The 124,971-nt window shown below is 40.6% G+C and overlaps 4 protein-coding genes and 2 non-coding genes across 11 annotated transcripts; all 6 read left to right on the top strand.

The window, feature by feature from the left end:
• The first annotated feature begins 684 nt into the window (after window positions 1-684).
• On the top strand, window positions 685-5,490 carry tmem9b (TMEM9 domain family, member B). Its single transcript, XM_030721093.1, has 5 exons — window positions 685-954; window positions 2,647-2,738; window positions 2,833-2,941; window positions 3,244-3,378; window positions 5,291-5,490. Exons 1-5 carry the CDS (start codon window positions 883-885, stop codon window positions 5,444-5,446), a joined length of 564 nt encoding a protein of 187 aa, XP_030576953.1. The 5' UTR covers window positions 685-882; the 3' UTR covers window positions 5,447-5,490.
• Window positions 5,491-8,290: 2,800 nt separating this feature from the next.
• On the top strand, window positions 8,291-68,686 carry dennd2b (DENN domain containing 2B). Of its 2 annotated transcripts, none has more exons than XM_030718234.1 (20): window positions 8,291-8,386; window positions 24,614-24,712; window positions 37,956-39,233; window positions 40,677-40,822; window positions 46,290-46,411; window positions 47,570-47,779; window positions 48,164-48,260; window positions 48,436-48,480; window positions 48,596-48,780; window positions 49,466-49,575; window positions 50,232-50,301; window positions 51,996-52,073; window positions 53,061-53,201; window positions 53,322-53,470; window positions 63,971-64,148; window positions 65,244-65,285; window positions 66,157-66,268; window positions 67,239-67,478; window positions 67,749-67,835; window positions 68,219-68,686. In XM_030718234.1, exons 2-20 carry the CDS (start codon window positions 24,639-24,641, stop codon window positions 68,251-68,253), a joined length of 3,399 nt encoding a protein of 1,132 aa, XP_030574094.1. In that variant the 5' UTR covers window positions 8,291-8,386; window positions 24,614-24,638; the 3' UTR covers window positions 68,254-68,686. The 2 variants fall into 2 exon arrangements, with proteins under 2 accessions (XP_030574094.1, XP_030574085.1); XM_030718225.1 differs by lacking the exon at window positions 8,291-8,386 and adding an exon at window positions 12,191-12,483.
• On the top strand, window positions 66,589-66,660 carry trnae-uuc (transfer RNA glutamic acid (anticodon UUC)). The gene has a single exon. It is a non-coding gene; the product is annotated as a tRNA-Glu (tRNA).
• A 2,066-nt stretch (window positions 68,687-70,752) lies between the features above and the next one.
• On the top strand, window positions 70,753-89,883 carry trim66 (tripartite motif containing 66). Of its 2 annotated transcripts, none has more exons than XM_030718212.1 (18): window positions 70,753-70,957; window positions 76,424-76,683; window positions 77,410-77,623; window positions 78,850-78,979; window positions 79,307-79,423; window positions 79,542-79,656; window positions 79,894-80,037; window positions 81,184-81,301; window positions 81,514-82,319; window positions 84,123-84,329; window positions 85,187-85,292; window positions 85,382-85,463; window positions 85,558-85,738; window positions 86,027-86,856; window positions 86,953-87,076; window positions 87,286-87,360; window positions 88,068-88,220; window positions 88,322-89,883. In XM_030718212.1, the coding sequence occupies exons 2-18, from the start codon at window positions 76,675-76,677 to the stop codon at window positions 88,556-88,558; spliced, it is 3,648 nt and encodes a 1,215-aa protein (XP_030574072.1). In that variant the 5' UTR covers window positions 70,753-70,957; window positions 76,424-76,674; the 3' UTR covers window positions 88,559-89,883. The 2 variants fall into 2 exon arrangements, with proteins under 2 accessions (XP_030574072.1, XP_030574063.1); XM_030718203.1 differs by having other exon boundaries at window positions 79,891-80,037.
• A 4,559-nt stretch (window positions 89,884-94,442) lies between these two features.
• trnag-ccc (transfer RNA glycine (anticodon CCC)) lies at window positions 94,443-94,513 on the top strand. Its single transcript has one exon. It is a non-coding gene; the product is annotated as a tRNA-Gly (tRNA).
• A 9,348-nt stretch (window positions 94,514-103,861) lies between these two features.
• Window positions 103,862-118,794, top strand: stk33 (serine/threonine kinase 33). Of its 4 annotated transcripts, XM_030724083.1 has the most exons (16): window positions 103,862-103,942; window positions 106,975-107,102; window positions 107,791-107,923; window positions 108,810-108,926; window positions 109,420-109,533; window positions 109,663-109,767; window positions 109,945-110,083; window positions 112,313-112,395; window positions 112,987-113,074; window positions 114,524-114,599; window positions 114,681-114,793; window positions 114,928-115,013; window positions 115,092-115,164; window positions 115,543-115,712; window positions 116,667-116,762; window positions 117,107-118,793. In XM_030724083.1, the coding sequence occupies exons 4-16, from the start codon at window positions 108,840-108,842 to the stop codon at window positions 117,182-117,184; spliced, it is 1,308 nt and encodes a 435-aa protein (XP_030579943.1). In that variant the 5' UTR covers window positions 103,862-103,942; window positions 106,975-107,102; window positions 107,791-107,923; window positions 108,810-108,839; the 3' UTR covers window positions 117,185-118,793. The 4 variants fall into 4 exon arrangements, with proteins under 4 accessions (XP_030579943.1, XP_030579946.1, XP_030579964.1 ...); XM_030724086.1 differs by lacking the exon at window positions 107,791-107,923 and having other exon boundaries at window positions 117,107-118,794; XM_030724094.1 differs by lacking the exon at window positions 106,975-107,102 and having other exon boundaries at window positions 103,880-103,942.
• The last annotated feature ends 6,177 nt before the right edge of the window (window positions 118,795-124,971 follow it).

Below are 124,971 nucleotides of genomic sequence, written 5' to 3'. Positions count from 1 at the left end.
GGAAAAGCTTGTATGAATGGGTAAATGCAAACATGTTGTATAGAGTAGAAAAGCGCCATATAAAAACTATTTACCATTACCATTTACACCCAAGAGCATCACTGCTCGTTGACCAATTAAAGTTTAAATATTCTCACATGCATGAATAATGCATTTGATCAAAAGTTTGAAAGTAAATGCTGAAATTATTTTAAAAGAAGTCTGACTATTGAAAAGTTGTGCAAGGTAGATTTAGAAAGCTGCTTAAATTAATGTAAGTTAAATCCTATCTGAAATTGAATGAGTATTCATTTGTTTTCAGTTGTTTTTCTTAAATACATAACAGAAAATTATCAAATAAAGGGTCTTTTTTTTAAGCCTAAATTGTCCTCCAATTGTAGAATGACCCACATCTTGACTCAGCGACTCTGCTTATAATCGTGTCAAACCAAAGAGTGCGTTCGATTTAATTCTAAGTGCGTCGCGGATCGGTTTACTTCTACGGGTTTTTAGAAATGTAATCAAATTTATTACAAGTAACTGGTTCAAATGTTGGATAATGTTTTGAACGGGCTTAAATATGAGACAAAAAAAAAAAAAAAAAAAAAAAAAAAAAAAGCTGACAGTTGGCCGTTCGTAGCATTACCCGAAAATACCCGCCCATCGAGACATCGTTTGTGTCGTAAACCAAACGTCGCCGGCTCTGGTTACCGTGTGCAGAAGATAACCGCCATCTCCGGAAATTACAAGTCAGCTGCTAGGAAGCTGATGCTGGTTACTTTCAGTTAGCTTGATGGCTAACGCAGTCAGTTGTTAAGGTTTTCTTCACGCCGTTGGGGCTGTTTCTGGAAACAGTTGGACCTGTGTTATTAACGAGCTCCACTTGTGTGAGGGGCCGTAAGCATGAAGTGGGTGTTTTTTCTCGAGGCTCTCTTCCTGGCTTGTTTTGTGCTGCTGAGCCAAGTGACAGCGAAGGTAAGGCTATTAGCACGTTTGGTTAGCTATGGGGAGAGAACGGTGATGATGGCTGGATAAACAGAAACGGCTTTTCTTTAAATCTGCTGGTTTGACAGCTGGATGTCCCGTGAGCGTCGCCGGCCTTGTTACTGCTGTGATCGCTGCATGATGGGGATATTTAATTACATAAAAGAGACTTTATTTATCCCGAAGTTGGCAAGTTCCTGTATTACAGCGGCCATAGCATTAAACACAAAGCAGAGTAAGCTATGCTCTGATATGACAGGATGAAAACGCTCAATAAGGTAGGAGCACAGTTTAATAGAGAAAAAGCTGAATATAGCCCAATGAGGAGCACAGAAAAATGAAGGTATTTACAGGTATTGTCACATATTTGTACTGCAAAACTGTGTAGGGGGTTACATCTGTAATCTGTATCAATGTAAATACACTGTTCAAAAAAAAAAATAGTAAAGGAGGTTATTAATCAGTTTCACCTGCCGTGGTGTTAATGAAATCAACAACCCGTGCACTAGAGGGGCAACAATGGGACAACCCCCAAAACGGGAATGGTTGACGTGAAAGGGTCTGGAGAAGCCGTGGAGAACGTCATGCTGCCTGTAACATTGTTCAGCTTGGCTGGTTTGGTGGTGGGTCAGTGATGGTCTGGGGAGGCATACTCAGAGTCACGCACAGACCTCTGCAGGCTAGGCAATGACACCCTGACATTAGGTCCCTCCTGACGTACAACAATGCCCGTTCTCATGTGGTGAGAATATGCAGGCAGTTCCTGGAGGATGAAGGAATTGATACCATGGACTGGTCCCCCACACTCATTTGACCTAAATCCTGGACATTCTGTTTTGGTCCATCTGATGCCGCCAGGTTGGACCTCAGACTGTCCAGGAGTGATGCCCTGGTACAGATCTGGGAGCAGATCCCCCTGGACATCATTTGTCGTCTCACTATGAGCGTGCTGTGACATTGTCAGGCATGCATACAAACACACTGGGGGCCATACAAACTGAGTACCATTTTGAGTTGCTGCAATTAAATTTTGACAAAATTGACTAACCTGCCGCATCATTTTTTCCTTTTGATTTTCAGTTTCTTTGAATTCAGCCCTCTGTAGGTTGATCATTTTCATTTCCATCAGACTTTGTGGCATCCTTACACATTGCCCAGTCCATATCAGTATAAATATCCAGCATGATTCCCCCCCCCGTCATTGAGATCGGATGTGTTTTCAAAGTGTTCCTTTATTTTATTTATGTATCGGCAGTGTATCTAATAACCAGTATTATGGTCAAGAAAGCAGGTTCAGCAAACTGTGATTCTGAGTTGATTACCTCTCACTTGGGCAACTCTGAGTTTTCGGTTCAAGAAAACCTGATCAGGGTTAGCTCCGTCAACTGTGAGTGTGTTTGCCTCTGAGTTTAATCACTCCAATATCGTGATTCACCAAGGCAAGGCCTCTATTTTAATCCAGTGATCCGTTTCTTAAAAGCAGAAAGGCAGTCATCTTATTCAGCAGCGTCCACTCAGTCATCATTTACTCAATTTGAATTTTCATTAACAAATTGAGCTGTTAATGAAGTTTTAATTTATTATAAAATAATGAAATCTGTAAACTTGTAAGCTATTGTGTACTGCATGCTATGTAAACGTGTTTAACAAACAAAAAATAAAAGTTTGCTGTCTCTGTTACAGAATTCGGAAGACATCCGCTGTAAATGCATCTGTCCGCCTTACCGAGAGGTCGAGGGGCAAATCTACAAACAAAATGTCTCTCTCAAGGACTGGTATGTTAAGATATCTGCCGCTACATTTTTCTGAATGATACGAGCTGTGCTTGTTCTGTTTACTTAAAGCTTGTTAATGCTAATGTTTTGTCAGCAACTGTCTCCATGTTGTTGATCCCATGCCGGTGGATGGGAAAGACGTGGAGGCTTACTGTTTACGCTGTGAGTGTAAATATGAAGAGAGGAGCTCGGGGACCATTAAGGTGAGTTAAAGTTGGGTCAAAGAGTTGTGGCTGTTTTTTCATTTGACTTCTTTTCTCATTTTTTTTGACGCAGGGCTGCACCTAATCATTAAGTTTGTTTCTCTAAAGCAAAAATATATAATAATCATAAGAGAGAGTGGCTGAAGAAAAACAGCCTGCCCTATTTTAATCACTCATGCTGTGTATGACTTGGTAGATTATTGATCAGCTTATAGAATAGCTGATTGTTTCAGCACTGTTTAATTCTCTGTATGTGGCACACCTTAAAAACAAACAATCTCACAGTAATCTTTTATTTTTAGTTTACCATCATAATGTACCTCTCCATTTTGGGTCTGCTGCTCCTCTACATGGTCTACTTGACTCTCCTGGAGCCCATGCTGAAGAGACGTCTGTTTGGGCACTCACAGCTTATACAGAGCGATGATGATGTTGGGGTATGTGGTTCTTTAAATTTTACAGCATTGCACCTTGTATATTTTTTCTTACTGCTCCACCACTCTTCAGCTCTTTACTCTGGGGATTTTTATGTGTGCCTACTTTGCAAAATGTCACATGGGAGTCATCCTTTCTGGGTAAACTTTAAAAAGTTTACAAGCTCCTGTGTTAATTTTCAAACCATTATGTGTTTATAAAGGGTTTTGAATGGGTGGATTTGCGCTGTGCTGCAGCATAATCAGGGAAGTCCTGATTGTTTATGTGAACGTGGGCGCGGCAAAGATCTGGGACAGTAAATGTGTTTGTAGTGCAGAGGGTTGAGATCATGACCTGTGCATGTGTGTCACAGTAGCAAAAAACCCCTCCTGAAAATAAACTTGACTGCAAAATTTAAAGTGGCAGTGTTGAATATTTTTTTTTTACCAAAAAACATCTATAAAGTACCCGTCTGTCACCAAATACAGTGAACACAGTGATGATGAAGCCTTTGGTTTCCTACTGCGGCAGATTCATATTAAAGTAATTTGATTGGTGAAACATGAGTTGACCTTTAGTATGAAGCACTCAGAGAATGCAGTCTGTGAGTCAGTGAACTTAGCACTTACTGCTATCATTCATCAGAACAAGCTGATACTAATTTTCTGCATTTGAAGAGCTTCACTCAGGAGGAAGGAAACTAATTCCTCAGTGAGATAACTGTCAGTTCCCAGCTGTTTACAAACTCATACCATAGGCAGCATAAAATCAGGTCACAGTTATTCACAAAATCATGGAAACAGGCTGATTATTCTTATTTTTTTAATAAGATAAAGATACTTTGGTATTAGTTGTCCTTCCCATCAAAACCTGATATTAAGCCACATTCACTGACACCACCAGGTGTCACCAAATCAACCAGGACTAAAAAGATTGCCTGTGTCAGTTCAGGCTGCTCAGTCTCTACATCCTGAACATCAGGCTGAGTTTATTTTTTCATTAGTATGCTTTTTTTTGTTTTGTTTTGTTTTTTTTTTAAGTCAGAACTGGCTCATAAAGTGTAACAAGTAGACAAGAAGACAAATTGGTGGCTCATCATAAATGAGACTGACCGTTTAGTGAATCCTAATCTTCTTCCTGACCTGTTATTTTCTATTTTTAAATATCTGTTATTAAAAGGAACAGCTCAGATTTCATACTAAAAACAAATGGTTAGATTTTATTTCTTTTGGTCTGAAAGACTGTTTTAGACAGTGACTGACTTCGCATCCGAGTGCAGGGGGGTGGGGTGGGGTGGGGGGTGCGCAGCTGCTAACCAAACGCTAACACTGGCACTAAAATCACTTTTAAAAAAGCACAGAATAATAATATCCAGTGAAGAACGATTCAAAAACCCAAGATTAAGCTCTTATTAATACAATTTTCATTTCCATGAATTTTACATCTAAAAGTTTGTTTGATGTGTAAAGTCTTTGAGATCGTTTTTGGGCCCGGGTGGTTATGGGAAGAAAAATGTCATCACAAGTTGAAGAGTACATGTTTCAAAATAATATCTATAATATCTATGTCACCTTGAAGTCAGGCCTGCCGGTCTGTTTTTCAGCCTGATTCTTATTGCTTACCCAGCTTTAGGGAAGCAGGTACTGGTATATACATCCCACCTGGCAGCTGGTGATTGTAGTATATTGTGAGTAGAGGCAGCAGATTTAAAAAGAAAAAAGGAATGACCATAATTAAACAGACAGTATTTTTTTTTTTAAAGTATTATAAAGACAGTATTAACTGTGACTTTTTGAAAGGAAATAATTAAAAGCTACACTTAGCTGAAATTTGGGATTGTTTGCATTTTCTGTTGCAACTTGAAGGGACCTACGAGGCAGATTTGTGTTTGAAGTACGTCACCTTTTAATCTCACTGCGTTATCTGTGTTTTCAGGACCAGCAACCTTTCGCCAACGCTCACAACGTCCTGTCCCGTTCACACTCTCGATCCAATGTCCTGAACAAAGTGGAGCACGCCCAGCAGCGCTGGAGAAGGCAGGTCCAGGAACAGAGGAAATCTGTGTTCGACCGGCATGTTGTGCTCAGTTAAAAATGCTGTTTGAATTACTGGTGGAGCAAAAAAAAAAAAAAAAACTAATACAAAAAAACCCCAGAAAAAACACTGTGACAGACCCCTCGAATTATATCCTTTCCTTACTCTCATTTGTGAATTGAATCTGATCAAGCGTGGTGCATCAGAGGTGAGCATGGATCTGTAGAGCAGGCGTTTCCAGCAAAAACACATGCAAAGCTTGGAGCTCTAGTTTTAGTCTTCAGGCAGCACACGAGATTACACTGAATTCATTTTTGCACAGTTTAAATATTCTTTGACTAATAAATCTGGGATAAGAGTCCTGTTAGTCCGAAGATGTCCAATCACACTTGATTTCTGATTCTGAAATGTGCAGATGTTGGTTGGTGGATAACTGGCGGTTACCTTGTTACCATTTAGCGGGTGGGTATTTTCCACCTCAAAACAAATATGAACACGATTACTGCTCTCACCATGGGAGGAAAAAAAAAAAAAGCTCATGAAAAATACTCGTACTTTGCAAATGCATGTTTTATAAATAAATCTTTTGTAAGTGTATTTACGATCCTTCCTATGTTTGTCTGATAGCTGCTGTGAAATTAATAATTTTAATAAACTGAATTAAATTCGGTAACAAAGTTTCACTGAACCTTGTTGCAGAAATCGGTGTGATTTCTTGTTGATGTCATAGTGAACTTACAGTAGCTGTGCTATTGGTTATCAGCTGTTAGTGGCCCTATTAAAATCTGTGCCCTCTTCAACTGCCTAAATGTAATATGTCTTTTATTGTAGCACTTTTTTTTTTTTTTTTTTTTTTTTTTTTTTTTTTTATTAAATGCTTAGTCCAACATCACTTCAACAGTCAGTGTCCTTGTTGTCTAACAGGAAGTGACAGAGTGGTGAGAAGTTTATTTTGTGTATAGTTAGGGTGTGTACATGGGTAGAGTGGATGAACTGCTACTGTTGGGAGACCTTTGAAAGTGTTCTTAACTATTGTATATGTGGTACCTTTAACTTTGAAATAAAGTTCTGTAATATTTGTGATTCTTGCACTTCTGTTGGTTCTACTCTGTTCATTGCAGTAGGCCTGACCTGACACAAAGATTTATTAATAGTTTTTGGTGTCATTTATTACAAGTTGTATGAAAGGAAAAAAAACAAATTGCACTTTAAAATTAAAGCCTACTCTCTGCTTTTACAGTGTGAAGCACATAGAGCTGACTGACATGCTGCAAAGGTCCCAGGACAAAAATGAAAAATTAGCTTAAGTTAGAACAAACACACAAACTGATCATTAATTCTACACCAGACTCCTGTCAGGTTTCAGGTTTGTCACGATCTCAAAAGATCCTTGTAATAAACTGAAGCTCCACTAAAAAGCAGGAGCCATCTGCAGCTTTTAACTGTGAGTTATTAAATATCATTGGTTACCAAGTCATTACACGGCAGGGGTGTGTTAGATTAACACTGTCCCATTGGACTTGAGTACTGTTAATAGAACGCCCATATTTGGACTGAGTGCATTTACTCAAGCACCTTACTGAAGTACAAGTTTATTGTACTCCATATCAATTATTAAGCTTTAGTTCTCTATTGTTTTGCATATTCATCATACTTGAGTCTTTCATAATGGGGCACTATGCATAAAAATGGCTCCATTCCTAGACAGTTAATATTCATTTTTTGTATAACACCTTGGATTAAAGCTGAAGGTCTGGAGTTCAATCACATCTTGATGGTTTGATTAAGTCAGCTGTGCTGGTGTACACCGTGTCTTTGTTCAGCAAATTAAAATCACCAACAGCTTCAAGGTTAAAGAGTTACATGCACATCAGTGAATCAATAATTGTGATCCAATAATGTATATGACTCTGAAAAGTATGTTAACTTCAGGTACTTTATTCTGATTACAGCGTGTGCACCACTGAGCTACGTTGTTAGGATCATAGCTTTCACTCCATAAAAAATAAGTCTTAATAGTTTTTTTTTTCACTTTGCAAAACTCAAAATGTTTAAACTCTTATGCAGCCCCATTTTCATGGGATCCTTCTGTGATAGGAGAGAGGGCTGCACTCCAGGCTGAAATCATGCTAAATGTTTTCACCAATTCTTTGTACTGTATTTGAGATTAAATGTTGTGATTTCCTTTGGTCCCCTGCTTTGTTCTTAGTCTCAAAGTTACTTGCTCGGATGAAAGGAAGCTTCCCTTCAATACTGCAAGAGAGCCTTTTTTTTTTTTTAACTTAAACAAAGATTTATAATGGCTGTCTAAAAGCCAACCAAAGTAAAAACAATATATTTTTTTAAAGGAGAAATCTTTCTGCTTCAGTGCATTACTGGGAACTGTGGAGACAAACATCTCCCAAACGTTGGCATTAAATAGAAAAAAAAAAGTATGTTCTGTTATCTGGTGCTTTTCTAGCTTAGTAAATGTCTGTTTTCATAATTTGTCTTCTCTGTGTTGGCAACACGTTTTCTTATTGATACTGCCAATGGAAAAATACTCATTTGGGATTCAGCTGGGTCAATAAAATCCCCTTCAAAAACTACAGGCTTTCCACCCCCCCCCAAATGAAGGTTTGAAACAGCCCCATCTCATCTTGACATGGTAACACATTAAGTTACCTCGTCATGAGGAACATTTGGATTCCACAGAGAAAAATCTGTTAAAGCCATTAAAAGCAGTTAAACTCCACCGCGGCTCCGTTAATTTGCAGATGTTTGATAACTCCAACCATCTTCTTTTCATTTAACTAAGTGATTTCCATACAGCTGCGTCATCATTTCCTGTGCAGTCCGCCCCCCCCTCTGCATGCAGTTATACCGAGAAGACTATTTTCCCCAGGAAAAAAAAAAAAAAAAGCAGTTTTCAGGCTGCAGAGAGAGAAAGAGAGAGCGACACAGGCTCTGTTCAAGAATGGATCAGTGACCCAGCTGTTCAGCAACAAAGAAAGACAGGTAGGCTTTGTTTTTGTTTTGTTTTTTTCTTCTTTCACCTCCTTAAATGTTCTTTGTATAGAAATCTAACTAAACTTGACCTTTTTTAAGTAAGTTGCAGTTTTGCAGCAGATTTAGATAGCTGTTGTGAAGAAAACCAGAGGACCGGGAGGATGCCTCTGTGATTTTTGATATAATTAATTAAGATGTCTGACTTAACAATAGTTTGCAGACAGTGATTTAGATCGATGTCCGATGATAACTCCAGTTTAATGTTTATGTGAGAAAGTAGTTCTTCTCAGCTTTAGTGTTGCACTTGCATGGCGGAGCCTACAGGGGGCGCCTCAGACTTTGAATTTGATCCAGTCCGGACTCAACGGCTTTTGCATTCATTTGTGTTTACCTTTCATTTCATGTCCCAACAAGCTCCTGTTCAATTTTTAAAATGTCTTTCTCACACATTTGCCAAAACTATCCCTACTAACACACACACACACACACACACACACATGCACACACACACGGTCATGTTTCGATATCTCAAGAAGACATTCATTCATTGACTCACATTCATTTTGCCACTGTAACCTTAAGCAAAAGTTATTTAGACTTTCTTTTTGTATCCAAAAGGGACGCAGATCCTCACAATTCTTATTAGATTTATATTCTCACAACGTAAATAAATATAGGCACACACACACAGTGTACACAATGTGACACCATATCACTACATTCAAGGGTTCTTATCCAGCTCAACTGATGTTGTGGCTGCTGTGCGGTCAAAAGCTGAAATGCCATGTGAGATAAAGGAATGCCCTTGTGCTAAACTGTTCTGCTTGCTGCTCTGCCAGCACATCATGTTGTGAAACTGTAGCTGCAGCTATTCAGAGCATTCTTTTTTTTTCCTTTTAGAAACAATAACATCTTATTGTTACTTTTACAGAGAGAACAATGAAACTTTTGTGTTTCAGACAAAAGATTTCAGTTAAAGATTTTCTCTCAATAATCACATTCCCCTTTTTAAAATGACCCCCCCCCCCCTCCCACCGCCTAAAGGGTTTCTATATCACACCACAAACTGATAATTGTTAATTACTGTAACCCAGTATGAAGGGACCCCCTGTCCTTGTCAGCAGTTATGCATAAGGTGGTTGACTTTCTAAGGTGATGGATGGATGGACTGATCTTAACAATCACAGAATAGCCTCTGTACCACGTGGCCTTTTGTGCATTCAGATATGTATGAATACAAAAAAGTAAGTGTGTAAACAGTGATGTCAGATATGATTAAAGGAGACACTTCCAGCTGATTTCTTCACTTCTAAGGAGGAGAGTCTGTCTTAACTCAACAGCTTACGTCTTCTCTGTCGACGCCGTCAGGCTGCATCTCAGGGTGTTGAAAAGACACGTTAACTTAATCGGCAAGTTAAAGAGCTGCCTTGTGTCTTTTTCTGAAACCCAATGTGGTGTTACACTGACTTTGGCTTTTTGTGCTCTCTTCTCACTGAACCTTTAGGAAGCAAAAGGAAAGACTTAACAGTGTCTTTTTGTTGTTGTTGTTGTTGTTTTGTGAGTGGCAGAGGTCTCACAGAGATGTGGAAGAGTCGGCCTGAGTGACTGAGAATCTGTTTTTATCCCCTTATGACTGCAGCTTTTGGCAGGTGTGTAACGAACGTCCACTGTCAGTGCTCTGCGGTCAGTCCCGAGACCGAGGTTACAGTGATTCACATAAAGTTTTAAAAGTCTGGCTTAATTGGGAGTCCTTTTCCTGCCTGGTAAAACTTCATGTATGTTTGTGACTCCGTGCTTTGATGCTCCTATGTCCTGTAAGAAGAGGATGTGGCTTTTAATGAGAAATCCAGATGGCACTGCGATCAGTGGAACAATGAATTCCACATTATGTTGTGGTTAAAAAAAAAAAAAAAAAACCCAAAACATCTCACAAATAGCTGTTAGTGCCTCTGTCTTTTGTGCTCAAAATGTGCAGATTTGAAGTGTTTTCAGGAAGGACAATCTTTATGAGACCTTGAAAGGATTTGACTGGGTCTCTGTAAGAAAAGCTTCACAGTCACTGATCTGTAGGCTTCCTGCTGACTTCATGTTACAAACCGCGATCACGGATGTCTGGATTTTGTGACTTCCTCTCTCTTCCCAGGCTCGTGGGATGATAAGACACCCCATGAGACTGAAAGGAGAATGTTTATGGATGAGCACTCCCTCAGAGTTTGAGGTAGAACTGTTACACGGAGGAGCACGGACAGATAACCATGGATGACAAAGGGTTTCTCTTGTAAAATAGTTATTTATTTTTATTTATCTAACCTTTATTTATACAGGTAGTCCCACTGAGATTCAATTTCTCATAAGTTGGAAATGGTTCTCTCGAAACTTCCTTTGTTCTGCTTTCAGACAGGACGAAGCAGAGAACATCTGCTGAGGAAACAGAGCAAATCTTAAGATCTAAAGTCCGTTTTAAAAGACATAATTATGATCCCTGTGTGTCCAGTGCAAATTTGCTTTCTTATTGTCAGCATGTCATGTTTTGAAGACACCTGAGAACAAAAAACATACTACACTAGTTAGGAATTAATGTGTCTTTCTATTATTTTTGTCTCTTAATGTATTTGCAGGCATGAAACACATTTTGTTTTTGCATCCAGTTTAGATTGGGGGTTCAGCTTCAAATCAGCTATGACAAAAAAAACCCATCAAACAGTAACGTAAGGTACCCCTGTGCTTTTACTGAGTAAAACAACAGCAACAAAAAAAGATGTTTCACTGCCCTCAGGCTTAAAGCATCACCGGTGAGTCGGATTTGGTGTCTCCTGCCTGGTCTGTGCTCTGTTGCACCTGGAAACAGTCCCACAGGTGATGTCATGGAGTCTTGGCATGTACCTGTGCATCAGTGCAGCCAGGCTAAAGGTGAAACCACTGGAGGTCACTAGAGGTTGGTGGTGTGGTGTTTAGTACTGTCACATCACAACAAAAAGGTCCTGGGTTTGAAGGCCTCTGGCCCGCCCACTGCAACCCAGAGTTAGATAAGTGGAAGAAGATGTATGGATGAATGGAGTATCTAAAGTCTGTGTATTTGCTTATAGTCTGAAGATGACTAAAAAAAAGTAGAGCTTTTGTTCTAAGAAACATTGTGCACTTATTTCATGCACATTTCCCCTAAAATTTAGGATCTGGCACACTGGTGTGTGCGCTGCTCCCTTCATGGAACAGCACAGGATGGCTGTAACTGAGGCATCCTGGGGTAGAGGACAACACTGAAGTCTTTGGTTTGAGGGACAGATGCCTCACAGACTTCATTATTAAACAGCACCTGTAAGAATCAGATTTGAGTCATCATCTGAAGCACTTTGAGCAACAAGTTAGAAAATAAAGTGTGTTTGACTGACTTTGAGTGCGCTCTGGCAAAGCAGCTGCACTTAAACAGTGAACAGATCGTAAGGGATCTTTTTCCAATTAATAAAATGTTACTACATAAAAATGCCTGTATCCACATGTATTTGCACATGTGGATAACACTGATTAAAAAACTCGGTCAGTGTTTCTCATTCATTTTGGACACGTAAAAGGCATCTTTGTGCGTGCTGGGGAGCATTTTTCAGCATCACAATGCTCTGGCAACGCGGATTCATCCCATCAGCAGCCCCTCGGCTCCTGAATATTCATCCACACTCCTCAGCCCGTCCTGACAATAAACAAGAGGCCAGAGGCTGAATGCCTGGCTGGGAAAGGGGAGGGGGGGGGGGGGGGGGGGGGGGGGGGCGCAAATCCCGACAAAAGTGGGGGGCAAACAACCCGTTTCCATGGTAACAAGTCCAGCCTCTGCACTCTGCAACAGGCTGTGAGAGCGAGGAGAGGGGAGGCAGGAGGGCTTTTTCTTTTTTTTTTCTCCTCTTTTCTTTTCTTTTTTTTCGTTTCTTTTTCTTTTCTTTTTTTTTTTTGTCGGTTTTAGTTGGAAAGACATAAGTCGCAGTTTATTGAGAAGGGCAGGTATCCGGCAGAGCCAGCCAAAGTTCTTCACCGTGTAGACGACCGGGATTTGTGCGTCGCAAAGGGATTATAATCTCAAGATACCAGCAGCCATGGATGTGAGGGGAAACTCGGAGGTAAAAGCCGCCCGCTTTTTTTTTTTTTTTTTTTTTTTTTATAAAGTTATCGTCGAGCTACGGCAGGAAGTTTAATTTGTTACAAAGCGGCAAGTGGCACAAACCAGGGGTCGAAATAACTTTAAAACGTTTAAAAAAAAAAGCTTGCAAGGTGCGTTAAAGTGTCTCCATGTGACCTTATTTGGTCAACGACATGCTAAACGGTGAAGTGCGGTCATCGGCAGACTGCTTTTCTTTCTGTCCTCCTCAGCCCCCCCCACCACCACCACCCCCAGCTGACCCTTTGAATGAAGAAAAAAATGTCCCAGCGGATACAAGCAGTAACTCTGCGGACTTGTAATTAGTTATTATCGGTCAAACATCCCTAAAGTCAAAGCAGCAGATAAGCAAAAAAACAGCACAAGACTCCAGATCACACGACTCTGAACTGAGCACCCTGTGTCCTTTTCCTGTTGTAGCTCAGTCTTGACTGGGGGGCGACTTCTTTTTTTGGCCAGGGAGGGTAAAAACACAAATACTTCACATGTTGTTTTTAAATTTTCTATTCTGCTGTTAGTGACATAAGCATATTCTGCTTATGCTCGCCTTTACACACTTGTACATGAGTTGTTTTCTTTGTTAAAGCTCACCATACATTTGGAGATTATCTGCTGTGCTACATGTCATGTAGTGTTGCCTGCAGCGGTCTGAAGTGGCATTAATCGCACCTCCACAGACAAAATGAACACGTACGATGGTTTTAAACTCCAGGTTTTCAGCTCTGCTGGTTGGTTAGGTGCCTTTAATTTTAATTCATCTGGCCTGACTTAGGTGCAGACGCAGGTCCAGGTTTTGTTTATTTTTTTTAATGACTGAAACGTGTGTATTTACTTATTAGAACAACACTGGGAAAAAGCCTGCTTTCACTACACTGAGCTTTGTGTAGGTTAAGCATAGAGAGCTGCGTGGCTGTCTGTGTCAAATGTTTTGGTTCCTGAATATGAGTTTTCTTAACAGATCTCAGCCTAAATCCTTATGATCTTATCTTATTCACCATAATGCAAACCCTATGGCTGTGAGCGGTTTTCTTTAGCTTTCTTCCCCCTCCCTTAAAACTCTTTCCATTGTGCAGATCAAACAATGCCCTTCCCCTCTCACTGGATGGGACTGTCAACACAAAGCTATTGAGGAAGTTCTTCTCTGTTCTCCCTTCACTTTAACAGGAGTGAACCTGGCCTATCACCAGATGCTTTTTAAAGGGGCTGTTGTTCACTCGCCATCACAATTAAAGTTTTGTTGATCTTCCAGATAGATTTATTGTAATTTGCTGAGGATTGCTGAACTGATTGAGGGTCTGAGGCTGCAGTTTTTCTCACCATCTTGCTGAAGGGATCCTCGGGCGTATTTCTTCTGAACTGGGAGGGGTACATTTCTGTAACATGCGGTTTTGACAGATTTCCCAGTCTTAAATCTGCAAATCACAAGATCATCTTCCTTAGCTTCCCTCAAAGAGCTACAGAAGGCACAAAGCTCCCTTTGAAAGCAAGCTTTTCATCGCCTCTCATGGAAGCATTTAAGCTTATGTGCATATATCTACAGCAGGAGAGATTGATGCTGGTGCTGTTGTGTAGTCTGTGGCTGTGTTAGCTGGTTCAACTCTCACATTCACATCTGATAGATGCTGTTTCTCAAGGCTGTCTTGTGTTGAAGACTTACATGATGACACTGGTAGGTCGCAGGTATTACAGTGTCACAAAAAGTTTGTATTTTTACACATTTCGTTTTTTTTTTTTTAATAGTTTGAAAATGTTTAGTTTAGTTTTAGTCTTTTTTAATTATTATGATATAGCTCATGGTATTTATCATGGTATTTATCCCGGACAAGATTTAAGAAGTTCAGAATCTGCGTTATAATACAAACAACACATTGGGAAGGACTCTGACTTACAATCATGCTTTATGTCTTAACAAACGGAAGTGCACCAAAGCCTCATCAGGCACATTGTGTTGACACATTTGACCAAAGTGACAAAGACTAAAAATGAGCACTTTAGCTCTACATGGCCTTTCCTCTTATCCTCTAAACCAGAAGTATGGCTTCACTTATTTTTATTTCAGTCAAGGAAAATGTTAGTTAAGAACGAAGTTCATTGGAGGTCACGCTGTGTGACATGGATTTAAAAAACTTTGTTAGAACATCAACTTTGATGCAGATAGACGACACAATAATGTGACCTGACCTAAGATGCACTCATATTCATACTATCGGTCCCCATGCTGCAGCCCCATCATACAAAGCAGGGTTCTGCCGCCACGATTCAACAAGATTTTTCCCACTTGTTGGCATCCCAGCCTTTTAGTTTTGCATATTTTACTTCCATCTATTCAGTATGAGTTTTGTTTTTACCTCACCCATGCAAAGGATCAATGAGCTGTCTGTCCCTCCACAATTCAGAAGAATCGCTACTCCTCCTAAAGTGTTAGTCAGATTTTAGTAAAACTTGAACATAGTGATCACCTGATGGGTTTTCACTCAAAATGTGCTCTAGGTTTAGGTCATATTTGTCATCCTAGAGCACTGGTCAAAATTTACTAAAATGAGATTAATTTGTCCTGGATATGAGTGTTTGAGCGCCTGCTTGACTTTGACTCTCATTAGTTTGTGCAGCACAGCAAAACGTATCACTTTACAATAACTGGTGAAGTGTGATGGATCATGAGTGGGATGAGCTACCACGTCACTGACTTTCTGCTTTTGTAAGTGCTGATGTCAAGTTGATCAGCGCCTCATGTGATACTCCATTCCTGTTGTTTGGTTAGTAGATTTAAGTCATAGCAGCAGTCATATTGTCTGAAGTTTGTCTGGATAACATTGGTTGCAAGACCTTTACAGCTGCCAGCTATGAACCCCTCTTACAACGTGACGTAGTGACAGTCATTGTTTTGGTGCCAAACCAAAGACGTCACCGTGGCTCTTTCACATTAATCATCTTTCCTCTGGGACTGCCCAGAATTGCATGTATGCCTGTCTTAAGCTTAATCCATTTGCATTTAGCAAAAATCTACTGTTGGTGTGTCTTAAGGTTTCCTGGGAAATTACTGTAGCTTAGTTTTCTCTCCAGCAGCAGTGCCTACATAACTCCATTTCTTCTCACCCACTCACAGTGCTGCCAGTCATGTCATTGGCTCTGGTTGAACAGTGCGTGTTATTTATTTATTTATTTTTTTAATTTTGGTGTTTTAAAGATGTCAAGTGCAGGGTTTCTACAAATCTTTTGGTAACAGCCTTTTTTTGATTGTCTTTTAATAAAAATCTAAACTCTTTTTCAGGTTATTGCATTTGAAGGAAAATTAAAGCTGCAATCTTCAGTGTAACTTAACCTCCGTATGTAACCATTTATAAGCTCCCTCTGAGCTGTGTAGTTAATGGGTCGTAATGTTTTAATGGGATATTGCATACCATGTCACAGTAACATAACATCATCATGTCGATGTTATCATGCCGTAAGATGTCCTGACTTTATTTATGCAGAGTGCTGCATTTGTCATCTATAGTTGCGTGCTGAGCTGCAAGCAGCGCGCTGGCCGGTTGGATGCCTGAATACAAACACTCTCAGCTGTGTTTTCATTTCTTAAACACTTGTCGCAACCTGTTGATACTCAGACTAAATGGTGCAAGCTCTACAATTACAAAGGCTCTTTATAAAGTAGACAGCCTCGAACCTGTAATGAATTGCTAGTGGATTTGACTTGGAGCATAATTTCCCCAGTGCCATTAATCAGCACATATTGACTTAAGTTTCCAGATTATTGAACTCAAAACAGCTAAAGCTGAGGAATTTCTTTATCTATATCAGCCATCGCATGCCTAAAATGACTTCCCTAATGAGATCATGTCCAGTTATGTTAATTAATTCACTGGCTACTTAAGTCAAGACTACCAATGCCAGTGTAATCAGTGAGAGCCAAGTTGCTTTGCTCAGAAGGTTTTCATCAGTGTAGCCTGTCTAAAATCTGAATGAAAAAAAAAAAAGGGTAATTTGATCCACATACTTTGAGTGCTCCACAAACAGCTCATATTTGTTCTGTTTCTAACTTAAACTGCATGGTCAAATTCAGGGAAACATCACATTTATGGGCTAAAGAACCCGCTGTCAGCTGTTTTTAAGCTTTCATAACTAGTGGTGGGAAAAAAAAGTGTATCAGCAGTGGAAACTGTAATGAAAAAGTGGTGATGTCGCTGGCCCTCGTCCAACTCTTTCCAAAAATCATGACCTATTTTGGGGAGAAAAAAAAATCCATAAACCTTGTAATGAATAATTTCATGTAGGAACTCTTTTCTTTTTTGCATTTGTTGGCAGCTGGCTAACATTACAGCTCAGCCAAGAATGGGCACCATTAGTGTCACGCTCTTACTGTTACTGTTAATGTGAGTCTCCAGTGATGGCCAGATGGACATTTTCCCCGTGGAGAGTGATACATTCGGTGGGTGTACTTTGGTAAAAACACACTCAAAACAAAACAAGGTTTGTGTATATATTGAGTAACAGGGTTGTGATTTCTGGAAAGAGCCATTGCTGCTGGGTACTTTTTTGGTGCTTTGAGCATGTATGCAAACATGTAAGCAAATACGTAAAATTAGATTTTAGGGTCAACTGTTCCTTTAATTTGCAAACAGACAGCCTGAGAAATGACACAGGAGAACAAATGAAGCATGCAGGTATTAGTAAAGCTAAACTCTGGCTTGGTTTACTTAAAATCCAACTTTAAGACTTTGACAAACATGAGCATATTTTGTGTCCTTGGAAAAGTCAAAGATTTTTCTGTTGGAGGTCAGCTTTGTGACACAGATACACCCCCACCCACCCACCCACCCACCCACCCTGCTGCAGATCAGATGGACATAAGCCTGTTTTCCACATGCCTGCCTCTGCAGCTGTGCATGCTCATATCTAGGTTATACAGAAGGGTTTTTCATCTTTTCCACAAGGAGAAAATATGCCATGATTACCCTGAAAAAAAGGAGATAAAAAAAAAAAAAATTCCAAGTATTGTTTCCACCTGGACAGTCGAGCTACAGTGGCAGCATGGCGAAACATGTGGTAGGGTAATTATATAGGTATGGCTATGTACAACTGCCAGTAGCACTGACCTTGGTGGTTTTATTTTACATAGGTACACAGAGGCTGTCAGAGCCTTAAATGGGTCTCCAGAGAGTCACATTATGAACACAATGCATATAGACAGTACAGGTTTTCAGTTTCCGATGGGAATCTTTGCTTTCCCATCATGTTTGGCTCATAAAATACCTGACATACAGTGTTCATGTGTAGTGAAAATGATTTTATGCGCTTCTCTGCCGACATGATTCCGCTCGACTGGCTCAAAGGACTTTGTCCACTGGGGACAAAACTCATCTTTCAGGAGATAATGAAACAATGGTGTGGATCAGTGTGTGGGCTTATGCACTCACATCTGCCAGTAAGTTGTGACGTCTGGAAAGACTTGAGAATTTGCAGAGATTTTCACCCTGCCTTTCCCCATTTGTTTTTGGCTGCCTGTGAGCTCTGTGGCAGTTTTAAAAAAACCTTGAAGTCAGGTTGCTGATCAGCAAAAACAGAGAACCAGGTCAACCAGAAAAGCAGAGAAACAAGAGTCAGGCTCTGTTTATGAAAGCTGTTGTGTCTCCTCCTGCTGCTCCATTTAAAAAAATTTTTTTTTTTACATTTCAAAAATACCTGAAAGGAAACATGAAAGTTTGCCCACTGTGATAATAACATGAAATTGTTACATAAAGTTAAGCGATTGTGTTATGATCTGAAGATCACTCTCAGTCAGGTGCGTATTTGTGTAATCTTACACTGAATGAGAACAGAGCTTTTGGCTTTGACTCCAGGTGTTTCTGCCCCTCTGCTGTGCTTCCTTTCACCCTCTGAAAACATTCTTTAATGTTTTGAATGCAGCCAAGGTCTGACGGATAACGCAAATATTAGCACATTCCTGCAAGTTGCAGGGAGAACTATGTATCAGATAATATGTCAAAAGTGACAGTGCCAAGGACATGTAGACTCTCTTTAAAAGACACACGCACACACTACAGACTGATAAAAGACTTACTTTTTAACCATCTCTCCCTCTCAAGGACACACTGAGCACAAAGAGCTCTTTTATTCCAGGCCAAACAGCCTAATGGAGACACTGTCATGGTCCCATTTCATCAATGTGCTCCTGTTGCTGGGGGAACATATGCGTCATTGATATGCCTCTCATGTAATCACTTAATACTTCTGGACATGAACATGACAGAACCAGGAAAAACCCTGAAATGGGAAAGCTAGCTAATTAAGATGATGGTGTTGAATATAAAAAAAGTGCAAAAAGTGACAAGTTACCTTACAGGATTTGTTTTTTATGCCAGAGCCAGTCAGATTTTTAATCTCTGTGTTGAGGTTGAAGCAATTAAGAACTGGCTCTTGGGAAAAAAAAAAATAAGGAAGCAAAACTCTTAACTGTCTAAGGCTGGATGTTGGGCTTGCAAAGTTAAGATCTGAAAGAAGAAGCAGTCCAGTTGTTTAGAAATATGGATATGTGGTTAATTGGAACAATAGAGTGTAAAAAAAGGATGGATGTAGCCATAGTGACATCACCCATTCCTCTGTGGATTGTTGTTTTGACTTTAGGGCCTTTTGTCCACACCCAAAAGTCCATAGGATTAGTTTTTTTGTTTTTTGTTTTTTTTAAGCAGGACATAACCATATATAGAGGGTAAACCTGGGGGGCTATCAGCTCACACTAGCGCTGTCTAACTAGCTAGAAAGGTGCATAGCTAATTCAGTGTGATATTAAATGGGATGATAACTTTGGCTTGTGACAAACAGGCTTAAAACAAAATGTACTGACCTGAAAAACTAAACAGGGCGTCTTTTAGCACAATCAAATTCCATACAGGATGAAACCGCACCCGTTTCACTCTCAAAACGGCCGTTCCCTTAATAATGATTAACTTTAAGCCTCAGCACAATTAAAACAGGTGAGTTATTAAAAAAATTACCAACTGTAGTTGCTATAAAAGGAAGGGAAATTAGCTTTAGAGATCAAACTGTTTTTTGTACCATGTTTATTTAAGCTGCAAGGCTGTTGTTCATTTCAGTCTGTGGGCCTTACATTAAATTAAAAGAAACTTTTTAAATAAATAAAAGTGGGTGCATATTCCAGTATTTACACGATGCTATAGAAGAATCTACATTTTCCCTCAGAGTGCCATATTGACCTAGATTAAGTAAGAAAAGGAGCTTATATTGGATAGCTACCTGGAAACATGATTACAAGTTACAGTTAAAACAATAATGTAAAAACACATACCCAAATGCAACGTTGTAAATTAATTTTATTAGTTGTCCAATGTCCACCACTGCATAGGTTGCCTATGAAACACACTGAATAACTACAAACTCTTGTAGTCATTCAGCTCAAAGCTACTTAACTTAAAGTGGTTTTTGAGATTGTTCTGTTTTCCTCTGTGGAAGGCTGGATTGAGATGGTTTGTGGGCTGGTTCAGGCCCATATGTGACCTACAGACAGCTGCTTTATTCAGTAATTTCATACTAACTGTGGGCCAAATGGCTAGGTGTAATATGAAAGAGTCAACTCAAATTGATTAAGCCACCAAGATCATCATCTGACGCTGCAGTTTTAGTGTCTGGGTTCTGGTTTAGATTTTCCACCCTGTTACTTCACTGTTAGAGACCAAAAAACAGCCAAACAGAGAGAGGCTATTTGACTGAGTACTCAGGTAGGCATGAACACACCTCCAACAAGTGTTACTTTTGTGGCTTAATGGTAAATTTGCTTCATTTCCTTACAGTCTGCATCCTCACATATTCAAGTTCCTCCTAACAAACCCTTTAGGAAGAAACCGCAGACCAAGCAAGCCAGAGACGTGTGGGTGAACAGAGGGGGCACAGAGGAGAAAAGAATGGAGACAGAAGAACTGTGTTTCTACAACAACAAGACAGCAACCTCAGGCTAAAGTGCGTCTTTTAGTGTCCTGTAAAACACCAAACATTTTAACACCGTGGCGTGTCGAGGGTTTCGTCACTTGTTGACCATTACTTTGCCCTTGGCTCTGACATCTCAAGAGAAAAGTTGTCTTGAATGTGGTTGAATGCACTTTAAAGGTACTCTAGAGCTTTCTTAGAAGTGGTTGTTTACAGCCAGTAATTTTGTGTAGAGAGATGGTATCTGATCTCAGGAAGTCAGTTGGCTAACGCCTTGGTGTTTACACTGCAAAGAGTGACCCATTTCTGTGATCATAGCTTCCTCAGCCCCCAAAAAATGAAAACAGTAAATTTACGCAGATAAAAATTGCCTCGAATTTATCTGCATTAGGTAATGTTACTTAAAAGAAATTGAAATCTTTTGGTGTTTCTTTAAGGTGTTACAAATCAAATCAGAATATAGTGAATATCACCTCCAAACACTCTAGTTTCATCAGGTGTGACTTTCTGAATTTATGTAAGTGTCATATTTTACCTCAGATTTTGAGTAAGATGAAAGATTGCAATTCTTAGGTTTTCTCAATGTCCTGTTCTTTGTGCCAAGCCTTATTTGTTAAGCTTTTATCATTGTTTAGCCCATCATGAATCAGTTTGGATAGCTATGTGTATTAGGACAGTCCTCAATGATAGAAATGTGGTTTGTAGAAATCATTTGAGAATTTGTCTAATTTCAGATCAGCTGTCATGTTGATTGATGACTGTCTTGCTCTGTGGCATGTGAGTGGACGCTTATGTTTAAGGTCCTCTGGTGAAACTTACGTAACTATCTTGATCACTGGAAATAGACGTTCCTTTCTATATTTTCTCCCCTGTTTTGATGGGAACATTCTGTTTAAATTCACACTGAGTTTTAGTGGTTTTTGTGGTTCACAGAGAAGCAGCAGCACTGGGGCAGGACAAGGCAGCGTCATTCTTTGTGTTGGATGAAAATAATGATGCATGCCTTGTCCTCCTAGCTCAGTCCGCAGTCCACAGGAAATAGCTGACAGCAGGAATGCTCCCTCTCTCTTCTCATCTGTCTCTATAGGAATCAGCTCCACTACTGGTTGGCTGGCTTCTTCATACAACAGCTTCCTGTAAACAAGTCATGCTGCCAAGCACCCTCCTATCCTCCAACTCTGATCTCTGGGGAGCTCCATTTGACCTCCTCGTGCACCAGAACAATTGCTTTGAGCCCTCTTGAAAGGGTCAGTGCTGCATTTTCAGGGGCACTGGCCATCAGTTTGAAGGGAGGCTAACTGCTAATTTGACAAACTTCAGTAAATGTTAAGGAAGGATGTCTTAACATCTTTTTTTTTTGCTACATCATGTTATAAAGAGGGGATTGTTTTACATGAAAACAATAGGGTTTTCATTGCAATATTCTTTTCACTTTTTTTTAAACATGAAAGGTGGTAGATATGTTTTTCTGCTACCAGAAAGTCCAATTAGAACAACCATATAATTACTGCATGAATATAAGCCATTGATTACAACTTGGTAAAGCCTGGAAAGATCAGGATATGGGTTAAAATAGCAGACCTTGGTTGCCTCTATAGCTCACTGGGCTAAACTGGCAGCTTATAGGCTGTAAGGCTATTGCAAAGGCCCGGGTTAGAATCTGTCCTGGAGTGTTTGCTGTGTGCCCTCTCCTATTCTCTTTCCCAGCTTTCCTGTCAAATCACAATAAAGCCCCCCCTCAGTATGGTGAAAAAAGAAATCAGTACTTTTTGTGTTAATGGGCTTGGCTTGCTGTGCCATCCATCTACCCTGACCTCCTCCCTATGCAGTTTATGTGCCTCTACAACTAAATCATCTCACTTCCTCCTTTGTTCCTCTGCTAATGTGCCCGTGGCACTTTAACTATGTTATTTATTTATTGTAGGCTGTACTATTTTTATTCTTTATCCTGCTGCTGTAACACCATAATTTCCTTGTGGGATCTGTGGAATACTGTTGTAATGAAATAATTGTGACTTGTACTAAACTGCTTGCTTGGGTTTCATTTTTATTAGAGGACAACCTTTCATTTTTCAGTTGTAAAACGCTCCACTGTTGATGTATGTGGAGAAAGTTCTTACATGTCGACATGAGGACTGAAGGAGCTGGGATTAAACTTTCTGGTTTTATGTATATCTGTATACACTATATTGCCAAAGTTATATTTATTTACCCATCCAAATCACTGAATTCAGGTGTTCCAGTCACTTCCATGGCCACAGGTGTATAAAATCGAGCACCTGGGCATGCAGACTGCTTCTACAAACATTTGTGAAAGAATGGGTCACTCTTAGGAACTCAGTGAATTCCAGTGTGGTACTGTGATAGGATGCCACCTGTGCAACAAGCCCAGTTGCGAAATTTCCTCGCTACTAAATATTCCACAGTCAACTGTTAGTGGTATTATAACAAAATGAAAGCGATTGGGAGTGACAGCCTCTCAGCCATGTGGTAGGCCACGTAAAATCACAGACAAGGATCAGTGGATGCTGAGGCGCAGAGTGTGCAGAGGTCACCATCACTGCAGACCTCCAAACTTCATGTGGCCTTCAGATTAGCTCAAGAACAGTGCATAGAGGGCTTCATGGAATGGGTTTCCATGTTCGAGCAGCTGCATCCAAACCTTACATCACCAAACACAATGCAAAGCATCGGATTCAGTGGTGTAAAACATGCTGCCAGTGGACTCTAGAGCGGTATTCTCTGGTTAGATGAATCACACTTCTCTGTGTGGCAATCCGATGGACGAGTCTGGGTTTGGTGGTTGCCAGGAGAACAGTACTTGTCTGACTGCATTGTGCCAAGTGTAAAGTTTGGTGGACGGGGGATTATGGTGTGGGGTTGTTTTTCACAAGTTGGGCTTGGCTCCTGAGTTCCAGTGAAAGGAACTCTTAATGCTTCAGCATACCAAGACCTTTTGGACAATTTCACACTCCCAACTTTGTGGGAACATTTTGAGGATGGCCCCTTCCTGTTCCAACATGACTGCACACCAGTGCACAAAGCAAGATCCATAAAAACATGGATGAGCGAGTTTGGTGTGGAAGAACTTGACTGGCCTGCACAGAGTCCTGAACTGAACCTGACAGAACACCTATGGGGTGTATTAGAGCGGAGACTGTGAGTCAGGCCTTCTCATCCAACATCAGTGTCTGACCTCACAAATGTGCTTCTGGAAGAACGGTCAAAAATTCCTGTAAACACTTCTAAATCTTGTGGAAAGCTTTCCCAGAAGAGTTGAAGCTGTTATAGCTGCAAAGGGTGGGCCAACATCATATTAAACACTATGGATTAAGAATGGGATGTCACTCAAGTTCATATGCGTGTGAAGGCGGACGAGCAAATATTATGTTATGCCACTTAGGTTTGGTTTATTGAAAGCCGTCTGCAGTGTTTAGACTGGAGATTCGAGATGGCAGACGGGGTGAAGGGGCAAACTGTAGGATTTCTCTATTAGCATGTGCTGTGAAAAGTTGTGAGCTGCAGTAGTTAACCCTGCACATTTATGTCAGTCTGTAAGTAACACTAATATTGCTGGAGGATAACAGTGACAACTGCTGTTTAAAAAACTTCCATTGACATATTGATACCACAGTAGTAGAGAGGCGAGTCGTACCCACAACAGATGAAAGAGCTGCCATGTTGAGGCTCAGAAGTATGTTTGGTGCTTTTTACCTTGTTTTTTTTTTTTTATAATAATCTATTTATTTATTTATTGAGCTGCATGTGTGTATGAGATGAGCTATATAACCAGGTTTAGGTGGAATATTGTCTTCTATTAGCTCTGCATTTTGTTAAGTGGCTCCTTAGCTTAGTGGTTAATATATTCATCGAAAGATCCCTGGTTTGAGAATGGGAGGAGACACAGATCACAGGATGGGTACCCGGTGTAAAACCGTGGATTCATCTGCCGGGCCAACCCCATTGTGAATAAGGGAGCAACCAAAAGAAGCTTTTTAGCTCTGTACATTATTTTTATATCCTAAAAATACGCACTGACAAATGCAAACAACCTTTGAAGTGTTTGAGGTTTTAATATACCTTTCGAACCCACGTTTATATGTTTGCTGAGATCCATGGAATGTGTGTTTAATATCCCTGTGTTTTTCCATTAGGTGAGCGGGTGGTTTGGAGACGAACATGACTGCCAACAAGAATTCGAAGGCTGCACCTCGTGCAGGAGGAGGTAAAGCTCCCCGGGACGTCCCTGACAGGTCAGTCACATGTTGGTCAGGGTGAGTGTCCTTATGTGCACTTCCAGAGAGCATTAAGTGTCCGACTGTCTGGTTTTTGAAAGAGAAACAAATCCTCTACTCAATATCATCTATGAATTTGTCATCAATGATCAGTCTGTAGTAGACTGTCACTGTTATTTCACTCATGGAAAAAGAAGCTAATGATTGTCAATCATGATAAGACTCCCAAAACCTTTGCAAGTATTTTCCTGTTTCCTGGACAAGTGCCCCACTAAACTCAGAATTGAGTACTGAGCTGAAACGTGTGTTAGCATGTCAAGAACTGACGGTGACCTACTGCGAAAGGAAAACAACTTTGGAAACCCTGTGTGATATTTTATTCTTTATGATCTGTTTTGACTGAAGCCCAAATTTTTCTGCATCCAAAGTGCTCTGAGGAACAGGCGTGCGGGAAAAGATTGTCCCTTTGGGTCACTTGATGGAAATGTAATTTTTGCTATCCCTGGCCTTTGCATAAATATTACACTTGAAAAATGCTTTAGACACAATATAAGTTACAGTTTATTTCTATGTTAAAATAAAATGATGTTATTTGAACAGTTACACTCTTCTTCTTCTTTTTTTTTAACCATTTAAAATACAATAATTTATATACAGCCATCAAATATACAATGCCAAAGCAGTATGGAAACACCAGTGTCATATAGGCAGCACAAAAAGATAAAAAATGATTAAGCTGTCATTTTTGTGAATACATAAAGTCAACAAGTTACATAATAATGTGGTTTAAGTTTAAAAGGGGGGAAAAAAATTTTTTAAGACATCTTGACATCCCAAAATTGGACATTTCTATAGAATGAACTTTTTAGTCTCTGTTGACACTGTTACGCCACCCTGCCAGCTGCTTTCAAGCAACATATTTTTTAGCAATGGCTTCTATTTTCCTAATATAGTTAATGATATATGTATACCTGGGAGCATTGCTCAGTTCCATTTCCTTTTCTCATCTTTCATGCCGATGAGGCAACACATGCACAGTATTTCCCACACCACAAAACATAATGTGGTGCTGCTGGAGCTGGTTTCTGTAACTGCTTATGTAAATCAGGCCTAATGCAAGTGGCAAAGCACATAAAGTGTAATTTGTAGTACTGCACTGAATCCCCGCTATAGTGTGTGAGGTCATTTATATTGGCAGTTGTGTGCTGGTGGGTCTAGTTTTTAATTCATGAGCGAAACTGTGTAAAACTTGGAACAACAGAGAAAATTTCAGAGCCGACGTCTGAGTCTGTGCACAAATTGATGGAGCTGTGAAAATGAGAGAAAAAGAGAGAAATAGCATATGTCTGCACTGGCAAGCTAAATACATTCACTACAGAGGGATTATCCTTGTGCTAATCCAAAATATTGAATGCTTATTATTAGCAAAAAAAGAAAAACATCACAGTTGAGGTGGTGTCTTTGTGATGTGTTGTTGTGTGAGGGTGCAGGTCACAGAGGGTGCTTAGGATTCAATGCAGTGCTATAAATAAAGTATAACTAATATTGTGTTAGTGTGTGCACTGTTCCCCCCATAGTGAGCATTTGCAACAATGATCACAGTAGCACAAAGCTTTCTTACCATCCCCCTTATACCCCAATTGTCCATTTAACCTGCGTCTCTTTTAATAAAAGAATTTGTTATTACTGGCAGCTCGTGGTCCTCAGGGGCTCATGTTACACAAGAATCTTTAAGATCATATTTAAAGCTCATGAGATGCACTGCAGCCAGTTGTTTTAACAGATGGAGAAGATTTATGTGCTGTACAATGGATTCCCATCGATGTATGAAATTAACCAAGGATCAGTTTCTGGGACAAATTACATTTATGCTGAACTGTGAAGAGGCGTGGTTTGTAAAATGCAAAAACACAAAGTCTTGATTAAATGAATTGAAGTTTGATACTTGTCTAAATACAGGATCGTCCTCTCATTTTGTACTTTGAATGGTGTTACACACTAATAATTGACAGGGACCTGGTAAACATTGCAAATTATGAAATGAAGTTTAGTGAACAGCCTGCGTTCCTCATCCTGGTCAGTGACGGGAAGTGGTTTGTGGTTGGCATGCCCTGGAAGCCTGAGTGAGAGCCAGAGGCCAGGTTGTGACTGGCATTCAACTCTTTGTACAGTATTTTACGTGTGGCCGGTCCATCTGTGACTGACTAAACTGGGCTTATTTTTACAAGACCACTAGAAACCCTTAAAGCTCCCAAAGCCCTGAATAGACAAAAATATAATAGAAACGATAAAGATCAGCACTTATTTTTTGTATATCTAATTGAAACGTCTTCAAAGTTAGACTACAGTTCAGTAAGTTTTATAATATTCTTCTAATACTCTTATTATTTTATGTTTGCAACTGAACTAAATACGATGTTACACAGCCATGCGAAAAAATAAAGTTTTCACAGGACTCTGCATACACCTGTGAAATTTAAGTACATCCTTACTGCCTCCACGGGAATTAAGAGGGTGAGGCCAGGAGCTTCTAATCAAATGCACTTGATTAACTGGTCATCAGCAAGTGTGAGCACCTCTGTAAAAGCAGATGTTTTGGCAGTTTGCTGGTCTGGAGCATTCAGGTGTGTATTCACACAATTACACAATCTTCCCAGCAGTGGATGTCTCAGCATATTCACCCCCAAGGTCAGACCGGGAAATGCTCAGAGAAACCACAGAAAATCCAAGAGCTACATCTGAGACTCTGTGGCCCTCAGTTAGCATATTAAATATTAAAGTTCGTGACAGTAAACCAAACACAGCATATCAGCACAAACACCTCATATCAGCTGTCAAGCACGGTGGTGGAGAGGGTGATAATTTGGGCTTGCTTTGCAGCCACAGGACCTCGATGCCCTGCAGTCACTCAGTCGACCATAAACTCCTGTATACCAAAGTATTCTAGAGTCAAATGAGAGGCCATCTGTCCGACAGCTCAAACTTGGCCCAAACTGGGTCATGATCGGCCCCAGTTTCGGACATGTCAGTGAAGACACGGCAGTGTGTGCACTTTGTTTATATAAATCAAATATTGCTGCGTTCTCTTTGTAATGTTCTGAAAGCACAACATGAAGCCATGTAAATATTTTCTTCCAGATCCTCTTGTTATTGCCTGTTTACTGTCACATTGTGGAATCATTGTTAGGCATGGAAACATAGTGCTAATCCTTCCCAAAGTAAAACCCCAGAGAGAAAATTAATGCTGTCATGATTAACTCAATATACTGCACTGCTAGTGGTATTAGAATTGCATTGCTGAGTGTTTGGTCTGGTTGCTACTAAAACATTCCTATTAATATTTAGCTTCAGAGATGCTGTTCCCTCTCTGGCTTCCTGCAGTAGTAATACTCCTTGGCAGAGCTTTAGATCGGAGTTTTGCCAGGAAAGCAGTGGGATTTTAATTTTCCAGACAGCTTCTATTCAACAAATCCGTACTAAAACACCGCAACACATGCGGACTGCTGATTAACATCAGTGTGCTTCAAAATGATTATATTCACGAGACTATGGGGTCTGTTTAGCTTATTGTTGGTTTTAAATATGCAGTGGGAGAAATTAAATAAGTAAAGTCACTGAGGTTCTGTACTTTACTTCAGTATTTTCATTATCTATGTTAGAGGAAAACCAGCTTTTTGGTGAACTACAGTTATCCGACAGTGAGATTCTACAGATTTAAGATATTGCATGAAAGAAAAAAGTATATGATAAGCTTATGAAATGCAGTGCAATCCCCTAGCAAAACACTGTCGTCTTGGGGTGTTTACGTCAGGTTGCATTCACATGATCCAGCATTTCACAATAATCAAACTTTGTTTCCTATTTTAATAATAATTTTGTGTTTCTTTGAATTCCTGCAGGTGTTTTGAAAAGCACTAGTTTTATGAAGCTTATCAAAAGTATTTTTAATACATTTTGTTTCCGAAAACTTGATTTCAACAGTATCAATAATGTCAGTAGGGAGTGGGCTGTTAAAATATTATTTATTTATTTATTTTTTACCAGAAAATACATCAGATTTCACTGTTTTTTGGCTTTGGTGTGTGTGGGACAATGTCAGAAGCCTCGGGAAGTTTTACAATACTGAGCAAAAGTCTTGAACCGTCCATCATTTCTTTATATGTTGGTAGGAAAATGGGAAATAGGTGCAGATGTAATAGGTGCACAAACGTGCAAACATATAAATGGAGATACAGCTTATAAGGCAAAAATAGAGTTTGCACAATTCTAATGAGCTTGAATGTCAATATTTAGTATGCCTACTTTTATTCTTTAAAACAACCTGAACTCTCTTAGGCAAATGTTCTTGTAATTTCTTTAGTCCTCAGGAATCGTTCTCCAGGCTTCCTGACGGTACATTCAAAGCTCTTCTTTGGATGTTGGCTGCCTTTTGTTCCATTTTCTGTCAAGAGTAGCTCTTTAGGAATCACCTTGTTAGGGCCCGAGCACGAACTGTGCGAAGGCCCTATTGTAATTGCTTCGTTTATTATTATTATTAGGGCCCGAGCACGAACTGTGCGAAGGCCCTATTGTAATTGCTTCGTTTATTATTTTTATTATTATTTTTTTTATTTTTATTATTATTCAGGCAAATGAATTGGCTTTTTGGGGGCTTTATCATATTCAAAAACTCATGAAACTTTGAACATGCATCACACCTGGTGAAAATTTAAGTATTTTAATGGGCTCGGGCAAGGGCGCGCCCAAATGGCTCGCTAGCGCCCCCTAAACTGGAGCCCCACCGCTGTGTTTCACGTACATGAATGAAACTTCATACACATGTATATCATGTCCAGGCGCACAAAAAATCCTCTTGGAGCCATGCCCTAAACCCAACAGGAAGTCCGCCATTTTGAATTAATTATGCAAATTTGGCGATTTGCAGCCCTCACACTTTTTCTAATAACTCAGAGGTTTTAGACGTTATCATCTTCATATTTGGTTTGTCTAACCTACACCCCCAGGGGAATCTAAATCTCGAAAATGGTGAGTTTTTGCCAAGGGGGAGGGGTCCTTATGCCCCTTAGAACTTTGATCATTCACCATGAAATTTTGATTGCCTCTCATTCATACCTACATGATCCAATGTGCATCAAACTTCTCCAGTAGGATGAGGGTGCCCCCCTGAACACATACATATGACAATATTTAATATCAGTCGCAGCGCCACCTAGTGGGAACAGGAAATGTCATATTTTACACTTGGAGGTCCAGCTCCAAGGTGGTTTAGCAGAACCATCTCAAATTTCACCTGGAAAGCCTTAAGAAGTTCGACTTACTGTGTTTTCAAAACTGTGACTTTTTGACAAAAGGGCGTGACCCTTATGGGACGGCAAAGTTCGATGATTCGCCATGAACACAAAAATGGCTGTAACTCAAAGCCAACTTGCCCAATCTGGCTCAAACTTCAGTGGTGTGATAAGCATGCTGCCCTGAACACACTCATATGCATAAAGTCCATAAACGTTAGAGCGCCGCCTAGTGGCAGCTCGGAATATCTTAAAATAGCAAGTTTTTTGAGTAGCCCCGGAGCTACGTTTTCTCTACATGTATGAAAATGTACATGCTCGTGTAACATACTAAGACGTACAAAAAAGTCTCTTGGACCCATACCCCAAACCCTACAGGAAGTCGGCCATCTTCAATTGAAGGTGTCAATTTTTGCGTTTTCCACGCCTGCTATTTGAACGAACTTGTCCTAGGGCATTTCACCCAGTGACACCAAATTGGCTCCAGATCATCTACACAAGTAGCCCATCAAAAGTTATTCAGGGTTTTGTAGAATATTGAACGGTGTTGCCATGGCAACCCTCTGAATTTGGACTTTTTTCAATTTCAAATTCACAGAGATTCTAAACATCAGCCCCTGGGCTGTGCTTTCTCTATGTACCTGAAAATGTGCCTGCTGATGTAAAATGCTAACATCTACAAAAAAGTCTCTTGGACCGATAGCCGAAATCCAACAGGAAGCCAGCCACGTTCACTTTAAAGTGTCATTTTTGCAGCATTTTTCGCCTTTTCCAGGCCTTTTTGCCTCAACTCCTCCTAGGGCATTTGACCCAGTGAGACCAAAATGGCTCCAGATCATCCACACAAGTAGCCCATCAAAAGATATTCATGATTTTGTAGAATATTGAACGGTGTTGCCGTAGCAACCCTCTGAATTTGGACTTTTTTTCCATTTCAGGCCCAGATAGGTTCTAAACATCAGCCCCTGGGCTGTGCTTTCTCTCTGTACCTGAAATCGTGCATGCTGAAGTAACATCCTAAGACGTACAAAAAAGTCTCTTGGACCGATAGCCGAAATCCAACAGGAAGCCTGACATGTTCTAATTAAGGTTTCATTTTTGCAGCATTTCTCACATTTTTCAGGCCTGCTATTTGAATCATCTTCTACTACAGCTTTTCATCCAGTCACACCAAAATGGCTCCAGATCATCTACACAAGTAGCCCATCAAAAGACATTCATGGTTTTGTAGAATATTGAACGCTGTTGCCGTAGCAACCCTCTAAATGTGGGATTTTACTCATATACCACAGTGCACCAAATTGTTACATCTCTGACATACATTGTCCGATGTGCCTCAAACTTCACAGGCTTAATGGGAGGGTAAGGGAGACCGGACACACCCCTCTATCAGCTTTGTTTCACACTCATAACGCCACCTAGTGGCAACAGGAAATCAGTAGGACACTGATACTCATCATCCTATGGTCATTACAGTTTCATTGATGGCTGCAGGCATTACATAGAGCATTGTGACATATTAATTAGTGGGCACTCACCGACGCCACCTAGTGGGAGCGGGAGACGATTGACGCGAAGTACGGCTAGCCTGCTGAGCCGTCAGCAGCCGGGTGAGCCAGCTACTCTCTCGTCTGCGAGAACCTCCGAGCGCGGTTCGGCTGGAGCGTGCCACGGGTCGACGCGCGGCTTGGCTGGAGCGCGCCAGGGGTCGACGCGCGCCGGGTGCGAGGGCCCGCTCATCGCCGCTTGCGGCTTTAATTAGGGCCCGAGCACGAACTGTGCGAAGGCCCTATTGTAATTGCTTCGTTTATTATTATTTTTTTTTTATTATTATTATTATTATTATTCAGGCAAATGAATTGGCTTTTTGGGGGCTTTATCATATTCAAAAACTCATGAAACTTTGCACATGCGTCACACCTGGTGAAAATTTAAGTATTTTAATGGGCTCGGGCAAGGGCGCGCCCAAATGGCTCGCTAGCGCCCCCTAAACTGGAGCCCCACCGCTGTGTTTCACGTACATGAATGAAACTTCATACACATGTATATCATGCCCAGGCGCACAAAAAATCCTCTTGGAGCCATGCCCTAAACCCAACAGGAAGTCCGCCATTTTGAATTATTTATGCAAATTTGGCGATTTGTTGCCCTCACACTTTTTCTAATAACTCAGAGGTTTTAGACGTTATCATCTTCATATTTGGTTTGTCTAACCTACACCCCCAGGGGAATCTAAATCTCGAAAATGGTGAGTTTTTGCCAAGGGGGAGGGGTCCTTATGCCCCTTTGAACTTTGATCATTCGCCATGAAATTTTGATTGCCTCTCATTCATACCTACATGATCCAATGTGCATCAAACTTCTCCAGTAGGATGAGGGTGCCCCCCTGAACACATACATATGACAATATTTAATATCAGTCGCAGCGCCACCTAGTGGGAACAGGAAATGTCATATTTTACACTTGGAGGTCCAGCTCCAAGGTGGTTTAGCAGAACCATCTCAAATTTCACCTGGAAAGCCTTAAGAAGTTGGACTTACTGTGTTTTCAAAACTGTGACTTTTTGACAAAAGGGCGTGACCCGTATGGGACGGCAAAGTTCGATGATTCGCCATGAACACAAAAATGGCTGTAACTCCAAGCCAACTTGCCCAATCTGGCTCAAACTTCAGTGGTGTGATAAGCATGCTGCCCTGAACACACTCATATGCATAAAGTCCATAAATGTTAGAGCGCCGCCTAGTGGCAGCTCGGAATATCTTAAAATAGCAAGTTTTTTGAGTAGCCCCGGAGCTACGTTTTCTCTACATGTATGAAAATGTACAGGCTCATGTAACATCCTAAGACGTACAAAAAAGTCTCTTGGACCCATACCCCAAACCCTACAGGAAGTCGGCCATCTTCAATTGAAGGTGTCAATTTTTGCGATTTCCACGCCTGCTATTTGAACGAACTTGTCCTAGGGCATTTGACCCAGTGAGACCAAATTTGCTCCACATCATCTAGACAAGGAGCCCATCAAATATTGTGGAAATCTTTACAAAATATTAAATGGCCTTATCACACCAGGCCATTGAAATTGGCCTTCGTTTTTCTCCCTCACCACCAAAATTGTTTGTGCACTTGTTCGCACATGCTTTGTCTGATCAGGCTGAAAATTTAATCACTCATGTACACACCCAGGCTGAATCCATAACTACAGATTCAAGACTGTAGGCGCAATAGCGCCCCCTACAGAAGCAAATGAAAATTTGTATGACGTCCACATAATTAGTTTTGCTCTGAAATGCATGAAACTATCTTTCACCATTCCTTATGAAATCCTCATCAATTTGATAAGCCTCCTGCCCTGAACACATTGATATGCATAAAGTCCATAAATGTTACAGCGCCACCTACTGGCAGCTTGAAATATCATAAAATAGCATGTTTTTTAGCTAGCCCCAGAGCTACATTATATCTACAGCTCTGAAATTCTGCACACTCATGTAACATCCTAAGACGTACAAAAAAGTCTCTTGGAGCCATACTGGAAACCCTACAGGAAGTCCAGCATCTTCAATTGAAAGTGTCAATTTTTGTCAATTTTTGCCATTTTCAGGCCTGCTATTTGAATGAACTCCTCCTAGGGCATTTCAGCCAGTGACACCAAATTGGCTCCAGATCATCTAGACAAACAGCCCATCAAATATTGTGGAAATCTTGACAAAATATTAAATGGTGTTGTCACACCAGGCCATTGAAGTTGGCTTTCATTTTTCTCAATGGCGACCAAAATTGTTTGGGCACGTGTTCGTACATGCTTTGCCCGATCTGCCTGAAAATGTAATCACTCATGTACACAGCCACTCTGAACCCATAACTATGGATTCAAGGCTATACGTAGCTGCAAGAGCGCCCCCTACAGAAGCAAATGAAATTTTGTATAGCATCCACAAACTTAGTTTCTCGGAAATGTATGAAAATGTGTTTCAACATTCTTGACATCATCCTGATCAAAACAGTCTATCAGACCCATGCCCTATTTTGCATGCTGGAGCCGTGACCCCACCCCCAAATATTCCATTGCGTCTATGCCGAGAGCAAAAGATATCTTTTCCTAAAAAAGAATTCAACTTTCTACAGACCTTCTGTACACCATCACGATCACAAGACCTCCGAGTGCGGCACGGGTCGACGAGCGCCACGGGTCGACGCGCAGGGAGTGCGAGGGCCCGATATCACCGCTTGCGGTTTTAATTATTATTATTATTATTATTATTATTATTATTATTCAGGCAAATGAATTGGCTTTTTGGGGGCTTTATCATATTCAAAAACTCATGAAACTTTGCACATGCGTCACACCTGGTGAAAATTTAAGTATTTTAATGGGCTCGGGCAAGGGCGCGCCCAAATGGCTCGCTAGCGCCCCCTAAACTGGAGCCCCACCGCTGTGTTTCACGTACATGAATGAAACTTCATACACATGTATATCATGTCCAGGCGCACAAAAAATCCTCTTGGAGCCATGCCCTAAACCCAACAGGAAGTCCGCCATTTTGAATTAATTATGCAAATTTGGCGATTTGCAGCCCTCACACTTTTTCTAATAACTCACACGTTTTAGACGTTATCATCTTCATATTTGGTTTGTCTAACCTACACCCCCAGGGGAATCTAAATCTCGAAAATGGTGAGTTTTTGCCAAGGGGGAGGGGTCCTTATGCCCCTTTGAACTTTGATCATTCGCCATGAAATTTTGATTGCCTCTCATTCATACCTACATGATCCAATGTGCATCAAACTTCTCCAGTAGGATAAGGGTGCCCCCCTAAACACATACATATGACAATATTTAATATCAGTCGCAGCGCCACCTAGTGGGAACAGGAAATGCCATATTTTACACTTGGAGGTCCAGCTCCAAGGTGGTTTAGCAGAACCATCTCAAAATTCACCTGGAAAGCCTTAAGAAGTTGGACTTACTGTGTTTTCAAAACTGTGACTTTTTGACAAAAGGGCGTGACCCTTATGGGACGGCAAAGTTCGATGATTCGCCATGAACACAAAAATGGCTGTAACTCAAAGCCAACTTGCCCAATCTGGCTCAAACTTCAGTGGTGTGATAAGCATGCTGCCCTGAACACATTCATATGCATAAAGTCCATAAACGTTAGAGCGCCGCCTAGTGGCAGCTCGGAATATCTTAAAATAGCATGTTTTTTGAGTAGCCCCGGAGCTACGTTTTATCTACATGTATGAAAATGTACAGGCTCATGTAACATACTAAGACGTACAAAAAAGTCTCTTGGACCCATACCCCAAACCCTACAGGAAGTCGGCCATCTTCAATTGAAGGTGTCAATTTTTGCGATTTCCACGCCTGCTATTTGAACGAACTTGTCCTAGGGCATTTCACCCAGTGACACCAAATTGGCTCCAGATCATCTACACAAGTAGCCCATCAAAAGTTATTCATGGTTTTGTAGAATATTGAACGGTGTTGCCATGGCAACCCTCTGAATTTGGACTTTTTTCAATTTCAAATTCACAGAGATTCTAAACATCAGCCCCTGGGCTGTGCTTTCTGTATGTACCTGAAAATGTGCCTGCTGATGTAAGATGCTAACGTCTACAAAAAAGTCTCTTGGACCGATAGCCGAAACCCAACAGGAAGACAGCCACGTTCACTTTAAAGTGTCATTTTTGCAGCATTTTTCGCCTTTTTCAGGCCTTTTTGCCTCAACTCCTCCTAGGGCATTTGACCCAGTGAGACCAAAATGGCTCCAGATCATCCACACAAGTAGCCCATCAAAAGATATTCATGGTTTTGTAGAATATTGAACGGTGTTGCCGTAGCAACCCTCTGAATTTGGACTTTTTTTCCATTTCAGGCCCAGATAGGTTCTAAACATCAGCCCCAGGGCAGTGCTTGGTCTGTGTACCTGAAATCGTGCATGCTGAAGTAACATCCTAAGACGTACAAAAAAGTCTCTTGGACCGATAGCCGAAATCCAACAGGAAGCCTGACATGTTCTAATTAAGGTGTCATTTTTGCAGCATTTTTCACATTTTTCAGGCCTGCTATTTCAATCATCTTCTACTACAGCTTTTCATCCAGTCACACCAAAATGGCTCCTGATCATCTACACAAGTAGCCCATCAAAATAAATTCATGGTTTTGTAGAATATTGAACGGTGTTGCCGTAGCAACCCTCTAAATGTGGGATTTTACTCATATACCACAGTGCACCAAATTGTTACATCTCTGACATACATTGTCCGATCTGCCTCAAACTTCACAGGCTTAATGGGAGGGTAAGGGAGACCGGACACACCCCTCTATCAGCTTTGTTTCACACTCATAACGCCACCTAGTGGCAACAGGAAATCAGTAGGACACTGATACTCATCATCCTATGGTCATTACAGTTTCATTGATGGCTGCAGGCATTACATAGAGCATTGTGACATATTAATTAGTGGGCACTCAGCAACGCCACCTAGTGGAAGCGGGAGACGATCGACGCGAAGTACGGCTAGCCTGCTGAGCCGTCAGCAGCCGGGTGAGCCAGCTACTCTCTCGTCTGCGAGAACCTCCGAGCGCGGTTCGGCTGGAGCGTGCCACGGGTCGACGCGCGGCTTGGCTGGAGCGCGCCAGGGGTCGACGCGCGCCGGGTGCGAGGGCCCGCTCATCGCCGCTTGCGGCTTTAATTGGAATTGGAATTTTTGTAGATTTAACTAATGAAAAGGGAACAAATGATGTGTTTTTGTGACAGGCTGCCAGTAACAAAGTGCAGTTTCAAATTGGTTATTTGCTAAGTTGTCTGTTATATGTAGACACAACACAGGTCCATCCCTTGAGTTAGGTGCCATTTTTATGCTTGAATGATTCATAGGTCATAGTTAAGTGGTTTAACAAACAAAAAATGTGGTTGGGTGTAAGAACTGAAGAAGCAGACGGCAGTGGGATACAGCTTTGTCAGAACTAGAGAATCATATTTGCTGATATATCAGCGGACACAAAGCAAATGTCTTGATTTCTCATACTTTATACCTTCAAAGGAAGTAAAATAAGATACATCCTTCATGGCTGCAGCTTGCAGGCCCCTAGCATTTGTATAAGTCTCTCCACCCTTGAGGAAGAAGAGTGAAACCAGGGTTGGGCAGATAGGTGTGAAGCCAGATCTGTCCCAACCTGCACTATTGGATCATAGTCCACAGCCTTCAGCTTCCTCCTCCCATAACTCTTGTTATTCTAACCTTGGCTATGACATCAGATATCCCAATGCTTCACTTTCACAAGAGTTAGTCACCTTCCAGCTCATGACAAGGCTTCTGATATGCTATGAGTAGTGGGTTTTCCTGAGTTAAAGTAGAAAACTTGTCATTCTGTGGAAATCGTAACGTAGGTGAGCACCGTGAGAAAAGGTATGAGTTTGTGTGTGTGTGTGTATGTGTGTGTGTGTGTGTGTGTGTGTGTGGGGTAAACGGTTGCAAAGTCTGCAGTAAGCGTGTAGCACCTAGTACCACTTAGCTGGGATCAGAAAAGGCTTTGAGCACCAGAGACGGGGCAGTGAGACTTTCACAGGTAAGATAAATCTTGCTTGGCAAACTGCTTTCTGTGTGAGGTCCACACAGATTCTCTTCAAGTTGTTTTGATTATGTGGAAAAATCCACAGTGGCATTTTAATGTAGTCTGTATTTCCTTTGGCCTTTATTTGAATCTTGCGCTGCCAAAGACAGAATACTTTCCTGTGGTTATTCTAAATACGAGGCTCAGGTTTTCATTCTGTCTTTGATCTTGGAAATTAATTCAAATCTTTCAGCTGATTCTTTACAGTTTCTCCCATCTGTTCCACATTCAGTTTCTGCCACTTTTCACGCTGCGGTGTTTAGTGGACTTGTTGGCACCTTTTAGGACTTTGGTTTGTTAGGATCTGTTAGGCTGAAACATTTTTGAGTGTTTAATTTTGTTGTCTTGCTTCAGGTGCCAGACTACATCACCGTGTCCCGGGCTCTCTGCCAGCGAGCGGCAGAGCCAGCAGCCACTCCTCAGTGACAGTGAGAACTCTGGCAAACAGAGCAGGTACGTCAGAACTGACGGCAGGTTTCTGCTTCGTGGTGGATGGAACAACAAAACAGCTAGCCTGTGCAGTGGTGCATCTCTCACAAGCGAGCCTGACTCCCAAAGGCGTTTAACCAAGTCAAAGAGCATCAGCTGCCTGGACAACAGGCTATCCATCTATAAGCCTCCGGCTCAAACCAAGTCCTGTCAGGAAAGTCAGGGTGCCCAGGAGCAGAAGGAGAAACAAGGGGAACTCCCTACAGGAGATGGACTTAATGGGAGGCCACTGAGTTGGAGCACGCTCTCACTGGGACCTTCCACTTACCAAGGTCACAAGCGCACCCTCTCTCTCACCTCTTCAGCAACAGGTGCCCCCCCAACCACAATCCGCAAGAAGATCTCAGAATGGGAATGTAGAAGGGTGTCTCTGCCTAGGATGAGCTTGTGTCTGGACAAAAGAGGAGGGGAGCGTGTAGGGGGTAGCGAAGGCTGCCCGAGCCTGCTCTCTTCTCCCTGTAGCGAGAAGACTTTTGACTTTAAGGGAGTTCGCAGGATGAGCACAGCATTCTCTGAATGCTCCTTCACAGAGACAGAGGAAGAGGAAGGATTTACAGACAAAAATGGTCGTTTCCAGAAAAGGATCGGCAAGACAGAGTCTTCAGGACCATTTGTGCGTTCTCTGTCTACTCGCAAAGAGACGTCAGCGGTCCTCAACAGGATACAAAAAATCGAGCAGGCCTTGAAGGAGAATCCTAGCCCGCCCCCTCCACGTTACCTGAGTAACTGCTATGCTCCAGACAAGATGAGACAAAAGTCCTTTGTGATAGGGGACGACCTGGACAGCACATGTACCAGTAAGCGCAGCAGCATTTGTTCAGTGAACACTGAACTAGATACTGCTTTGGAGCCCGATAAGCTCTCTAAACTCAGACAAAGGTTTAGTGTGAGCTCAGCCAGGTCTGAGAGCCCAGAACCACCCAGCCAAAAGAACTCTGTTAACACACCAGTCAACCCCTTACCTAAACCCAAACGCACTTTTGAATACGACGCCAATCGAGACAAGAAGGGTGCATTGTCAGCCAATGGACTACCTCCAGACAGAGCCTCTGAGTCTCCGCCACCACTGCCCTCGACCCCTGCACCCAGCACAACACGAACTGCGAAGACCGAAGGAAGCACGCCCATAAGAATCCAGGACAGGTGAGGCACCCCCCCAAAAAAACCCCAAAACAATTACCTAAATTATGTGTCACACAGGTTCAAGTACATGAAACTTCTGATGGTCAGGTATTACATTACCACACAATGTTGAAACCTCAAGATATCGATGCTGCTTTATTATGAAAATTGGGAGTGTTCAACTAGCAGAGTGCCCTGGCAGCAGGATGAACCACTTGAAAACAGGAAGTTGTTGTTGAGGGGCTAGGGATGCCTGAGCATGAATGAAATCTGGCACGCACTTCAGATGTGGTAAAAATGTAATATTTTATGGGTCTTGCATATTCAAACTACATGTATGAAATTCTGTATTCTTGGGACATGTGATGTCCCAAGAAATACAAAAAAAGCCTCTTGGAGCTAAACCCTAAGCTCAGTAGGTAGTATTTCTTATGAGCTTTGTGCCGTCCTGCTAATGGCATGACAAATTTAAGTGTTAAGCAGCATATGTTAGAATTGGGCATTGGACCCACTTTCTGGCTCCATCTCCTTTAAGATGATCATTTTTTGGATGCACTCATTAAACATGTTTGACTGCCTTGTGAGAAATTAGGCTCATTCATTATGGCTAATTGCTTCGCTGATGATGTAGTTTAACAGGCTTCTCATCACTGTGTCTGGTTGCAGCATTTAGAGCACATCCTGAGTTTGTTTTAGTTAGGATTTGCAGTGGAGAACACTGTTGAGTCAGATGTTAAGGTTGCCACTGAAAAATAATACTTCGACAGAGGATTTGAAATGTCAGATACTATCCAGAAATTCATGCAGGTCCATAAAGAAATTGGCAATCAGAGTGCACTCTTATAACTCTTTCACAACTCTTATGATCAGAAGTCGTCAGTTGTTTTGTGTGAGGGTGGGGCCCTCTCTAGATCATCCCCGTGTGTGAAAAGGGCATGAAATCCTTAAACATTCATCTCTTTGACCCTGTGTTTAACATTCCTGTGGCTCTAGCAATTTCAGACCAAGCTTAAAAGCCACAAGCTGTCGATGGCGCGACTTGACCGTACTGTAGATCCCTGCACTGATGTAGCTCAGTTAACATTTTCTGCAGTGCCTTGACATGTGACGTGTGCTTTACACTGTGCAGAGAACGCTCAGAAATAGTAAGATATCTGCATGTTTGCTTTGGACTTATCTCGAATTTTTTTGTGATTGGAGCATATGTTGAGCATGATCCTTTTATTTGAACAGTAATTCTTCTGATTTAAGGTTTTTTTAAAGGACAAATGCTGGCTTTAGGAGTGTTTTAACCACCTGTTTCTGTTCTTCTAGATGACAAGTAGTGGATTTTAGAAGGAGGGCCAGCTGTCTGGATTATATTTTAATATGATCTGTATTTTTTTCTGTCTTCTATCATGTGCTGACTTCTTGTAATTTTATCTCAGCACCTTGGTCTGTTTCAAATTGTTTACCTTCTTCTAGAGAGTCGTGTGAGTCGGAGGATGCTGCCAGCTTGCCGTCTTCGTATCCCTCCTCACCCACAGAGAATGGCGGACTGACCACAGACACACGGAGTCGACCCAATTCCAAAAGCACTTTAGAGGAGAATGCCTATGAGGACATAGTAGGTAAGCACACTGGCTCAATACACTGAAAACAAGACAAGACATTAACTGATCTTCAGGTAGTTGATGTGTAGCTTATATTATTTTATAAGTTACTTTTCTAAATAAAATTTACAATATTTTACTGGCTTTTGCATCGTGGATGTGTATGTGTTTTCATATTTTCTATTCTTCTGTGATAGTAAACTGAATATTTTTGCATTTTGGAATTCTGGTGTAACAAAAGAATACAAAGAAGGAAAAACAAGACAAACAATAAGTTTGCATAGGGGACAGGCATCGAATACTAGTAATCCCAAGTAATCTTGTGATTTTAGACATTTATTATAAGCGAGACGATGACAATATTTTTAGTATTTTTAGTCACATTATTAGGTACACCCGTCCAACTGCTCATCAACAACATGTGCACTGAGTAACATGGCAGCAACTCAGTGCATTTAGGTCAAGGTAACCTGCTGAAGTTTAAAGTGAGCATCAGAACGTGAATTTAAGTGACTTTAAATGTGGCATTATTGTTGGTGTCAGATGGGCTGATTTGAGTTTTTCAGAAACTGCTGATCTATTGGGATTTTCACACACACACACAGTCATCTCTAGGGTTCACAGGACGTGGTACAAAAAAGAGAAAATATCTAGTGAGCGGCAGTTCCCTGTGTGAAAATACCTTCTTGATGCCAAAAGTCAGATAAGAATTATACAGGCTGTTTCAAGGTGACAGGAAGGTAACTGCAACTCAAATATAAGCACATTTTTGAACGCACAACAGGTGAACCTTGAAGCAGACTACAGCAGCAGAAGACCAGCTCGGTTGCCATTCCACTTAGCTAATAACAGGAAACAAGGCTACAGTTGGCACAGGCTCGCTAAAAACGGGAGAAAAAACAAAACAAACAAACAAAAAAACATTTGGAAAAATGTTGCCTGGCCTGTTGAGTCTCAATTTCTGCTGCAATGTTCACATGGTAGGGTCAGAATTTGATGTAAACAACATGAAAGCATGGATTCATCCTGCCTTGTAGTAACAGTTCAGGCTGCTGCTGGTGATGTAATGGTGTGGGGATATTTTCTTGGCACACTTTGGACCTCTTAGGACCAATAATATTGCTGCTGTCCATGGCCATCTCTTTATGGCCACAGTGTAAACATCTTCTGCTGGCTGCTTCTAGCAGGATAATGCTCCGTGTCACAAAGCTCAGGTCATCTCAAAGTGGTTTCTCGAACATAACAATGAGTTCACTGTACTCAGATGGCCTACACAGTCACCAGATCTCAATCCAGTACAGCTCCTTTGGGATGTGGTGGAACAAGAGATTCACATTATAGATGTGTAGCTGACAAATCTGCAGCAACTGTGTCATGCTATCATGCCAATAGAGACCAGAAACATATTGAAGAATGTTTCCAGCAACATGTCGAATCTTTGCCACATTTCTGAAGACAAAAGGGGGTCCAACCCAATATTAGCAAGGTCTACCAAATGAAGTGGGTGGTGAGTATGTGTCATTACTCTGTAACAGAAGCCTTTGTAGGCAAAGTCAGATGCTTTAGTGAATCTTAAAGCGGTAATGAGATTGCATGGTGGCCCCTCCCCCGTTTCTGCTTCATGTAGAAATGTGTGGGATGTAGAAAAAAATCTTGCTGTGGGAGCAGTCAGTGAGCACTCAGCCTGAAAATAAGATTAATAGATAACATGTGTTTGCATGGGTTGTGTTTTACTGCAGAGATTAACTGGTTATCTGCATTTACACACTTCTGTCCAGTACTCCACAAACAGTAGGGTGAGGATGAGCAATGGAAACTCCCACAGTGAAACTCTTTTGTTCATGCAAATAGTGCAATCAGTAACCAGTAAGTGACAGGTCACCAAATGTGCAGTAAACGAGAAATTTTTGTGCAGTTGTTAATTTTTCTTTTTTATCATTGAGCATCATCTTCTCACATTTTGTGCAGTGCGTCTCGCCATAAAGCAGTCAGCTCAATGGTTTGGTGTCTGAGATAATTTGTGTATGAAATGCTGGATGTGCTGAAGAGCCAAAATTCCTTTCCACTAGCAAATGACCCCAGGCCCTTTGCCCAGTTCAGTTTCCAGCTCCCTCGATGCATATTTAATGCAGTGAAAATGTGTCAGTGCGAGTAGAAGCTCATGATGAAACTTGTAGTAAAAAAAAAGAAAAGATTTCATACTTCACAATATTTTTCTTTGGAAACACTCAGTGGTGACTAAATAAGGGCAGGATTTTTTTTTTTATATATACAAGCCCAACCATTTTTTTTTTTTATCCAATCAGTGCACCTCTTTTTTTTTCTTCTTCTTCTTCTTTTTTTTTTTTTTGGCTGAGGATGTGCAGCAGTCTCAGATAGAGTGTCAGGGCATGACGGATTTTCATGTGACTCCCAACAAAGCCCCCATTGTTCTTCCAACATCGTGAGGGTAGAGTTTGCAGTTTGGAGACACACTTTTCTCAATCTTTGTTTGTTCTTAACAGAGACGTCGTCTCTGAGTTGAATTGCTCAAACAAAAGCTTTCAAACCAAAGTTTAATTTGTGAAGCAGCCGCAGCGGTAGGAAATTAGTGCTTTTGTGCCCCTATTACACGCTACAGGCATCTTATACAAAGAACCACAAGCTCCCTCATATTTTCTGAACTCCGCAAGGAAACATGTATGGAAAAGAAATAGAAAAAAAAGTTTTGTTATTATATATGTAAATGTTTAGGTTTTGTATATGTATTCTATGTCTCCCATACTGTGTTTCATATTTACTCATGACATGTTTTTGTCATGCAATCTGCAATTATAAGAATTAAATATAAATTTTAAGTTGACATTATAGCTGCTTTCAGACTAAACAATCCTGGGGACTACCTGTGGGTAAGTACCCACTGGGGATGTCCCTGTGAACCAAATTCCTTCCAGGCTTTTATTCTGTGTGCACTCGCCCCACTATGACAAACACTGAAGTGATGTAATGCAGGCCAGCGGTTGGTAAATCAGCATCACCTCTTGTTGTGGTCAACATCTTCATTTTCCCTCCACATAGTTTTGTGGGGTGGATGCCTAGTAGCAAACTGAAGGGAACTTGTCAGTGAAGAGTTTAATATTTTGCTCTAGATTGCATCATGTTTCCCTTTATTAAAGCCTGGACTTCACTGTCAGTCAATATCTTTGTGTCTTGTTGTGTTTCTCCATCTCATCTTTAAGAGCTGTTGCCAGCTGCATTCAAATATTCAACCATCATACCTGCATCACTTAAAGTTCCTCTCATTCTGAGGAGGTATTCTGTAACAGGAGCTTTAACAAAAAAGACCCTATAAACTGAAGTACTGTGATGGTTCCCAGATCCTTGAAGTAATAGAAAAAGTTCCTGAGGTCTGAAAGTGGAAAGAGGTCTGTTGTATGAAAAAACGTGAAAGGAGTCACTTTAAATGAGAGGATTTGTATATAAAACATGGAACATTTACTACTGGGAGAAATGGAAAAAAAATTTTTTTTTTCTTTTACACGAGGACGTCTCTTCTTTGACTTTCTCGGAAGGACGTCCACTCACTTGTTGTCACTTGGCACCTGTGCTCGATGTCAGGTGTTTATCTCAAGAGTGCAGGCCTTTTGTGACCTGCGCTACAGTGTTACTACAGTGGCATGATATATTGTGACATTAGCGGACCGTGTAAGTGCTTTTAACTAGTGTAGCGGATAAATGGTGTGCCAGTGATTGATCGGTTTACAAGTTGATGAATCACACCCTGTGAACCACTGACACCATGATTCAGCTGTCTGCTCTTACCCCTCTGCCAATAAATCTGGGAGACTGTCTGGTACATGTAACAAGCCATTTAACAGTTGCACCTAGACAACTTACACACACAAAAGAAGCTATAATTTTGTTATAGTACTCAAAATACTGTGCCTTCTCCCACATAACGTCACCAGTGTGGTCACAAAACAGACTATCTTCACGACAGACACATTGTACGGTTTCTGGTGCTGCCAGAGGTTCTTCTCTAACCTGTTGTCCATCCCTTACGTAGTTCTGTTTAGGTGGTTGAGCAATGCTACAAACTCACCACTTTAGAGGGTAAACTGATCCTGACATTGTTGGTATAGTTTGCTCCGAGCCTCGCCCTGCCCAGAGCATCCATTGTGTACACAAAAATGTGCAATCACATTGTGCAGCTGAGGTGTGTCCCCTCCCTACATAATACTGTGTGTCTGGGAGTGTGTTAGGGAAAGATCCTGATGTTTGTAATCAGAGGAGTAGATTAGTACCCTCCAGTACATAAGCAGCTATACAGACATATCATTTTCCCAGCAGGCTCTCATTACAGTATAGGTTCAGTTTAATGGAGCAGCGGCACAACGTGGGGTCAGACTGAGCCCTCTTATTCTGCCCCGCGGCTTTAATGATGCACATAAAAATAACTCCACTAAACTAATTTACTGCGTGACACAACATAACGCCCTGAAAATCCCATGCAGTGTGCATTGTCTGGATGTGTGCATGGGTGTGGTGTGTACAGGTTAAAAGTAACCTAAAAGTAAGCACTGGAGCAAATATACGGCAGCATTTTAAGTTTAGGCGCTTCAAAAACTCTCATTGTTTGAGGGTTCATCGGGTTTTCCACTAAAACACAGCTACCAGATGCATTGCTATTGCCAGATAACACAGATTTTCTTTCTTTTAAAAGTTCCCTTCATGCATTTCGACGCCATCTGGCTCTGTTTTTGTTCTTCACCGTGGTTTCTTCTCTTTCTCACAACCTTTTTCAGACCCTGCCAAAAAGCTATTCTCAGGGCACATGTCTGAATAGACACGGACTGTGGTGTTACACAAGTTCTCTCTTTATTGAAGTTGGCCCTCTGCCAGGTGACATCAGTGAGAGCCATGCTATGCTCTGTAATGTTCATGGTCTTTACTTTCCTGCCATCATTTACTGACTGAAGTACAGCTATGGAGCAGTAGCAAAATCTGTGCTTAGTTATATCCGAAAATCATTTAACAAATGAGACCCCAAAACTTGTTTAACTGCTACTTCATCAGAATAAGCTGATTCTCTTATTGCTTGTACTGTCTAATATGTTAAAACACATGAAGTTATATACCTACTAGATATACACCTGAAAAAAGCGGTGGGTATTGAAAAGGTCATTATTAATAGTCTGTAAAATGCAGCCAATAAGAAGAAGACCCTCTTCTTTTTTCTCTCACTACGGACCGTCTGCATATCTGGACAATGACTCAGCTGGGAGTTAACTCGAGTCGGCTGGGAATGACCTTTGACTTACCTTTCATGATGCATCTCTTTTTGGAATAACCTACTGAGGCCCTCTTGAACCTCTGACACCCTTTACCGCCCTCTATTTACCCTTTTTGACCTCCTGGCCTCATCTGTCCTCTGTCAAAAACAGCCTCTGTTCACAAACTGTTGCCAGCTGTACTGCTACAGTGAACACCAACTTTATTCCCACAGAGAAGGAGAATCCATATGAGGATGTTGACCTGAAGCGGAGGAGTTTGGGTCGGACTTCTCGCCTGTTAGAGAACAACAGATCTTGGCCCGCTATGGATAGGAAGCTGAACTCTCCGCCTCAGGTAAGCCAACAGCACAGATGTGTTTTCTTGTAGTAAATATAATGCACATACCCTTCCTGGGTGTCAGTGATGAAACCTGGATAATGTCTTTTAAAGAATTTCACACCTCATTTGTGTCACTGCAGGAAACTGTTTGACATGTTTAGGCCTTGTGATGTTTACGGAAAGGGCCGTCTGCAGATTTGGTCTGCTCGCTTCATTGCCAGGCACTTGCCTCGCACTGTCTAAAGTGGGGGTGGGGGGTTACATATGGTAACAATGAGTATTTTTTAACACCCCTGTAAACACTCCCTGACCAACTGCTTTGTTAGAAATGCATCTTTTGATAAAGAAGTCCATCAGAGAAGTTTCAGATTAGTGCTGAGAATTTAAAGAACTTTTCAAGCTGTCACAATTCAGTTCAATTCAATTCAGTTTTATTTATATAGCACCAACAAACAGTCGCCTCAAGGCACTTTATATTGTAAGGTAAAGACCCTACAGTAATTACAGAGAAAACCCAACAATCAAAATGACCCCCTATGTGCAGGCACTTGGCAAGGAAGGAAGAAAAACTCTCTTTAACAAGAAGAAACCTCCAGCAGAACCAGGCTCACGGAGGGGCAGTCATTTGCTGCAACCAGTTGGGGGAGAGGGGAGGGAGACAGGACAAAAGACAGAGCCAGAGATTAACAATAACTAATGAATAAATGCAGGGGGGTGTATAAAAGGAGTGAAAAGAGGTAAATGACACCCCCCCCCAGCAGCCTAGGCCTATTGCAGCGTAACTAAGGGAGAGTTCAGGGTCAGCGTGATCCAGCCGTAACTATAAGCTTGATCAAAACGAAGGTGCTTTTTTGAGTTGTTGCTTTGCGTGCCACTCCCTGCGACTGCTTCACCAAAAAAAACCTGTATCCTCCTGCTTGAATGCTTTTATGTTCACTTTGCATTGTCACTAACATATTAAAGGAAATGAAAAGCTTAGGTAAGCAGATTGAGCATGGGAATACAGTGAGAGAACATTGGGAATATTGGACCCTATTAGTTAATGTAATTGAGATATAAAGACACAGATTATACCTAAGTGTTTTGAATCAATGCACTCAGATAAGTCTTAATAGAAATATTACAAACAAATGACATGTATCAAATCTTCTGCTTTCCTTTCTCTGTAACTAGTTGCCTTCCAAACCCAGCAGTCAGTCCCTTCGCTTGCCTGCTCCGTGCGACAGGAAAAGCCACCGGATGCTGAACAAGCGCTACAGCCACGATGAAATGCTGCTTCTCCCCCAGATCGGTGTGTCACCTTCACCTTGTGGCCTGCTGGATGATAATCTCTGTAACACAACTGATACCCTGGCCTCACACAGGCACTGGAGGATCCCCAAGGTACACACTGCTAGATTGTACAAAAACACCTTTGCTAAGTCCTCGCTGAGCTCCGAATGTGTTCACTTTCCATTCCCGCTTCACAGACTGTCTCAGGTTTCAGTCAGAGTCAGTGCAGCTCTGGATCACTTGTAATTCCACAGTTTGGAAAAGATGTTTTTAAGATAGAGCGCCTTGATGCATGTAATCACTGTTTAAATTAGCCTTTTTCTCAAGAACTCCCCTTCAAGCCTTTCTTTTGTATTTTCCTGCACCCGTTAACACACATGTACAGTATTTCACGCTGTTAGTTTTGGCCATGTGCATCTCTGCTTCCTACACTTGGGCTCAAAAGAAACAAAACTTTAGGTTCTTATCAAAATTTCCTCCTTCCTCTGTCTACAGCTGGTCCAGAGGATCAACTCCATTTACTGCACTAAACGTGGGAAGAAGAGGTTGAAGAAGCTTTCCATGTCCAATGTTGAGACTGCATCTCTGAGAGGTATCGCTTCTCTTTATTCCCCTTCATCCTCTGGCCAGATAAGTGAGTAAATATTTGTATCTCAGCCACCCACGTAGCGTTCTTGCTGTGTCCCTTTCATGGCATAAACACATGTTTGTGAAGAAGCACCCCGACACATAAAAAACCCTCTTCTCTGTGTAATATCTGCCTCCAGATGACAACAGCGAGAGTGAGAGCGACTCAGACGACAGGTTCAAAGGTTAGTGAACACAACTTTTAAGATACCTTCTGTTTAATTTACTGACCTGCTGGAGACTGATACCTTGTTGTACTAAAAATAGTTTTACATATAATATGTTTGCTTCGTTTCTCAGCTCATACCCAGAGGTTATTAAAATTACAGTCCATCCTGCGACGAGCCCCGAGCTATCGTACACTGGAGCTGCAGCTCATTGAGTGGCAGGAGAGAGAACTCTTTGAATACTTTGTGGTCGTTTCTCTGAAAAAGAAACCCAGCAAGAACTCCTACTCCCCAGAGGTCACCTACCAGTTCCCCAAGGTAAAAGTCGTACAAGTCATGGGTCCTGCTGCTGGATGCCTCAGACAACTTTTACTATGGGCATAACAAGAATCCAGAGTGCCAAAATTATTTTGACACAAAGCAAACATCCAGAAAGTCACGCTGAATGTGTCAGTGACCATAAAATTCCTTAAAGGATGTCACCGGGGTTTTTGCAAATCACAAAAACATATGGGGGTCACTACTGAATGGTCTCCAAACCATAAATAGATCTGAATGTCTTAGATATTGTTGTTGCATGACTTATAAAAAAATGCTTACTGCAATTATATTTTTCTTATTGCTTATAATAATATTAAATGATTATTCTAAACTTTTCCCAGTTTTGAGCCCATTTGACCCTGCAGGCTGTTTGAAGTTGTATGGGTTATTACAGTTTGTAAAGTAAAGTATATAATTAAAAGTAACCAGGATTCATTCATGTCACAGGAAAAATTTCAAATTACTCGGTTCAGCTGACGTGGACACTGGGAGAAGTTAATCTCAAATAGCAGGAGAACACTCTCTGTGTAGGTGAATTAAAGAGGACACGAGGGACTTTAACCTTGAACAGGAGAAATGTTAGTCTGGTCATTTATAGGTTATCCATGTGGGATTTTAATAAAGGATCACAGAGTCATCTGAAGGAGGATGAGCTGACTGAAATCCTCTCCTCACCTCACAGCTGGATAGGCCCACCAAGCAGATGAGGGAGGCAGAGCAGAGGCTCAAAGCCATTCCCCAGTTCTGTTTCCCCGATGCCAAAGACTGGAGTCCTGTCTCAGAGTACACCAGGTACGTCCAAGAATCTTCCACAAAGTGTCAAATTGATTTCACTTACTTGCCTGCTGGGCCGACGCAACAGACAAACCAAAAAAACTACAGAAATTTCACAGCAACCTAAACCTCGAAGGGTTGGGTTCAAGTTTTATTATGCTTGAAAGGGAAAATTTCAGAAATGAGAAGATGTCAGCTTTCGAAATGATGTCTCATGCAGTCATTTTATAGCTTCTTTGTTAAAAGCTTTTCCATTCGGCTCTTCCAAATAGGCAGAATTTTCATAAAAAGGAGTTAGATGTTAACTAAACCCAAACCTTACTTCTCACCCTTAAGATGGCCTGCTTTTGACTTTGTGGAGGTTAAGAGGTCAAGGCCACAGTGGACAATATATATCTGAATAAGCACTATAGGCTGAGTAATAGTTATCATAGCTGATAGCAAATCATGCTGTACTGTGTTAGCAATAATAATTTTATAATGATGATTATCTTTCATACACCTCCACCCTTTCGTCTGTGTACTCCACCTTCTGCACCATTTGAATCTATAACCATGCCAGACCCGATGCAAATGTGCCCTGTCTTTTTTTCATCACAAGTATCTGTGGTTGTCCACGTGACTGCATGTCTTTGTGTGGCCTCTCATGTGCGTACATTTGTTTTTGGCTACAGTGAGACCTTTTCCTTCATGTTGACTGGGGAGGACGGCAGCAGGAGGTTCGGGTACTGCAGGCGCCTGCTGGTAAGCCACTGTTCAGCTCGCTGTTCCCACCCCGCTGAGCCCCCGTTTGTTGTGACAGGCTTTTTTATTTGAACACGCGATGCAGTTTTCCTGTCGTGCTGCTGATGCGGCCGTCTGCTGTGTCAAAAAAAGGAAAGAAATCATTGAAAATAATAATGTTTAAAAAAATATGTATAACATGAAAGCCTAAACTGGGTGTGAAACAACTGAAGAAAATAGATGCAGGAAAAGATTATCACACTCACTGTTACAGCAGCTGCCCAGTAAATACTTTAAATAGTGTTAGCAGAATAACAAACACCCAAACCGCACATGTAGAAAGTGGCTATAAAATACATTTAAGTAATTTAATAAAACCATGTTTAATGAAATATATAGCTCTTTTGCTATAAATGCATTTTAAATTTGATATACTTGGGAAGAAATAAGTATGTATCGCCTTAAGACCTAGAACTCAGTCAAAAAAAGTGCATGAAAATGTTGTAAAATATAATAATTGAAGATAAAAACCCAGTTAGAACTGACTCATTGAATTTAACAACGGGTTCTCGGGTGAGGCATGACAAAAAAGAAACCATGAAAAATCCAAACATTGTCATTCTGGAGCATTTCCTCTCCGTAATGAGGCTGGCGAATGCTTTGAAGTGTTTTGTTGAGCCTCCCATTTAGCTTGCGGGTGGAGAGCATGACTGTGTGGGATTCTGCTAATGTGGTGGTGATTTTGTTTGCCGTTTGGTATTTTTTTTTTGAAAATGTTTGTGCAGTGTGTATGTTCTCAGATGTTTACTTGGAGCGTATGTGCTGTCTACCAGACTGATTTCTTGGTAAATTTTAGACCAGCAAAAGGTTTTGTTACGCACGATCTGCTTTGTTGATCTGAGATTCTTTTTGATGGAAGCAGATTTTAATGATGGTAGAGGGACAGAGAGGGAGCGAGGTGAGCTGCTGTCCTCCAGTAACTTTGTTTCCTCCCTGCTGTCTGTCCAGCAGTTGGCAGCAACCGAGCATTCCTGAGGACTTGAATCAAGCTCCACATAGTTGATTTAATCATCCATTTGGAAACGCAGAGGAGAAACAAGAGGAGAAAATTGTATTCCTAATATGGACAAGTGAATTTGTCTGTGTGGCCTGTATTCAATTGTGTCTGTGTTTTTAAGTGTCTGTGCCCCTCGTGTTTCTATTTGAGTGTGCAGAGGACAGCAGATAGGATCAGACAGAGCAGATAAACCACCTGTGTTTACCCGCATGAGAGACTTTCACCTCAGATGACAGATTGAATCAAAGACTTCACATACAGCATTTAAACAGCTTCATGAGTGTATTTTCACAGTTCCTTTATATACTTGTAATTACATACAGCACTGTGCAAAAGTCTTGATCTACCCCTTATTTAGAGTTTGTACAATTCTAATGAGCTTGAAAGTCCTGTCAAAACGGTCAGGTACAAGGGCTGGACTGAAAATGAGTGAAAAAGCAGCCAATGCCCAAAGGAAAAAAAAAATAATGAAAGACTATAGCTCAAGATGCCTTTTAAAAATGACAAGAAAATCTGGCTCAAGACTTTTGCACAACATTGTATGAAGGACTATCTTGCTAATCTCTACCTTCAAGTGTATTTATAGTTGTTATTTTTTCTAAATAGCTCTCAATGGATCTCTTCTGGTAAATGAGTTTATCCTTTTTCTTTTTTACAGCCGACTGGGAAAGGACCTCGCCTTCCTGAGGTGTACTGTGTCATCAGCAGGCTGGGCTGTTTTGACTTGTTCTCTACAGTGAGTTCAGTCTTGTCCTCTAGCCACACATACAGTAAATGCAAACACACACACACAGACACAAAAAAGCCAGATATCTGCATGCGGTGGTGTAGCTGTGGTTAACCCGTCTCGCAGCTGAAGGAAATGACTTTCAGCAGACCTTGTGCTGAACGTCTGTTCGTCAGTAAACCTTGTTTCAACGTCTTTTCCCTTTTTTTTCTCTAACTTTTTGATTTCCCAGAGTAATCGTTTCTCTCGCTTTTGTCTCACTGGTGCTAACACAGAGCAGAGCAGTCACTCTGTGTGACTCTTTCAGCCTTATCTGATTACTTTATTAATTCAATTCAGACTGTTGACTGTTGAATGTTTTAAAGATAGTGTGCACATAGATAGAGTAGCCCTTTGAGACTGCAGGTGACCTTTCTATTTAGCAGCAGAGTAAAAGTAGAATAACTGCACCATATTGATGAAATATTCACATGCTGTTGTTATGGTTGTATTCAACATTTTGCCTTTAATTTGTACACGTGTTTATTTACAATACCAAAATTTGACTAGTTTTGGACTCTTTGATATTAAAGGACCTTCAACGGATGCCAGAAGAGAACAAGAGAATGTCTGCAATGTTTCAAATGTAAATTAGATTTGTTTAAAAAAATCTTATCGTGATAAAGGATAAAGGGTATTTGATTTCAGTGGGCGCTGCATGTGTGTGAAAGAGAGAAGGTCAAACACTGATGTGGAGAGGGGTGATATCGTATGACCTCGAAAATGAGCCGATTCTCCAATCAACTTTCCAGACAGGAGGCAGATTGGACCGAAACAGGCAGACAAGCACACTGGGTGGAATTTTCCAAACACAAAGGCATGGAAATAGAGGCCTTTGCTATTTTTCAAAGCAGAAAATGAGTGCTAGACAACTGCGAGTGCTGAAAGCCACAACAGTATGTTTCCATTAATTGTCAGCACCATTAAGGAAACTGTGCTCTTTCTTTCTGTCTTCAGATCCTGGATGAGGTAGAGAGACGGAGAGGCATCTCAGCAGCTCTGGTCTATCCCTTCATGAGGAGTCTGATGGAGTCCCCCTTTCCTGCACCAGGGAAGATCATCAAAGTAAAAACCTTCCTTCCTGGCGCAGGAAATGAGGTTGGCGCTACATGCACACCACAACACAACTTCTTTTTGTTTATGACCATTAGCCCAGTACATTTTGGCAAAGTGCACTCAGTGAATCAGACTTGCATTTTCTTCTTTGTGATCACTCAGGTCATCGAGCTGAGGCGGCCCACCGATTCCCGGCTGGAGCACGTGGACTTTGAAAGTCTGTTCAAATGTCTTAGCGTACGGCAGGTGGTACGCGTCTTCGCCTCGCTACTGCTGGAGCGGAGAGTCATCTTTGTGGCGGATAAACTCAGGTGAGCATCCTGCTGAGGGAATCATTCCCACGCCAGTGAAATCTTATGAGTTTGAGTGAAATGAGCTTTTCCACTTTGTGTCATATTATAGTAGACAGTTTTCCATGTTCACCCATTTGATTTCTGGGTGATTTCTGTCACACTCGAAGAATTTGTAAGCAAATTTTATTTGGTGCAAGCATTTGTGCATATTTTGTAACAATGTAGCTGAAAAAATCTAATTGAATAGCTAATTTCCAATTTTTTTTTTTTTTTTTTAAATTCTCCCAAGTATTTGTTAAAAAAATAAACAAAACAAAAGTGTAGTGTTAACACATTTGCCTGACATGTGAAAGATCCCTAGTTTGAGACCAGGAGGAGACACAAATTCACTGTGAACTATAACAGGTGTCAGCCCTCTGTGTCTTTACAATAGGCTGCATATAAAAGATGAGGTACCCCAAACAAACAATTGTCTGGGAATATTGAAATTTATGGGAAGAGACAAGTCGACGCCTGTGCTTCGTGACCTCAGCAAAGACTTTCCTGATGAGTCTAGTTTCAGGTCTTTATGAAAACAATATAATGTTGATTTTGTAAGTTGTGATCCCTGTTAGAGTCAAAAAGGATGACAAAGCAGGGCATGCTTCAGGGCGGGCCTATATTGTGATTGACAGGTTGCTGTCATATGAGTGTGCAGTGCCCCTTGATTTAGGATCCACCCTTATCTTGTCAAACACTAACATAGCGCTAGCTAAATTGTTCAGCTAGAGGTTTAACTAAGACACCTGAATGAAGAGTGCGACCATATAGATGGTCAGGCACATATTTAGGTTTGTTAATTTGGCTCAAGATGGACATGTGTAAGAAGATTCATGGATGTAGTGAAGGAGGGTTGGTGAGACAGAAGAGGATGCTGGGGACGGGGTGAGATGGAGGCGACCCCTGTTGTGGCGACCCCTAAAGGGAGCAGCTGAAGAATTTGGCTCAAGAGGACCTGACAAACTGGTTTGGTTTTCTCTGCCTCCTTGTCATCTCAAATTGAGAAATAGTTTAGGAATAGTTAGAAAGAAGCTCGGGCCTTTCAGCCTGTCCATACCAGCTGATTCCACACAGGCACATTAGACTGGAACATTGTCCAAAGATTTTCTTCCTCTCATGTAGCACACAACAAGAGATCGCTTGCGTGACCACTCACTAAGCTGTGAACTCACCGGACTGTTAAATGAAGTGCTTTCACAGACATCACACTGACTTTGTACCAGGGAACTAGCAGGATAAGTACTGTTTAGTGTCCAAGCTGACTTTGTCTGATGGATTTGTGTTGTATCTAGAAAATTTCAGGGCTGCCTTAGTCTCAAGCTGCCTGTTGCAATTGCTTTTCTAAACACAGAATCATAATAGCAGGGTTATGCTGTGGATTTGCCAGCTGTGGCCTAACAGATGCATGTGGAACAGTTCAATTATGATGTCTGATGTTGATTAGTATGAGAAGAAAGTCAAGTCAGGTAAGGTCAGTCAGCTGCCAGTTTTCATACCAGAAGCAAAGTGGGTCACTTCCACAAGCGAGTTAAAATGTGAAGAGTCTCCAAGGACTCTGTGTCCCCGTCTGTCCTCTCCTTACACAAAAGAGAGGGGTACTTTTAGAGCACTGGAGTCAAGGGTGGAGTGGGAGGAGATTTGAGTGAAGTAATCTCTCCATGTATCAGAGCCCAGTTTAAACAAACATCAGTGGGGGCAGTGACTGTGAGGGGAAGGAATGCACTTCCTGTGTGTGCAACTCTGCCCTCTGTGATCTGTGGCTCAACTGTCACCGTTTGACTTACGATGCCACGTTCACTCCCTACGTATAAGCGACCTCGCTCTCTGTGTCCCCGGAGAAAATTTGTCTGTGCTGCTCATTAGCGGAGCTGATAACATCAAGGAGCCATTGGGTGGGAATCACGAAGTGACTCGAGATAGAGTATTGTTGTGATATGTTACCAAATAAGCATTCACCGATTCTGCACGGCAGTCACTGTTGATAGATCTTTGTAATATCTGTGCAGCAGAAAAGATAAACATAGTACACTGATGGTTTCCAGAGAATGAAACCTTATAACTTTGGCGATCCTGAGACTTTTCCTACATTACAAACCTTCAAGCTTACATTTATAATTTTTAACAACTTTTAGATGGATTACCATGAAATTTTATGAAGCTACTCTTGTCCCCTCAGGGTGATTTGAACTTTTGTGTCTCTTGTCATTTACCACCATCATCAGTTTAGACTTTCAAATTGTAGAAAACTGCCTGCAAAACTAATGACAACCCCTTTAGCCTTTAAAGTCACAGTGCCATGGAAAAATATTTGCCTATTTCCTGATTTCTTAGTTATTTGCATATTTCTCACACTGACATGTTTCAGATCAGAATCAAATTTTAATATTAGACAAAGATAACCCATTTTGTAAAATACATAATGAAGTTTTTAAATGATGACTTCCTTTATTAAGGAAAAAAGTTATCCAAACCTACCTGGCCTTGTGTGATAATGCAATTCCTCCCTAAACCTAATAACTGGTTGGGCCACCCTTGGCAGCAAGAACTGCAGTCAAGCATTTACGGTACCTGGCAATGAGTCTTTCACATCTTCTTTGCAGAATTGTTTTAATACAGCCACACTGGAGGGTTTTCGAGCAATTTTACGAGCAGAATTCATGGTTCTGTCAATTATGGCATGTAGTCCAGGTTCTAAAGAAGCAAAGCAGCCTCAGACCATCACACTACCACCACCATGTTTGAGTGTTGATATGATGTTCTTTTTATTAAATGCTTTGTTAGTTTTTTGTAACAAGATTTCAGTCTTCCAAAAAGTTCAACTTTTGTCTTGTCAGTCCACAGAATATTTTCCCCAAAGGTCTTGGGGTTCATCAAGATGTGTTTTGGAAAATATGAGATGAGCCTTTGTGTTCTTTTGTGGTCAGCAGTGGTTTTCACCTTGGAGCTCTCCCATGGATGCCATTTTTGCCCAGTCTCTTTCTTATTGGATTCTTTTGTGACCTCCTGGATTAGCCATTGATGTGCTCTTTACATTTTGGTAGTGTAAGTTTCACCACTGTTCCAAGTTTTCTCCGTTTGTGAATAATGGCTCTGACCAAATGGCTTTGTAACCCTTTCCAGACTGATAGATGTCAGACTTTGTTCCTCAGCTGTTTCTTTAGATTGTGGCATGATGTGTTGCTTTTTGAGCCTATTTCACCTTGTCAGACAGGTTCTATTTAAGTGATCAGGTCTGAGTGTGGCTTTTGAAATTTAGCTTTAAAAAAAACATGGTTAATCACAGTTAATTCATGATGTAACAAAGGGGGTGGGGGTGGGGATTACTTTTTCACATAGGGCCATGTAGGTTTGGATAACTTTTTTCCCTTAATAAATGAAATGGTCATTTAAAGTATGACAAATTTGCAAAAAACAAAAAAATGGGGTAAATGGGAACGGGGTAAATACTTTTTCACTGCACTGTACTTATTATAAAGTCAGAAATGTAATACCTGCTTCAGATTTAGTCACAAAGTTAAATCACTGAAAAGCAGAACACCAGTTGAAATGCCTCCAGTAAAGGAAGGAGACGTAAAACTGAAAATCAAGATTCAAAAAACTGAAATAACTACAGTGAAAGAAAATAACATACGAAGTGTAAGCCTGTATTCTCCACTGATGCCTCTTAATGTATGACCTGCTCAAACCATGTGTGCATCTTTCATGTATATGGATTTAAAAGGCCATGCATGTATGTATGCATCATTCCCGTGTTTTGGTTCCATTTGAAAATAGTGACATGGCCTCGCTGCAGCTTTAATGACTCCTATGATAAAGGAGCTACTCCCTTTGGGGCTCTGGTACATAATCCATTCCCAAAATACCTCGGTAGCAGAGCATGATGCATGTTTCTTTCCCCGAAAATGTATACCCAACACATGAAGGAACCGAGAGGAAAAGCCATTTCAGGCAATAGCTGCGTTCACTCAAGTCTTGTAATATTACACCGAGAGCTTTGTTGTTTTTTCCCGGAAATTTTGCTGCTTCTACACAAAAGTCTGCACAGACGATTTCTTTTAAGTGGCCATTCACCCTCTGATGCCTGTAATAACTAGCTGGATGTCTAATCAGATACACTCATCATCAGCTTTGCTGCTCTGTAATTGCTTTACTCAAGTGACCTGGAGATGCTGAATGAATTTTGTCAGTGCTGCAGGCTTATGTAAACAGTCACTGTGAGTCTTCAGGCTACAGCTGAGAATGGTTTGCAAATTGTGTGTCTGGATTTATTGCTTAGCATAGCAGAGAAATACTCCCACTGTAAAGGTGTTTATGCACATTAGATCTGACATATCATTCTTATGTCTATCTGTGCATAAATCCAATATATTTAATTCAAGTAACTAACAATACACATTTGTGCAAAAGAAAAATTAATGTTAAACCTGCAATCTTTAATGGACAGTTTTTAGATACATAGGACACAAATCTCTCTCCATGCACCGATAATAAACACGAGAGCAAATTGCAAATCTTCCTTGCATTATTTTAATTTGATTTATCGCTTTCGGTGTACGGCTGCCCAGACGCCCTGTTACAGATGGGGCTGAGTAGAGTAACTGAGTAGGCAAAGGAGAAGAGAAAAGAATTTAATGAAATATGAGAAGTCTGGGTTTTGGAGGAAAGCGTGAAAAGAGGAGGGGACTGTGAAGGGAAACAAAACAATAGCTGAAAGCTTTTCTCACAGCCATGGTGAATTAATCAAGCTCACTTTTCTGCGGTGCAGCAGGCATGTTTGTGTTTCTGCGTAGACCCGCTCCTGTGTCCCCTTATAGTAAAACTACATGATTAAACAGTACAAAAAGCACGTATGTGGTGTCCTGTTTTGGTTTTGCAGTAAATTGTCTGAAAGTGAGCCGCAGCTGTGTTGCTCGCCAACATGCTTTGCAGCTGCCGTGATATTATGATCAATGTGGTGACTGTAACGCTCAGACAGGTAGAATTATTGCTGTTGCTGTAGGCATTTTCAAATCAGCAGGCATTGCAGCATATTCGTTTCATTGAGTCCACCATTACTCTCAAACACTTTCTACGGCATGTTCTGCAGAGCTGGTACAAAGCCAAAACCACTTTTAACAACTCATCCACTTTCCCATGTGGTATTCAGCTCATCGACACGCTGTAAATATGTGAAATGCTTCAGTCGAGAAGGATGTGGGGGTATTACCAGTCTGACCAGCTGATTTTTGCATCAGTGAGCATATGTAGACGGTCACACGTACCCGTAGACACCTGCGCACATTAATTTGCTCTCCAGACAGCCTTGATTAAACTCAGACGTTATTGCGGTTTTAATAAGAACATGTATAGAGTTTTCCATCAGGAGGCCATTTCTCATTGTAAAATGGCTTCTGCTGCTTGACTGAGACCCAGTGGCTGGAGATCCTTATAGACAGGAAGTGAGGGAAAAGCATTTGGGGCTAAGGGAGCACACAGAGAACATTCTGCTGAAGGATAAAAATACACCGTATGGCGCTTTCCCTGGTTCTGTAGTTCTGTATGTATTCTGCTGCCACTTTATATGACTTCTAGGTGTTATTAGGAGCTTTGAAGGAAGTGTAACACTGAGTAATGGTTTTGTGGCTGGCATGTGACAGCTGTGGTTCACTCTGCTCTAGCCCTCTCTGTCCTCTATCTGTGTCATCAGTCTTGCCAGTCTAACCACCCTAAGACTGGTCGACACAACGCAGAGCTGCAAAGCATGTGATGATGCAGCCTTCCCTCCCTTTTTTCTTGAATACTGAAATTTATCCTCCTCCTCTTCTGAGCTTCACTGACTAAGCCTCCCGATCCCATGTTTCCTGGAGTATCTGCCAGTTCAACATCACACACATTAAACCAGGCCCAGCAGACCCATGAGAGCTAATATGTGAGGATTAGCTTCCAAACCTCAACACAAAACAGCTCTGAACAGACGTCACCTCTGTTGAACTCTCAGGATCTTTTTTTTTTTTCCTTGAACTAAATGGAAATACAAAAGTATTTAATCAAATTAAAATGAGTCAGATTGATTTCTTTGATGTAGTGTTTATAAGTAGAATGGTATTAATGCATTGAAACGTATGTACGTTTAAGTATGTTTGAGTCAGTGAGTTTAATGCCACATAACTTGCTGCTTTGGGTGTAACTGAATTGTGAAAATGGATTTTGTTGCCCTCTTGTATCTTCATTTGGGAAATGCATATCAAGCAAGTGTACAGTTACACCAGCCAGCCTATACATTAAAGCTAAAACCTCTCAGGAACAAAGCTTAATAGCTAATGTTTGCCTTCTTAGTTTGTGCATAGACTGCATATAAAAGATGGATGTGGCTACTGTCACCTACTGTTTATGGACTCTGCATTTTGAAGCTTCAACGTCAACATTTAGGCTTCTGCTTGGTTGTTTTTTGGAGCAAGAAGTCACCATATTTATATGTAACCCACAGGGGTGGAAGTTAGCAGCAAATGCTAGCAAGCATGGTTATTGCTAAAGCCCCATTTATGCAGGCATACAGATTAGACAGTGACCCCTGGCAACTGCTGTTTGCTAGGTAAAAGTGTGTATTCCACACCTGGTTGGTTTCTGGAGGTTGCTGGCAGTCACAAAGAGGTATACAATGCTGCACTGAAACCCTCCTTGAAATTGCTTTGGTTGCTAGAAACTGTTGCTTGCACTTTGCATGGGAGATGCTGGAAGATGTCTGCAAATATGCAAAATTAAATGAATGAATAAATAAATAAATAATGCGATTGATAAATTATTTATAAATGTTCCATGAAATAAATAAATATCCCCATGAAATAAAACAAAATATTTTTAAAAGAAATTTTTCTTATTTTATTTTATTTTGTTTTCTCTTTCTTTCTTTCTTTCTTTCTTTCTTTCTTTCTTTCTTTCTTTCTTTCTTTCTTTCTTTCTTTCTTTCTTTCATAATGGAGTTTTATTTTGTGACACTTTTATTTTGTAAAGCTACTTAAGTATTTCAGTGACTTTTATTTTTTTAACCCCGTTTTTCATTTGAAGCTCTTTTTATTTCATGTTCTTATATTCAAATGAGGGGGCGGAGTTTTATCTGTGGGGCAGCGCTGGTCAGGATTGGCGGACTTGGACCAGGTGTCTGCCGCGCTACCATTCCATCAAGACGGTTAGCAGCTTCTCTCAATAAGTCTGAGATGCTTCTGTTTTCAGACATTGTAAATCAGTTGAATAAATTTAGAAAGATCAGAAGCATTCTGCAAAAGGCAGCCAAAAAATTGGCATCAATTCTTTTGTTCTTCTCTTGCTTCTTCTCCTGTTCGATATTTTGCAAGCTAGTTCCTGTTTTACTCCTCTGGGTCGCTGACCTCTGACTAGCACTGCCCCACAGATAAAACTCCGCCCTCTCATTTCAATATAAGAACATGAACTAAAAGCAGGGATATTTATTTATTTCATGGAATATTTATTCACAATTTATCAATAGCAGTATTTATTTATTTATTCAATTTTGAATGAAATGGCTCTCCGTATGCAAATGCTAGGAAACTACTTGCCGAGCATTAGTGAAACTGAAAAGTGCCGTGCAAATCACAAACTGAGACTGCCTTCAAAGTAAAAGTTGTGCCCTTAGAAATGTGCTGGTTGCAGCAGTAAGGCAAAACCTCTACCGTGAAAGTGAATGTTCTCTAGTTCCGGTATGTGTTGGACTTTTTCAAGTCTCACCTTAAACTGTGGGCGGCCGCAGCAGTTTGTTTGCAACCAAAGCAAACACAAGGAGGTTTCATGTGCAGCACCCTCAGTTTCACCCAGCATCAGCCAGCAGCCTCCAACGACTGCTCACTGTCTGAAACCTTAGAAAGCTGCATCTATAAACTGTACAGGTGCAGTGCTAATACACGGATACTTGCTAGTTGGTGCTAACACGTAAATAAAATGCTAGGATTTTACTCCACAAAACTGATGGTCTGGACCACATAGAACGGCCTGTATGGTCCAGACCATTCAAGACATTTTGTCTGGGCCACACAGCAGTGTTGGCCACAATATCATTTTATTAAAAATGCTCTAATAGGCACCAACAACACAAACACTGAAAATAAATCCAGTTCAGTGACTTGAATTTATGAGTGAATCCTTGTAGAGCACTAGGGCTATAGCTGCCTTAATCAAATCAGCTACACTCTTTAACAAAATCTAAATGGAGTACAGTTGTTATAAAGGGGAAAACTAAACATGGAGACAAAAAACATTTTTTTGTACAATGCTATAAACATGCTTCTTTTAGGCATTTTAACCTGCGTGTCTGTAACGACTTGTCTCAAGTGGCCACTCTAGGAACTGCAGTCTTTGCCATCTCTGCATTGAATTGTCAGTCCAGAAGGTTACTTCAGTTCTAATTAGCACTAAACACAAAGGACAGCTGGAAATGCTGCTACTTTTGCAGGTATAATGGTCACAAACCAGAGAATTTTAATTCATTCAGTTGTTTTTAAAAGATTTCAAATTTAGAATAAAGTTGCACTGACTGACTATGTGGCAATGCTGATCTCTTGACTGGCTAAGAGATAAACATTGCCACCACTAGAGCCACATGGGTAACAAACAAAACAAAAAAACAATATAATGGCCTACAATCCTATTTGATACCACCACTTTTGAGTGGCCAAAATCCAGTTTCTGTACTTATCTATGCAAACCTAAAAAATAAACCATCTTCAGGTTGAGAAAAAATGTTGTCAATCAAAGCTCTTTAACTCAAACTGCTTTATTTTTGTTTTTTTGTTTTTTTTTTCACTATTCTTTACTAATCAGTAGATGCAGAGGCCAAAAAGCCTTTTCTCCTTATTTTTATGACCTGTGTATATCTGAAGCTTCGGTCTAGATCAAACGGGAATGTCCCTCTGGCTTTCCAAAGTTGAGTGGCAACCTCTGGTAGTGCAGAGTGTTTTCATTGCAAGTTCATTTTCTCCCATGGGTATGCGGTCGGGGAGTGAGTGTAATTGATCCTTTCTGGTATCAGTGGTGTGTGGGGCGGTGTGTAGCCTGTGGCGAAGGTTTTCAGAGATCTGTGCCCCATCACTCCCTGTTGGAACTCGTCAAATCCAGGAGACGGGATCTGTTAGGAATTATCAAGCCCTCCTCAAGCAAATGGAAATCAGACTGGCCAAAGTAAAGCTGCAAGTGCTTCATCTTGTGAGTGAAATGTAAAAAAGAGTGAATGCTGTGGTTATTGTAGCCTTTGGGTTTCACTGTTGTAATTTTATTTTACCCTGTCTAGAAACCATTTTAATCTTGTCAATTTGACTCATGGGAAGTTAAGATAAAAAAAAAAAAAAAGAACTCTGGCAAACTTGTAGCTGGAATGAATATTGTGGAAAAAGCTGTGGGAGTTTGTCAGTTTTCTCTGTATGTTGCTCTGTAAAGTTTCTCTGGGCTGAAACAGAAATAGGTCACATAGAAGGGAGTAACTTCTGTTTGCTGTACTGCTGTTGATGACAGTGGCCATGGAAAACATTCCTTATTAGAAGTGTATATATCTCAGATAACGTGCGTCACATACCATGTTTGATCCCTGGTCTCGGTCTTGATCTACTGATTTAGTGGGTTTTTTTGGGTGTGTGTGTGTGTGTGTGTGTGTGTGTGTGAGAGAGAGAGAGAGAGACTGGACCCACAGTTTATTTTCACTCTCTTTGTGTACATGGACTGGACAGTATGTAGAAGACTGAGGGGAGTTGGGAGGGGGTCAGCCACTGTCAACAAGCGATGGATCGTGAGAAAGACGAGCTGCTATTTGTGAGCTTCATGTTATACCACAGCTGTCGAAGTTAAACCGAATCGCTGCTTTTTGTTATTGTGTCAACAAGCCTCCAGCTTTAACCATAGCAACATGTCAGAGTCACGCCACCCCTGCAGACATAGTGGAGTAATCTCAAAATAATGCAGTTTATTGGGCTTACTTTTCCTCATTGTGGTCTATAGTAAATGGTGTTAACTGTGGGCGCGAGAAGTGGAAGTGCAATAAATTAAGGCATTAATTTTTCCAGAAGCTCAAGAACAGTCTGTTGGATCTGGCTGCACCTCAGATGAGCTGCAGGAAGAACAAAGAGTCAAAATACTTAGCTGTACTGTTATGCCTCATATAAAAGTAGCAGTTTCAGGGAAAAGAGGATCAAAGAGTCATTTAGCTTGGAGAAAGCATGCAGTGATGGAAATACATCGGTCGTGCTCCAGTAGTTCGGTGTCTGGCCCAGTTAGTGATTTAAAAGTAATGATTTTCCAAACATTACATTTTAAAGAAGAATATAACGTTTAACTTAGCATGACCGCAGCAGGTGGTGCTTTCTGAGTAAATGCTCAACCCACCTCTTCTCTTTCAGTTTTGGAAAAAATTGCCCTGTTTGCCCTGTTTCAACCTTGTTTGAATTAATCTGGTTGAACATGATTGATGTGTTTGTCTTCCTCTTTGTCTCCCATCATCAGTACTCTGTCTAGCTGCATGCACGCTGTGGTGGCGCTCCTCTATCCCTTCTCCTGGCAACACACCTTCATCCCGGTGCTGCCAGGGTCCATGTTGGATATTGTCTGCTGTCCCACTCCCTTCCTGGTGGGGCTGCTATCCAGCTCGCTGCCTAAACTTAAAGAGCTGCCTGTGGAAGAGGTGAGTACAGCGTCCCCTCGTGCTCTCTGACTGCCCCGAGTGGAGTTTATTATTCAGGCCTGGAGTTTTTTTTTTTTTATTTTCAGGTTGACGTCTATTGCACTCTTCAGTCAGGGACACCTAGATGTTCCTGCTTGTTCTGTTTCTGTCTTCTTGTTCTCATCATTTTCTTATATTAAGGTTGTGGCTGATAAATTACAGCCAGTACAGATCCACACTGATTCCATTATAAACTGGCAACTGTGGCTGTTTCTCTTTAGCTTCTTGTGCCTCTGTTTTTATTGCACTAGGGAACCAGCCAGGTAACTTCCAAATGAAGAAAAGGCTTCAAAACTGAGGTCTCTGAGCTTATTAAACAATCATTTTGTGTGCCTGGAGAAGCAGGCACACAATGAATACTTTATTGACTTTTATGATTATAAAATTAATATCTTTCGGTTTTGGACACTTTGCTAACACATAAGGGGTTCGTGCTCTACCAGGTGAGATAGGGGGGCACCCCAACTGGTAGATTAGTTGGTAAATAAAAATGATTACAGGTTATGGATGCAGCCTTACTACAAAGCAGAATCTTGGTGAAGTAAAGTGTGGCGATACTTTGCTATATTGATCTGCATCACACATGGCAAAATGTGGATGATCGGTGGCTGCAATCTGTGGCCTCCATCTGATTCTGTTTGTCTTTCAAAATAAATATTTTGGCAGTAGAAGCCGTGTGAAATGAAATGGCAGCACGGATAATTAATTACAAAAGCATTAGTTTGCGCATGGAAATCATTAAAGCTTTGCTTTTTCCCAGCATTGGCTCCATTAATTTATCAAACTGAGAGGTGAACATGTTAATCAGTTAACACTGACCTACTAACAAGCTGTCAGCAGTGCCAGAAACCTGTTTCTCTCACTCTTCCAGTTTCTGACTCATGCATTATAACATTTGTCAAAAGTATGTTTATATTTAATATTTGGCTGCAGCGTGTTTGACTGATACAGACCATTTTATGGAGACTGGGCTTGAAAGATGAGTAATATAGTTCACCAAGGGGTTCTCATGTACACTTATCAAATGCTAATGATACCCTCCTCTTCTCTTTTTAGGCTTTAATGGTTGACCTGGGAACTGACCGCTTCATCAGACAGGTTGGTCTATGTATTCAAAAAACAAAAACAAAACAAAACCTGACATTTGAAAGAAACTAACTTTGCATGAACTGTGCCCCCAAGTGGCAATTTAAAGATAATTTCCTTCAATGTCCCACATGTTCTGCAGTCACTTGCTTAGAGACATTACTGAGCATTCCTTATTTCTGGCACAAAATAGAAATAAATAAAAGGAGCTTTAATCTTGATTTACTGCTGGAAGATGGCAGAAAATTTGAACAAAGTTAATATAATAAAAGTTAAAAAGGTGAGTAAGAAATGCCAAACTTAAGGCCCAAGGAAAGACACAGGACAGGAAGATAATGACTGGCTGAAGTAACAAAGCACACAGAGTAAATGTGGCTCAGGGAAAAAAGGGTAATAATTAGACAATAAAGAGTGTGGGAAAAGAACAAAGGCAGGAAGTAAAAAAATATAGCAAGCTCCAAAAAAGGAAACAAACAAACTACAAAATAACACAGGAAGTGACAGAAAGTGAGACAAAGAACGCACCTTCATAGGCAAACAGGAAGACACAGGCAGGAATGCAGAAAGCTGGAAAACAGTAAAATACTGAGAAAGACAAGAAAATAGAAAAAACTAAGAGGAAGCGCGGAGACCATGCCAAGGTATCTTGGTTTTCTGTGGCAACATGTAATTGTGGTGTAACAGCTGTCACAGCTAAATGTCTCAATAACGTGTATTACACAGCAGCAGCTAACTAACACGAGCATCCACGTGTAAGCAGAAAAATAAAAGATTGCGTTATGTCTTCTAAAAATTAGACAGACTTGCTTTTAAAAGGTCGTGGAACATCCTCTCCGTGTTATTGTTTATCTTTAGTAACTGCAGCGTTTTCAACTCTTTGTAGATGGATGACGAGGCATCGCTCTTGCCACGGAAACTTCAAGCAGCTCTTGAGCAAGCGCTGGAGCAGAGGAATGACATCATCAATCAGGACTCTGACAGCGAGTCAGACGAAGGTGAATAATAAGTGACTGAACGTCTCCTCGGTAACAGGGCAGATGTTCTCCTTGTTAATTGGAGCGACAGCGTGTGCAGTGGAACACGCTCGGTCTGCGTGTCTGTGAAACTCTCTGGGAAATGAGTTGGCTGAGTTCTGCTGACAGTGAGTCGTAAAGACTCATCTTAGAGATGAGCTAATGCTTTTTCTGGTGGCGATAGTGTGCATTTCGAGCTGACTGTTGCATAAATGCAGTTATTTTTAATGTTTAGAGTCATTTGGTGGTAAACCATTGAGGAAAATATGTTGTATCTGTAGGTAAATGTCCTTGTAAGTGAGTCCCATATGGTCTAGTGGTCAGGATTCCTGGTTTTCACCCAGGTGGCCCGGGTTCGACTCCCGGTGTGGGAACGAGGCTTTTGTCAAGGTACCCAGGGGAGTCATACATGGTTTATCTGTGAAGTACTGTCACAATATGCTTTACGGAACAAAAATAAAGAGAAAACTGGCGTCCAAGAGGCATTTATCAGGTGAAATCATTTGTTTGTTTTTTTTTAAAAGCCTACTTTAGATGGATTTCTTATCTCTGCTTTCAAAATTCCCCTCCAAAAAAACCAACAGCTAACTGTGCGGTTATGTTACATCTGCCAAGTGCCAATCAGTAACCAGTCCTCACTAATCCAAAAATTCAAGGCATTTGGCAAAAGGAAAGATTAAACTACAAGTACTACAACAATTAACTTGTAGTGTCTTCTGACATCCTCTGACTTACTTTAATAATATCAAAGTAAGGTAAACACAAAGCAATCGCACCATTATTATGTCTCATTCTGTGGTTAATATGACTGAGGCTGTTTAGACTACATTCAGGAACCTCACTGTCATTGTGCAAACACAACAAAATTCTTGTTCTTGAAGGTTTAACAGTAGCTGTGGGGAAAATTTATCACATGTGGCTGTGATTAATGTCTTCATTTTTATGCCTGCAGAGTATAACTCCTTGAACAGCCTGGTGTCAGAGGCGTTCATCCGCTTCTTCCTGGAGACTATCGGACATTACTCCCTGTTTATCACTCAGAATGAGCGCGGGGAGCGCATTTTCCAAAGAGAGGCCTTCCGCAAATCTGTGGCATCGAAGAGCATCCGTCGTTTCCTGGGAGTCTTCATGGAGTCTCAGATGTTTGCGGGGTTCATCCAAGATCGGGAGCTGAGAAAGACACGAGCTAAAGGTAGACCGTTGTTCTCTGAGTCACAGCGGGGTGTACAAATGCTCTTTTTTTTTCATTAAAGGCTGTTTACCTTTGTGGATTTCCACCCCTGCATTCTTAGTGCTCTCTGTGCAGAAGAAAGCATTGCACTCGCACTGACCTCTAGTGGCTGAAAGTTTTCATCAGTGTAGTTTCTCACTACATCACAGCAGGTCCCTGGAGTATTGATGCTGATGTTATTTTTTTTTTTTTTTTTTTTTTTTTTTTAAATCTCTGCCGTTGTGTTGACAGGTCTGTTTGAGCAGCGGGTAGATCAATATTTGGAGGAGCTGCCAGACACAGAGCAGAGTGGAGTCAACAAGTTCCTTAGAGGCCTTGGTGAGTTCTGATATTTGAGGAGTTGGAAAGTTATAACCAGAAATATAAAATATTTATTCTGTATATGCTAATGTTATTGTGCCAGGGAGAAAGCTATACATCAACTTTTACTAAATTGCTGCTACACTTTCACCCTCGTTTTATTTTTATTGTAAGCATCTTACATGATATCAGTTAGCTGTGATAGGTTTCACATTATATAATAAAATCCACATAATATTCACTAATAACCTGTCCAAAGGAAAAACATGTTTAAATATGTCTTAAGGTGCTCTTTAAGGAATTTATCAGGAAACCATGCATGTTACCAGTATTCAGATTTTAGACCAAATTTCCTGCTATCATTTTACACAGTTTAATAGTTTTATTTTGTCTGTTTCCAGGAAGTAAAATGAAGTTTCTCCAGAAAAAGAACTGAGGAGGAGACCTGATGTCTCAAGCCTCGGCATCAAGATGACTCTCTCTCTCTCTCTCCCTTTTTTATTTTATAAAAGCATGTACATATTATTTCACTGTAAGCTGTGATACTCTTCATTGTGTGTTTATAGTACCTTATGCGATAGCAGTAGCAGGGCGGTACACAGCAAGTGAGTCATAGAGTAACCACTGATGTCCAGTCGTGCTTGTGAAGAGCGTTATTGGGGTGTGTTGAGTGTATGTGACTTGAAATGGGTCGTAGGTGAGCGTAGCTGTACAGATATGTGTTCCTTTTGCATTATTTTACGACAGTGTTTTTCTCTGTTTAAGGTAAAGCCTGTTCAAAAACTGTACATGCAATACAATGAAGAAAATGGTTTGAACTCTTCCTGGAGATTTTTACAAGCTTTTATTAAAAGTGGTCATTAAAATGGTTCCAGTGCTTGAGTGCAAGTATTGAATTAATTAACAGCATCCATGCTCACTAATTTTGGTTAAGTCTAAATATTTTTTTTTTTTTTGAAGCATCTGCCATCATAAATATGTTTTTTTCCCCTCACTTCCTCCAGTCAAATCAGCCAAAGCAGGTCCTTATCAATAGCAGTACAGATGTACTCCACAGCCTTTACTCATTTTATTGTCAAAACAAGGCCCAAAGCAGTATAGATATCCCATTCAGACATAGACATGTTTTTCACATTTTGCTTGATGATAAAAACTCACCTCCTTTTACCACTGACATCTCAATGACAGCCGCTCCCAAAGCTATGCATTAGGTTGGTAAGATCCCAAAAGGCGCAGCAGTCTAACACTAGCTACCACATGCTGCTGGTAACCTAATTACGTCTGTGCACATCACTCCGATGGCTGTCGCTGCCATGCTGTTATTAGCCCTCCTAACTGAGTGGCTCACTGTTGATTCCAGGTGCCATGTTACTTTTCCCCTGCCTGTGTCCTTTATTGCCGTTAAGAGTGGCATTTGATGTGAAGTAATCCTGCAGAGTTTAGGATAAAGATCCACACCCACAGCCGGCTGTGACAGAAAGATTCAGCATCTTTCCTTGAGAGGACATTCTGAGATCACACTATAATTAAAATTAGAGTATATTTCTGCTTTCAGATGCTTATTTGAGCTAGCAAATTGTATTTTTAAATCTATGTTTTTCTTTCAAATCTTAATCTAAAATATGCTTAGGAGCTAAATCTGCCCTGGAGTATAAAGTGCAATAATTCCCTCTAAAATTTAGCACATAAAGAGGATATACTCAAAAAAGTATCTCATTTAAAAATGAAATAAATGTAAACTCCTACACCACTGCCATGCAGCTGAAATTACAGCTGTACTTTGGCTGGTGCTCACCAAATATATGTGCTGCTACACAGGAATAGGGCAAATGTGGTATACTGGCCAGCTGGCTGCATTAAAATTGGTATTGCACATTATTACATCAATAATTTAAGAACAGGAAGGGATGAGTGCTTAAAGTGAGGGCCTTAAATTGGAATATTTACCTTCGACTTCTGGCAGCATGGTGGTTAGCACTGTTGCCTCACAGCTAGAAGGTCTGGGTTTCACTCCACCTTGGCCCGGTGTTTCTCTGTGGAGTTTGTGTGGATTTTCTCCGGGTACTCCGGTTTCCTCCTTCAGTCCAAAGGCATCTAAATTGTCCATAGGTATGAGTGTGTATGGTTGTCTGTCTCTCTGTGTTAGCCCTGCAACAGGCTGGCGACCTGTACAGGGTGTAACCTGCCTCTCGCCCTATGACAGCTGGGACAGGCTCCAGCTCCCTGCAACCCTGAACACGATAAGTGGAAGAGAATGGACCTTCTACTACTTCAAAGCGCCTAAGAAAATATTTTGATGGCAATTTTGAATGATAATTTCCCTGGACTGACTTTTTAACAACATTTTTAAAATTCTTCCAATACTTTGTTACTGCTGTAACAAAAATCATTTCCCAAATATGGGAAAAATAAAGCATTTTTAATCATATTTGAATGAGATGTTACTTTTAAATGTATCCATTATTGTGTTTTCTGATGTTTGGGTTGAGACAATATTGATACACAATAGATATTTCATATGGAACTTTGACATTTAAGCTGAATTTCTGACATTTACTGAGGTACTACAGTCATCTATAATTTTCAGATGCTTATTTAATTTTAAAATAGTTAAATATTAATAATAATGTATAGCACTTTTAAAAACATAATTACAGAGCACTTTACCGACTAAACATACTGAAACATACTAAACTTTTACTATTTCGTTGTACCATGTACAATGACAATAAAGGGCTATTCTATTCTAAACAGCATGTATTTCAGCTCATCTTCCAAATGTAACTGCTTCTGAAATACTACGGCAGTAACACTTAAGTGCTAAAAATGTATAATATTATAACACTTTAATCTGTTATGACGATGCATGATTTCCGTTTACAGCATCATGGGGTCTTGTTATTGTTATGCATTAATTACGCAAAGCTCTCCCATCGCTGCAGCCCTGTGATGGGAGGCTCCGTCCGTAAACTTACAGTCTTCTCGCCAAGTGTCACACTTCGGCTTTGAGAAACGTCAGAAGTATTGCACGAGTATAAAATCTCACGATTAACTACGAGACTTGGAATCTCCAAAATTTTGTCCGGGCCAAAGAGCGACATCCGATGGGGGGATCGACACTCGGAGATGCGCGGGTCAAGGTAAAAAAAAAAAAAAAAAGAAAAAAGAAAGGAAAAAAACTCTCTTTCATCACACACAGTGCAGCGCACAAGATATGATGGGCAGGCTGACAGAAGCGGAGTTTCTCGGCAGACAGTCTCGTTTCCTCCGGACCAAAAACAACACTGTGACACCCTCACACGCGCGCACACTCATGTTTACCTGACAGGATGTTTTGCTTGAGCCGTGCGCTTCGTGAGGGGATTTAATTATTACACGGGCACAGTTTGCGGATGCTTGGTACTGGAAACTATCCGTGTGCTGACTTTGTGTTTGCGTGCTGTCCTTCTGTGTTGTGGATTGCACCATGATGCCATGATAGGGGCGGAATCTCATGCGCACTTTCTAAAAAATAATATCACGCTCAGTGATGCGCTGGCTGCTGATGCAGAGGCAGGCTGTGGATGAAGGGGCAGGTACTCTGCGATTTGTCTGACGTGCTTGTTGTTATTTTTTTTTTTTTTTGAAGCAGCTTTAATAAGGTGCCGTCAGACTGACAGCACATCCATAAACAGATGGAACAGGTAGCCGAACGCGTAATACACCAGAAGGAAAATCACAGGAAATCCCAAATTCCCACAGCCTTATGCAGTGGGCCAATACAGAAACTACAGAGGTGTGTTCATACTTAATATAAGTTTCCCATGAGGAGGATGTAATATTCATATTGGATTTATTGTTTTACATTGTTTACAAGTCAGTCATAATCTAGTCTAAGCACTAAACAGATATTCATTGCAATAATTAGATGATCCTCAGTAAGTTGTTTTTGTATTCATTATTAAGCTACAGCTCACTTTTAACGCCTCTGTAAGATAAAGATAGGAAAAATTGTAGCTTGCATAATGAGTGCAAGACTTACTGGTGTGCAGAAATTTGTTTGTTTGTTTGTTTTGGTTGTAACATGTGCTGTATAAATAACCCAGACTTGACTAACACATTCCCATAAATAACTCCTGCACAGCTCTGTAAAAGGATTTCATATCAGCCAAATTCTTGTCCAAGCCCACCCACTGTGATTAAGCTCTTGAAACGTTTTCCCTCTTATTTAATGCATGATTTGAGCTGTATGTGTTCTGTAAACTTTGCCATGGTTATTATACGAAACATAATTGCTTAACTTTGTCAATGAGGTTTCATTTCAAATATGATCTTTTGCTTGAATGTAAAGATATCTAATTTAATGCAAATCCAAATCCTTCTTAAAAAGCCTGACCTCAGCCCTGAAAAGCCCTCAGCCTTCAGTATCCTTAGTGCTGCACAGTAGCTACAGTCATGTTAGCTAGCAAATTGTAATAAAGTATTTTAGATTTTACAGATTTTATATATTAATGGTGTGGCTTGTACTGCTGTAAATGAAATACAGTGGTTAACTTAAAGGTACATTAATAAATATATATTCACTGGGATCATTGTCATGCTGAAAAATGAAGCTGTTGCCAATTAGATGGTATTTCATGGTGGAAAAAAATCTGATGGTATTTTTCTGCATTCGTAATTCCATCAGTTTTTACAAGATCTCCACACTGGCTGAAATGCAGCCCTAAACCGTGTTTTACAGATGGCTTTAGACACCTGCCATTGTACCTCTCTCCTGATATTCTCTTCATATATTGATGATATTTGAATCATAAATTTCAAATTTGGGTTTGTCCCTCCATAAGTCCCGTTGCCTCTGATTTTCAGTCCAGTTCTTGTGTAATTTGGGATAACTCAGCCTTGTGTCCCTTCTTTTATCTGCGTTAGGAATGGCAGCCACTTTTCCACTGAGACCAGGTCCTGTGTCTGACTGTGTCTGACTTTCAGATACTGCTCATCTGCTGTAGATAGTTTTTTAGGCCTGCCACTTCTTCTTTTATTCTCCACTTGTCCACGTTCTTCACTTTCTTTTTAATGTGATCAAGTGCACGGTTTTGCCAAGTTTCTGGCTAATACCTCTTTGGGAATCACCTTGTTGGTGCAAAAATGCTCTTTTATGCCTGTCAAAATGTGTTATCTTTGGCATTTTTCATAGATTCAGCTCTAGAACAAATTATGTGTATTTGCAACAGACTGCTAGTAGAAAAGTGCCTAAAGATACAACTTAAAATTTGTTATTTGCTAAGTTGTTGACAAAACACTGGTTCAACACTGGAATATCTTTTTGAGGGGGTGGCTCAAGACTTTTGCACAGTAATTAAAGTAATTAAATTTCTTTTGTTAGATTAGTTTTTTGGGATTTATGGTTTTCCTGATCTCAGTAATATTAAATTTAAATATTAAATTGTGCCATTGGTATGTGAAAAAAAGTAGCTTATTACTGAGCTTCAGAGGTGGGAAGTAACGAAGTACAAATACTTCGTTACTGTACTTAAGTAGATTTTTTAGGTATCTGTACTTTACTTGAGTATTTATTTTTCTGAGTACTTTTTACTTTTACTCCCTACATTTTTACACAAGTATCGGTACTTTCTACTTCTTACATTTTCAAAACAGACTCGTTACTTTTTAACACGTCAGGGAGAAGTTTGCGTTTTCGGTCAGTGCGCCGTCAGTCATCAAGCGATCTGAGCCGGAGGAATATTAACATATAAGAGACAATCGTACTGGCGTATCCTCCATCACCGGGGCTTATCGGGTACAAAGGGATTAAATACACAAACCCATGTAATTAATGTATCATTTATAGCGCTATAATCAGGGGTCACAGCGGGCCGGACCGAATCCGTAAGTTATGCTCGCGGCACATGAACAGCTTAGCTAGCGGTACTGAAGAGGAGCGAGCATGAAGGGAGTAACGTGTGGCAGATAAATGCAACGTTTTTAAATGCTCAACAAATATCAGCAAACACACAAAGTGTGTGCAGTTTGTCACACAGTGTGTCTGCTAGCTAAAAGAAGAGCTGCTGTATTTTAGGGAGAGCAAAGAGAGAGAAGTTCACTCAGAGATGGAGAAAGAGGACAGGAGAGGAAGAAGAGAGGTTAGATTTAAAGGTAAGGACTGGAAAATAAACTGAAGTATGCTGACTTTGTGTTATTCAAAGATTGTATGAAAATACTGCAGTTTAGTACGTAATAAACAGGTTATCTTGTTGTACTGTATTTACAGTAAAGCTCTGTGTTGGTGCACTTTGTGTTCATGGTCGGAGTTACAGGTTACATCAGTGCAGCAGAGATGAGTTTGAATCAAAGCTGCTGATGCTGAGATTCATTCACTGAATCCAACATTTCTACAGCCTGTATGTTGTCAGTGTAGGGGATGGAGATCAGCTCAGATAGCTGTGAAATACTGGGTTACATCTTTGTGAGTTCAGTTCATCCACACAGAGCAGTAAACCTCAGAGCAGCAGCAGCAGCAGGTCAGCTGATCACAGCCTGCACACCAACATCATTTACTGGAGCTCACAATAGAAAGTTGTGATTCTTCTCCCCATGCAGAGCCACTACAGCTGATCTTAGGGTTCCTCCACCTTCTGAATCCCACTGTAACCCCTGAGTATCCTCATGTTTGTGTTTAGGTGGAGACACAGTCACCCTCTACTATGGAGGACACAGAGAATAGAGCTGTGTTTAAATTCCCTTTCACAGTTTGTGATTCAGTACATTCATTAGAATTAAAATTTAGATGGAATAACGTTTGTGTTCTCATGTATTATTTTATATTATTACAATAATATATAATAAGGTTCAGTTAGCTTTACACAAAAATAGCACGTAGAAACATCCTCCAAAGAGCTACTTTTACTTTCTTTCTTTGAGTAAATTTCAGAGCCTGTACTTTTTTACTTTTACTTAAGTAAAGAAGTTGAACCAGTACTTCGACTTTTACCAAAGTATTTTTTTAACACAAGTGCTTGTACTTCTACTTAAGTACAGAATGTCAGTACTTTTGCCACCTCTGCTGAGCTTTACAGAACAATAATATGTGATAGTTGTTGGTCTGTCTGCTTATTCTGCCCCCTGGTGACAAAAAAATATTAATGGCCCTTTAAAATAAATAATAATGAGTATTTGTCATGCCCTTTTATAGCTGTAGCAGTTTAAATACCCCACAGTGAAACATGATGGGGAAAATGTGCATTTAAGGTCTCGTTTCTATCTTAAACTGCAGCAGCTGAAGCTGATTTTTTAATCAAGGAAGTTGAGTAAGAAAGCTGGGATAGTATTATTATATATAATGCCATTCTTAAATGAACTCTTTGCATTTGGTTAATACCTGGCAAGTGAAACGTGAAAGCGTATCTTTCCTTTTCATAGGGCATTATGAACAGTGAGTTGTTTGAGGGGAGAAATAGTAAAAAGGCATAATAACTTCAGAGTGTTTGAAGATAATCCCGCTTTCTCTGTGACCTCATCACCTCGGTGTTAATAGATGTTACACAGGAGGTGCTTTCAAGGGAGAGATCATAGCGCAGGTTTCTATAATTGTGACGTCTCTGGAGATGGTACGCGTATCTAGTGCCAGCTTAGCAGAGCAGGGAAGCTGGCGGGAGGTTTCAACGTGAGCGATAAACGCTGTGAAGGTTGCAGAGAAAGCGAGTGCACAATTTGAAAATGCTACGGAGCTGAGTGAACGAGACACAGGGTGCACTACGACTGACTAATTGTGTTTCAAATTGGGTCTTTGAGTTCACGATGGGGAATGGGATTGCTCTGAGCTCCCTGCTGAAGTATCCAAGGCTGAGAAAGTTGTCAGATTTTTAGGTCAGGCTGTAGGGGTTGTTGTTAGGCAGAATTTCTCACAGGTCCAGATGTCACAGTGGTTTAATTCAGGGCTTCTGAGTATTTGATGCAGACTATTTTAAGTTTTAATTGGTTTCAACAGTGACCTCTTCCTTAGTTTCGTTTCTCAGCTTTTGCACTATCTTGCAGCTGTATCTGTGGCAAGTGTGCAAGTATTATATACTTGCACACTTGCCACAGTGTTCACATTTGTTCCTCTTTTCTTTCCTCTTGCACTGCTCTGTTCATTTTATCTGTCGTTTTGAAGTCCTAATTGATTTCGTAGTGTTAGAGGGAATAGCAGGAGTGCATCCTAGTCCCATCAGAGCCTGACCCCGTTTCCGTGAGCTACGTTAGAGTGTAGGCCCTCTGGGATTTGGCCCCTCCTCATGCTGACAAAGGGAAGAAGGCCACAGCTGGCCCATCCTAGCCCAGCTCAACTTAGCCTGGCAAAACCTCAGCCTTACATCACCTAATCCAGCTTGCTGCAAAGAACCTAAAGGTGCTTGCATTACAATTTCTCCTTCCCTCCTCATAGTAGGTCACTCGGTCTTCCTTCCTTTAATTTGGAAAGGCTTCCGGGGATATTTTGCCCTACAAAAAATAATTATGTTATCTCCCTAATTCCCAATTATTATGCACAGGCTTATTTAAGAAAAAGGATTAGATTTTCCCTCCTTTTTTTGTTGGCTGCATCAGCGAACAGAGAATGAATATGAACATGACACTTCTCTCCTTGTCTGCAGTGAGGGGTCCTACACTTGGATGAACTGGGGGAGGAGAGAGCACAGTGAGCCTGTCATGTAAGCCGCCTCCTCTGGGGCCACCTCTTGGTGCACGCTGCTTCCTGCCTCAGGTAGAAGTCTCAGTGTTTCTGCCGCTGAGGCGTCAGGCAGCTCTCTCTCTCTCTCTCTCTCTCTCTCGCTCTCTCTCTTTTTCATCTCCCCTTCACTCCCTCCTGCTGAGAAGGCAACACATCCCCTCTCAAAGCACGGAAATGGAGAAGGTAAGGTGTCGCATTTTTGCATTTTGTTTCCTATCTTTAATTTCTTCTTTGACACAACAGGAAATTATATTTCTTTCATGTGGCACTTTGTGCACTGTGCACTGTGTATGCTCTGCATAAAGCTGACAAGATGCTTATGCTCGTGTTGCCCTCTTCTCAACCCAAAAGTCATGTTAGGTATTTGGAATAATCCTACAATTGTCTCTGAAGAAGTCACGGCGTTTTAAAAGCGGATTTAATCCTGAGGTGCTTAAAATTTAAAAAAAAAGAAAAAAAAAAATCCTGAGGTGCTGTTCGCTGCTCCAAAATGAGAAAGGGTCAACTGCAGACAACAACTATCCTGGCAAGGATAAATTAATTCAAGTAAAAAAAAGCTGTACTTTTCAGCCTATAGCTTTTGTGCTTTTATTTTGAAACTGAAGATGATGTAAATACAAGGGAATTTGAATGTTTTTATCCTGTTTTTTTAGGTTCCAGTGTTAATATATTTTATTGCGTTAATTAAATGCTATTGGTTACTTAGATTTATCCTCACAAGGTGCTTTACTTTAAGAGTCTCTGAAGCATTTTCATGCACGAGAACACACAACAACTCCTTAAAGTGCGATTCCACCCTCACTAAAGTAGCATCACAAATTGGTCTGACATATGCCACCTCATCTTTTTAACACCTTGTTGTGTGTGTGTGTGTTTTTACTGTACAATTTAAAGAAGTTTCTCTTTCAGAGCTGCTCAGAGTGCACAGAGCCGACACTTGCACAGAGTCTGTGTACGCTCTGCAACAAGTGGTTGTGTTACCAGTGCACAGATGTGCACCAGCATCAGAGAGTCGCCACCACTTCCCAGTACATGGAGTCACACCAGCAGCAGAGGCCCAGTGCCACCCAGTTCCCCGAACTTCACCAGAGAGGCTCCAGCTCCCTGCCTCCTACTGGACAAGGCAAGACATTAGTTTGACTTGTTCACTTTAACAGACTTGCATGACACATTACTGAGTAGTTAATAGGACAGCCCTCCTGGTATCTCTTTGCAATTATTAATGCATGTTAGCTGTGTGTATTTTCATGCACCTGTCTTTAACACGTGTCTCAGTGCTCGGATGATTTTTGCTAATATTAGTATTTTGCTATTTAAAGCCCATCACGTATGCTTGGCAGCTTTGTTGCCAGCTGCTTTTGCACAAGTTGTCAAATCATAATGAGCACGTCCCAGACACCTTTATTGTGATGTTGGAGGGTTAGCGTTTGGTTTGTGTACTTGTGAGAAAAACTGTGTGACTGCGCTGATAGACAGGATGTGGTCAGTCAGATCAGGCTGATGCATACAAGGTGATGCTCAGCTCTCTACCACAAAGATCTCTGATGATCTGCAAACAGGAGAGGGGGTTGGCTGGGGTGAGCCGGCCAGCAGAGAGCAGTAGGGCACATTTATTAGCAGTATCCAGCTAATGTTAGTTGTTTTGTGGGGCAAAAGTTTCTTCAGTGACCTATTTAGATGTAGGTGAGAAGCACTTTTGAGTGCATGCATTAGAAATGTGTGTGGCTGATTGCATCTTTGTCACTAAACTCTAAAAACACATCACATTGCAACCTCAGCTTCCTTCAGCTGCCACAACTGTATGCTGTCATTATTTTGGTGCCAAAGTGTAGAGCTAGCTCAGCTTTAATAATGCTTGTCAGTAAAACTCCTAAGAGTTTTCTTTGAACTGCATGCTGTTACTGTAGCACAGCGCATGTTTCTCATACTATGTGTGTTTAATCCAACAATACGTGTATTGACTGACTTTTATATTAACTGTTAAACTGAATAAACTGAATAAACAACCTAAAGAAGCAGTGCTTACTCTAGAGGAGACTTCTGAGGGGTTTACAGCTCTTTAAGTATTTCACATCAGCCTATCTGTCCTCTTCTGATGACATGAAAACACACTTTGTATTAGTGATAACTATGCATAACTTATCAAGAAGACAGTTACAGGCTGTCATGTGATCCTACAAGCCATTTGAGCAAACAGACTCTTCAGTTCAGATCAAAAGAGTTTGTTGCAGATGACACTGCAAGTCTTTCCCTTCTAATGCATTCACTTTAATGCTGCATGCTGCTGGCCCGAGTGTGAATTGCCTGTTGACTGTTGCTCTGCCCCCCCCCTCTCTGTATGTCGTTCAGGCCCGGGGTCGTATCCTTGTTCCCTCCTCATGTGCCACTCTCACAGACAGGAGCCCTTGGAGCTTTTCTGCGAATCATGTGACCTTCTGTGCTGTAGCAGCTGTCACCTGTCCTCCCACAAAAACCACAGGTCAGTCCTCAGATATACAGCACAAGGACACTGCAGAGAAGGGCTAACCACAGGTTAAAAAAACTTCCTGTGAGCAGTAACACACTTTAACCGCCTTGTCAGTTTTATCATCTGTATCTGCATACACTACCCTTGGCCAACCTAACGTTCATTAAGTATTCATACCTTTTTGTTTTCTGTGATGTTAGAAAGCAGTAGCTGCCTCGAAGGTCACCTGCATAATGTTTTGTCCTCGGGGGAAACAAATTCAATTCTGGTGTTCGTCATGCTCAGAGAATAAATTAGTGAACTTTTTGCCTGGTGGATGCTGTGGTCTCTCGTGTTCAGGGTGGTGCAGATCGGAAAGGCCCTACAGGACCAGCAATGGCTGTTTGAGAGTCTGATGGTTCAGGTGGAAGAGAGGAGGTCTGCAGTGGAGTGCAGTGCTAAACAAATAGAGGAGAGGTTGGTTTTAGCCTACACGGTCATTATAGTCCAATTTCTGAGCAGCTCCAGCCACAAATGGTCACTAATTCTGGGTTTGGGAGGGACTGAGACATTTGCACCCTTTCTGTCTTTCCAGACTTCATGGAGTGAAGATTGCACACAGGAAGGCAGAGAACCAGATTAAAATGGCAAAGATGATTATGATGAACGAGCTTAACAAACGAGCCAACCTATTAATAGAGCAACTGGAGGTAATTACTGTCTCTTTCCATCTAATCGTCTCGCCAGCCGCAAATCTACATGCAAGGAATCTGTAACTGCCATGATGTGATCACTAGCTCGTGATAAGCTGTCACAGCTGCTTAAACCAACATCTCAGCACCTACATATGTCAAAAAGTAGTCGTTGAGTACAACCGCAAGGTTTTCTGTCTGCCAGTAAGTACACAAAACTTCATGTGTACATTCATTTGTTTTATTTTGCAGAAGATTGCAGAGGGCTTCCAGCAGCGTCTGGAGGACCAGCTGCAAGGGGCAATAGAGATCTGTGGCCAGCTGGACCATATTCAGAAGTTCATCACCTGGGCTATGACCCATCACTGCACAAGCCCGGTGCTCTTCAGCAGAGCTTTGGTATGCAGATGAGACAGTTAACAGAAGTGCTCCTTCTCATAGGAACACCCACACCCACAGACACACACACCCGCACACACACACACACACACAGGGTCCGGTCCTGTGAGAAGGGTGATAATTAATTTCTTGTAAAGTAGAACAACAAGTGTAAAGTCTCTTTTTATCATCTTTGAAAAAGAAACCACACATTTACATTTAAAGAGGAACTCCAGTTGTACTTGTGAAGGTCAGTTTGCCAGAGATTACTGCTTGGTCTGTGAAAACCATTGTACTGTACAATGTCCTCCGTGTTTACGAAGGAGCAGCCTGAGAAAATTGCTGAAGTTGCATCACTGGCTTTAGATCAGCTTGCGCTCAGAACTAAAGAAAGCTCCGTGCGCTCCGTACTGGCAGCGTGGAGTTTGACATTTACCAGTTAGGCAGGGTTTAAAAATAGGAAAGCTGCATTAAAAAGGGTGTAGGATCCAGTGTTTTTGGAGTTTCACCCATGGAAGGAGGGCCTCTTTGAAATCAGTTTTGATCATATTTCTTCAAATGTGTCTTTTGTGAGACCTTCAGGTTTGTGGAAGTCCAAACTAAATCACTTAATCATTCTTTCAAACTAGATTTACATCCACTTTTGTTTCGTTTCTCATGATTTGGGTGGAGACATATCTGATTCTTCTGTGACACAATGCTGCAGAGATTAGAAATGATGACTCTTCTGGTTTCAAACCATCTTGTGTGCCCCTGGGGCCAGTGGAGTTTACATGCTCTCCCTGTGCTCCCACAGTCCAAAGACATGCATGATGGGTTAATTCTTACTTCTTTATCAGCCAGATCATTGATGAGAATCTACTGGAAATTTGTCTAGAGTGTACCCCACCTCTTGCCCTATGATAAAATCTTTTTATGAAGTTCTATCCACTCGATGCCTTTGCCAAGTATTTGATGAGTGTTTTTATTTGTCCCTTGTGTTGATTTAGTTTATTATAGAAATCCTAATAAGATCAACGAAAAGGACCAAAGAAAATCCAGAATGATCTAAAAGTGTCTTTTGAATGCATCTTTATGAGGTTTTTGTTGTTGTAATTTTGCTTTGAAAACCTCTTTAAAAAGTAGAGAGTATATGTTTTTTGTTTTGTTTTGTTTTATTTCCTACAGATTTCACTTCAGATGCAGCAGCTGCTTGAGGCGTCACACGACTCAGACTCTTGGAGTCCATTGAAGATAAAATTCAACTGGGATGCTAGTTACTGGACGAAACAAATATCCTGTTTAGGTAAAATGAATTTTATTATATGAATTTTTTATTAATGCAAGAAGACGTGTAGAGTATGTTTTGCAAAAAAAAAAAAAAAAAAAAGTTAAGTACACACAAAAGGAACTGTTACCACTTATAACTGTTTGATAATTAATTAGCATTATTTGGATGCATGACATGTGAAGTCCTGTCTGTGAACCTGAGCTCTCACTGTGACTCTTGTTCTGCAGGCCAGCTGACTGTTGAGGGGGGAAACTGCGCTTACCCACCAGGGTTGGCCTGCTCCAGTATTATGAGACCCCAGCCCATTACCTGCTTGACCCTGCCACCTGTGTTTCACAGAGGACGAGAGCCAGGCTACGGGTACCAAGCCTGCTGTGAGCCCCAGATGTGTTGCCTGCATGGCATTCACTCTCAGCCAGATCTGTCCAGTCTGGAAAAAAGCCAGCTGGAAGCCACACTCTATAACTCCAGCTGTGCTCAGCCAGCTCATTTTTCTGCTTCCCAGCACCAGAGCCAGCAGATCCAGAGGTTCTGGGACTCGGAGAATTCCTTGCAGTGTCCTTCCACTGCATCACCTGTCCCAAAAACACGCCACAACCGGCGCAGCTGCAGCCGAGCATCTGCGTCTCAGCCACAAGCTGCTGACTCACAACCACATTCTCAGTCTAAGTCCTACCTTTCTCAACACCAACACCAGAAAGAAGTTTTTCCAGATACCCAGGGCCAGCTAAGTGCAGAGCGTGGGAGGCCAAGCCAGCGTCGGGGGAAGCTATCGACCGACACAGCTCTGCAGCGGGAGCTCAGCCACACAGTTGTGGACAGAGATGTGATGACTGAAGAGAGCTGGGAGGCAACACGTAGTGTTTCAGCAGTGGCTGAAAGCAGAGAGATACTGGATGAAGAGTTGCAGCAGGGCAGGGGGGTGCAGAGTCCTGTCCAACAGCAGCAGCAGCCGCTGTGTTTAGCAGGTGTGAGAAAAGAGCAGCAGAGGACCAAATCTGCACTGACCATCAGAGACTACAGAGGTGCGAAGGTAAGAAATGAAGTTAAAAATAGATCCTGACTAATGGAGGTATTGCAATGCAACATATATCTACATACACATGCATTAAAAATAGAACTGAAGCAACAGTGTATGAAAAAAAGCAAGATTAAAATGAACAACAGAAAATCTGAGTTGAAGCAAAAAAATGAGCTGTAGACACAAATCTCTTTGGGGTTGTGTCAGGAAGGGCATCCAGCGTAAAGATCTGCCTGATCAAACATGCAGAGCTACCTGCTGTGGTGACACCTTGAGAATAAGGGAGCTGCCAAAAGTAGCTTTTTATATACAGTACGTTATCAGTTACGCTCCTCCGTGTAATAAAAACAAAATTCAGCTTCAATCTAACTTCATAAAAGCAGCAGAGTTGTGAACATTGTTTGACAGTTGGCCTTCAGATCAAAGTGAGAGATGTGGTGGGATTTTGTGCACCTCAATCTTCGGTTTTTCACTTCACACGTGGTTCTGCGAAGCTTCTAGGGGCTCAAGCGAAGTTTTTAACCCATGATATGGTAAACCACACAAAGCCGTTTATATGCGCTTCTCGAAACCCACTACTGTTCGGTCAAGCCTATTTCCTCTGAAAACACAGATGTTCAAACACTTATGCTTGTACAAAGGCACCAAAGCCTGCATCAGAAATTGCTTAATGATGAAACATTTAAGTCTAATGAAAAGCCTGGAACACCATTATTTATACATTCGAAAGGCCCATTGTATATTTTTAAAATATTGACGTGTAGGCGAGTGTTTGAGGCGTTGTTCAGTTTTAATTAATATCTGTTAATGACAGAAACTAAAAGCAACACTTTATATTAATGCCAGAATGATCGCTTCCCACAGCTGACAGCTAGCCTCAAAACAGATGGTGCAACAGAAAGCAGCTCCTGCTTTCAAATAGAAGGGGATGATGGGAAAACAAAGAGCTGCTCTGACAATTATAGCCGAGCAGTTCAGAGCATCCTTAAATCCAGGAGCACGCCGTTCGTCACAATCACTCTCGGTGCCAGAGGTTTCAGCAGTCGCATAATCACCCTCCTCTAAAAAACTCTCAAGATGGGCGATCACTAGCACAAAGATGTGTTATTTTTACATTTTCAAGTCACAGCATCTGAAAATGATATAAAGCCACTTGGGCACAGTCATTTATGTGCTTAACCTGTCATTAATGAGTCACTGAGGGAATAGTGCGAGCTGCCAGTTTTTTGGCTCTGGTTTGCACTGAGATAAATTCCCGCACCCCTCCATGATTCCAGAGAGAAGGATTATAGTCTATTTTCCTCTACAGCATGAATCCTGCAAACGTTTCCCAGGGGGCATAGATCAGGTAAGTGTTTTAATCGCATGATACTAAGGAGCATGTGCTTGGTGTCAGCCTGGCCTGAAAATGTGCGAGAAAGAAAAAAAACATAGCTGAGGTGTTTAAAAAGCTTTTTGGGAGACTTGCATCAGGTAAACTGTACTATAAGAGAGAGAGTGGGTGAGTGGTGGCTTAATCAAAGGGCCACACTGTAGCCCTCGGGTTCAATTTACATATGATAATTGGTGTGATATCCAAAGCTTTCATTGCTCCAACAATAACACTAATATATTCAGCATGTTTGTAAGGATTGAGGTGTTCCCAGAATAGGCTCTGAGTGATGTTTTTGTTCATTCGGTGTTTGCCCGTGTGTGTCCGTCCACTTTTTTTTTGGTCTCCTTTCACTTGTTAATGGCACGAACAGGTGCATCTGTGCATGCGATGCAGCTTGAAACTCCACTCAGTGGTGTGTATATATTTATGTTTTTTGACAGAGATCCACATCCCTGGAGGTATCAGTGACAGCTCACGAGTGTGTATCTGACGTGCAGAGCAGCAGGCTTAGCCCTGGCTCGGTGTGCTCGAGGAGGAAGAGACGCTCCCAGAGCATCCCGACAGAACTGGCAGCCCCATCCACCAGCCCTTACACTGAAAGGCCCACAGGATGTGCTCGCAGCCTAGAGGCAGGAGCTGCAAATAAGGTAACCCTGCATCAGAATATAATCACACATGGGGAGGTTGTGCTGTCAGATATATTAGAAATAATCACAGTTAGGAGGTGCGCTCGCCACGTCTGTGTTCACATCTTGTTATCTCTGGTCACACACACAGTTCCACAATAAAAACTGTGGTTACAAAACTAACAAGAAGAGAAAACACCACAAGATCCATTATCACCAACGGACTGAGATGCTCAGCTGTCACTGGGTTGTTATTTTTTCATGTACTTTAAGGATTTATTGGCCACGTGAAAAAAAGAACAAAGCTTTTTGGAGTTCCAGAAGGAACAGAATAAAAGTAAAAAGGGAATGTGGAGTTAGAAGTAAGCTTGACACCTCTGTACGTGTAAAGCCCACTTCTCATTTCTGTCTGAGGCTAGGATCTTGAGGTTAAATTAGCACACCCACACCTCTGATCTGGTGTAAGGCACATATTGTGAGTGTTAAATTTGACAAGGAAGAAGAATGAAAATGAGCAAAGGGAGAATGAATACAAAGTGATGGTTCTGCTACATCAGTTTTACTACTTAAATTCCCCACCTAAGTCCAACAATGTAGTAGAAATGTGATACTAAATCTGTGCGGTGCTCTTGTGAAAATGTGTGAAAAATAATAAAATCTGTGAGGCATTTAGTTGAACAGTTTTCTCAGGAGATAACCTCGGGAACGAGGAGCCCATTTTTCAAATCATTTTTGACAGTTTTTTTTTTTATCATTTGAAAGATTGCATGCTTTTATAAACCTACAGGATCCTTTCAAGCCATTATTTTGCTTAACAGCTCTTTTTCCTGTTGAAGGTATTGACAAAGAATTTTAGATAATATTTGTTTTGTTTTCAGTATCATGTGGTGGATCCCAGACAGAGGAGAGCTTCAGATGGGGTGCTTTGTGTGACTAAGGAAACTTCAACTGAGCCTCCTTTACTGGCCTATAAGACGGAGCCAGGTGCTGGAAAATACTGTGAAATTATTTCTTACATTGTCAGTTAAAAAAAAAAAGTTTGTGAAGGCATTCCCATCTTTGTATTTTTTTAGATCACTCTGTGACTTATGTAAATGAAGAGATTGGTTTTGATGCTAAGAAGAAATGCAGCTTCTCAAGTAGCAGCCACAAGATGTATGTAGAATCTTAAAAATCAAACATCAGTCCATGTGCAAATCAGGAAAAAAGATGGTTAATTTTTTTTTTTTACTTCCCTCTAAATTAATAGAGATTCTCAGAAAGACTCAGAAAGGCCCAGGGTTCCAGTGGTTTGCCTCGAGCGTCTCAAAATACTTGTGTCTCAGCTCCCACCGCATGGAAGAAGACAGAGTGACCCTTTACCTGCCAGCGGGACGGACAAAAGTGAAACTCTCCCTCCGCAGAAAACCTGGCAAGATGTAATGCCCGAAGTATGGCTTATTTCTTGTTTTGAATAGCAGTCATATTACAGAACATTTAAAAAATGTTAGCTATCATGACAGGATTTGTTTCATTTGTTTGTTTGGTCATAGCTATGGGTTAAAATGACTCTTTTTACACACTGGTTTTGGCATGGGTTAAACAAAATGTGATAGTGTGTTAGTAAGGTTTAAGATGAACCTGGCTAGCTGCTATCCTCTGTATTACTTATGCGTGCCAAAGGGATTTACAAGAAATATGGAAAAAATGACTTCCTTCCTTTTCTCTTGTAAACATAGGGAATGGTGGGAGAATCTCGCTTGCTAACAGCACCAGAGCGACAAACAAATGAGTCCACCGCACAGTCAGCCACCAGCCACAACAACATAGGGAGACCTATTTCTCATAAAACATCCACACTGCCCTCCACTGACTCTAAGTATGTGCCACCCAGTTTCTATGAACTGGATCTGGATTCTGACTCTGATCCCAGGTCAGTCTCAGAGGATGTAGTAGTCTCACAGGCTGATTCAGACCCACAACTTGACTCAGATGCATCACCAGATTCTGACCCAAATGCAGCGTCTTCATCTGAGGCTGAACTTGAATGTGTAGCTGAACAGAAATCCGGAGAGATGGGACTGTGTGGCGACTCAGAGCCAAGTCTTGAGTATGATGCAGACCCAGAATCAGATGCAGGACAGGACGGCCGAGGGCTTGATGCCGATACAGAATCAGGTGATGCTGAAACGGAGTCTGACATCCAGCTTGAATACGACCCCACTTGTCAGGTTGAGACTGATTCTGACGTCGCGTCCGATCAGCCTCCAAACTCTCAGGGCTCCGTGGCATCTGAGCTCGATGTGGAATCTGAACCCGAGCTGACGACTGATGACCCACAGCCACTTCGCTCTGACCTGGAAGAAGAGATTGGTCCCGGTCAGAGGCCGCTTCTGATTGCAAATCCTCTTGGCACAGAGGAAGACCAGCCTGAGCAAGACAGCGCAGAGATGGAGAGTGAGGATTTTTGTGCTGTGTGTCTGATCGGAGGGGACCTGCTGTGCTGTGACTGTTGCCCAAAAGTCTTCCACCTCTCTTGCCATATCCCCCCTCTGCTGAGCTTCCCCTCGTAAGCTAACATGAAATTTCAGCACGATCCTCTCACCTCCTGTTAAAACAGTTTATAAAGCTGGTATTATAACCTAATGTGTCTTATCTCATTCAGAGGTGACTGGGTGTGCACCCTGTGCAGAGATGTTCTGCAGCCAGAGGTCGAATACAGCTGTGAAATTAAGAGAACATCTGGAGAAGACGCATCAGCACATGGGCTAGTTCCATGTGACCAGAGAGTAGGTCATTTTATTAGCTGGAATGAACAAATCTTTTTACAGCAGTCATTTTGATATGAAATAGTAGGTAACACAGACCTTACTAAACATATTAGTTAAGGCTGTGCACCTAAATGCAACAAAATCTCCATAAATGTCACAAGTAGTGTCTGTATTTACATACTTTATCATCTACCTTTTTTCATTCATGTTTGGTTGAATCTTTGCAGAAATGTGAGCGATTGACACTCCTGATCCTCAGCAACATCCTGAGCGCTCCCTTCCAAGAGCCCGTCAGTCCACTTGTAAGCCGATCAACATTTCCTTATAGTCCGCTATATATTTTTTCATTATACTTATAGACACACAATAGTACCATTAAGTTCCTAAAGTTTTAGTGTACAAAAAAAAAAATACTTTGACTGCTGCTGTATTTGACAGTCTTTGGCTGCCTAAAGATTCCCTCATGGGTTTTATCTGTAACTCGGTTCTATTCACATTCAGTTTTTGTCAGAGTGAGTGTGTCCTTCAGGCCTTAAAATTGTGTTGAATGCATTTTCTTCTTCATAAAATATTTACATAACTGATTTTTATTTGCTATTTGAGGCATTCTGTGATTATAATTCATGCTTACAGCAACTAGCAGTCAACATATTCTGCGGCATTTTAGTGTGTATTGTGTTTATACTGCTTTATAACTCATAAACATATTACTCAATAGTGATAAAAAAAATTCCACAGTACACAATACAGAAACAGGCTACCTCTAAGTTACCATATGTTATCAAAGGTAACTTGGGTCTTGGCTGCCTAATTTAGATTAAGATTGTGTTGCAAGCACACACTCTGTACATCTGTCACAATGATACATAATGGAACTCATGCAACATTTATGTGATGCATTTTGAAGAGGAGAGTGCTCTGAGGTAATTAAATTGGAATTGGTTTTAGAGAACTAAAGTGGCTGGCTGGATAATATAAGAGTCTTAAATGCCACTGCTTTCTCACACAGGCGCGCCATTACTACCAGATCATCAAGAGACCGATGGACCTGTCTGTGATCAGGGCCAAACTCAGCAAGGGGAATACCCAGTGTTACAACTCACCTGATGAGTTTGTTGCTGATGTCTATCTCATGTTCCGCAACTGTGCAAAATTCAATTATGTAAGTTAAAAATCTTAATTTTGTTTGTCTGTAAACACAGTTTCACTACTTCACTACAGCTGATATGACTCTAATAGCATTTCTTTTCTTTCTAATTGCAGCCTGACTCTGAGGTGGCCCAAGCAGGCCGCAGCCTGGAGGCCTTCTTCACCTCCAAGCTGAAGGAAGTTTTCCCAGGCAGGGCTTTCTCCGTGGCTGAGGCAGATTCTGACAGCGATGAGTACGATGAGGCCTACAAGACCACCGAGAGTGGTTTCCTGTGGCCAGAGAGGAGGGAGCAATGCCACAGGAAGAGGAAGAGGAGGCAGTCTCTCAAGTCGAGGAGGCTGCATTTCTAATTAGAGCTCGATGGTGTGCAACCATGGCGGCAAACATGTTGTTTTTCTGTATAAATTTGCTGTTTTAATTTAGCAGCCCGAGGGAATGCAGCAGTGTTTCCATTCTGTGATCTAAAAGTAACCTGACCTTGTGGTTTGCAGTAATATGACAGTGCTGCCATCTGATGGGAGTTAAATGTGAAAACGGTACTGAAAGTATTAACTAATGCAGGCGTCATTGCTAACCATGCAAGTCACTGGAGGAGCAGAGTGTGAAAATGAAATGAGGTTTAGGTCACATATTACAGGCTACACCGTTGTACTTCTGTGCATCTCAGTTTGTTGCTTCTATAGCTATAAAGCACATAGTGAGCTCATCCTGTAATACTTATTTTAACATATCATGTTTTGGAAACTAAGCGTTTGCTCCTGATAGACTGCACTGCTTACTGTTTTATGCTAGCATAAAGTACCTTACATATCTTACATCATATGCTTTATTGTACAGAGGATACTGTAGTTGGATGCTTATTAATCACACTTTGCATCTTTATTAAGTGTACTTTTTCGTACTTTTTTCAGGCATAGCCCTGATTATACCCAGTACTTTGTCGGTAAATTCTGTACTTACCATATTCATGAGCTTTCAACACATTTATACATGTGTAATTGTATAAAATTTTATTTTACTATATGAATGATTGCAGGCAATTAACTTAGGTTTGATTATTGTTATAATTATGTGTTTCGGTAGCTTTTTTTTTTGAAAAGCAGCAGCAAAATGTTTTGATTAGGGGACTAGAGGATGTGAGGGATTGTGGGCACCGTAAGCACTGTTAGAGCTCTGTGGGGCATTTTTATTGTTAGGAGATTTAATGTCTGGAACAAACATTTCAAGATTTACAGTTTGCATTTAGCCATCAGTTAAGTTTGTGTATGTATTACGTATCATTTATGTTGGAAGAAAATCTTCTACTCTTCTATTATCAGAATGTCTCAGGCTTAATAAAATTGTACGGTATTGTTATCTTTCATTATTGATGAGTATAAAAATGTACTTGCTGTGTGCAGAGAAATACTGTTGAAAGGAAATGCGTAATTTTATATAAATGCTGTAGCACATTTATTGTTGTTAACTATGCTGTACTTGGTTCCTGCAGCTTAAAATAGGCTTTGTGTGACATGATGGCGATGGATGTACAAAAGTAGCGAATGTACAGTATATGTAATGCTGTTTCTTTTGACATTAGTAGATCTAATAAGCATAAGGGAAAACTGCCATAGTTGCTGTCACTGTTTCAAGAGAAAAGGTTCATTTTTTTCATTTTTTTACTATAATTATAAATGCACAAATATGAATATCAATAAAAAGCATTCAAGAAAACAGTCTGTTAGTATTATTATTCAATATATATGATACTGTGCAAAAGTCTTGCGCCACCCCTAATTTATTTATATTTTGCTTCCAAGTAGCCTGACATTCTTGTAATTTTTTAAGGTGGTTTGGAGCAATAGTTCTTTGGACATTTGCTGCTTTTTCATTCTTTTTATTTTTTTGATTGTTGAGCCACTTAACACTGACCTGTGACTCATTCAAGCATAAAAAAGGCACCTAACTCAAGGGATGAACCAGTGTTGTGTTACACATAACAGACAACTTAGCAAAAAAACAATTTTAAATTGTATCTTTAAACACTTGGTTACAAGTAGCCTGACGCAAAAAAAAAAAAAAGACAATTTCCTTTTCTTTAGTTGAATCTATAAAAAAAACTACAGCGGATGAACAGTATCTTAAAGTCATGTCGTTAAGGAAGAGGAAAAAGTCCAGACTGGACCGGACACAGGACCTCTGAGATGCATCTGGGCCTTCAGCTGATCCATCTACTCAGTAATGTTTTTCTCAGTGGAAGGGTGGCTGCCAAGAAGCAATTCTTAAGGAAGGGAAACAGAGAAATGGCTGAGGTATGCCAAATTACACAAGAACTGGACTGAAAATCAGTAGCAGCAGGTCTGATGGAGCGATGGATCCAAGTGCGAAAAATCACAAAAGTACCATCAGATTTTCATCCACCACGCAATACCATCTCAAAAGCATCTAACTGACAATGGCTTCATTTCTCAGCATGACAACACACTACCAGTGCATATGTAAATAGAGAAACACACAATGGCTCACTATCAGTCATGGATTGGCCTCCCCAGAGCCCAGACTGCAACATTATCGAAGCAGTGTGGGATCACCTTGACAGAGAACAGAACAAAAAGCAGCCAACATTCAAAGAAGAGCTTTGAATGTCCTTCAAGAAGCCTGGAGAACTATTCCTGAAGACTACTTAAAGAAATTACAATAAAGCTTGCTGTACAAACAAAATTGTACAAACTCTGATTTTGCCTTATATACTGTATTTCCATGTATGTTTGCACATTTCAATAAATGGCTGCACCTATTTCCCATATTGATTAATAAATTACTGCACATGAATAACTTCTTATATAATATTATATTGCAGTATATGCCTAACTAACTAGGCAGCTCATGCTCTTTCTCTTTCCAGTGGTTCCTTTAACAATACAACACATTTTGGGGTCAACTTGAAAGAAAAGCAGATGTGAAATCTAAAAGAGAGAACAGAAGTTGAATGTGTGATGATATTTGGATGCCATATACCAGCATAATTTCCTCGGTGTTACCAATACAAACAAAGGCAGCAGAATTTTAAGGACAGTTTTACAGATAAAAGACATTTTATGAAAATTTGACCTTAAAAAAAGAGCTTAGAGGTCCAAAGTAATGTGATATTTAGAATCTCGGTGGAGGTGGCTGGGGAGAGGGAGGTCTGGGCTTCTCTGCTTAGGCTGCTGCCCCCGCGACCCAGCCCCAGATAAGCGGAAGAGAATGGATGGATGGACTTCAGATCAATCTATTGACCTTGAAGGAGAGGTCAGAGGTCAAATGTTACACATTTTAAATCTTTATACAGTGCTTTCTATATGTATAACAAAGTACACATTACACTTCTAAGTTATAAGGCTTTTGCCAATTTAGGCCAATAAATTATCAAGCTGACCCTGGAGACCTTGGTGAATGTAAGCCAGATTTGGACCCAACTCTACACCCCTACAATCAGAATTAATTGAAAATTTTTTGAGCTGTTCTTGTTTTTGTCTGTCTGTATTTGGAGACAGAATGACACACATGCACGCATGTAAATATTACCAAAAACATACAGTAACCTCCTTGGCAGAGTTAATGAGGGCTGGTTAAAGACTTTTGCACAGTACTGTATGTTAAAGGAGACTGACAAATTTATATATAGCTGTAAATACCCTTTAACCTTTAATGTCCTTTGGTTGTTCAAATATGATAAAATATGCATATATTTTTTTTCCCTGTAGATCATTGTTTCTGAAGACATTTACACGTCACACATTTTTCTGTTTTTTTCATCAGTTCTTGATATTTTTTGCAGTGTGGTAAATAAAACATGACCGATGATTCTCCTTTATGAAAATGTCTTCTCTAATTTTATTGTTTCTGTTCTGGTTAAACTCAGTAATCCTGTTGATGATTGCAGCTTATCTCAGTCACTTTGGTGCAGTTCTCACATCAGGAACATCAGTCCCATTGTACATTCTGTATAATGACAAATAAAGGTATTCTATTCTATAATAGAAAAAGTGGGCCTAATGTAGAGTAAAAAGTGCACCACTTTATTCAAATGCTCATTAATGCAAATATCTAATCAGCCAATCATATGTCAGCAACTTAAAGCATTTATCCATGTAGACATGGTCAAAACAGACTACTGAAGTTCAAACTGAGCATCTGAATGGGGAAGAAAGGTGGCATCATTGTTGATACCAGACGGGCTGGTCTGAGTAATTCAGAAATGGCTGATCTGCCGGGATTTTCCCAAACAAATTTATCTAGGGATTATAGATGCAAAGAAGGCAACTATAACTCAATCAACCACTTTTTTACAAACAATGTAATCAGTAGGGCATCTCTGAATACACAACACATCAAACTTTCACGCAGATGAGCTACAGCAGCAGAAGAGCACACCGTGTGCCACTGCTGTCATCTAAGAACAGCAAACTGAGGCTACAGTACACACAGGCTCATCAAAATTGGACACTAGAAGAAAAATGAAAAAATGTTGTACTCCAGTGGCCTCTACAACCACCAGATCTCAGTTCAGCAGAGCACCTTTGGGATGTGGTTAAAGGGGAAATTTGGATGAGCAGCTGAAAATCTGCAGCAACTGTGTGATGCTCTCAGGAATGTTTACAGTACCTTGTTGAATCTATGCCACAAAGAATTAAGGCAGCTTTGAAGGCAAAGGGGGCCCAATTAATAAAGTGGGCAGTTAGTGTATATGTATAGGATAAGCTTGTGTGTAATTAGCAGTGCCACGACATGCACCTGTGACACAAGACTGAGAGTACTGTTTGTTTCAACTAAACTAAACCATAAATAATTTGATTGGAAACATAAATGCAGTGCTGGACAGGTTTTTACAAGTTTCTTTTCACATTTGTTTTTAATATTTCAGATTCATGAGTCTACCTGTATGCATCATTTGAAGCTTGAGCAAAATTAAATGCACCTTAAAACACTTTGCTGCTTTGCCCTGAAGTATGTAGAGGTGAGTCATGCAGACAGCACCGCCCACGTAGTATCCATGGTTCTTAAAAGGCTTTTTCATGGCCACTTCAAACAGAACAACATCAGAACACATCTCATAACATGTAATAATGAATCTGATTGTCTGGAGAGCACTAAAGAGAGGGGGGGGGTGGGGGGGTGGAGCAGCTCGCTGGACTCTCTTTTCAGCACAGACGTGATGTAACCCTTCTGAGTGGCCCAGGAGACACTGCTGGCTCCTGCCTCACATCACACACAAGAAATTCTGAAAAAAAAAAAAAAAGAAAAGAAAAGTTAAATGGTTACATTGCATGTGAAAAACAATAAAAGACAGTAAAAAAAACAAAACAAAAATGATTCTCATATTCAAAAGGAGTAGTTCAAGAGTTCACAGTGTCATAAAATTCACTCAACATAGGGTTTTCTGCATCTGGATATTTGTTTTAGTTTTAGTCAGACAGTAGAAGGTGGTATTCATCGTAGGGATTTTAATGGTTTCCCGGGGAAAGAAGGACATTTAAGAGAAGCCCCCCTGGTGATGCATTAAAGTGTTAGTGCTGTAAAAATAAAATAACAGCTCCCTCTCAGTGCAAGCTGCAGTTTGACTTCTGTTGACTTTTGTAGTTTGCTGCAAAAAAAAAAGAAAAAAGAAAAAGACAAAAAGTCTGTGCTTTAAGGACAAGGGGGAAAAAAATTCATTATACTGCTTATCCTCCTCTTCAGATCAGTCTGTTTTCTTATTTTTTTAACAAACACACACACACACAGTAATAATTATTATATGTACACTATTTTGGTCAGGAGGCATCTTGCTATGTTCTATTTGTGAACAAGGTTTGTGACCTTTCAGTCTTCAGACTTGAAGTAAAACATCACATGATAATAATGAGACACTTCTGTGACCTTTGGTGAACAATGAAAAGGGCAGACAGAAACGCAGCGAGAGCTGGAAAGTGACGCGGTGAAGTTTGGAGTCTTTTAGTGCTGCAGGGGGGGGGCAGAGAGAGGATCTGAACTGTGTGCCTCGCTCAGGTCAACTGGCATGTTACACCTGGAAACATCTGCTGGCATTTTATAGTCTTGGTAACATGTCTGTGTAATATCCACAGATTCTGGTTATCTTGACTGGAGAACTTTTAAATTCAGGGGTTACAGCTGTTTGGAAAGTCATTAAGTCATTCTTAAGAAAATCTAAATGTTGTACTGGTTTGCTTGAAACAATATTCAAAGATATAGAAATGCCCCGCTGCTTCTCAAGCACCGCTGGTCTAGTGGTATCATGCAAGATTCCCATTCTTGTGAGCTGGGTTCGATTCCCGGGCGGTGCATTTGTTTTTAAGGGCAGCTGTGGCTCAGGTGGTAGAACAGGTCGTCTACCAATCGGAAGATTGGATCCATTGATCAATCCCTGTCTCCTCCAGTCCCCATGCCAAATATCCTCGACCCTGTTTCCCCTGATGCATCCATCTGAGCAAGAGTGCTATAAAGTGCCTAGGCATAGATAAAAGTGCTGTATGAATGTGTTTATGCTTTGGGGAATCAGCCTTATAGTATGAAGTGCTCAACCGAGTAGAAATGTGTTATATAAGTACTAGGCTTTTACTATTTACATCTTAAAAATTCTTTAAAATGTTAAAAAAAAAAGGTGCTTCATAAATGGTGACAATAAATGTTTGGAAATGGGACAAAATACTTCCCTTAAAACAACATGCCTGTGGTATTATTGTGTGGCTCATACAAGCACAATAAGATGCCTTAATTATCACATCATCTGCTTTTCATAGTAACCTTAGAGGAATATAACGCCCTCCCTGTGTTTCAGGCGGTCTATCAGTATTGTGTTGTTTGACTCCTTCTGCCAGCCTAATTCCACAAATTTTTACCGCTGACTGAAGACAGGTAGAGGCTTTCACAGAATTTTCACAGGGGAGACTGGTGGTTGTGAGACAGCTTACAGCATGTCTGAGCAGCCGGTACAGTGATAGGTTGTGTACAGCGGCAAGAAGACGAGGGACAGTTTTAACAGCTCACTTACCTCTCGTAACCTCATCAAGTTGGCTCTGCTGAGGAGGGAGGGGGCTGGAAAAAACATTAATTAATGTGTCCCTTGAAGTTTACTGAAAGATTCACAGCTTCAGCAGACAGGAAATGGCATTTATGTTTTTAACACCCAAAAACAAACAAACAAAAAACCTTCTGCACTGTTACTTGAGAAAAAAAAACAGGAAACACATAATAAGTATTAAGATAGTTATTTTTCTTCTTTTTTACGTTCAGATATTGCACCGTCATAAAAAAATATAATCCTTCTGTAAACCCCCCCAATTTCTTGATTATATATATAGATACACTCGCTGGCCAATTCATTAGGCACATTAGGTGCTAGTATTGGGTTGGATCTCTTTTGCCTTCAGAACAACTTTAATTCTTCAAGATTCAAAAGGTGCTGGAAACATCCCTCAGACATTTTGGTCCACCTTGACATGATAGCATCACACAGTTCCTGCAGATGTCTCGGCTACACATCCATGATGTGAATCTTTTGTTACACCACATCCCAAAGGTGCTCTATTAGACTGAGATCTGGTGACTGTGGAGGCCATTTGAGTGCAGTGAGCTCATTGCCGTATTCAAGAAACCAGTTTGAGATGATTTGAGCTTTGTGTCATGGTGTGTTATCCTGCTCGAAGCATGGACATGGTCAGTAGCAATACTCAGGTAGGCTGTGGAGTCTGAATGTTGGTACGTGCTAAGCACATATCCTTGACATCGTTGCACCGCCAGCAGCTGCCTGAACTATTGATACAAGGCAGGATGGATCCATGCTTTCATGTTCTTTCTGTCCTTACCATCTGAACGTCCCAGCAGAAGTCAACACTGTCCAGTTCTGTTGAAATCATACCAAGTATAGCCTCTTTTTCAGACCATTCTCTGTAAACCCTAAAGATGGTTGTGGGGGAAAATCCCAGCAGATCAGCAGTTTCTGAAATACTCAGACCAGCCCGTCTGGCACCAACAATCACGACACATTCAAAGCCACTTAAATCACCTTTCGTCTCCATTCTGATGCTCAGTTTGAACTTCAGCAGGTCGTCTCGACCATGTCTACATGCCTAAATGCACTGAGTAGCTGCCATATGATTGGCCGATTAGATAGTTGTGCTAATGAGCAGTTGAACGGATCTACTTAACAAACTGGCTGGTGAGTCTCTCTCTATCTAAATATATATTTAGACATATCGACTCCCCCTCTATTACACTCATATTCACCACAGCTGTGCTGCTGTGATTCTTGATGTAAATATACTCATTAAACCAGTAATATAGTTATAGCATACAAAGATATATCATTTATGGCTCTCATGGGTTTTCCATATTGTTTTAGTTGGCCTAAGAAAAACAGCCTGCTTCATTTGGGTTTGGAATCAGTGATGTGCACATTTTACCACCACTCAGCGTTTATCTTACAGGCTGTAATAGAATGATGGTTTGCAGAGGGGTATAAAATTTCAATCTTCTTCTCTCCTGCCCTAAATTAATTAGCTTGTTTGCCCTCTCTGAGAAACCATCCACAGTAAATATAATAATCTTTGTTCCATAATTTGACTAAGCTGGCACCATGCTGTGTTCACTGCCTCTCAGAGAGCTTTTTCATTTACTTTGTTTCGCCTTCCGCTTGTATTTATGCTATTGGCTAAGATTTGATTACTTTTAAAACAAACATATTTTCTACTTGTTTTTGTTGTAGATTAAACCATCAAACAATGGTCACTGGAAGACAGTTTGTATTCAGCCACTTTGCCAAATGATTTACCATGTTTCTCAGCAGTTTTCACAGTTTTTGCAGTATGTGGACAGTAAAGTATTTCATGTTTAAATGTTCTCATTGATTTTGTAGTCAGGTCAGTTGCTAGATCTCCACATCTACCTTTGCTATGTCAGAGAGGAAGCTGCAGGTTTATCCTGGGGGAGCCTGTGAGTGTGAAGTGACCAAATGTCCTTCACTATGCCAAAGGTGCCCTTTGACAGATCAGTGAGACCCAAGAGGAAAGCAGTACTGGATGAGTGACCACAGTGAGCTGTTACTGAGGCTGAGTTGGGGGATTTACTTTCATGAACTAATGAGGCCCATTCCTGAGATGAATGCGAGTAGCTCTATCAGGGTGAGGATCAGTGTGGTATGCTGTCAGTAATGATCTGCATTCCAACACACTGTTTTGGAGAACCACTGCACAAAGTTCAGTTACTCTTTGTGGTCAAAAAGGGTAAATCTGAGCAGGAGTTCTGGGATGAGGTCACATCTGACTCATACTGGATCTTATAGCACTGAAACCTCTAAATCATTTAACTGGGTAAATCAAATAACCTCTGCATGCTTCCTTGCTATATTATGTTAATTGAAAATGGATAAACTAAACATATCAGGAGTTTTATTTTATTGAATGTTTTTGCAAGTTTGCTACAGTTCAGTATATTACATATTTTAAACATTACAGTTGCTGTAAAATCAAAACTGTGAATGTGGACTGACTGGGTCACTGGTTACTGTGTACTGTGGTGTTGGCTCTCACTGCGGTATTGTATCACTTCCTGTTCCTGTTTCGGAGCACAGTGTTTTGCTGTCTGTTAGCTGTTATATCTGTATAACTCGATTTATCTGAATAATAACATATTTTAGTGTAATCTTCACCTACTTTATCTAGCATACTCTTTGCTGAATCACCTGTATTCACATTACTCACTTTATTTGTTTTTAGAAATTCGCTAGCTTAGCTCAGCTAGTAGCTTAGCTCTTAGCCGACTCACTACCAGCATGGCTTCTTCTCCTGTCTCTCCTGCACTTTCCTGCTCTGGGTGTCACATGTTTAGTTACTCCTCGGCCTCCTTTAGCAGTAACGGTACTTGTAATAAATGTAGTCTGTTTGTAGCTCTGGAGGCCAGGCTTTCTGAACTGGAGACTCGGCTCCGCACCCTGGAAAATCCTACATCTAGCCAGGCCCCTGTAGCGGGTGCGGACCATGGTAGCTTAGCCGCCGTTAGCTCCCCCCCAGCAGATCCCGAGCAGCAGGGAAAACAGGCCAGCTGGGTGACGGTGAGGAGGAAGCGTAGTCCTAAGCAGAAGCCCCGGGTACACCACCAACCTGTTCACGTCTCTAACCGTTTTTCTCCACTCGGCGACACACCCGCCGAGGAACAAACTCTGGTTATTGGTGACTCTGTTTTGAGAAACGTGAAGCTAGAGACACCGGCGACCATAGTCAAATGTCTTCCAGGGGCCAGAGCAGGCGACATTCATGGAAATTTGAAACTGCTGGCTAAGGCTAATCGTAGATTTGGTAAGATCGTTATTCACGTCGGCAGTAATGACACCCGGTTACGCCAATCGGAGGTCACTAAAATTAATATTGACTCGGTGTGTAATTTTGCAAAAACGATGTCGGACTCTGTAGTTTTCTCTGGGCCCCTCCCCAATCAGGCCAGGAGCGACATGTTTAGCCGCATGTTCTCCTTGAATCGCTGGCTGTCTGAGTGGTGTCCAAAAAATGACGCGGGCTTCATAGATAACTGGCAAAGTTTCTGGGGAAAACCTGGTCTTGTTAGGAGAGACGGCATCCATCCCACTTTGGATGGAGCAGCTCTCATTTCTAGAAATCTGGCCAAATTTATTAACCCTCCTAAAAACTGACTACCCAGGGTTGAGACCAGGAAGCAGAGTTGCAGTCTTACACGCCTCTCTGCAGCTTCTCTCCTCCTGCCATCCCCCCAAAACCCCATCCCCATAGAGTCGGTGCCTGCTCCCAGACCACCAAACACCAAAGCTAAAATCAGCAAAAAGCTATTTAAGCATAAAAATTCAAAAACAATAAATAATACAGCTTCATCAACTGCACCAAAGAATAAAACAATTAAATGTGGATTGTTAAACATTAGGTCTCTCTCTTCCAAGTCCCTATTAGTAAATGATTTAATAATTGATCAACGTATTGATTTATTCTGCCTTACAGAAACCTGGTTACAGCAGGATGAATATGTTAGTTTAAATGAATCAACACCCCCGAGTCACAGTAACTGTCAGAATGCTCGAAGCACAGGTCGAGGAGGAGGATTAGCTGCAATCTTCAATTCCAGCTTATTAATTAATCAAAGACCCAGACAAAGTTTTCATTCTTTTGAAAGCCTGACTCTTAGTCTTGTCCATCCTAATTGGGAAAATCAAAAAGCTGTTTTATTTGTTATTATCTATCGTCCACCTGGTCCTTACTCAGAGTTTCTGTCTGATTTCTCAGACTTTTTATCTGATTTAGTGCTCAGTTCAGATAAAATAATTATAGTGGGTGATTTTAACATCCATGTAGATGCTGAAAATGACAGCCTCAACACTGCATTTAATCTATGGTTAGATTCAATTGGCTTCTCTCAAAATGTAAATGAGCCCACCCACCACTTTAATCATACTCTGGATCTTGTCCTGACATATGGCATAGAAACTGAAGACCTAACAGTATTCCCTGAAAGCCCCCTCCTGTCTGATCATTTCTTAGTAACATTTACATTTACTTTAATGGATTACACAGCAGTGGGGAATAAGTTTTATTACAGTAGAAGTCTTTCTGAAAGTGCTGTAACTAAGTTTAAGGATCTAATTCCTTCATTGTTATGCTCTTCAGTGCCAACACAGTGCAGAGCAGCTACCTAAACTCTGCTCCCAGTGAGGTTGATTATCTCGTCAATAGTTTTACATCCTCACTGCGTATAACTTTGGATACTGTGGCTCCTCTGAAAAGGAAAGCTTCAAATCAGAAGTGCCTGACTCCGTGGTATAATTCACAAACGCACAGCTTAAAGCAGATAACCCGAAAGCTGGAGAGGGAATGGCGTCTCACTAAATTAGAAGATGCTCATTTAGCCTGGAAAAAGAGTTTGTTGCTCTATAAAAAAGCCCTCCGTAAAGCTAGGACATCTTATTACTCATCATTAATTGAAGAAAATAAGAACAACCCCAGGTTTCTTTTCAGCACTGTAGCCAGGCTGACAAAGAGTCAGAGCTCTGTAGAGCCAAGTATTCCTTTCACGTTAACTAGTAGTGACTTCATGGATTTCTTTACAAATAAAATTTTAGACATTCGAGAAAAAATTATTCATAACCATCTCAAAGATTATTCTTCATGTTCGGCTGCTTTCAGCACTGCTGGTATTTGTTTAGACTCTTTTGCTCCAGTTGATCTTTCAGAGTTAACTTCAATAGTTACTTCCTCCAAACCAGCAACATGTTTGTTAGATCCCATTCCTACTAGACTGTTCAAAGAAGTCTTTCCAATTATTGATGCTTCAATCTTAAAAATGATCAATCAGTCTTTATTAGTTGGCTATGTACCACAGACCTTCAAGGTGGCTGTAATTAAACCTCTGCTTAAAAAGCCATCACTTGACCCAGCTGTCCTAGCTAATTATAGGCCAATCTCCAACCTTCCTTTTCTCTCAAAGATTCTTGAAAGAGTAGTTGTAAAACAGCTAACTGATCATCTGCAGAGGAACGGTTTATTTGAAGAGTTTCAGTCAGGTTTCAGAATTCATCACAGTACAGAAACAGCATTAGTGAAGGTTACAAATGATCTTCTTACAGCCTCTGACAGTGGACTCATCTCTGTTCTTGTCCTGTTGGACCTCAGTGCAGCTTTTGATACTGTTGACCATAACATTTTATTACAGAGATTAGAGCTTGCTATAGGTATTAAAGGTACTGCACTGCAGTGGTTTGAATCATATTTATCTCATAGACTCCAATTTGTTCATGTAAATGGGGAGTCTTCTTCACACACTAAGGTTAATTATGGAGTTCCACAGGGTTCTGTGCTAGGACCAATTTTATTTACATTATACATGCTTCCCTTAGGCAGTATTATTAGAAAGCACTGCATCAATTTTCATTGTTATGCAGATGATACTCAGCTTTACCTATCAATGAAGCCAGATGACACACATCAATTAGTTAAACTGCAGGAATGTCTTAAAGATATTAAGGCCTGGATGACCTCTAATTTCCTGCTTCTAAATTCAGATAAAACTGAAATTCTTGTTCTCGGCCCCACAAATCTTAGAAACACGGTGTCTAACCAGATACTTACTCTGGATGGCATTACTTTGGCCTCCAGTAACACTGTGAGAAATCTTGGAGTCATTTTTGACCAGGATATGTCCTTCAATGCACATATTAAACAAATATGTAGGACCGCTTTTTTGCATTTGCGCAATATTTCTAAAATTAGAAACATCCTTTCTCAGAGTGATGCTGAAAAGCTAATTCATGCATTTATTACTTCTAGGGTGGACTATTGTAATTCATTATTATCAGGCTGTCCTAAAAGCTTCCTGAAAAGCCTTCAGCTGATCCAAAATGCTGCAGCTAGAGTTCTGACAGGGACTAGAAAGAGAGAGCATATTTCTCCCATATTGGCTTCTCTTCATTGGCTCCCTGTTAAATCTAGAATAGAATTAAAAATTCTTCTCCTCACATACAAGGTCTTGAATAATCAGGCACCATCTTATCTCAAAGACCTCATAGTCCCATATCACCCCAACAGAGCACTTCGCTCTCAGACTGCTGGCTTACTTGTGGTTCCTAGGATACTTAAGAGTAGAATGGGAGGCAGAGCCTTCAGCTTTCAGGCGCCTCTTCTGTGGAACCAGCTTCCAGCTTGGATTCGGGAGACAGACACCCTCTCTATTTTTAAGATTAGGCTTAAAACTTTCCTTTTTGATCAAGCTTATAGTTAGGGCTGGATCAGGTGACCCTGAACCATCCCTTAGTTATGCTGCTATAGGCCTAGTCTGCTGGGGGGGTTCACATAATGCACTGTTTCTCATTCACCTTATTTACTTTGTTTATACTCCACTCTGAATTTAATCATTAATTGATATTAATCTCTGGCTCTCTTCCACAGCATGTCTTTCTCTCCCCTCAGCCCAACCGGTCGCGGCAGATGACTGTCCCTCCCTGAGCCTGGTTCTGCTGGAGGTTTCTTCCTGTTAAAAGAGAGTTTTTCCTTTCCACTGTCGCCAAGTGCTGCTCATAGGGGGTCGTTTTGACTGTTGGGTTTTCTCTGTATTATTGTAGGGTCTTTACCCACAATACAAAGCGCCTTGAGGCGACAGTTTGTTGTGATTTGGCGCTATATAAATAAAATTGAATTGAATTGAATTGAATTAACCGCTTTATTCTTCGAGGGCAGACTAATGGATGTTCCAGTCTTCTTAGTGATCAACAAGTGGGACTGCTCAGCAGATACTTGGCTAAGAAAGAGTGCTGAAACTTCCAGGCGATGTTTGAAGCAGAGCGCTACAGTAGGTGGAGATATCCAAGGATTTTACAAAGCTCATTTATCATGCGATGGACCTTAAGCACTGTGCAGGCTGCAGAAAATACAGTCCACGGCCAAAATGATCAATAATGCCTTAGATAAAAGGCAGAAGTCTATCTGATGAAGGAAGGCAGTGGTTACTAATTACATGTTACTAAATAAAACTGCTTATCAGGTACTCCAAGTCCTTTGCACACATCACCAGATATGTGGAACTCATCCACTGGGAATTTCAAAAATACCGACTTTATTCAAACCTAACAAATTATATTCTGTGAGAAAATTTGTTAAATCTGAATAAAATTAAAACATTTAAAAACACCTTTCAAAAAGGAACAGCACGTAATATGTTTCTGCTCTACACCTGTGATGCAGCTATGATTCCCTGTGAATCTCTTGGTTTGTATTACAACTGTATTCATGTGATTTTAGCCTTATACACCATGCAATTATTTTCGAATCATGTAGTAAGTACACAAATCTAAAAAAAGAGCTGTATTTGAGATATTCAGCCGAATTAAGGTAAAATTCTTTTATTTCTAAATGAGAGAGAAAATGGGTAATCTTGCATCCAGCACAAGTGCAAACAGTGAGTCTCACAGCAAACAAACAAACAAAGTCAGTGTATTTATACAAACAAACAACCCTCAGTGTAAGAAAAAGTTTGTTTTACTTGTGACTTTTATGCTTTTACTCCAAACAATTATTCAAAACACAATTTTCTGTAAATTTGATTAAAGGGCTGTGATCACATTTGATAAACAGATATCTAAAATGATAAAGATGCTATAATTCAGGGTTGGGCAGATAATTTCCCAAAGGGGCCACACTAGTATGCTGAACTCAATTCTGCTCAGTATTAATTTGATCGCTTTATAAGCTTATTGGCGATTCCAGTTTTTCATGTGGCCCCTTGGGAAAATTAGCATTCCACCCCTGTATGATTATTCTAAAATTAATTTAAAGAGTCTGCCCCAGCTACCGCGACCTTGAATTGGATAAGCGCAAGAGAATGGATGGATGGCGGGATGAATGGATTTAAAGTCCAAAACCATCAGTCTAGACAAACTCTTCCTGTGTCCACTAGATGGAGACTAAGGACCAAGAAAAATTCAAGATGCCACAAAGAAAATTGTCTCCTTATGCATGAATACATGAAAATGAATTGTTCTTGTGTGATTTTTAAATTTGGTGAAAGTCCTGTCATTAAGTTGGTTCAATTTTTTTTTTGTGTGTGTCAGATCGAAAAGCACACTACAAACTCCAGCCGCTGCTCATTCTGTCGATTTCTTTAAAAATTTATTTAATTTTTGTCCCTCTTGGCTTCCCGTAGTCGTTCGCCTGAAAGTTTTCGCGTGAAGCCCAACCTGCTGAACGAAAAATGTCTCATTCTCACAGGTAAGAAACTTTTGCTGAATTTTACAACCGCGGCCGACACACCGTCCCACAGGGTACAGCCGTACGGTGTGTCTGGCTGCCCTCACTTATTGCTGACTTATGAAGAAGAAACGTTTGGTGCAACTTCACGTTTCGTTGCCATGACAACGTGTACCGTGGGAGACGTTACCTCAAAAAACTTTTTGGGAGCTTTCTCCGCTGTTTTGTGTTAGGAGTAGCTGGTTTTACATTACTAGTTGCTGAAAGGCTGTCGTCTACCTCCCTGCCCTGTTTTTGGGATATCGCAGTCATCTTGTAGACTTCAACTAGCGTTAGGAAACATTACCTAACTAACTACTCAGGTGCTTAAAACTGAGTCATAAGCATTAAGGTTTATGATTGAGCGACACGAGGCTCAGTCAGTGTTTCAAACGTGTTAGACGGACAGCAAAATAACAGAGGTTACACACAGAGCAGGAACATAATTTAACATTTATTTTACTAACCCGGTTGTTTAAATACTTTGGTTCAGTCGATGTTGAATGTGTGTTTCGTGCAGTTACAGTGACTCTGTTCTTCAGCTCTTAACATTGTCCTCTAACTTTAAACCACCCAGCAGAGCTTTTAAACAGCAGCCATTTTGACATGAAATAGTCCGGTATCAAAAAGTGATTGCTGGTGTGTTTTTTTTTTAATGCCTAATATCTTTGGTCGTATTGGTAAATAGGCTGTAGTAAACAGGATTTACGAAGGAGTTATATATAAGATAAATAAGTTTGCAGGTATGACTCTTTCTGACTCTGTGTTATTGTACCTGCTTTGTGTTCTACATTATCATCAACCCAGTCCTTTTTGGCCACTTAAATTATCTTTATCGAACTGTTACGTGATATTTGTTGCAGTTTCTTGGCTAGTTCTCTCTTGAAAGAAGACATGTTTAATGTCAATAAGACTTTTTACCTGAATAATTAAAAGATATATAAAAGTAACCTCGCCAAAAACTGATGACAGCTTCTACTTTGTGACAGAAATGGCTCAAAGGGTCTTGATATCATTCATTAGCGATATTTGACAGATTATAGTTAAGCAAGTCATTTACAACAGTTGAAAAACTGGCACTTTTTAAGATGACGCCTGAAACACAAGTGTTCTTATGACATTATCGAAACTTGTGTTTTATGTAGGTTTAATTAATGCAATTAATAACACCTGTGTGCTATTTCATGTCAGATTGACTGCACTGTGAAGTGCCAGTTTTAAGTGTATTAAAACTTTATTTGTAACCTGTCTTGGTCATAAAGAGTCCCACAGCTTCTTTTGTAACAGATGAATACTTTTAAAACCGTTATCATTAATAAATGATTAATATTTGACATGTGGGGCCTTCTGTATATTCTCATCTTAATGTGTCTTTTCTCTAGCTTCTCATCAGTGTAAATTTGAATTGTTCTTGTTTCTGCAGTGGCCTACATTTTTCTAGACGTCTGCCACCCTAGCTTCCCAAGGCTGAACCCAGCAAGGGCAGAGATTAGCTTCAACCAGGATTAAACCAATGAGAAAATTTGAATTTGTTGGCCCTTATCTCCTAGCAACATGTGGAGAGCCCTGAGCAAATGGCAGAATTTGATCTTTTGCTTCCTTTTGGCAAAGCATGTTTTCTTGCCAATAGACACTTATCAAACATGACCATTGAACACAGCGGGAATTTTTGGAGGGGCCTTTAAATGATTTGTTTATAGGAAAACTGCATGCATTTCTTGTTTGCAGTGTGGGAGAAGCAACTTATTGCACCTCCTTATTTTGTCAGTCTTGTAGTTCACCAGCTGCCAGGTACAGTGTAATTTTGCTGCTCTTTAGTAAGTCTGTTGTGTGCTTTAATTTCTTAATGTTGTTGGTGTAGTGTATTTAGACCAGAAGCTTTGATTATCTCTGCATAATATTAGGATTCACTCCATAACTTAGTAGATGGGATATTCGCATTCTAAACATGCAATTTCTTGCCTCATCAGGTAATGTAATTCCACGCTTCATTAGGACTGTGAAGTTTATCATTTGTCATCAAAGCCAAGCTGTCAATAAATGATTAAGTTTCACATGAGTAAAATGTAATATTGGGGCCTGAGCAAAACGGATGGCAGTGTACATTTTAATTGCAGTTAGTAAGATTTTGTTTTTGTTTGATTTTCAGGCTGTATTTAAGCAGCTGCTTGTTAGCTAGGGGCTATCCTGCAAAGCTTGAGCCCAACTTATTCCTACAGTTTATCCAGTTAAAGAAAAATGAACTTCTAAATGCCCCAAACAATAATTGAAATGTTTAATATGTTGATGGTCGGGTTAAACAGAGAGTGGTAACTGATTTTTGTATGTTTACCAGCATTTTTCACTAACATCCCACAACCTGTAGTATGCTGCAGCTGATCTATATCAATTATTTCCAATATTGATTGACTACAGTTAATAGGTAACAAATTACTAAATCTATTGTTTAGTTTATAAGATGACAAAAACCATGATTATATATCATTTCCCACAGTAAGGGGCTATTTTCTTATGTCCGTATGTTAGGCAGAATCCTTACTGCATATTATTGACATTGATGGGGTTAGAAAAACTACATGTACATTATCATTAGTAAATGAAAGACAAGCAGTTTTAAGGGGGAAAGGTTCTAAATTGGTCTTCTGTCTCTTTTCTCTTTGCTTGTTGTTGCATGCTTAGCTCTAGAAAACACTTCTATTTATTAGGTCCTTTGTATATTTAGTTAGTTAGCAGTGTAAATAAACAGAAATTGCTGTCTGACAGAATGATGGAGAGGTGGGACAAGTATGGACTTGACCTGTGGCTCTAATTACTACCTCCTGAAACTGGAGATGAGACAAAGTTCAATGTAAAAAGTGGACCTCAGCCTGTCTCCTTGGGGCTGGGGTGTACTGTTTGCTTACCTTTCAGTGTGTCTGTAGTTGAAAATGCTGTTATTTGTGCCATCTACTGCAATTTCTTCCTCATTAGAGCAAGCTAATAATTATGTGTATTTTCTTGGGTCAATGCTATAGAGATGGGAAAGAAGATCCATACATGGATGTTGGTGGTACTCCAGCTCTGACTTAATCAAGTCAAGAAAAGGAAAATAAGCAGCAGTCTAGCCTTGGTCCTTCAGGGAGGTTTCAAAATTCCACGTTTTGTAAGTACTGATGTAGGGGTAGCTGGACAGAAGATGCAGCCTTAATGGAAAACATTTTAGGTACACAGGTGGCACAGGGGCACACTTCTTCCCCACCACTGCAGAGTGGTTCAAATCCCAATTGTATTTCCAGCAATTTGGTCATGCAACAAACACAAGTGGCCATGCTTTGCAAGCCACTAAATGACCATGTCTTTGCCACTCCATTAGCAATTCTTCAGTGTTGTCAGTGGCTGTTTCACCAAAGAGCCCAAGCTGTCAGTGAATTTCCTCACTGGAGGCCATTTGTAGCTTTTGTCAGATGCATTTACATTTTAGATCTTAAAAGGAAAGGTGCAGGTGCTGTGCTTATCTTTACTTTAATTCTTTACTGCAAATCTGTGGTGCATTTTGGCCAATGTCTCTTCATTTCTGCACTCCTTTAAGGCCTCATTTTAGGTTTGTGGTTTGGTGCAAGGTGAAGAGTAAAAATGTTATTATCTTTAAGTTAAAAAAAACAGAGTTAAGTAAGTCATGTGTTGTATTTGACCTGTAGCTTGAACTGTATTGTTACAAACATGGGTCTAGATATTGCAGATAGGCACAGCAGGCTTAAAGCAATTCAAGACCTGTGTCTGTGACCCTTTTAAGGTCAGACTTCTCACCCTAACCTGAACATGAACTTGATATCCTATTTCCTTTGCATCAGAGATCTGGGGCCAAGGACCAGTCACCTCTGTCTGGGAGATACCTGAGGTGCTCAAGACCCTCCTCCAGTCTCCTCAAGTCCTCAGTGATACACTCATCACAGCCTCTGTCTCCACAAATGAGCTGTGATTGAGGTGATTGGAATTTCCAGAGGCTGTCACAATCATTTTGATTGGAAAATAGACAGGAGAAAATGGGAGAGACAGGCCTGTTATGGGAGCCCTGTCAGGGCTAAAATAATGCATCAGAGTGAAGAGGTTAAAGACACCGCTTCCTTGTTAATAATTAATTGCTGTGCGTGTGGTGGATCCACTTCATCGCTCCCAGTCATCACTTGATAATTGCTTTACATTTAATTTGGCTTTAGAGACTGTTTTTCAAGCTGGGTAAATTGTGCTTAAAGTGAATATGGGCTCAGACAGAGACAGGAGTTTGGTCATAAACCACTAAGAAAAAAAAAAGCGACAACTCAGACTGGGAGAAGTAAAGTTTCAGTGATTCTGTACACTATCTGAACACCAGACTTGGAATTAACGTCGTTAACAAACTTTAAAAAGTCTGCAGCATTAGTAGATGAAGCTTTAAAAAAAAGTTAATCGTTGACACTTTCTTGAAACTAACTGAAATTTCTTGCATTAGTAAATATTTGTGTGTGTATATGTCAGCATTTGCTTATTTTTTAAGCCTGCTTACCACTGCACATGTAATGCCTTTAGGTTTTATAAATATGGCTGTCAAGCATTGATTTGGCTTTAATGATTAGGAATGATGGTAAACTGGATCATGAAAGGAAGCTATTACTTTTCTCGACTGACCAGAAGATGTTCAATTAATTTCTTCGCAGTGTTGGGATTTTAAGATAAAACAAAATAAAAACCACGTTGGTTTTCGCAGATTTTTCTATTAAAATAAATAATTGATTAACCAAAGAACTACAGGTACTTGTCAGTTAAGAATTTCTTTTGTGATGGACATGCCAATTTAAGACAGGTAATGACTGGCTTCTCCTTCTTTCTGTAGAGGACACAAGCAGATGTTAGTGGACTAGACATGAACCTGAAGTCTGCACGGACCAGCAGGTGCACATCGGAGAGGAATGTGCGAGATGTACGCCTGAAAAACAATGTGGACATCAAGGTATGGAGAACTTCTATGCATGATTCCACTGTCGAAGTTAAACCTAGTCTTTTTTGACCTTCGTTTGTCCAGCACTAGAAAACCAAATTCCACTTTGCTGCTGTATAACCTCCTTTGTTGGTTAATTTTGCTACTCAGTTTTCTAAATCTGAGGCAGCCAGCGCTCAGTCTTGCATGCACACAGATAACAATCAAGTTAATTAGACCTGAGATTGAGCGAACTGCAGCAGCAACTTAATCATTTGTAACTTGATTAAAAATACTATATTCTGCAGCGCCAGAGACTGGTGTTTTTGTTTTTAGAGGCCTTTAAGTTAAGATGTACTTTGCAACACAGGTCTTAAGTTAGGACGTAATGTTTTTGAAAAACAACAGTGAAACAATCCGGAGGTCTTGAGCACATGCTCATGGGAAATCCTGCTGTACATGACTGACGGTGAACAGATAGATATTAGAAATGTATTAATGTTTTCTTGTTTTCCTGTGCCCATAGGAAATTTATGAATTTGAAAAGAAATTGGGTCAAGGTGGCTTTGGAGTTGTTTATGAAGCCACCCACATAGAGACACAGACAAAATGGGCCATTAAGACATTTTGCAGACCAGAGGTGAGTGTATCTGGCATCCCTCGAGGAAGCCTGTTTTTTTAATGTGATACAAAGTTGCACTAATAAGGGAAGTTTATGTTTGGAGGGTAACAACAAATCCAGCTGTGATTTGACTTTCTGTCACATCAGGCAGGAAGTTCGAAAGTAGAGATGGTGGATAACGAAATAAACCTTCTCAAACAAATGAATCATCCTCACATAATACATCTTGAGGCAGTCTACCGCTCGACCACGGTAAGCATCGCTATCCTTTAAATCACAAACTCCAAATTAGCATAATTAAGTGAGTGGGTGAATGTAATGCATGTAACATATCACAGTGTCTATTACTGCATGCTGCTCTGCATAAATATTACTGATGAACACACAAATTGTCTGTATAGTAAGATGCATTTATCTTCTCATTTCTAGATGATTTATTTGGTTACTGAGCTGTGCAAAGGGGGTGATCTGAGGAAGCTGTGGCAGCAAAAAAAGTTCTTCACAGAGGATGAAACAAGGGACATAATCTGTAGTTTAGCTGATGCTGTTGTCTACCTTCATAAAAGAGGTAATGTCATTTTACAGATTGATCTTATCTACGCTAATTATACTCTCGAACATGCAGTTCAGACTGTGTTTTGAATAAATTGAGTTTCAGTTAATTTATAGTGGTGCTACAATGCCATTATAGTATTCAAATTGTTTTTGCCCTCAATGATGTGATATTCCTTGCCATTAGGGCTTTCAGTCGCTGTAGAAAGGTGTCTTATTTTGATAAAATGGCAGTAATAACCAGCTGCCAGGAAATAAACATTTTAATTAAATAGTTTATTTCCAAATGCTGTTTCCCCTTTGGTAAAATCTGAGGTTAGAGGTAATTTAGGACATTGCTTGGTAATGAGGCATCATTTCATGTGGCAATTGACTGATGTAGAACAAACTAGGGAACAATACTAATTAACAGGAGTTTTTCACATGGAAAGTCCTTTTGTGGTGTTTTCTTTGCCTTCATTGATACTAATGATAGTAATGAGAAAGTGCTTGAATTAGGTGTCCAGAGACCTTTCTTTGTCAAATGACTGATCACATAACTTGGCTTAAATTTATAGATCACATTTTTTCTGACCTTTGTCAGTATCATTGGTACATTAAACTGTCTTAAGGGGCGTCCACACAGGAAGCGATTCGCTTGTTGTGCATCAATTTGTCGCTGACGTTTGGTTGCTATTGGACACTCGAGGCTCAGATTGCCTAAGAAACCCTCTAGTGCGGGTGGGGAATTAATATTCCCAAGGGGCCATATGAGAAACTGGGACTGTTGTGGAGGGCTGCAGCAATAAACTTATGAAGATATAAAATTAATATTGAACAGAACTGAGTTCAGCTTATTGGTGCAACCGTCCACAACGGTCCCAGTTTTTCATGTGGCCCCTTGGGAAAATGAATTGCCACCCCTGCTCTAATGTATTTACCACCCCCCCTCATGGGTCAGTCAGTGGTATTCTTCTCTCTCATTGATAGTCGCCACAATCACTTGCCTTGAAGTTGAGAAAAGTTTAACTCGTGACCTGCCCTCTTCATCTCACCAGTGTTTATTTTGTTGGCAGCAGGAAGTCACTGACTTCCTGTGATCTCTGGTTGCCACATCACTGCTAGTTGCTTCCTGTGTGGACCTGCGTTTAGCTGTACATAGGCTGAGCTGAGCTTTGAGCTTTAACATATATGCGTACCAATAAATGTTTTATTAAACTGTATTGTTCCTTAATGAGTTACTTTAAGGATGATTATCTGAATTAAATGCACCAAACATTATTTATATACTTTGTAGTTATAAACTAATTTATTTTTATTAGTATTTCATTAAGTAGCCAGAAAAAATGCAGAACTAACTAGTGCATTTTAAAACTGGTACTTCTGTTTTAGTCTGTGTATAATGATTATGTATATGAAACAGAAACTGAGAGTTCAGGTGACAGAAAGCATTTTAAAAATAGGAATTGCTATATAAAAAAATATGTTAAATGGACAAAAGAAAAAAGCATTTTCAGGTGTTTGTTTGCACATCATTTGCTCTAACTTACCTTTCACACACCATCAGCACTGTTGCATTGTATAATTGGTTGCTTCAAATAGTGCACTGAATAGGACTGCCCAGGGCAAATTGTATTTTTCCTCCTGCCTTCCCTCTCTCTGCTAAGTTAACAAGGCCCTTCAGTCTGCTCTGCTGTAAGCAAGAAAAACATAACTGTGTTAGCATCTTTGGAACATACAATTTATTCTAGTGACTGAGTGTAAAGTTATGTCAGATGAAAGGTTACACATGTATTTTTCTCTTGTTCAGCTCTTCAATTCTTGGCCTATAATTCAAGAAAAGAAACCAAAATATTAACATGAAGGTTTTGTCAGGTGACTTTTTATTACGTGCACATGTTCCACTGGCCAAGCCCATGAATCTGCTTAGTTATTTCCTTTGGGGACATTTGTTCTCTGCTTTACTAGTACTAAATACTTAGAAGATGCAGCTAACCTCCAAAATACAGCTGCCTTTTGGTCCTGCCTTTATCACAGGCTATATTACAATAAGAGACTGTCTTTATGGTGGCATTGATGTTTTATCTATGAATCATGGTTTAATAGTTATCAGTGGTCTCATCACTAAGCAACCACTCTTCCACTGCTAAATAAAAAAAAAAAACAATCTTGGTTGAAATATTAATTACAGCACATAATACTGTAAATATAACTCCCATACACCTCCATGGTGAGAGTGTAACATTTCCCTCTTCACATCCTACAGATATTGTGCACAGAGACTTGAAACTTGAGAACATTCTTGTGAAAAATTCTCCCGATGAGGATGATGGCAAAACCGATATCAAGGTAAAACGGTGAACCAAACTGAAAACTTTCCATTTTCTGCCACACTGAGAAAAAGCATCAAATAGGCACTTTTTTCCTCACCCACTGTCTCCGCTATAGTTAGTAAAGGCTTTAAATACTACCTCATTATGATAGTCTCCCTGTGGTCTCCCTTTATAGTCCACCTTTACAAATGGAGACTAAACTGCGTCTTTAAACATATTACCTGCTGAGCACAGCATGTTGCTTGCATTGACGACGAGCCAGCCAAAGCAGATACCTGGTGTATGAGTTAAAACAAGGCCAGGATTCTCTTTGTCTTGTACACATACACTTACACACATTTATCGTACATGTTGTAAGAAAGTTTTGCTGTGGTAGAGCATAAATTGCTTTTCACAGTAGTTGTTTTTTTTTTTAATTTTGCAATTATTGTGATTGTCCTCTACAAATATACTATATACTGTATAGTGTGGACCTGTGTTGATGTTACTTGTCTAGCTTTGTCCTTACTGAAGCCCCTTAAACAAAGAATCTAATATAGATTTTGTCAGCATGACTGAATCATGTTTATTTGTAACACCTTTTTCTTAAGTGCTATTCTCCACCTAGGTGGCAGACTTTGGATTATCGGTGAAGACACGTGGTGCAGGGATCGAAAATATAATGACACATGCCTGTGGGACCCTTATCTATATGGGTAAGACATCTGGATCTCCTACAGCATGCTAGTTGACCAAAGAGATGACAGTGTGAATGAGTAGTGTAGCAGAAGGCACTGATGTTTTTGATTCTACCACAGAGGGTGGCAAGGTATTTTTAGAAGGACATTTTTAAGTTTAAACTCAGACTTCAGAATTCATATATAGTGAAAATAATGATGTTTTGTTTTTACAGTATATAGTTACATTTTACAACCATATATATTATAATGTGCTTATATCCACAAAAACAGTTCAAAACCTGTAAGCACTTGCGAAAAAAATCTGTAAAATGATAATGGTTTAAAAAGTAATAGGTTTTATTTAGCTATAACTTAATGGATTATTTACTGCAGTAACCCTATGTCTTCAAAACAGCACCAGTTCTTCTACACACAGATTTTCACTTTCACTGTATGTAAACAAAGTTGGAACAAAGTTTTCTTGCAAAGTGGATTTATCCTATCTCAGTCGCCTCTTTCTCCTTGGTAATCCTTGACTGACTCCACGATATTGAGATCAGAGCTTTGTGGGGTCCTGCCCCCTTATTTCTGTTATCATTAAAGATGTTAGGAGGAGTATCACCTTTACCACTTTGGCTACATGCCTACACAATGACTTGCGGTTGTTGTCTTGGTGTGGAATGAATCTGGAGACAAATGAGATGTGTTCTCGTTGATGTGTGATCCCAGGACTTCTCAGGTCCTTGTTAGCACTCAGATGACTAAACTGCTTCTTGCTGAAGCCAGATATTTCAAACTAAATACTTGCTGTGCTAATTTTCCTCCACAGTCAAAGATTTTTAGCTCTAGCTGTCACTATTTCAGAATCCTTACCTTTTTATTATGTCTGGGTATCACCCAGTTTTATCCCTCCTACACAGCTGTTTCTGTTACAGTTAATGGTTTTGGTTTAGCCATGTTAATGATTTGATTAATTAGCACCTGTTTGGTATAATTGTTCAATTATGCACTGGGCTATATGCCTACAAATTCCTTCTGTTATTTTGTTACTTTCTCAGCATATGAATGTCACCGGAGGATTTCATGGTTGCACACTCGATGCTTTTGGTGATCCAGTATATAATTTAGATTATATTTCAAAAGAAATATACATTTATTCAAAATATATAATAATATATTCAAAGGGCTATATCCTCCACCACCTTTATTGGTAAAAATGCTACCTTTTATGTCTCATTACTACCACCAACTTTGGCTGTGCACTTTCCTCGTGTGTGTAACTCAGCTTTCACACTCATGGCGTGCGTGCGTGTCCTGGTAAATGTGGTGACAAAACATAACACATACACATTATTCTGGTGTTAACTTATTGAAATGGGGCTCAGCAGCATCACCAGTGCTAAAAACATTTTTTAACAAAGTGTTTTATCTGTCTGTAGCTCAGACAGAGGAAGTCATACATGTGTGTATGCGTGTCGTTTCCAGCCCCTGAAATGATGAGCGGTCGTGGTTATACCCAGTGGTGCGATGTGTGGAGCATAGGAGTCATTATGTATATGTTGTAAGTAGGAACACAAATACTATTTTTAACCATGTACACACAATCTTTGAATGCCCATGTCTGAGTTGTGCATCCCTGTAGACTGTGTGGAGAACCTCCATTTTTCTCCAAAACAAAGGGAAACCTGCTTAAGAAGATAATGAACAGCGAAGTCAAATTTACTCAACCTATCTGGGCCTCAGTCAGTGATGCAGGTAACGCTTCATGGTCTTATTCACATTCTTAAGTAAATATAGAGGAGCAGTGCAAAGGCTTCATGCGTGCAGTTTTACTGGGTGGGTCAGTATTACAAACATACTCACTGATTGTCTTGAGTCTGTCTCAACAGCAAAAAATCTATTGAGTTGCCTATTGAAGGTGGACCCTGCCTACCGAATGTCTGCTAATCAGCTACTTGAAAACCCCTGGATTACAGTAAGGCACTTTGAGCTGCATTCCTGAACTTCACATAAGTCTCATGAAGTGCTTTTACAGGGTGCTTTGTCCCAACAGGGTGACACTAATGTGCCCGTTGTACCACCCAATGTGCTGGAGATGATGCGTCAGTACTTGGAGCAGGAGGAAAGTAATAATGAAGATTAAATTAAATCTTTTAAGTCATCACTTGATCATTATAAATTTTGATTTGATCACTTTATTAGTACTGTTGCTATAATGTGATAAGCTGCAGTTTAATATACTGATTGCTGTGTTTGAGGTGTCTTGATATTTGACTCAGCAGCCAATCAAACATGCAGGCCACAGTACAAAAGGACCTGGCAAAGTTGCCAAATAAGGCCAAGATAGTGAAATATACAGAGTAACATTGTAATATTTAGATGCAAGGTATTTCTTTTCATATAGCATTGATTATTAAGGAACAGAGAAGCAGAGGGGGGCATAGACAGCAATAAACCAAAGGCATGTTTAGCTGCTTAATGTTGTTAAAAATTTTCCAAAACAGCAAATGAGACTTCAGAAGATTCACCCTTCACCTCTTTTGAGGAAAACCTGGAATCATTCCCAGTCCACCAGGCAGTTTCAACAGAAACAAACAGCAACTGCAGGAGCCACACCAGGCTCAGTCCTGAGAGACACAGCAGCTCCAAAAAGCCTTCCACATCTACCAAACTGGTACTGTGTTTCTGTTTAGCACAACTCTACAACATTTTGACATCACTTGCCTATTTTTTCTTAAAGTCTCTTATTATCTATTCAAGTGTTGTATGTGATTAGTGTAGGTTCTGTACCATTAACACCCCACTTACCTGTTTTGGTGATTATTGGTTTTAATTTGAGTCACCCCGGCAGGTATATTAATCAGCACAACAGTCTTTACAGAGTTGTTGAAAATTTTGTCTGTATGGTTGGTGTGATGTGTTTGTCACATGCTGGCAGAGGATACATTGCACTGTGATTTTCCCCCTCAAAAATTCCCTGGTTCCTTGAAGCTGCACGTTTTCTTTAAATTGAGGGGGTTTTAAATATAAAAGCAGTGCTCATGCACAATTTTAAAAGTTACTGTAATGTTATCAGTTTCTGATGTGTACATTTTATACGCCTGTCGAAAGACGGGACGTATTATGTGAACACCCACGGCGGGCGAACATTGAAGTGTCCGCTCAATAACATGAGAACTGTTTGGTCTACACTTACCAGACGTCATGGGTAGATAGCTTATGACCAAAGCAAGGTTGGTATTGTAGGGTCACTGGGGTCAAGATCAAGGTCACTGTTATTTACATTGCATTTTACTAGTTTACCATATCAAGACATTATGCAGAGATCAGGTTTTGGAGGTCACAGTCTAATGTCAAGGTGACATAATTATTAAATCTTTGTTTTTCAAGTAACAACAAACAGGTATTTTCCCGCCTGTAGGCGGAGCTCTTGTTTATTATTGTTAGTAATTAATACTGCTAAAAATTCAGTTGATTTGAGTCTCGGTGTGTGTGTGAGAGAGAGAGGTTAAAAATGAAACAAGACAAACCTGAATTTTCCATTAAACTACCGTTCTATAGGTCAGACTTTGTGTGTTATGTATGGTCATGAATTCCATGTCTTGTGTTTTCCGTCGGGTTGTCCTAGGATCATGGAATAAAGACTAAAGAGAGTGGTGGCAGCCTTCAGCAGGACAAGCAAGTAAACTGCTCTGACACCCCAGGACAGCCAGCAACCACACAGGTTTGTTGAACTTCCTACATCCTATCCTTTTTGGTTCAATTTTAAATTGTTCTTTAGTGTATTTTTTTTTTATCAGTACACATTTTAGATCTAAAATTTCAACATACAAACGTCTACTGTTTTGCCTTTTGGATTTTAACTTTTTATTTTTTAACTGCCTTTTAGCATATTGCCTTTCATATTTAACCACCACTAGATGGTGCCAGATTCACCTCTTGAAGATGTTCATAAAAGTGTAGCCACGCAGCTGTTTTTTACACAGATGTCATAGTTAATTCTGTTATGTAAGATTAATATGAGTCTTATGGCTGCAGTCTCATGCTCTTGTTAAACTCTCCACACAGCTGAGTGCAAAGCAGCACAGGCCTCAGGACAAGAAGGACCTCAGCGCAGGACAGAAACAGACCTCCAAACCCAAGTAAGGCAGATGACCAGTTACTTTCTACCTCCATTAAAGTGAGACTGGTCCCTGAAAACCACCAGCTAGCTCCAAGACTGACAGCCATTCAGAATAAAACTAAAAAATGAGCCATATCCTGTTACAAAACATAAGGAGAGGGAAAAAAAAAACCCTGCAACAAATCAGAATTTTTGTGGCTGTAATCAATGTACATTTATTGTTTTGTTTTTCATGTTATTATTTTATTGAGATTTGTTATTTTAGCAGTAATGTGAATGTAAATACTACGAATGGTGCAGCCATTTTTGTGAAGTCCAGAGACTAAGCAGCAACCGCAGTGTCATATAAATGGGCTTTGTGTACAACTGTGAAAATGGTACAAAGAGGCCCAAAACCACTGCAGCTGAAGATTCAGCTTCAGCACTGCCCTGTGCCAAAAGAAAGAGACCCCATCTGAGATAGTGTTCCAGATGGGGAGAAACTGCTGGATAAATTATTTGTGTTAAATAATCAATTGTTTTTGAGCATCAAACAGCTTGCATGTTTTCTGTAGTTGCTGCCAAACAAAGATGCTGAATGAGTTTGATGTGTAACACTGATGCTTTTAGCTTACAGCAACAACCAGGTTAGTTAAGTAAGATTTTGATGTCTTGTCTTGATATGCCTCTTTCCCTAAAGTCTTTAATTTAACTGCTATTTACTGTTTATGTACATATTCTGTGTTTTTTGTATTTGTCTCATTTCTTTTTTTGTTTATTTGCTTTATAAATATATGCTAAATAGGAGGGAAAATACTTGTGAAGATTACTGGATATTATTTAAAAAAAACTGTGAGTGCGCAATAGGGATTTTCTTTCTTTCTGTTCTGACCTCTCAATTCCAAAACGTCCGATATGCAGTGACTGCACCCACTCAGTGTCAAAACAGAAAAACTGTCACACAGGCTGGTTACGCTCCATCTGAATGCAGAGGATTGGGACTGGGGGCAGCCACGGGTCTAATCTCGTTTGGAGGCCATTGAAAGCAGTAGGAGCTACTTTGAGGGCACTGCCATTCAAGCACAGGTTTTTCCGCTGCAGAGAGAATAATCCCCAGCATAGATACAACATTAAAGTATCCAAGCATAACACACAGAGGGTGAATTTCAAATCCACCCATTTGCATCTTGAAGTGAATGAGTGCCAACAATGGGGCCCTGTTTTCATGCACAGGCTCTGTTTTAGTGTGTATGTGTAAATGTAGTTTCCACTTTTTCCTTGAATGAGTGGACCTTTTTATCAAATTTTGTCCAGGCAGACATACTGCAGTTATCTCAGGTGATTTTTTTCCCCTAACATAGTGTGTAGATATGCAAATGAGATGTGAATTATTTCTGATTAAAGCTGCTTGCCAAAAGGACTGCGTGATTACTGCAACACTGACAAGCTTGACTTTGGTTTACTCAGACTGCTCTGAACACCAGATGGTAGTAGGTAGCGAGTTCTTGAATTCATTTTGAAATTATTTCCTGAAGTTAAGATGACACAGGGAGTCATCCCTAAAGCTATCTAGTTTTATGCATGAAGCTTTGTAATTAGAACTGGTTGTTTGAGCCTCTGCCCATTAAAACTATGATGTCCATGTGATGTGTCACTAATTAACATGTTGTATGCTGATATCTGCATGGTCCACACAGAAAAAAAACAAAATGTTAAGACATAAATTGTTAAGGCACGTTTCCTTTTGGGTGCTGTCTTGTGATTTTTATTGATAACTTGAGACACACAAAGTCAACAATGGGATGTATAAATTTGACCTACAGCAACGTATGGGAGTTCTTTATTGTGTCTCAAGTTGGGACAAATTTTAACAGGAACATATGGAGGAGTCATAACTATGTTAGCAGAGTCAGATGTTAAAACACTGTCATAATGTTTCAAGCAAACAGCAGCCTCCAGTTTGACTTCTTTTGCCAAAACAACAGAGCAAAGAGCAAAGAGGTGGGAGAAGAGGGGACAGAATGAGAGGCTGTGTGGTGGATAGGTTAGGGGCGTGAATTTGGGACAAAGCATGGAGGCAAAGGAAATTAGAAAATTCGTCGGGATGGAACGAGGGATGCGCCCCATGCCCCCCTCAAATCCCACCCCCCCTCCAGCAGTGCTCCTGACAGATGGAAGTAATGGTGGGTGGGTTGATGGGCTGGAGGGATTAAAACTCTGCAGCCCCATTTTTGGAGCCTGAAGAGAGTGTCACTCCTGCAAAGGTGGGGTGCAAAAGAGGCACTTGTGGTGAGAGTTGCGTGGCGTGTGAAGTGGGTGCATGCCGGCTAATGTCAAAAGAGGCAAGGATGCTTTCCATCCCTTTGGCACCCTCCCTATGCTTCATCCACCTTTATCCACTGAGGAGCATAGAGGGAGTTGCTCAGGGAGAGGAGGGAGGGTTCATCTCAATAACCTTAATAGAGCTCCCTTTAATTAATCAGCTCATCTGCAGAAGCCTGATACCTGCAGCTGACTCCCCCCCCCCCCTTCCATCCTCACCCCAACACAACATCCTCACACTGCTGCTGTGACATTGTGGTAATGAGGGAACACAGCTACAATGTCATGGAAATGTTGCAGAGACGTTATCTGTGGGAGCTCATCACACATGCCGATGTTCTTGATCCCCTTCAGTGTTTGCGATGTGTGCAGAGATGCGGCTGCATTGCACCGCAGTGTACTTTCCCTCATAAAATAACAGATACATATGGCCCGAATGGCGGGAGGATACCATGATGCCTCTATTTCCACAGAAGAAGAGGGAGGGGATGTGCCCGCGTCAAGTAAACATTTGAAACAGATGGCAATTTCAAAGCAAGCCTCATCAATCTTTGTTGACACTACCCCTTTTTAAAACTACTCTTATTTGGGATATTTGCAATTATAATACATACTGTAAGCTCATTTGAATATCAAATTAATTACTGAACACACTGGAGTAAATACCTCTTTTATAAGTCCTTGTTAAAAGTGAAAAGTTCTTGACTACGGTTGGATGGCGTGTTAATTTACAGTGATATCTAATCCCAAGTTACTTCACATAAAAGGCATTACTATACATATTTTAATGGAGAGGTGGTTGTTTTCCAAGCAATTTTCTGCTAGAGTACATTTTTAATTTATTCATATTTAATTTATTGGTCTCTGCATACCCGCTCAGTAAAACTAATCAACGCCATGTATGGCCCTCTTAAAGCCACATCTCTCTTTGGCAGGCAGACAGGCAGTCCCTGCATTTGGATAAGCTCCCTTCTCTTGTGCACAGAGCTCGGTGAAATGCCCTGCATTCAGTCAAGCAGGCGGATGCCACCTCCAAGGAGACTCTTGGGTTCTCACAAACAACCTTTTAATCAGAAGGAAAAAAAGAGTGGAAAATGAAATATGTGCCCAGCCTTGAATGATCCAAAACACTGCAATTTCTGTGGATAGTGACCATCGTCTGCTGTCAGAATACAGTCCGCTGGGGACAATGCCTTTCCCCCTCTCTTTCTGTTACTTGTTGCCCTCAAACTCATCTGCCCTTGAATTGGTTTTATGGAGCTTTGGCAGTCATTTAGCACAGTATGACTGAAGTTCTTATCACCTGACTCCACTATACAATCCAAATATCTATCGACCCATTGACACACCTTGAGGAGGGATTCACACAACCTAACACATGGAAATGATTTCAATTAATTACCATTCCCCTTTGACAAGGCAGACAGGAGGGGGGAAACAAAGGAGCCCAGACAACAGGAGCATTTCTCTGGTGTAATGTGCACCATGTGTAATGAGCAGCGGAAAGGTCATTTGACACATTTCTGCCAGAATGAATTCATTTATTTCAAGCACTTAATTCTGTAGTCACCTCATTGGTGCACGGTTTGGCAGTGCACTGAGAGGGTGCATTACCACAAGTGGAGGCTTAGCTTCCTCCCAACAGCTCGTGGTGACCACAGGTCTGTGGGAATGCCTGAAGAGCAGAGAGATAGTGAAATGGAGTGTGGGAGATCCAATCACCTCTTCCATCATAAGAAAATCGCCTCCATCACCTTCAGCGTAATTGGAACATTCATTACAGTTCAGTAAAAATGCAGGTCGCCATTAGATGAGCAATTTAAAAGAAGGCTCCTGGAGAATGAGAGACTTGAAGGGTCACTTTACAGGGTCACAGTCAAGTAAATAATGGGAATTGGTCCCATGAGGCTTGAAAAACCACAAAGCTCATGGTCACGCACCAAAATACAACTCAGGAAAGGAGGTAGAAATTCAATCATTGGACAGAAAATAAAATGCCCCCTGTGCCCTCTCAGTATTAAATAAATTACAATTAGAAAGGCGGAGTGTAATTTGCTGTCTTAAATGTACTCTAAACTGAGGAGTTATGCAGCTTGTGTGACAGCTGTTAGTGTGTTAATCACAAAGCTTCCATTAAAGATACACAGTGATGGGAGAACTAGCTGCATTTTGAAGGTACACGATATAAAAGACAAGAGCGTAAAAGTTCAGAAGATTAACAAATTCAACAACTGCCTTTAACCTTTAACTAATGAAGTCACACTAAAGTTTAGGAGAAGTTTTAGTGAAGAGGATGTAACCTTCAGCTGCCACTAGAGGCCCTAAGTCTGACTGAAAGCAGCACCACTGTACTTTTTTACATTTCTCTAAAGGGAAACGTTTCACTGTAAGCAAAAGCAGATACACTAGCCTGATCAAAGGAAGCATATTTAATATGTTTAGGTTTTAAAACGGACTTGTTATTTATGTTCTGAAGGTTATTTTTTAAAACTTGGTTCTAAACAAAGAAATCACAACAATAGCTCATCGGATTATGGGCAGCGGTGCTTCACCAACTGCAAACACGCCTAAAGTCATAGCATAATTTTAGATTCTCTTTGAGAAATTTAGACCCTCTCACAACAAATCTGCTTATTTATTTCTTTGCAGAGCTCCCACTAATGACCGTGTTTTTGCAAGAGAAAATGCTTCTACATTAAATATGAATAAACACATCGTGATGAAACAATTAGGCAATGGTCCTAAGTGTAGCTGGTTTAACTATCTGGATCTTTGAAAAAAAACATGGTAATAACAAAAACAAAGCAGTAGAGTTGTATTCACTAATTAGCCTTACTTCTCAGTGAAAGAGGAGGTAATTAGTGAGTTTCGCATTGAGAAATCCCACACAGCCTCATCTCATTAAGACGGAACCTTTATGATTGATGAAATAAGATAATAATCGGTAGCAGGAACACCTATTGGAAGGGGTGGCCCAGAGGTTCATGATAAGATGACACACGGCCTCAGAGTCAGGAGCGTTCTCGCAGCATATGGGCTGTGCTTTCCTCTCAGCCCTTTTACCACTTAGGAGGCAGATTGGACTTCTCACTCTCAGCTACTCCGCATTATTGTCCATTATCACACAGTGGTCCATGTGTAAGGTGACAGTGGTGCTCTGATGGAGAGGCGACAGGGGGACCTAGACTGCAATAACATATTATTAGCTTTTTTCACAGCTCCACTGGGCTGGATTTACACTGGATATCCAGAGACCTCTGAGGGCAGCTCACTGTCACAGCGGTGTTCACCAGCGGAGCAATTGCCAGAGATACACAGGTGTGTGTGGACCAAATAGCCATGCACCCACGCAAGGCACAGACGGGGAATGTGTAGACGCGCACACACATACAAACACCGTGCATTAGTGTGTCTATAATCAGTGACAGGCCCTTTCCAATTAGCCTCAGTGTGCTGTCTTTCTTGCTGTCGTCGTAGTAGATGTTCTCCTTTGTTCTGTAAACTGTAAACACATCTGCCATCGCTGTAGTGAGTCAATGCATAGATAGATAGCCACACCTTGTAGATAGATAAATAAATCAATGTATTTAAATTGATATGAGTGAGAGTGGATGTGGCCCTCCCTATGAGGTGCTCTTGTCCTTGGTAATGTTAACAGCCTCCCTTGTGACTGATGCTTCTTGTCCCAGCCCTGTTTATAAAACAGCCAGAACTTCGTTAAGGGACAATAACATCAGCCGAGCTCAATTATGGTGACATTTTGCTGACATGCAGATTGCCTCCCCTCAATCTTTTTTAATGTAAAATACTGGTGTGCCAGTCACATATGGATGGATGAACTTTGGGAGAATCGATGGTATCGATGAATCATAGATCATACAAGTCAACAAGAGTGACACCGCGAAAGTGAATTCATCGCACACGGAAAGTCAGTATAAAATTGTAATCATAATCAGACAAAGTGAGTTATGTATAATCAATAGCACAATTATGATAGTAAGTAGGACCTGTCCTTAGCAATACAAACAATATGTTCATTCAAAGAGGCTGCATTGTGTTCATTACAACATTACCTTGTGTAGTATGTGCAGAAACTGGCATCTGTTTAGTTGTTAAAGGTGAGATACTGTGTACGTGATCCCAGGCAGCATTTAAGACGATCAAACTGAAGAGTTGATCGTACCATTCCTATTACATATTACCAGAGACTGTGTAGTGCACCCCCCCCCCCCCCCAAAAAAAAATAAAATAAAATAAAATAAAAATAAAAAAATAAATATTGTTGTGAATTGCCGGAGAGTTACGGAAGTTACCAATTTTGAAATATCACAGAAGGAGATTGTGTAGAGGAGAGAACAATAAGACTGCTAAATCCAGTGAGATGATGGTATTTGCCTGTCCTTTGGTGTGCCCTTAAATATTGGAAGGACTGCAAGGTGCTTCATGAGAGCAGCACTCAGCAGCTTCATCTGATGTCAGCAGCCAAACAGTAATAAAAATAAGTAAAGAAACACATAATTCGTTTTTAAAACAAGCTTCTCTGTATATTTAGTTTTTTTTTTTTTTTTTTTTTTTTTTTTTTTTTTATTTCTGCACATCTGAACATCTGGCCCAGCCCACAGGAACAGTTTTAAACATCTACAATGTGTACATCAAATCTGGGAATGACATGTGCTTGGACAGACAGATATAGCATCAAGATACTAAAGAGATTACGATGACTAGAAGGTGATGCAGTGGAGTTCTGGGGATGCAGAAATTCATACATCAACTTATCAACAGATATAGCCATTAATGGGCCATAGAATGTATGAAAAGTGAAAAACATCCAAGCATTGAAAACAGCCTTTGAGAATTTATGGGTTAGGATTAATTTCACATAGCATAATATAAGGCCATTTAATGTGGTCAGACCCGGTATTGTACTCAAACATTCAGGTTGAATGTGGCTGGATCAAACAGTCTTCTGAAGTCATACTAGATTTAACAAGAAGAAAAATATAAAAGATACAATCCAGCGAGCACAGAAATCCAGCGGATGTTCTGCAGAAGCTGATTGTTAGCCACCCTCGACACCTCCATCAAGGAAAACGGCAACACAGGTGGCCGGGGCATAAAAGCTGCCAGCTGTACATTTCATAGCATTTGATGATGTTTACATATGATTGCATGAATAGGCTTTCACTCTTTCCTCCACAGCCATAGGTGGCAAAAGTACACACATTATTTACTTGAGTAGAAGTACAGATGCTTGTGTTAAAAAATACTCTGGTAAAAGTTGAAGTACTGATTCAATTTCTTTACTCAAGTACACGTGAAAAAGTACAGGCTCTGAAAAGTACTTAAAGTAAGAAAGTAAAAGTAGCTCTTTAGAGGGCATTTCTTTTTATTTTTGTGGAAAGCTAACGGAACCTTGTGTTATATTAATATAGTAATGAAATAATATTAGTACATGAGAATACAAGTATTATTGCAATCTAAATTCTAATTTCAATTAATGTACTCAGCT

Source organism: Archocentrus centrarchus, chromosome 3, assembly GCF_007364275.1.
Source record: "Archocentrus centrarchus isolate MPI-CPG fArcCen1 chromosome 3, fArcCen1, whole genome shotgun sequence".
Taxonomy (NCBI): Eukaryota; Metazoa; Chordata; class Actinopteri; order Cichliformes; family Cichlidae; genus Archocentrus; species Archocentrus centrarchus.
The sequence above is the reverse complement of the archived record's forward strand: the minus strand, read 5'-3'. Positions and strand labels throughout refer to the sequence as shown.

Coding starts and splice junctions, on each gene's coding strand:
- trim66 (XM_030718203.1), top strand. Junction 87,077..87,285: donor TAGTTCCATGTGACCAGAGA/GTAGGTCATTTT, acceptor GAATCTTTGCAG/AAATGTGAGCGATTGACACT. Junction 88,221..88,321: donor ACTGTGCAAAATTCAATTAT/GTAAGTTAAAAA, acceptor TTCTAATTGCAG/CCTGACTCTGAGGTGGCCCA.
- tmem9b (XM_030721093.1), top strand. CDS start 883: ATGAAGTGGGTGTTTTTTCTCGAGGCTCTCTTCCTGGCTTGTTTTGTG. Junction 2,942..3,243: donor GGAGCTCGGGGACCATTAAG/GTGAGTTAAAGT, acceptor TTTTATTTTTAG/TTTACCATCATAATGTACCT. Junction 3,379..5,290: donor AGAGCGATGATGATGTTGGG/GTATGTGGTTCT, acceptor CTGTGTTTTCAG/GACCAGCAACCTTTCGCCAA.
- dennd2b (XM_030718234.1), top strand. CDS start 24,639: ATGACTGCCAACAAGAATTCGAAGGCTGCACCTCGTGCAGGAGGAGGT. Junction 48,261..48,435: donor TGAGACTGCATCTCTGAGAG/GTATCGCTTCTC, acceptor ATCTGCCTCCAG/ATGACAACAGCGAGAGTGAG. Junction 53,202..53,321: donor TTCCTGGCGCAGGAAATGAG/GTTGGCGCTACA, acceptor GTGATCACTCAG/GTCATCGAGCTGAGGCGGCC.
- stk33 (XM_030724086.1), top strand. CDS start 108,840: ATGAACCTGAAGTCTGCACGGACCAGCAGGTGCACATCGGAGAGGAAT. Junction 110,084..112,312: donor TGTCTACCTTCATAAAAGAG/GTAATGTCATTT, acceptor CACATCCTACAG/ATATTGTGCACAGAGACTTG. Junction 115,713..116,666: donor CTTCCACATCTACCAAACTG/GTACTGTGTTTC, acceptor GGGTTGTCCTAG/GATCATGGAATAAAGACTAA.